The sequence below is a fragment of the Anomaloglossus baeobatrachus genome, chromosome 6 (assembly GCF_048569485.1).
Source record: "Anomaloglossus baeobatrachus isolate aAnoBae1 chromosome 6, aAnoBae1.hap1, whole genome shotgun sequence".
Classification (NCBI taxonomy): domain Eukaryota; kingdom Metazoa; phylum Chordata; class Amphibia; order Anura; family Aromobatidae; genus Anomaloglossus; species Anomaloglossus baeobatrachus.
Genome location: NC_134358.1, coordinates 477863847 through 477985742, shown reverse-complemented (window position 1 = coordinate 477985742; position 121896 = coordinate 477863847). Strand labels below are relative to the sequence as shown.

The 121896-nt window shown below is 43.2% G+C and overlaps 1 protein-coding gene across 4 annotated transcripts; it reads right to left on the bottom strand.

The window, feature by feature from the left end:
* Positions 1-3928: 3928 nt before the first annotated feature.
* Positions 3929-88158, bottom strand: NPY (neuropeptide Y). 4 transcript variants are annotated; one of them, XM_075316702.1, is made up of 5 exons: positions 87951-88158; positions 87371-87558; positions 80597-80677; positions 5758-5788; positions 3929-4430 (listed from the first exon to the last, which is right to left on the bottom strand). In XM_075316702.1, the coding sequence occupies exons 2-5, from the start codon at positions 87556-87558 to the stop codon at positions 4425-4427; spliced, it is 306 nt and encodes a 101-aa protein (XP_075172817.1). In that variant the 5' UTR covers positions 87951-88158; the 3' UTR covers positions 3929-4424. The 4 variants fall into 4 exon arrangements, with proteins under 4 accessions (XP_075172817.1, XP_075172816.1, XP_075172818.1 ...); XM_075316701.1 differs by having other exon boundaries at positions 88021-88152; XM_075316703.1 differs by lacking the exon at positions 5758-5788 and having other exon boundaries at positions 88021-88144.
* Positions 88159-121896: the final 33738 nt, after the last annotated feature.

Sequence of the window (121896 nt, the reverse complement as noted above, 5' to 3'; positions counted from 1 at the left end):
AATAAGGAATGGGAGGAGTGTAAATGTTATTCTCTCAGTTTTGCAAGGGCGCTGGACACTTATAAAAAGGTTACTGGGAGGAATGAGCGTAGGAACTAACTTCCTTGCGACTAGTCTCTGCGCTCATTACCATATCATAAAGGATCTTTAGAAATCGTTTTTCTAAAGATCCCTTTATCTATGCTAGTGTATACAGGGACAGTTAGGTAGGGATTAGCAATATGCACCCAGAACTGCTCGTGGCTCTGGGTGTATATGTGGCACCCGAGACAAGCCAGGACGTCAAAGGTACTGCAACAACACACCCCACACCCCGGTTAGGAACATCAAAGTCAGACACAAATCCTTGTTGCCTCCCTCCAGGGGCTGATGTCCACACCAGGTGGGGCGGAGCCAGGTGGCTGACTCCACCCACCGAGGAGTTCACAGTCCTGGAGGCGGGAAAAGGGTAGAGAGAGAGTTAAGCGGAGTGAGGGAAAGTGGAAGGAGCAAGTGGTAGTAGAGGAGCAGACTGATCGTGTCCGGGTACGTGGCCCGAGCACCGGAGAGCAAGGTTGGCAGACGGTGGTGACCATCTGCAGGAGAGGCCGATTGACGCACAACCGTAAGGACCGGGGACGGGCGGTGGCCCACCGGTACCGGATCGGGGAGCGAAGAGAAGCCAGCACCATCCGGCAGGGCCTACGGACCCCGACCAGGCTTGGAGTCGCCGTTAAACCGGTCAAATCCGTCAGCGACGGGAACCTCCGGGGTTTCCCAGCAGTAAAGACCCGACTGAAGGCAACCGCTCAACCGTGAAGGGAAATACAGCTACCGCCACAGCTAGGGTTCCCAGGGCCAGCACCTGCAGGCAAAAAGGGGCTCCTCTGGCAAACACACCGCTGGGAAGCGGGCTACCGGTGGGAAACACAACAAAGGTGCAGGGAGAGACAGTCACCGCCAACCTGCCGGGAGTGATCACCGCAGCCGCCTGTGGGACACATCCATCCAGCCGTCTGTTTTACCAGAGACTCCTTGTACGTTACTGGCTGAGTGAGTACCACCGTGCTGTCTGGCACCGCGCTGCCCCCGCGACCCTGCACCTCGTCAAACCCCGCCATCCACCTTTCAGTCAACATCACCGGGCCCGGGACCACCAAAATTCCCCCTACCCACGGAGAGGAGAGAACCATCCCAGCTGCTCCCTGTCATCGCTCCCGGGATCCCCGTACCGAGCAGTGGTGGTGTTCCAACCTCACCACATACCGTGGGTGGCGTCACAAACCGACATCCCAAACACCAACAAACCACCCCTTTCACTCACGGGTGGGGAGCGCCGCTCGAGTTCCCGGATCCGGCCCACCGCTCGAGCCACCGAGCAGCAGTAGCAGCAGCGCCGGACCCGAGCATGGTGAGCGCTGCGCCCTCCCCTCCCGCGACATATATTGCACCTGACAGGTTCAATTTAAGGGTGTTGGCTTTAGTTTATATACAGTAAGTACAAGCTGTAGACAGGTTTTCTTTCAATTACAGTCTTTACCTCTGGAGTTACAATTTTCAGTGAATAAAAGAAATGTTATGCAATGGGGAGGAGAAACAGACGGCCTGTCTTTATTTATCATTACCCATAGTTATCCAAGATCAAGCACCAAAAGTGATCTATTAATGTTCTATAACAATAAAGTTTCCTTTAAAGGGTTTGTGGTATGGCTGTCCTATACTGTCCTATACTGTACTCCAGGGTTGGCAACTTGATTTTTATTTGTTTCTCAACAGTTTATCAAAAACTCAGGGACCTCCAACACATTTAAAGGGAATCTGTCAGAAGGTTTTTGCTATGTAAGCTGAGGACAGCAGGATGTAGAGGTTAAAAAACAAAAAGCAACTATGTCTATCTTATCTGTGTGTGTGCACATTGTTTACTTAAACTAATGGCTTTATTACCCAGAGATTAACATTCCAGGACTAGACTAGAAATGCACATGCAGAGAAGTCAGACATGCCACTACTGTGATTGTCTCATCACAGTCTCTATAGCAAGCCTGATGTGGGCCGTGACAGCTCCCTAGGCTCAGCTACATGTTTTAAACTCAATGCCTTGATTGTGTGAGAGCGGCTGCACCCAATAATCTATGTGATACAGCATTTGATTCAGAATCTCCTTGCCTACATCATGTTGCTGTCAGATGAGGTAGCAAAAACCTGCTAACAGATTACCTTTAACAAAAAAAAGCAAAACACAATACACAGGGGATCAGCTGAAATAGAAACAAAATCCTGGGCACTTTTGACTTTGTGACAGGTCCTCTAGTTTTTGCCTCTTTTTTCTCTCATGTCCTCTTTAGATCCCAAATTTTGTGTGGATTTTTGAGATACAGTTGTCCCCTGCTATATCGCGATTCACTTATCGCGGATTCACTGTGTCGCGGGTACCGTGGGGTTGGGGTGAGGGGACAGCGGTGGTGGAGCGGGGTCACAGGAGGCAGGGGCAGTGGTGGAGCAGGGTGATGCTGCTGGCGGTTGTGGCAGGTGTCCCAGATGCTTGATTCAGGCGCTGGCAGGAACATCCAGAAACTATCAGCGATGTGGGCTTCAAAGATATGGCACCCAGAGTCGACGCATGCGTAGACTGAGCTATCGGCTTAATGGCGAACTGAGATCTCATCTGCATACGCGCCACCTCCTGATGTCATTTTCCTTAAGTCCACTGCTGGAAGATCAATGAGCCGAGAGCTCAATCTGCGCACGCGCTGACTCTGGGCGCCGTTATTTGAGGCCTACACTCCGAAATTTTCAGGATGGCCCCTGCCTCACCTTCCACAGCACAGCGCACAGTTCGCAGCATTGTCCCTGCCTCCTGTCATCAGTCGGCTTATAAGACACACCCCTCGTTTTTCTACCAAATATTTGGGAGGAAAAGTGCATTTTATAATCCCAAAATACGGGTAACTAATAAACTAAATACAACTCCTCTACTTTGCGGATTTTCACCTATCGCGGGTTTCTCTATACTCCTGCGATAGGTATATGTTTATGGATGATCTTTGTTTTCTGATTCAGAGCTTCAGATCACGTGTGCAGGCATAGATTTAGTTATTACTATCTTAGCCATTTTTTGGATATGTCTAAAATAAATGACACATGTTGAAGCTGCTAAGATTGGAGAGTTGAGCGGTCGTGTACGGATTTTTCCATTTACTCTCATGTGAACTCCAAAATCAGGCAGATATCCTTTGGAAAACTGATGCTCCTTCCACATGAGCATATTCTTACCAGATATACATGAAATAAATTTTATTTATTTTTTTTTCAAATTTGAAGAGCAATAATTTGCATGAAATTTCAAAATCACATATCTGTAAATAGAATCCTAAAAAATATTTGGAAGAGATGAATCCAGCGAGCCAAAGTTGTAGTAGATAAAAAGTTTCTTTAGTCTTTATTTCAATAATATTAAAAAAAGTCTTTGTCCATAGCAGCAATAATGATGACAGACAGAGGTAGGAAAAGTTGCTGCTGGCGCACGGTAAGACGTGTTTCGGCTAAACCTTTATCATTGCCATGGTTTGACCATGGCAATGATAAAGGTTTAGCCGAAACGCGTCTTGCAGTGCGCCAGCAGCAACTTTTCCTACCTCTGTCTGTCATCATTTTTGCTGCTATGGACAAAGACTTTTTTTAATATTATTGAAATAAAGACTAAAGAAACTTTTTATCTACTACAACTTTGGCTCGCTGGATTCATCTCTTCTATTTGTGCTGGTAAGAGCTTCTACCATATATCCGTGCTAAGAGCCTCTATAGTCATAGCAGCTTGATCCTACAATATATTGGGTAAGCTGGAAAAACTTTTTCTTTTTTATATTTTCTAAAAAATATTTGGTCCCTTTGAAGCCTAATTTCATAGCAAAAGGATCTTACACAAAATAAACACTTTATTTTAAGGCTGTTTTTGAAAAGGGTTTGAAAGGTTTTTATTTTGCTAAATTGGTCGACATAATTACCATTAACATACAGTATCTTACTTTTTTCCACAGAAAAGATACACATGATGGAGGAAATCCAGTCATTGTTGTTACATAAGTGGACTGAAATGGATGATATTTGATCACATTTGTAGATTCATTTAACCTTTTCACTCCCAGAAGTGTTACAGCAAACATCCCTTTGATGTCTTTTCGTCAGCACACACGAGATAGGTCGTTCTAATTTCTTTGTTGCACTTTCAGAGCACAAATTCTTTATTTCAACAATAGATATCTTTATACAAATGTAGTGGAGGAATAAAACAATTCTACAGAATTCAGCAAATGTCTGCATGCATTGGTCTTATTTTTGGAGGGTTGATAAAAGTCTGATTTGTCATATAGCAATGAAATGTGAATCAAAAACTTTGAAAAAGATCGATGATGGGGTTCCATTTTCATCACCACATAGGAGGGTCTTCAAACCTGAAAACATAAAGAAACAACGTTAAAATGTTGACTGCTGAATTGTAAAATACCGTTAATTTAATTCAAGGTGAGTCAAAATTCGGGAACCACCTTGATATCTTTTAGATACTTTTCACATTGATGCAACAACATAGCATAGGAAAGCGTGAGGAGAGCATGGACTATTGCTCAGGTTACAAAATTAATGGAAAGCACACAATTTAGGAGCCTTGGTCAATATGATCTAGGACGGCAGGAACAACCCCTACAGAATCTCCACTGAGTGTCCGCCAAGTGCCACTTCTATCAGTGCATGTTAGCCGTGAGTGCCCAACATTCAACAATTCAGCAAGCAGCCTGCACCCTACCAACTATAGTATGCAGCGTGCAGCAACATGACGAAGTTATCTTCACCATTGCCTTCTGTTGCGCTGTTGCGTAAACACCAACAGAGATCCTGTAGAATTAGTGTTTTGTCACTGAGAGCGCCGCAGCCGCGTGAAAATTGTAGACAATACTGAGTGTGGTAGAGGGCTCTATTCTCAGGGCACACTGGGGTAGTTAGTGGCACTATACCTAATCGGGGTTAAAAACTCTGAGCATGCTATTATTGTCATAGTATATACAGTATTTATGTGCAGTACTGTCAATTCTTGCTGTGCTCTGCATATCAACCTATGCAGTCAGGCCGCAGGGAGGAGAACTGAGATGAACAGTAATGTAGGTAGGGGAGTGTCGGTGTTGGGCTGGAGGCAGCGCCAATATACTGTTTTTCTGTCTTGTTTAGAATTGGGGGGATCAAATACTTGCCTTGCACTGGCCACTGGCTGGGAGATGTGCTAAAAAGCCATTGAGCCTTGGCCAGGGTAGATATGGGACAAGGGACTGGCATACATAGACAAAATAGGACCCCTGTGCGAGAACACTATATGTGCCCTTTTCAGTCCAATAACTCATCAAATGCAAGCTTCCACCAGCTTTGGAGGTAGAAATGGGCCACCTGACCTCTTGGGCCTCTGTGCGGCTACGCGGCTATTTTTTTTTTAAGGCCAATTGAGGCACGTTTAGTTAAGTTTCCCAGCCAAAAATCAATATACATTCATCTCTAATATACATGTAAAGTAACATGAACCATCACCTGCTTGTATCTGTATTTGTACGGATATGAAGTCCTACTGAGTGCAATGGGTGTTTGGAAAACATATGATAGAAGGAACGAGGCTTTGAGGCACAAATTAAGAAATTAAAAACTAAGAGAAGTTAGATTAGTGAAGTGATGGGATAGGCTTCCCTAAAAATATATGTTTTTAATGTACAGTTAAAACAGTTAAGATTGCAAATTAACCTGATTATCTGGGGTAGTACACTCCAGAGAACTGGTGCAGCATGAGAAAAGATATAATAAAAATTATATATTATAATATATTTCTATTATTATATTAAACAAATGTCTTACAATCTTACTTTTCATATTTTTAAACTGTAATGTAATTAAATATCTCAGTTTGGCAAAATATTCTGTATGCATAATGATGCAATATAATTGGACTGCATGCAGGTAATGCGCCCATTGGATCTATGACTCCTGCAGCTCATTGTGATTTGTATCACTGTTGTGTTTTGTTATATTTTGTAAGAAGCAATTATAGTTCTAAGAAAAATCCCAATGTACAAGAAAAAAAGTCTGAACTTGTCCTTAGTCTCTGATGGATGTGATACAGTGATTAATCCAGTAAATCATTCAAGGGTTATCACTCTACCCATTAATTATTGACCTTCTGTTTGTTTTACTGTAAAGCGATAGTGAGTGCATGTAATTGATGAATAAATAAGTAACTCAGATTGCAGTGTCGGTGACCAGAGTATACCGAGCTGGTCTCAAGAAGTGAATATTTCATGTTATCGCTGTAAATACATAATAGTAAGAAGGTGTGAAGCTGCTGTATTTGTGAGCACACCCCACATGGTGTTACCTACTTACCGTAGTACACATTGTATGCTTAGCAATTATTCAGTTGTACACAGATTGGTACATTAGAAGAATATTTTATTTTTGAAGAACAAACATATTTCTAACATCTTGAATTCTGCTCAGGACCCCAAGAAGAAGTGTGCTATTAAGAATACCACTTATAAATTATATGTTGCGATATCAGCAAAAAATTTGTTACATTTAACACTGAAATATATTTTATTTTCTAGTATTACAGCTCATGTGTATACTGTTATCATTGTTCTGTACAGTATATATATTTCTAGCTTAGACCAGGTTTGGGTAACTCATTTCCCTGAGGGGCCACATGAGAGACTATAACTGGCGTGGAGGGTCAAATTAATAGGCTAAAATTAATTCTGCTCACTATTAAAATTAGGATTAATTATAATTTTTTTTGTAAATAGAAATATTAATTGTATCAATTAATATTGAGCAGAATTGAGTATGCTGACATCCCCCTATATACTATATATCCCCACACACAGCCCTCCTTTATACAGTATAAGCCCCACACAGCCCCCTATATACAGTATGAGCCCCCCATAGCCACCCTATGTACCGTATGAACCAACAAACATACCCCTATATATACTATGAGCTAACCACATAGACCCCTAGATACCGTATGTGCCATATATCACCTTACATACAATATGAGCTTCCCACATACTCCCTCTATATACAGCTTCCCACATAGCCTCCTAAATACAACATGAGCCCTCACATAACCTCTTATATAAAGCATGAGCCCCACAAAGTCTCCTATACACATTATGAGCCTCGCATAGCCTCCAATATATGTTAAGAGCCCCATACAGCCTCCTATATACATGAGCCAAAAACAGCCTCCTATATACTGTATTTTGAGCCCCATATAGCCTCCTATCTTTATATGATTGTTTTAGTGTATTATGCACATGATGGTGCATTGCTATTAGTATGCAGGTCTACAAATTATTCCCAAACTCAAATTTGTTTTATGGGACCAATGCTTCAATCACACTTCTAATGGCTGATGGGTTAAAGGGGTTAGCCAAGACTTTCATTTTTTGCTATGGATCAAAGAACTTACTGGAAAATAGTTGAGAACCACCTGCCAGTTCTGCCCTGTGATGATCTGTACCAGCTCAAGTGTTGATTATTCTGCTTCCTTTGACCTCAAATCAACAGAGTAACTCTTCCAGTCTGCTCTGTCAATGGGATGTCACTGCCGACATCATGCTATCAGACAGCTAGTTACCTACTTCTTAAAGGGATTCTGTCAGCACAGAATGACCACTCAAACCAAGTACTGGTGCTTGGTGCATCATTAGCATGGCCTATCAAATACACCTTCCCACCTGCTTGTTTCCCATCTATCTCTACTCTCCTCTCTTCTTTGATTGATGGCTCTGGCTACATAGAGCCAGAGAAAGACAGAGATAAATGAAAACAAGCAGGTGGAATAGTAGATCTAATTGATTAGCCCCGCCATGATGCATCAAGCGCGTATACTTGGTTTGTACAGTCATTCTGTGCTGACAGACTCCCTTTAAGAACTGGGAAGTTGGCTGTCAATCAGCATAACAGCAGTGATGATCCATTGACAAAGCGGAAGAGGAAAAGCTGGTCTGTCAACATGATGTCACCAGAAGTTGGAGGATCGCCAGCACAAATTGTTGCAGAGCAGAACAGGCAGGTAGTTAGCCCCAAATCAAAAAGACCTCAAAGTCATGGATAACCTCCTTAACTCAGCTTTCTTCAGTCATCCACTGTCTTTGTTGGACTTGTTCTGAGGAATTAAATTCATTAATATGCCATAGCTGTAGGAAAAGACATGAAATGCACATCAATAAATCATACTGTGATCTAATGCCATTGGGCAAAAATTTATATACCTGAACATGAGGTCCATGGTTTAACACTCTGATCAGACTTTATGAAGCCCACTGCCACGTCATGGCGAACCTCTGAGTGGGTCCCTAACTTATTTGAAGCCTTAAAGGTGTGGAAGGTGAGTTAGCCAGCTCCTTTCACAGGGTGATGGTGCTGTGTGGAGGCCATTGTTGAGGTGGTTTTGTGTTGGTTGGGCGGTGGGGCCTGGAATCATGGGGGCTGAGCCTTGTAGCATGGTGTTGTGAGGCACCAGGTTACCTGCACTGCTGGTGCATTGTCGCTGCGGCGGTGGTTGGCATGTGGTACCACACTTTTAAGCCTTCATATAAGTTAGGAACCCACTCAGAGGTTCACCTTGATGTGGCAGTGGGCTTCATACAGTCTGATCAGAATGTTAAACCAAGAACCTCATGTTCAGGCACATACATTTTTGCTCAGCAGCATTAGATCAAAGTATGATTTGTGGAAATGCGGTTAATGTCTTTTTTTTTCTCCAGCTATGTTGCACTAAAATCATTATTGCGTAGCTTTTACAGCAGTCACTGTTTGATAATCTGGTGCTTGACTGTTCTAGGGTTTAAGGGTTGCTGTCATCTACAAAAATGCTATATACGTCCAGATAAAGGGGTAGTCTTCATGTAAATGGGGTTGTTTTTTATAATCTCTTATTGGCTTTTTTTCATGGCAATTTCTAACGATTTCCTGTGGGTGTTTAGTTATCAGGTTGTTGAAGCTTGGTGAGCAGGGAACTATCCCTTCATATATTAGGACAATTTTTGTTTTTTATCATTTTTTTTTTCTGTTAACAGATTGGTCCATATTTCATAAGATGGACTTTGAAGCCAAGGTAACGTCTTGGCAGTCCAAGGCTATGGGCATTTTCAGGAAAGATACCGCAGTACAAGTTGACACTTCAGTATCATAAAAAGAATTTATAAATAAGTATAGAAATTTGCTATATAAGAAAACCAAATTGTGATGGACACAGACACCCCTCAAAAATTACTTGACCAAAGAATTATCCCTTGTGGGCTACGTGTCCAAATATACCCGGCACTTGATCTGGATAGTCTTACTCAAAGATGGATTGCAGCCGCGACCATGTGCTCCGTAGAGTTTATGAAAATTGTAATTGAGAAAAACTCTTTGTCACGGCTCAAGATTGAAGAGGATTTTATGACTATGAAGATTCCCTTTTAAAGGACATGACTAGTGAATCCTTTCAAAATCTGATAGTCAGTATTGATAAGGATTTTGAAAATTGGGAAAATGATATTAGTACGGATAAGAGTAATAAGCACCAGCGAGACGTAAATTATTTTGAAAGTAATAAAATCCTTCACTGGCAAACTACAAAGTCTAATCTGAGCCACAATCGCTAAAGAAGTTCCTCTTTACAATCGGTAGCTTTCAGTGCAGAAAGCAGTACATCGAATCAGGAACGATCTTCTGATAGAAGGATTTATCCCTATGAAGAAACGGAATGGAACTAAGGGGTGCTTCACACACAGCGAGATCGCTACTGAGATCGCTGCTGAGTCACGTTTTTTGTGACCTCATTAGCGATCTCGCTGTGTGTGACACTGAGCAGCGATCTGGCCCCTGCTGTGAGATCGCTGCTCGTTACACACAGCCCTGGTTCGTTTTTTTATTGTTGCTCTCCCGCTGATAAGCACACATCTCTGTGTGTGACAGCGAGAGAGCAACAATCCTGAATGTGCAGGGAGCAGGAGCCGGCGTCTGACAGCCTGCGGTAAGCTGTAACCAAGGTAAACATCGGGTAACCAAGGTGGTTACCCGATATTTACCTTCGTTACCAGCCTCCGCTGCTCTCAAGCTGCCAGTGCCGGTTCCTGCTCCCTGCACACGCTAAGTTAAGCGGTGTGAGCTGGTAACTAAGGTAAACATCGGGTAACCATACCCGATGTTTACCTTAGTTACCAGTGTCCGCAGCTTCCAGACGCCGGCTCCGTGCAAGCGCAGCGTCGCTTGCACGTCACTGCTGGCTGGGGGCTGGTCACTGGTCGCTGGTGAGATCTGCCTGTTTGACAGCTCACCAGCGACCATGTAGCGATGCAGCAGCGATCCTGACCAGGTCAGATCGCTGGTCGGATCGCTGCTGCATCGCTAAAGTGTGAAGGTACCCTAAAAGACCAAATAATATCTTCCAGAGAGAAAATAAAACCACCTCATCTGCTCCACCCAAGATAATTAATTTGTCTAATCATGAGCTTACAATGACACAAATTACTCTTTTGGAAAAGGGTTTATCTTTCTCCCCCTCCTGTAAACCAGACACGTTCACAACAGTGAAAGATCTTCATCTCTCCGCACACAAATTAATCTACAAGCAGCTATACTACAAATTGGATCATCTGAAAAACCTGTTCAGTAAGGTGGATAGGAAGGTCTTGAAGCTCTTAAAGCATTAGAGGAAGAAAATCATCCTCCCAAAGAAAGTACCTTCCCAATAACCATATGGAATAAATTTCCATCACTCAATTTTTGTACGGCAATTGAGATTTTTACTAAAATGGTATGAGAGCAATTTGAGAAATCATTCCACCATCAGTTGGTTGCATACAATTTGAATGCACGTAAAAGGTTGGCCTTAAAGGAATTGCAATCCTGGCATGACCTTGTGTATAAACCTGCAGACAAAGGGGGTAATGTGGTCATCTGGCCCACAGCCATGTATGAGCAACAAGCTCACAAGCTACTAATTGAGAAATCGTGTTACAAAAATCTATTGTTGAAACCTCTTCCTCTCTTTCAGAAGGAACTCACTGATATTTTGACATCAGCTTTTGAAAAAGGCTTTATAACCCCCAAAGTTTTTGGACCACATTAAAATGCTTCATCCCTGGCTTGCCACTTTCTACTTAATCCCTAAAATTCACAAGAGCATCGTGGATCCTCCTGGGAGACCAGTTGTGGCAAGTAACGGGGGTGTTTTGAAATAGTATGTGACATAATAGATTTTTATCTGAAGGCCCTGGTAGTTGCGCTACCTTCATTTCATAAAAAATACAGCCCTATGCAGACTAGATAACATTAAATTGGGTCCTAATATGCCACTGGTCATAGCAGACGTGGAATCGCATTATACCTTGATTCGAGACTCCGATGGTCTCAAAGCAGTTTTCTTTTTTTATACACAACAGCACCATTGACAAATCAATGTTTGAACTGCTGGTTATTTTGTTGGATTTCATCTTAACACATAATGTATTAACATTTAAAAATTATTTTTTTTTTGGAGACATAAGGAACTGCCATTGGGGCCTCATGTGCACCCTCATATGGCAATTTTTTTGCTGAGTGTGGGAGCGAGACATCATTTTGAGTGACATCATACCAGTTTCCAATCACAAAAAGCTGCTCTGTCAATGTGATGTCACCGAAAGTTGTAGAATCACCAGCACAAATTGTTGCAGAGCTGAACAGGCAGATAGTTAGCAATTACCTATTAGTAAGTTCTTAGCCTCTAAGCAAAATTACCTTAAAGTCACGGATAACCCCTTTAACTCAGCTTTCTTCACTCGCCCACAGTCTGCATTGCACTTGTTCTGAGGAATTCAATTCTGTAATGTTTGGCTTTTACAGATATATATATATATATATATATATATATATATATATATATATATATATATATATATTATATAGCAGTTATATAGCATTTTTGGAGGTGACAGCTACCCTTAAACGCTATACCTCCAGGTAAAGGGGTAATGTGCATGTAAATGTTGTTTAAAGCCTGTTGAACTTACTGGAGGAAAGGCCATGGGGATAAAATGAAGTTACGTTCTCACTGCAGCCGCTCACTTCTAGTTATTAGGGTGGCACAATGGGCAGTAATAGCCACCAAGTCACTACAGTGAGTGTGCTGCAATAACTCCCTGGCACTTAGATTGCTAGCTACCGTTGCATACACATGCTACACACACACACACACACACACACACTGCAGAACTGGCTGTCAATCAATGTGACAGAGTGATTACAGTGCCCTCACTGTGTAGTGAGCAATGACTATTATGGTGCCCTGCACCGGCCCAATGCCTGAAAACAAGAGTAAGACAGCCAGGCATGGTTAATACTTTATTTACCTGCAGCTTCCCTCTATATCTTGTAGTGAAGCCAGGGTGGTGAGAGTTAAATCCTCTCTCTGAGAGTCTGTAGCGAAGCCAGGGTAGTGGGGGTTAAATCCTTGCTCTGCATGTATTGAACTGTTTTATATACAACCAGATGTGTTCATTTGAATACGGGCTGCTCAGAGAGAATTAGTTCTCTCTGAGAGGGAGCTGCATGTGGTAGCTGAGACAGAGAGTCACATTGGAAGCTCAGCAGTCTGCTGCTGACTAAGGGGAAAAGTTCATTCAATGGTGGTCAGTTCACTAGAGCCTGAGCAGTCTTGGAGCTGGAGAAGAAATGAGCCAATGTGAAGCATACTTGGCCTTAGTGTTGAACCTGATCTGCTGACTGGTAGAAACCCTGAACTTATTAATCCTGAAAAGTGTGAGCTGACCGTTTATCTGTACGGGTGACTCTGCATATGACTGTACTTGGATGGTTTATTTTATATTTGATGCTTGAGAAAGGCTGTTTGTTTTTCCATTCTGCCTGAAGTTTATGCATTTCAATAAACTAACCTGTTTGACCAAGAGTGAAAGCTACCTGCTGCATAACAGCGAGGGAATCCCTATAATCTGTAGGAGGCAGGTTCCATTTAAGCCCACCATTCAAACTGTATAAAAATCAATGGAACCCACAAATTTTGGAGTTGTGACTCTGGCAATCACCCAATCTTTTTGTTCTACTAGTACATAAGCTCCTAATAGATGATTGTGGCTTATTCCTCCCTTCCCTTGTAGAACACCTAAATATTCGTGTGTGTATATTGAAATCTGGAAAGATTGCTGTCAGACAAACAATCATTTGGCTGATAATTTGTAAGGGGGTCTAAGGCTCTGCTACCCCTGCAGAAGTAATCGACTGTATAGATGCATAATAAAGTTTAGTGCTGTACGTTGTGTGGCCACCAGGTGGCAATGTGGCTCAAGTGACCGCTTCCCTGGTACCCCTTGGGTAGGAAGGGGTTAGCTGCAGGGAGGGCGGTACTTTATAAAAAGGGCAAGTTATAAGAAGAGGGCAGGAGAGTCCCCAGTGACAAGAGGCGGTTTAGGAGTCCTGAGTAGTGATTTGGCGAGACCCTCAGGGTCAAACTCAGACACTGGACATGTGGGGTCCTGAGCTTGGAAGGATTGACAGTAACCATGTCCCCTGGAAGCGGGTTGAGTCTGGACAATTTTAGTGGTGTACAGTTACCTGGAAAGAATTCCCAACGACTCCCTTCAAGAGACTAACGGTTAGTGTGACCCTAAGGATAGAGTGGGAACCCTACATGAGAAGATGAGCCTGCTACGCTCTGTGATGTCTAAGGAAGAGATGAGGGGCTAAGTGGTGCTTTCAGAGACCCAAGTTCCAGGGAAGCGGTCGGCCGGTAAATTGGACTGTGTAATGGAAACTAAAGGGAACCCCGACGGAGTCAGAAGTGGTGACTGCAAGATGCAAGATGTTGTTATGATGATTGCAGTGATTGCAAGAAACTCTCGTGTGTCAAAATCATTGTGTCAGTGGATGGATGGACCTTTCCTGTATATTTGCACTGGAGTGGCGACCGGGGTACGACTACAAATGCCCCCGTTAGCCACCCCAACAAATTACTTAAGGTATATGTCCATCTTTTGTGCTGTGTTTGTCAATAAAACTGTTGACTGTTAACATTAGCAACTAGCAGTACTATATAGATCTGGGCTTTGATTCAGAATTTCTCAGGGTCAGTTCAATATAATGCAATGGACTTGCTAATTTACTACATTTTTTTGCAGATTGGATCTCCTCTGTAAACTGAAATGTTTTATTGAAATGTGAATCTATGTCTTAATGGTCAGGCAGATCAACATTTCAGTGAATACAAGAAGCTTAACAAAACCCATAGAAACCAGTAATACTTCAGCTTTTATTTTCTTTAGAAATTGACCTTTGGTTTCTACTTTATCCTTGCATGAGTTTTGATAAGTCTCCCATCCCCATTAATGCTAATTTTAAAAGTATAATGTATTGCATAGTTGGTAATATTTTGGAAATCAGAATAAAGAGATACACATTGAATGCACCCTATAGTGAGTAAAAAGAAAACTTGAGCAGATAAGCGCAAGTAAAAGTGACTGGAAATGGAACAAAACTTTACCATCCCCCCACGAGAACTTAAAAGTATTTATTGACCTTTCAAAGGAGACTTTGAAAAGGAGAAGAGATTATAAGCCAATCACGGATGCTCTGAGGAAAAATGACATCTTATACCGCTGGGGCCATCCAAATAATAATCTGATCTTCACATTTAAGCAAAAAAACATGTCAATCGAAGAGCCGGAGGAGGGGCTGAAACTGCTCAAAGACTTGAAAATCACATCTCCCCAACTTGGGAAGGAAAAAAGATGATCCCAAGAGATAATAATCAGTGCACCCTCGCTCAAGTTCTTTATCTGAATTGGGACCACCCTAATAGGCAGAAAACACTAGCCCACAAGGAGAAATTTGTTGTAATATATCTCCCACAATATATCTACCTTGTAACTTCACCCCATGTTTATGTGTAAAATAGTTACCTCAAGTTTACTTGACATGATCAATAACATGACAAAAAGTATCCCCAGCAGGAGGAATATCAAGAGAAAAAGCCCCCCAAAAAAAGCTATCAACCACCAAGATGACCACAAAATTCCTGACTATCAACGCCAATGGGTTAAACTCGCCACAAAAATGGTTTCTCATATGGAGGGACATAAAAAAATTGAAAGCAGATATAATTGGACTACAGGAAACAAAATTTGCCCTAGAAAAAACACCCAAATTTGAACATAAATCATTCCCAACAATCCTTCTCTCTTCAAATGAAAAGAAAAAAATCAGGTGTGGCTCTCATTATAAAAGACTCAATAAGATTTGAAGAACTGAAAATGATAATTAATCCAGAAGGTAGATATCTAATAGTCATCTGCAAACTAACTACATACACACTAGCCAACATATGCACTCCCAACAAGGGACAAATTACCTTCCGAAATAAAGTACTATCTTTAATTAGATCACACCAAAGGGGATCTCTTTTACTTTTCGGAGATTTTAACGCCATACCTAACCCTAAATTCGACTCTTCCAACAAAGGCAGGGTACTCAATGTCACTCTTGATTCTTGGATCAACCGAGAGGAGCTATACAACATCTTTAGATGCCTAAATACAACCTCAGTAGAATATACTTATTATTCAAACCCCCACAGGTCCTTTTTAAGAATTGACCTAGACCTTTCTGACATCAATACCATACAGAAAATTAAACAAATTACCATTCACCCTAGAGTGTGGTCAGACCACTCTCCCATCACATTTGAAATCCTCACCAATCATCACATGAATAAAACTTGGAGAGCTAACTCATTTCTATTTGCCCATCCAGAACATAGCCTAAAAATACAAGATGATTTAAAAAATAATTTCAAATATAATGACATAGAAAATATCTCTATCACAACTCTATGGCAAGCCCATAAGGCAGTCATCAGAGGAACCCTGATGCAACCTAACGCTAAGATTAATAAAATTAAACAAATGGAAACCGAAGAGATTATAAATAAAATTAGAGAACTAGAAAATTCACAAGCAAATAGTCCATCAGATGACACACAAAAAGAAATTTTAAAACTCAGACTAGACTTAAAAAACATTTTCTCAAACAAATACGAAAGATTCATACTGACCTCAAAATCCAATTTTTACCATCTCATGAATAAACCTTCAGGTTTCTTAGCCAGAAGAACAAGAATTCTGAGGTCTAAGACCAAAATCTTACAGATAAGATATAGAGACAACAAAATTTACAAAAATCCAAAAGACATTTCACTAAAATTTGAGGAATTTTTTAACAACCTATATAACTTAAAAAATAATAGACTAGAAGACAAACCCACTAAGGAAGACATCAATCAATTCCTTGACTCGATTCAGTTACCCCCTCTGTCTAACGAAGATTTAAATTTCCTAAACACCCCATACAAAAACAGTGACATAATGGCTACAATAAACTATCTAAAACAAAATAAAGCACCAGGTCCAGATGGCATTCCCAATGAGTACTACAAAACGTTTGCTACAATCTTAACCCCATATTTAACCACCCTCATCAATGAACTATCACTAGGCATTAAAATTACCTGAGGAGATGGAAGAAGCCACTATATCAGTTTGTATAAAGAAAAGGGAGACAGAGACCTCATTGGAAACTATAGACCCATTTCGCTCCTAAATTCTGACCTGAAAATATTGGCAAAAACCCTAGCCACCAGACTACAAAAAATAGTACCGAACCTTATACACAAAGATCAAGTGGGGTTCATTGCGAACAGAGGAGCAGAAGACGCTACCAGATGAATCCTAAACCTACTCACTCAGGGGAAACTAAGACTCCCACAGTCTTTATCACAATTGATGCTGAGAAGGCATTTGACCGGGTTCAGTGGAACTACTTACTACAAACTTTAAAAAAAATTGGCTTCAATGGGAGGGTATTAGGCGGGCTTTGCACGTTGCGACATCGCAAGCCGATGCTGCGATGTCGCACGAGATAGTCCCCGCCCCCGTCGCAGGTACAATATCTTGTGAAAGCTGGCATAGCGAAAATTATTGCTACGCCGGCTTCACATGCACTCACCTGCTCTGCGACCGTCGCTCTGGCCGGCGACCCGCCTCCTTATTAAGGGGGTGGGTTGTGCGGCGTCACTGCGACGTCACACAGCAGGCAGCCAATAGGAGCGGAGGGGCGGAGATGAGCAGGATGTAAACATCCCGCTCACCTCCTTCCTTCCGCATAACCTACGGAAGCCGCGGTGACGCCGGTAGGAGATGTTCCTCGCTCCTGCGACTTCACACACAGCGATGTGTGCTGCCGCAGGAGCGAGGAACAACATCGGACCGTCGCGTCAGCGTAATTATGGATTACGCCGACGCTGCACCGATGATACGATTACGACGCTTTTGCGCTCGTTAATCGTATCATCGAACCTTTACACACTACGACGTCGCATGCGATGCCGGAAGTACGTCATTTTCAATTTGACCCCACCGACATCGCACCTGCGATGTCGTAGTGTGCAAAGCCCGCCTTAGACCTTATAAAATCATTCTACTCAAACCCGTCTGCGAGAATTTTAACAAATGGTCTCCTCTCAGGTAAAATCAACCTCTCGAATGGAACAAGGCAAGGGTGTCCTTTTTCCCCGTCGTTGTTCGATCTTTTCATTGAGCCCTTGGCGAAGAAGATCAGGATGGACAGCCGGATTAGGGGCGTCCCTGCTAATAGCAGACAATTCAAAGTGTCACTTTTTGCAGATGACATCCTACTCTCTCTAACGGATCCACATAACTCGGTGAAACAGACCTTGGACATTTTTAAAGAATTCTCAAGGGTCTCATTATATAGGGTCAATATGGATAAAACCCAGGGTATGCACCTCAATCTGGATCAGGATCTATTAAAAGTCCTACAATCGGAAATCAAAATTCAGTGGAATGTGGACAGCATGTCTTATTTAGGAATCAAACTAACAAAAAACACAAAGGACTGCGCTAACCAGAATATTACTGACATTTATAATACCATCCAAAAAGATCTACAACATCTATCCAAAGTAGAGCTTTCCTGGTTAGGAAAAACAAACACATACAAAATGTTGGAACTTCCCAAGCTACTTTATATATTCAGAACTATCCCATTACCAATCAAGAACAAGCTTCTACAAAAACTCCAAATTCAAATAACATCTTTTGTATGGGGTAAAACTAAACCTCGAGTAGCACAATCTACCCTAAACAAAAACAGAATCAATGGGGGGTTGGGGATGCCAAACATAATGGCCTACTATCAAGCAATGACTATTAAAAGCAGCCAGAAGTATTGGAACAGAGGTGATAAACCTGCATGGGTGGGACTTGAAGATTCTTATTGTCCAAATATAGAAGTTGGAGACCTGGTGGTGGCCTTACCCATGCGACTCTAAAAAGCGACTACCTAAGGAGGTCATCACCAGGAACTCAATAATAACATGGAGGAAATTCAGAGCCCAATCTAGAAAAATACACGCCACCGAATCAATAGGTTGGATGAAGACTGAAACACTTTCTGCATTCTCACCAAGATTAAAGCTCAACCACTGGAAATCCAAGGGAATATGCTTAATCTCAGACATACTCGATAATGATAAGCTGAAACCCTACCAAGACTTAGCAAAAGAATTCAAACTAACAAAGTCAAATAAGAAAACTTGGAAGATAATAGAAAAAATATTCATGAAACCTAGCACCACCCTCCACCTTCCAAGTAACATCACAGCTCTCTTAAAGAATCCAAATAATCAAAACACTTGGAAAACCAAATATATCTACCAAATTTATAACGAAGACACAAATCTCCTTAACTTAAAACACTTGGAAAAGTGAAAAATCGAGTTAAAAATCCCAGAAAATCAATATGAAAAAAGATTTCAAAAGTCATTGGCCACAGTCTACAAAAATATACCTTGCGTTGCTCTTATAGAAACCAATTATAAGATAATAACCCGCTGGTATTACACACCCCATAAATTGCATTTAATTAACCCAGATACCTCAAACAAATGCTGGAGGAACTGTGGATATTCAGGCAACATAACTCACATATTTTGGTCGTGACCAAAAATGAAGAAATTCTGGAGAGACATTCAATCACTTATAAGGTCCATTACACAGCTAGATGTAACTCTAACTCCAGAACTAGTTCTTCTTCCCTTAAACATTGAAGCGATACCTAACATTTTAGGCCCATAGTAATACAGTTAGGTCCAGAAATATTTGGACAGTGACACAATTTTCGCGAGTTGGGCTCTGCATGCCACCACATTGGATTTGAAATTAAATCTCTACAACAGAATTCAAGTGCAGATTGTAACATTTAATTTGAAGGTTTGAACAAAAATATCTGATAGAAATTGTAGGAATTGTACACATTTCTTTACAAACACTCCACATTTTAGGAGGTCAAAACTAATTGGACAAATAAACCAAACCCAAACAAAATATTTTTATTTTCAATATTTTGTTGCGAATCCTTTAGAGGCAATCACTGCCTTAAGTCTGGAACCCATGGACATCACCAAACGCTGGGTTTCCTCCTTCTTAATGCTTTGCCAGGCCTTTACAGCTGCAGCCTTCAGGTCTTGCTTGTTTGTGGGTCTTTCCGTCTTAAGTCTGGATTTGAGCAAGTGAAATGCATGCTCAATTGGGTTAAGATCTGGTGATTGACTTGGCCATTGCAGAATGTTCCACTTTTTTGCACTCATGAACTCCTGGGTAGCTTTGGCTGTATGCTTGTGGTCATTGTCCATCTGTACTATGAAGCGCCGTCCGATCAACTTTGCGGCATTTGGCTGAATCTGGGCTGAAAGTATATCCTGGTACACTTCAGAATTCATCCGGCTACTCTTGTCTGCTGTTATGTCATCAATAAACACAAGTGACCCAGTGCCATTGAAAGCCATGCATGCCCATGCCATCACGTTGCCTCCACCATGTTTTACAGAGGATGTGGTGTGCCTTGGATCATGTGCCGTTCCCTTTCTTCTCCAAACTTTTTTCTTCCCATCATTCTGGTACAGGTTGATCTTGGTCTCAAATGTCCATAGAATACTTTTCCAGAACTGAGCTGGCTTCATGAGGTGTTTTTCAGCAAATTTAACTCTGGCCTGTCTATTTTTGGAATTGATGAATGGTTTGCATCTAGATGTGAACCCTTTGTATTTACTTTCATGGAGTCTTCTCTTTACTGTTGACTTAGAGACAGATACACCTACTTCACTGAGAGTGTTCTGGACTTCAGTTGATGTTGTGAATGGGTTCTTCTTCACCAAAGAAAGTATGCGGCGATCATCCACCACTGTTGTCATCCGTGGACGCCCAGGCCTTTTTGAGTTCCCAAGCTCACCAGTCAATTCCTTTTTTCTCAGAATGTACCCGACTGTTGATTTTGCTACTCCTAGCATGTCTGCTATCTCTCTGATGGATTTTTTCTTTTTTTTCAGCCTCAGGATGTTCTGCTTCACCTCAATTGAGAGTTGCTTAGACCGCATGTTGTCTGGTCACAGCAACAACTTCCAAATGCAAAACCACACACCTGTAATCAACCCCAGACCTTTTAACTACTTCATTGATTACAGGTTAACGAGGGAGACGCCTTTAGAGTTAATTGCAGCCCTTAGAGTCCCTTGTCCAATTACTTTTGGTCCCTTGAAAAAGAGGAGGCTATGCATTACAGAGCTATGATTCCTAAACCCTTTCTCCGATTTGGATGTGAAAACTCTCATATTGCAGCTGGGAGTGTGCACTTTCAGCCCATATTATATATATAATTGTATTTCTGAACATGTTTTTGTAAACAGCTAAAATAACAAAACTTGTGTTACTGTCCAAATATTTCTGGACCTAACTGTACATATTCTCCTAGTTTCCACTAATCTCATTGCATCCAAATGGAAAAATGAGAAAGCTCCTAATATTCAAGAAGCGAAGGAGAAACTAACTCTACATAAAACTTTAGAGTACTATTATGCCATAAAAAATGATATTCAAACCAAGTACCTCACCAAATGGGACCCATGGCTAGAGCCTAATCACCGACAAACTACGACGTTAAGGAAACACTAACTATATTCGAGAAATACAAGCTCACTAATAATTCCAGGCTTGAAGCTCTAGTCTTTGATATCTCCCTGATCTAAAACTCACTAGATTTATATGTTTTTGATCTCGCAAATTTGCTGGACTGTCTACGGAATCCATGTCAGGAAGTTGTTAATTTTATTTGTTATTTAGTTATGTTTTGCAAAAAGTTAATTCATAAGCAATTGATTTGTCCAACAAAATATACTGCTTGATGTATCAACAACACTAACAAACTGGGGGGGGTCAAAATATGTGAATTTTCGTAACCTTGATATTACTATCTATATGTCCTTAAATTTTCTTTTGCATGATTTCAAGATTTGTTAACTACAAAACATAATAAAAATCATTTGAACGGGAGATGGAATGGTAGAAGAAAAAATAACCACAATAAAAAAAAGGAAAAACAAATGATAGTATCAAAATCATGTTGATTAATATGTTACAATGTGTGCGAATATGTGAGCCAGGGGCCCCTATCACCCCACCTACTTTACACAAAGTCAGTTTAATCGGTGGGAGTCCAGATGCTGAGTTAAAGGGAATCTGTCAGGTCCAATGTGTATAATAGTAATTCCTGCCTAACGGTCCCTGTATGCACTAGCATAGATAAAGAGATCTTTAGAAAAATTATTTCTAAAGATCTTTTACCATATTCTAATGAGCAAGGTCACTAACCCCCTGGGTGTTAGTTCCCCAGCCAGTCGCCTCTCTTTAGCATATTAGTACGCCCCTGTGGGTGTGCTAACATGCTAATGAATAAGCAGTGTCAGAGGATAATCTCACTCACCTCTCCGCCGCCCGACGCTGGATTTCGGCTCAGTGCGCATAACCCCGGAGTTTGGGTCATGCGCACTAAGAAGCCGGGTGTATGTGTCCCGGCTTCAAACTGAAGTAGTGCGCATGAACCAAACTCCAGGGTCATGCATACTGAGCTGAAATCCTGTGATGGCGGTGGTGAGGTGAGTGAGATCATCCTGTGACGCTGCGTATTCATTAGCACGATAGGATGCAGACAAAGGTGTACTAACATGCTAATGAGGGGCGATTGACCAGGGAACTAATGCCCAGGGGACTAGTGCCCTCGCTCATTAGCATATGATAAAAGATCTTGAGAAATACTTTTTCTAAAGATCTCTTTATCTATGCTAGTGCATACAGGGACGATTAGGCAGGGATTAGCAATATGCACCCAGAACTGCTCATGGTTCTGGGTGCATATTGGACCTGACAGGTTCCCTTTAATCATCCAATTGAGAAATTTTCACCCAAGTGCTTCAATCTTTGAGAGTGAGAATTCTCTCATAGTCTCTCTGTTGGGCTTGAGTCTTCACTGATAGTATTAACCCTCACAGTATCATAGTGCTAGTTATAAAGCATCAGTTCAAGTACATGACACTGTTATGTCGGCACTCTGGAGAAATATGATGTGGACATGGCATTGGGTTTAAGAGGTATGCTATAGTTGTCTCTTGAGCAGCTCAGAGTTATGCATTCTCATTACTTCCTGATTGTTTAGAGGGAGGTGCTCCTTGTAATTAAGCTGTGCTTTATATAAGATAACAGCTCTTATTGTAGGAGAATAACAGCAGTTAGAAAAAGCAAGTCAATTGCAAACTTGCTTGTGTTCATGCTGCCTAACTAACTAAAGCAATTTAATGACATGAGAATACCCCTTTAATGATATTCAGAAACTACATGGCATTATTACATAGCAGAATTTAATTTTGTTTTGTATATATCAGTGCAAATTTGTAACTACTATAGTACTTAGGGTAATAAAAAAGGATTTGCATCCTTTTATTTGCTGCTAAAAAGACAGGATATTCTGCATTATTTTATGGCAAATGAAGTATACAAATGAAGTATATAATATTGACATGTAAAATCTCAAGACAGACAGCTGAAAATAAAATGCTTATAATTTCGCTTCAACGGTCTCACATTTTGTTCTCTCTGACTCGTCTGCTCATACTGATCCTGTCACATTGTTGATTATCTGAATTTATGGAGTACTAGTTACACAATTAAGAGAGACATCACTGTATAAAATAAAAATAAAAAAATAAATTATATATATAAATATATATATATATATATATATATATATTTATATAATATACACACAAATAGCTGTCAGTACGTGTGAGACCTGTGTGGCTGTTCAGGGCACATTATCAGTGCCCAGTACATTGATACTGCCCACAAAAAGATAAACAAGTGCCCCTAAAAGGGGCACTTGTAACTACATCACATCTATTTTTTGTCCTTCTATTTTGGTTGTGGAGCATGTAAATGATCCTGCACTCTGCACAATCTAAGCAGAGGCCAGCCAGTACTGTAGGGACAATGCTCAGATTTAAGTTTTGATAAAAGCCATTATTTAATTTCCCAACGATTTAAATATGGTTCTATTGAAGAAGTAAAATGTTGCTGTAACGTTGGGTGAATCAACACAATCACTTTTGGATGAAATGATTGCTTTTACTTCTTAACTCCTTATTGTTTTAATTGCTTAATACTATATGTTGCACCAAATAATTACCATCAAGTTTATATTGTCCTTAGTATAATACCATAAAAAGTGATTACAGGCCACACTATTAGTGACAATGTGATAGTAATGCAATATCTAAAACATCCATAGTGCTTACTATTCATAGCTAGTGATGAGCGAACACTACCATGATCGGGTGCTCAGTACTCGTAGCGAGCATGGGGATGTTCGGATGGGCACGACACGAGTACCCGAGTATAATGGAAGTCAATGGGGGACTCAAGCACTGTTCCAGAAAATTTCCCAGGAAAAATGCTCCAGTCCCCTGTGAAGATGTGGCTGCGGACTAAAGACTGATGGACCAATGGATGTAGAGCGGAATCCACGATTCTAAGGGATGACTTTTTCCAGCACAAACCACTGGTTACATTGATCTCACTGTTGTTCTCATTATTGTGTTTTATTAGATAATTCTTCATTGTCAGTTTAAGGTACACAGAAGGTCAGGCACGAGATTGGTAATTAGGGTAAAGCAATCATTCCATTACTTTCGCTAGTGTCACAGGGGCCTTAATAAAGCCATTGTTCTCCCAGCCACTAGTCCCATTATGTGCATGGTGATAGTAAATTCAGGGGAGCCATCACCACAAGGGGGTCTCACATACAGTCCCAGGTGAGGGGCTCAGCCTTAGGAAAATACCTTCTCCAATGCACATTTAGCATTGAGAGTGTTTTCCGGGAGGGGCAGGCTCGAACCTGGGGGGTGGCTTTGGGTACTTAGGAAACTGAAGAGGGCAAGGGGGGTTGTTGCCGGCTGAAGCTAGATACACACACTACAGTCGTGGTATCCGTCATTTGGAGGAGTATATGCCTTCACTGCAGATTATACCGGCGTGAGATACAAAAGCTGTGGGCCAACCAAATGTTGAGAGACAGTGGGTGTCGCCTGGTACGAGGGCAATGGAACTACCAGTCCTGGTTTGGAATCTCATAGACTGGGGCAACTCTTTTTGGCCATCTACCCAGAGTTGCTGTAAGACCCTGGATGAAAAAATAAAAATAATTGCATCATTAACTGGCATAGGTGATTAATAAAACCCACAACCTCAGATCTTCACATCCCCCATTGACTTCCATTATACTTGGAAACTCGAGTCATGCCTATCTGAGCATTCAACTGCTCGTTACGAGTACCGAGGACCCGAGCATGGTAGTGTTCGCTCATCACTCGCTCATCACTATTCATAACCATATGCTATGTCACCTGCAATAGTTGGGGTGTCCTAAATACTAGGCCAATAAAAGACCTGACCCTGACATTACCCTTTATAACTGCTACATGTCATAAAGGTTGTCGTACATCCCAGTCACCCTTTCCACTGAAGTCTATGAGGGTTATGGAAATAGCCAAACACTAAATTTCAAAAGACAGCCAGATGCATGTATGGAAACCATTTGACCGATTTTTACTTAGGCTCCATTCAGGCATACGCGTTCCACATACGTATTCTATCAGTGTTTTTCACTATTATAGTCTATTGGACTGTTCACGTCTATTTTTTTTCACGGACTATGTGTCCATGTCCATTTTTTCCTGCAGTATCAATGAAAAGCGACAATACACATCTATGAGTCCGTGAAATTCCAAGGACGACATGCAGGTGGCATCAATGTGTAATCCATGCGCCGTCCGTGTTTAGCATTGTAATGCACATGAAAAAAAAAAGAGAAAAAGCTGCAGAATATAGAAAGTGCACACCCTGCACTTAAATAAACAATACATAATTATTTTTGTAGAAAAAGGCAGGGGCAAATCCAGCGGTGTTCCTCAGTGACCAGAAGATGTAAGTAAAACAATAAAGTCTTTATTGAAGAAATATATTAAAAATCCAGCTGAAGTAGCAGTGACAAAACGGGAGATTAGTCAGAGACTAGTTTCGGCATACAAGCCTTCGTCCTGCAGAAACTAGTCAAAGACAGGACGAAGGCTTGAATGCCAAAACTAGTCTCTGACTAATCTCCCGTTTTGTCACTGCTACTTCAGCTGGATTTTTAATATATTTCTTCAATAAAGACTTTATTGTTTTACTTACATCTTCTGGTCATTGAGGAACACCGCTGGATTTGCCCCTGCCTTTTTCTTTTTTGTTTTTTTGGATTGCTTCCTCATTAACAGTAGAAGTCCCAGAGAGGGGTCATTTAACATTTCTACCTTTGGAACCCAGAGACGGGTCAAATGACCTGAAGGATTTTAGCTAACATCCTATAATCACCGTCTTTTGTTCTGTAATTAAGGCCATTACTGTCGCACCACAGGAGGTTGTTGTTTTCCATTGAGTTTAGCCATTTAGTTTCTAGTTAGTTCTATTCAGTTTATTGTATTTGTCATTGGTCCTCTTCCCACAATCGCGTACAAGATTTCTCCCGTGCCTCCCCCATACTCTGGAACGCTCTACCTCAGCATATCAGACTCTCCCCTATCGTGGAAAGCTTCAAGAGGAACCTGAAGACTCACCTCTTCCAACAAACCTACAATAGCCCTCAGTCCAGTACACTACTGCGCAACCAGCTCTGTCCTCACCTATTGTACCATCACCCATTCCCTATAGACTGTGAGCCCTCGCGGGCAGGGTCCTCTCTCCTCCTATACCAGTCTGTTTTGTACTGTTAATGATTGTTGTATGTTTACCCTCTTTCACTTGTAAAGCGCCATGGAATAAATGGCGCTATAATAATAAATAATAATAATAATTTGACCCTGTTTCGGGACTTCAGGGGGGAGCTCGATATTTCTGGGACTTCTAGTGTTAAATCATGAGCGGGTCCTGTCAATTGAAAACTTAATCCAGCAGCAGATACAAGGTAAGACGGCTCCTCCATATTATTTATTTGATAATTTTTATTGCTCATGAAAACATATATGGCAAAGACGCAAAAAACAATGACATTTAAAAACAATCAAAAGAGATAATATATATATATATACATGTATAGTATGTTTGTTTAGTATGTATGTTTGTATAGTATGTATGTATATACTGTATATATATATATATATATATATATATATATAGTATGCAGCATGTCAATTTATGCTGTGGAGACCCAAGTGTTCTTGCAGGGAGAAGGGAGCAAAAGTTCGCAACGGCCCAAACTCTGATCGTGGGCATGGGCTCGTGGGTTGCTGTCTCCTGTGGAGAGCACTCGCATGTCTGAAAAGAGAAGGCATTGTGTGCACCCACCCTAACAGCCTAATTAAAGTCTGAAATCTTGGTCAAAGTTATCAAGTCACACATGTGTCAAAACTTTTGACTTGCTTAACTTTTCAGAATAACAGCAATTTTGACCAGGGGTGCCCAAACGTTTGCATACCACTATATATATATATGTATATATACTGTATATGTATATACTGTATATATATATATATATATATATATATATACACTAGCTGTACTACCTGGCTTCGCCCGAGTTAATAACTGCTGTTAACAAAATGGAATTTATTAACAAAAATTTATTCTGCACACAAAAACCACAAAACAAATAGATAGAAATGTAATTATTAAAAGGCATAATAGAAACATTTCACAACATACAGTATATTTCAACACCCCAGATATTCCACACAGATTTAACTAAATTGGCCAAGTAATGTGCTCCGTCTGTCTCTTTCCCCGTCTGTCTCTTTCCCTGTCTGTCTCTTTCCCCGTCTGTCTCTTTCCCCGTCTGTCTCTTTCCCCGTCTGTCTCCTTCCCCGTCTGTCTCCTTCCCCGTCTGTCTCCTTCCCCGTCTGCCTCTTTCCCCGTCTGTCTCTTTCCCCGTCTGCCTGTCTCTGTCTGTCTCTTTCTTTGTCTGTCTCTATCTCTGTTTCTTTTCCCATCTGTCTCTTTCCAGGTCTGTCTCTTTCCCAGGTCTGTCTCTTTCCCCGTCTGTCTCCCTGTCTCTTTGTCTGTGTCTTTTCCTGTCTGTCTCTTTCCTTGTCTGTCTCTATTTCATTGTCTCTTTCCCTGTCTGTCTCTATCAAGGTCTGTGTCTTTTCCCATCTATCTTTGTCTGTCTCTCTGGCTGTCTCCTCCTTCCCTGTCTGCCTATCTCTGTCCTTGTCTGCATGTCTGTCTGTCTCTTTCCCCATCTGTCTCTTTCCCCATCTGTCTCTTTCCCCATCTGTCTCTTTCCCCATCTGTCTCTTTCCCCTTCTGTCTCTTTCCCCATCTGTCTCTTTCCCCGTCTGTCTCTTTCCAGGTCTGTCTCTTTCCAGGTCTGTCTCTTTCACTGTTTGTCTGTCTGTCTCTTTAACTGTCTGTCTCTGTCTGTCTCTCTCTCTGTCTCTCTCGGTCTGTCTCTCTCTGTCTCTCTCTATCCGTCTCCCCACCAACATCTTATTACCTCACATATACAGTGCCTACAAGTAGTATCCAACCCCCTGCAGATTTAGCAGGTTTGATAAGATGCAAATAAGTTAGAGCCTGCAAACTTCAAACAAGAGCAGGATTTATTAACAGATGCATAAATCTTACAAACCAACAAGTTATGTTGCTCAGTTAAATTTTAATAAATTTTCAACATAAAAGTGTGGGTCAATTATTATTAAACCCCTAGGTTTAATATTTTGCGGAATAACCCTTGTTTGCAATTACAGCTAATAATCGTCTTTTATAAGACCTGATCAGGCCGGCACAGGTCTCTGGAGTTATCTTGGCCCACTCCTCCATGCAGATCTTCTCCAAGTTATCTAGGTTCTTTGGGTGTCTCATGTGGACTTTAATCTTGAGCTCCTTCCACAAGTTTTCAATTGGGTTAAGGTCAGGAGACTGACTAGGCCACTGCAACACCTTGATTTTTTCCCTCTTGAACCAGGCCTTGGTTTTCTTGGCTGTGTGCTTTGGGTCGTTGTCTTGTTGGAAGATGAAATGACGACCAATCTTAAGATCCTTGATGGAGGAGCGGAGGTTCTTGGCCAAAATCTCCAGGTAGGCCGTGCTATCCATCTTCCCATGGATGCAGACCAGATGGCCAGGCCCCTTGGCTGAGAAACAGCCCCACAGCATGATGCTGCCACCACCATGCTTGACTGTAGGGATGGTATTCTTGGGGTCGTATGCAGTGCCATCCAGTCTCCAAACGTCATGTGTGTAGTTGGCACCAAAGATCTCGATCTTGGTCTCATCAGACCAGAGAACCTTGAACCAGTCTGTCTCAGAGTCCTCCAAGTGATCATGAGCAAACTGTAGACGAGCCTTGACATGACGCTTTGAAAGTAAAGGTACCTTACGGGCTCGTCTGGAACGGAGACCATTGCGGTGGAGTACGTTACTTATGGTATTGACTGAAACCAATGTCCCCACTGCCATGAGATCTTCCCGGAGCTCCTTCCTTGTTGTCCTTGGGTTAGCCTTGACTCTTCGGACAAGCCTGGCCTCAGCACGGGTGGAAACTTTCAAAGGCTGTCCAGGCCGTGGAAGGCTAACAGTAGTTCCATAAGCCTTCCACTTCCGGATGATGCACTTAAGTGTAGACAGGTAGGCCCAACTCCTTGGAAAGGGTTTTGTACCCCTTGCCAGCCTTGTAACCCTCCACGATCTTGTCTCTGATGGCCTTGGAATGCTCCTTTGTCTTTCCCATGTTGACCAAGTATGAGTGCTGTTCACAAGTTTGGGGAGGGTCTTAATTAGTCAAAAAAGGCTGGAAAAAGAGATAATTAATCCAAACATGTGAAGCTCATTGTTCTTTGTGCCTGAAATACTTCTTAATACTTTAGGGGAACCAAACAGAATTCTTGTGGTTTGAGGGGTTGAATAATAAATGACCCTCTGAATAAACTTTTCACAAATTAAAAAAAAATAAATAAAGAAATAACATTCTTTTTGCTGCAGTGCATTTCACACTTCCAGGCTGATCTACAGTCCAAATGTCACAATGCAAAGTTAATTCCGAATGTGTAAATCTGCTAAATCTGCAGGGGGTTGAATACTACTTGTAGGCACTGTAAGCTTCTTATACTATGAATGTATTTTGTTCCTGTAGCAACCAATCACAGCTCCTACTAATAACCTGTAGTTCCAGGCTCCATTTACTTTAATGGAGGCATATTTTTTGGAGAGTAACTGTAAAGCACGGGGTTACATTTTCCTGTCAAAACATAGGCTATGACGTTCCCTGGGTCACATGAGGTGTCTGTGCAAAATTTCGTGATTGTAAATGCGATGGTGCGGATACACTTTTCGTTTCACTTTTTCCCCATTATGTAGATAGGGGCAAAATTGATTGGTAAATTGGAACGCGCGGGGTTAAAATTTCGTCTCACAACATAGCCTATGACGCTCTCGGGGTCCAGACGTGTGTGAGTGCAAAATTTTGCGGCTGTAGCTGCGACGGTGCAGATGTCAACCCCGGACATACATACATACATACACATACATACATACATACACACATTCAGCTTTATATATTATATATATATATATATATATATATATATATATATATATATATATATACACACAGTATATGTATGTGTGTAAAATAGTATCACAATATATAGTTGACGACTACAAGAATAAGATACATAACATAAGTAGAACTTATTGCAATAGCCACACACACCCAGGGACCCAATCTTTCTGTAGCATGCTGGGGTGTGGAGAACAAGTGCCTTACCCACAATCCACGCCCTGCAGCACATTACAGTTATACTGGAAGAACCTTGATGGCACACTGATTGAACACAATGATGAAATCGGTACTAGTTTTACGAGTACGAATTTGCACTTATGAAGAGGGCCCAAGAAAGTGACTGGTTGGATTGGATAACAGGATTTAGTATTGGGAATCTTAGTCCAAAATAAAAACATTGGCTCTGATTCATGAAGACCAGTGTTGTTCACGCTAGTTTTGATGAGAGAGCCTGCTGGAGTCAGAGGCACCTGATTGATTGAGAAAAGCATGCATCTTAATGAATCAGGAGCATCTGAAAATGTTTCTTCATGTCATCACAAATCTTAAAGAATCAAGCACATCTAAAATTGGTGTGCGCCTTTGTGCGCTTTGCCACAAATCTTACTCCAGACACAAAATTAAGCAAGATTTCTGGCATAAAGTGTGCTACTACTTGTTATGAATTAGACGAACCGTGGCGTTATGATGACCCCGTTCCGTCCCTGTCCCACCCCAGCTCCACCCATTTTGGTATTGCACAAAAATGTATCGACCTTTCAAAGTGATTTACAAGTAATTGTTTTGATGATTTGGGGCCATTGAGTGTCATTCAAAAATATGGTGTTGAGTATAAAAGACTATGAGCCCTTTTAAGGGTTAATTGTTATCATGGAGTTAGGTGATCTGTAGCAAATATTTCCTGTTACCAAGACAGTTCTCTTTGATCAGATATACCCAAAAGCTATTAAATAAGTTGCCATTAGAGGTTAACCATTAAATTAAGATTACAGTAATTAAGTGACCCATTTGGCATTTATCTGAGGGAGAAATGTATGCCCTACCAAATGTTTGTAATGTCACGTACTACTATTTGGTTTAGGGAACACTTTCGAACGTGTTCTAAATTCTGTCCAGGACATCTTTGGAAGCAGATCGGAGAAGTGTTGATGCCAGCTCTAAATTCACTGTCGTGATTGTGAGTAGAGATGAGCAAACCTTTGGAGGTTCGGTTTTCCAGACAAATTCGTAGCTTAAAAAAGTTTATGACCCCGACTTGATCTGAACCTGAATGGAAGTCTGTAATTGGGTATTTTGTGGCTCCACCCACATGTTGCAGCCATAGGCAGAACACGTCCGGGGGAAGGGTGGGCGGGTTTTAAATTTTCTCAAGTTCGCTCATCTCTAATTGTGAGTAGTCTATAATGTGGAACAAGAAATTCTATAAAATGGAAGTTATATATCAGGTTAGTGTATAGGTAGAAATCTCCTTGAAGGCTAGGTTCACACATACTTAGTCCTATGCGCTGTAATCCCCAAAAAACAGAAACCCAACAGAACTCGATGGAGCCATTCAATTCAATAAAACTGGTAGAATCACTTTCCACACTATATGGCCTCCATCCTGGCAGTATTCAACCTTTTCAGTCGTGCGCAAAAACATGGTCTGACACATATTTGTGAATGTCTGAAAAAGCCAAAAACTTCTAGACAGAGTACAGTGTCTAATAGGACTCTGTTGGCTTCATTGAAGTCAATATATCCAAAAGGCAGAGTACACAGAGCGTACAGACAAATCACAGGAATCCATAGCAAAAGTCCTAAATAGCTGATACTAGTTCTTTCATCAGTATTTTGCATCTGTCTTACCTCCTTATTTTAACCGCTTCAACCCTGGGAGATTTTCCGTTTTGTTTTTTTTCCTCCCCTTCTTCCGAGAGCCTTAACTTTTTTATTTTTCTGTTAATGTTGCCATATAAGGGCTTATTTTTTGCAGGACGAGATGTACTTTTGATTGAAACCATTAATTTTATGATATAGGGCACTGGAAAATGGCAAAACAAATTAAAAGTGCGAAAAAATTGCAAAAAAAGTGTGACTGCCCAATTGTTTTTAGGATATTTTATTCACCGTGTTCACTATATAATAAAACTGATGTCAGTGTGATGCCTCAAGTCGGTATGAGTTTGTAGACACCAAACATGCATAGGTTTACTTTTATCTAAGGGGTTAAAAAATTCAAAAGTTTGTCCAAAAAAATTGTGCCCTTTTTGCGCCATTTTCCGCATTCCATAGCGCTCTCATTTTTTGGGATCCATGTCTCAGTGACAGCTTATTTATTGCATCTCGAGCTAATGTTTTTAATGGTACCAGTTTTGGGCAGATGCTATGTTTTGATCGCCTGTTATTGCGTCTTGCGCAAAATATGCAGCAACCAAAAAACGTAATTTTGGTATTTGGATATTTTTTTTGCCGCTATGTCGTTTCAACAATCAGTTTAATTGATTTTATATTTTGACAGATCGGGCATTCTGAACTCGGCGATACCAAATATGTGTATATTTTTAGTTTTTTTAACCCTTTTATTTTCAATGGGGCGAATGGGGGTAATTTGAAATTTTAGTTTGTTTTTTTAAATTTTTTTAAAACTTTTCCTTTTTAACTTATTTTTTATTTTACTAGTTCCCCTAGCGGACTATAAGGATCAGCAGTCTGACCGCTCATTCTTTTGTGTTGATCACAGCTTCAGAGCTGAGACAAGCAGAAAAGCTCACCTCTTCTCATATGACCCTGTACTACCATGGCAACCATCGGATCCACGTGATCACATCACGTGACTTCCAATGGCGCCGGGTAAGTGAATGCTTACCGGAGAGCGCTGTTTCATCTCACTGTTACATTTTGACAGTGGGATGCAAGGGGTTAACAGGCGTGAGTGGGTCCCGGACCCACTCAGGCCTGATAGTCAAATCAGCTGACATGTGCAGCGACCATTGCCAGCTGCCCGCGGCAGCAGGCAGGGATTAACCTGACACGATCCATGACGTACCCAGTACGTCATGTGTCGTGAAGAGGTTAAAGGGAATCTGTCACCAGGATTTTGCAATGTAAGCTGAGGACTGCATGCTGCGATGGTTAAAAAAGTAAAAACGTGTCTTTTTCTTATCTGTGTCAGAGCTATTAGTAAAGGGTTTATTGCTCTGTGATTAACATTGATGTGAGGCTTCTGCACCTGCAGACCAGTCTGCCACACCACCTGCTGTGATTGACACCTCAGTCAATGCACAATCTCTATTGAGAGCCTGGTGTGGGCGGGGACAGCACCCAGCTCTGTTAAACTCAATTCTGAGGTCAGAACAGTTGCACACAGTGATCTAAGATAAACGTGGTTAGTTTCAGAATCTCTTTGCCCACATCATGCTGCTCTCAGATGAGGTAGCAAAAACCTGCTGACAGATTCCCTTTAAGATGTTCAAAAGTCTGAACATATGAACAAGTTCCATACAACTATTAGGATAGTAGCACTATTTCCATTTTTTTAGTAGACCCGCCCAAAAGTGTCAGAAAAAAAATCAAAGTTTGAGCAAACCCTAACCCTTTTGCACGCTGCGACATCGCTAGCCGATTGTATCGATGCCGAGCGCGATAGTCCTCACCCCCGTCGCAGATGCGATATCTTGTGATACCTGCCATAGCGAACATTATCGCTACGGCAGCTTCACATGCACTTACCTGCCCTGCGACGTCGCTCTGGCCAGCGACCCGCCTCCTTCTTAAGGGGGCGGGTCGTGCGTTATCACAGCGACATCACACGGCAGGTGGCCAATAGAAGCGGAGGGGTGGAGATGAGCGGGACGTAAACATCCCGCCCACCTCCTTCCTTCCTCATTGCAGGCGGGACGCAGGTAAGGAGATGTTCCTCGCTCTGCGGCTTCATACACAGCGATGTGTGCTGCATCAGGAACGAGGAACATCGTACCTGTTGCTGCAGCCAAATTCTGGAAATGACCGACACTACACAGATCACCGATTTTCGGAGCTTTTGCGATCGTTTATCGGTGGTTCTAGGCTTTACACGTTGCGACGTCGTTACCGGCTCCGGATGTGCGTCACTTTCGATTTGACCCAGACGAGATCGCAGTAACGATGTCGCAACGTGCAAAGTACCCCTAACACCTTCTCCTATAAGTAAGATGAGAAATGAGAAATCTGTCTTTCCATTTTGTAGCACCAAAAACTGTCAATCCAATATTAATGATAATCTGTCACCAGTTTGTTTCCACCTAATCTGAGAGCAGCATAATCTAGAGACAGACCCTGATTAAATTGATGTGTCACTTACTGGGCTACTTGCTGTAGTTTTAATAAAATCACTGTTTTATCAGCAGGAGCTTATCACAAGAGGACTAGTAAACTTCCTACCATTTAGTCCATCATAATAATTTGTTCTGTATAACCCCTCCCCCATTTTAAAAGGGCAGGAAACCTTCATTTGAAATTGTAAACAATTGATATCTGTTTAATGTCAATGATATTCTGAAAATGATCTGAAACTAGATCTGCCTGTCAAGCTTCCACTAGGGGGAGTAGGAACTCAGCAGAGATTGAACTCCAAAGTGCAATAATACAAAAGCTCACCAGAGGTTGCTAGCGCAAGAGTAAAGGCCCAGTCACACACAACGACTTACTAGCGATCCCGAAAACGATGCGACCTGATAGGGATCGCAGGTAAGTCGCTGGGAGGTCGCAGGTGAGATGTCACACAGTCAGATCTTACCAGCGATGCAGGAACAATACAGGTCGCAGTAGTGACCTGTATAACGATCTCAGTAGTCACTGTGACCCTGTCACACAGTGTCAAACACAGCGATGTGTCCTGCTCAGCAGGACATCGCCTTTGAAAAAAATGGCCTGAACCATTCTGCAACGACTAGAGATCTCACAGCAGGGGCCTGATCGCTTGTAGGTGTCACACATAACAAGATCGCTAACGGGATCGCTACTGCATCACGGAAACCGTGACTCAGCTGCGATCTCGCTAGCGATCTCTTTATGTGTGACGGTACCTTAAGAGTAGTCAGACAAGCCAAATTCAAACCGGGATGTCAAGTCAATACAGTCGAGTGAGCAAGCTGAAGTCAAGAGGAATCAACTGGGTTAGAAGCCAAGAAGTCATGTAAGGAGCCGACGAGGAGCAGGGGACCTTACCGAGGTCAGAGGCTGGGAGAGCACATAAGTACAAAGGTGGGTGTGGAGGCAGAGACACGGGAAGGGACCAGGGTCAGGTAGACAGGCGGACAGACAGTACAGGGGAACGGAGGTCACGAAGATGTAAGCTGGGCAGCGAGACAGATCAGAGCTAACTTACAGGAACCAGTGTGCACGCTGCAGAGCAGTAACTATTTCTGGCGGTGTTCCGGAGGAGTCAACACCATGATAAAGTGGCGAGAGTCCCGGAATGAGGTGCGACCAAACACACCCCTTCCACCTGACTTAACCCCGTCAGAGCCAAGTAGTAGTCATGAAACTGCTATCATCATCATCATTGTTAAACACTGTCGTTATCCAGCAAATAAAACCATTCTCCAGAATTCTTCTCATTAAAAGACAAGTGAATGGTTCCTATAAACCTAAAATATCTGCAGATCCTCCAGGTTTCACCATAAACATATAATAATAAACCTCGACCTTTGAATGCACAGACCTGTCTTAAAGAGTCCATTAAGCTGTCTAATCCTCGCTGATGATTATTAATTAAGAGTTGTGCTGTAACATATAACCACCTAGAGAAGGCAGCACCAGAATAATAGATCAGGCTTTAATGTAACAAATAGAAAAAAAATAACATCAGCAATGTTTTTATAGATTGTTTTCCATTAACATGTTATAAAAAGTCTTCCTACAAGTATAATAATTATGGTTCCAAGCACTCATAGTGAAAAGTATTGATATGTTAAGTTCTGTGAAAAGATTATATAGTCTGCTGTGAATAATAATGATGCTCTTTTAGCTGTAACTACTGTAAATTACATCTTCTGAAAAATGAGATGCTTTAGTATGCCATTTTCCAATGAGATATTAGTTTAGATATTTTTCTTAAAGCGTTACAAAAGGTATAGGGCAGTCATGGCGAACCTTTTACAGGCCGAGTGCCCAAACTGTAGCCCTAAACCCAATTTTTTTTCCGAAGTGCCAACCAATCCTATTATGTAAATAATTAATTGTAACCTTACCTTTGCCGTCTTCTCTTCTCTTCAGCAGGGGGCATCACGCTCATGCATGCTTACCACACATTGAAGCTGAGCCCCTGCCCTTTCCAGACACAGCAGTTGGATTGATCTTTCTGGAAAAAATTGCAGCATATTAGACAGAGATTTTAGCCTGGAATGCAATCAGATGCCACCCTGTAATCCACATCTACATTTCAAAGTCTGAACATCTTGAAATCCCATAAAGACGTACGAGTGGCTCTCCTCCCCATCATTGTGTAGTTCTGTCCCCTTCCTCGGCCACTTCCTGGTAAACATGTCCCCCATCCTGATATATATTTCCTACATTCTGGTATATTTGTCCCTATCACGGCCCCATCCTGGTAAATGTCCTCCATCCTGGTAAATGTTACCCATTCTGGCATGTTCCCCCATGCTGGTAAATGTACCCCATCCTGACATATTGCCCATCCTTGTAAATGTTCCCCCATCCCGGCATGTACCCCATTCCTGGTAAATGTCCTCTATCCTGGCATGTTTCCTCCATCCTGCCATGCATGTTTTCCCCATCCTGGCATGCATGTTTCCTCCATCCTGACATGCATGTTTCCTCCATCCTGGCATGCATGTTTCCTCCATCCTGACATGCATGTTTCCTACATCCTGGCATGCATGTTTCCTCCATCCTGGCATGCATGTTTCCGCCATCCTGACATGCATGTTTCCTCCATCCTGGCATGCATGTTTCCTCCATCCTGGCATGCATGTTTTCCCCATCCTGGCATGCATGTTTCCTCCATCCTGACATGCATGTTTTTCCCATCCTGGCATGCATGTTTCCTCCATCCTGACATGCATGTTTCCTCCATCCTGGCATGCATGTTTCCTCCATCCTGACATGCATGTTTTCCCCATCCTGGCATGCATGTTTCCTCCATCCTGACATGCATGTTTTCCCCATCCTGGCATGCATGTTTCCTCCATCCTGACATGCATGTTTTCACCATCCTGGCATGCATGTTTCCTCCATCCTGCCATGCATGTTTCCTCCATCCTGGCATGCATGTTTCCTCCATCCTGGCATGCATGTTTTCACCATCCTGGCATGCATGTTTAATCCATCCTGGCATGTATGTTTCCTCCATCCTGGCATGCATGTTTCCTCCATCCTGGCATGCATGTTTCCTCCATCCTGACATGCATGTTTCCTCCATCCTGGCATGCATGTTTCCTCCATCCTGGCATGTATGTTTTCCCCATCCTGGCATGCATGTTTCCCCATCCTGGCATGCATGTTTCCCCATCCTGGCATGCATGTTTCCTCCATCCTGGCATGTATGTTTTCCCCATCCTGGCATGCATGTTTCCCCATCCTGGCATGCATGTTTCCCCATCCTGGCATGCATGTTTCCTCCATCCTGGCATGTTTTCCCCATCCTGGCATGTATGTTTTCCCCATCCTGGCATGCATGTTTCCTCCATCCTGGCATGTATGTTTCCTCCATCCTGCCATGCATGTTTTCCCCATCCTGGCATGCATGTTTCCTCCATCCTGACATGCATGTTTCCTCCATCCTGGCATGCATGTTTCCTCCATCCTGGCATGCATGTTTCCTCCATCCTGGCATGCATTGTTCCCCATCCTGGCATGCATGCCCCCCCCCCCATGCTGGCATGCATGTCCCCACCCCATGCTGGCATGTGCGTTCCCCCTCCCCCACCCCATGCTGGCATGTGCTGGCATGTGCGTTCCCCCACCCCATGCTGGTATGTGCGTTCCCCCACCCCATGCTGGCATGTGCGTTCCCCCTCCCCCACCCCAAGCTGGCATGTGCGTTCCCCCTTCCCCACCCCACGCTGCCATGTGCGTTCACCCCCACCCCACGCTGCCATGTGCGTTCACCCCCACCCCACGCTGCCATGTGCATTCCCCCCACCCCACGCTGCCATGTGCGTTCCCCCACACCATGCTGGCGCTGCCCCCCATCCCCACCTTGGCACAGCCGCACACGAGTTATAAAAAAAAAAAAGCAACACACAACTTACCTGCACACGCTCCCCCGCTGCGCGCTGCTGGGTCCTCAGTTTCCACGCGGCCAGCAGACGTTGACGGCGCCGCTCCTCCGTCTCCTAGGCAACACACCTGCAGCCTGGGAGAGGAGGAGTGTCAGAGTGGAGGAGAAATGTCTCCTCCGCTCCAACACAGATTTGATCTGCCGGCGCCACTGCACTAGCAGATCAAAACTGCAGAATCGGGCGATAGCACGCGTGCCAGCAGAATGGGCTCAGCGTGCCCCTGGTGGCACGCGTGCCATAGGTTTGCCATCACTGGTATAGGGTCTTGAAGACCCCAATCATTGTAGCCTAGTTACACACTACATATCATCTCCCTATTTGGGGCCATACACATCATAAACTACATCCACAACCTGTCTCCTCCTTACATCTGTGACCTAGTCTCCGGGTACCTACCTTCACGCAACCTCAGATCCTCACAAGATTTCCTTCTCTACTCCTCTCTCTTATCTCCTCTTCCCACAATCGCATTCAAGATTTCTCCCGTGCCCCCCCCCCCATACTCTGAAATGCCCTACCCCAGCATATCAGTGTCTCTCCTACCATGGCTTTTATTATTATATTGTTTAATTTTTTTATCTCCCTGTGTTTGATTTTAGGAAGGTAGTGATAGGTTATATTAACATTCTCATTGTTTTAACTTAACTTTATTAATATTTTTGTGTTTTTTTTTTATTTATTCTTATAACTGTGATTTAAATGTAAAAATTGTCTTTATTCATGAGTTTTTATATCAATTTTTGTCCATGTAGTGTGCCAACGTGATCAATCAAGGGTTAATATTGTAATCAATTCGATGGTAGCCAATGAAATCACACTGGACCCTTTAAATAAATAATTAATATTCCCCACACTTCGCTTTATATCCACCTGATGAAGATATTGTGATATCGAAACGTTGTGGCTCTAAACATCTAATAAATCTACAAAACTATTATATCACCGTGGCCTCCTTAGCGCTTTCAAGACCGCATTCTTTTGCATTCTCTCCTACCGTGGAAACCTTCAAGAGGAACCTAAAGACCCATCTCTTCCAACAAGCCTACAACCTACAATAGCCCTCAGTCCAGTAGACCACTGCGCAACCAGCTCTGTCCTCACCTATTGTACCATCACCCATCCCCTGTAGACTGTGAGCCCTCGCGGGCAGGGTCCTCTCTCCTCCTATACCAGTGTGTTTGTATTATTAATGATTATTGTACTTGTTTTTATGTATACCCTTTTCACTTGTAAAGCACCATGGAATAAATGGCGCTATAATAATAATAATAATAATAATAATAATAATAATAATTCTAGATAGAAAGACAATAGTGGAGGACAGTGTGTTGGGGTCAGCGTTTTAGGCTTCTGTAAAGTGAAGATTTTTTTCTCCATCTTTTTAATTGTCAGTACGACTTGCCAGAAAATGTCATGAGATGAGCTTTATGAGATAGGACATCAGCTGCTATGATAATACATGTAAATGGCCATTATAGCTCTGCAGTTTTTAGCTCAGAGCAGGGAATAAGCAAGGAAGAAAAAGATGAGCAGTTTCATATGGCCGCCACTGGGTTGCCTGAAAGACTAGCCTAGATTAAAATAGACCAACATTATTTAGATGTGTATGACAGCATTACTTAGGGGTGCTTCACACACAGCGAGCTCGCTGCCGAGATCGCTGCTGAGTCACGGTTTTTGTGACGCAGCAGTGACCTCATTAGCGATCTCGCTGTGTGTGACACTGAGCAGCGATCTGGCCCCTGCTGCGAGATCGCTGCTCGTTACACACAGCCCTGGTTCGTTTTCTTCAAAGCCGCTCTCCCGCTGTGACACACAGATCGCTGTGTGTGACAGCGAGAGAGCGACAAATGAAGCGAGCAGGGGAGCAGGAGCCGGCATCTGACAGCTGAGGTAAGCTGTATCCAAGATAAACATCGGGTAACCAAGGTGGTTACCCGATATTTACCTTAGTTACCAGCATCTGCAGCTCTCACGCTGCCTGTGCTGCCGGCTCCGGCTCTCTGCACATGTAGCTGCTGTACACATCGGGTTAATTAACCCGATGTGTACAGCAGCTAGGAGAGCAAGGAGCCAGCGCTAAGCAGTGTGCGCGGCTCCCTGCTCTCTGCACATGTAGCTGCATTACACATCGGGTTAATTAACCCGATGTGTACTGTAGCTATGGTAGGAGAGCAAGGAGCCAGCGCTCAGTGTGCACGGCTCCCTGCTCCCTGCACACACAGCTGTGCGCTGGTAACTAATGTAAACATCGGGTAACCATACCCGATGTTTACCTTAGTTACCAGTCTCCGCAGCTTCCAGGCGGCAGCTCCGTGCAAGCGCAGTGTCGCTTGCACGTCGCTGCTGGCTGGGGGCTGTTCACTGGTCGCTGGTGAGATCTGCCTGTTTGACAGCTCACCAGCGACCATGTAGCGATGCAGCAGCGATCCTGACCAGGTCAGATCGCTGGTCGGATCGCTGCTGCATCGCTAAGTGTGAAGGTACCCTTAGTAACAGAATTATACCATTTTTCTTCAACTACCGTATATGGCGTCTTATGTTGACTCTTCATTGGGGCATTATTGAATTACTGCATATTATGTGGACATTATACATAGTGAGATTTTGCACATTGGTTGTACAGTGCTTTGCGAAAATATTCGACCCCTTTGAATTTTTCAACCTTTTCCCACCTTTTAGGCTTCAAACATAAAGATAAAACATTTAAATTTTATGGTGAAGAATCAACAACAAGTGGGACACAATTGTGAAGTTGAACAAAATTTATTGCCTATTTTAAACTTTTATAAAAAATAATAAACTGAAAATTGGGGCGCGCAATAATATTCGCACCTCTAAGTTAATACTTTGTAGTGCCACCTTTTGCTGCGATTACAGCACAAGTTGCTTGAGGGATGTGTCTATCAGTTTTGCACATCAAGAGACTGAAATTCTCGCCCATTCTTCCTTTGCAAGCAGCTGGAGCTGAGTGAGGTTGGATGGAGAGCGTTTGTGAACAGCAGTTTTCAGCTCTTTCCACAGATTCGCGAATGGATTCAGGTCTGGACTTTGACTTGGCCATTCTAACACCTGAATACGTTTATTGTGAACCATTACATTGTAGATTTTGCTTTATGTTTTGGATCATTGTCTTGTTGAAAGACAAATCTCTGTTCCAGTCTCAGGTCTTTTGCAGACTCCAACAGGTTTTCTTCAAGAATGGTCCTGTATTTGGCTCCATCCATCTTCCCATCAATTTTTACCATCTTCCCTGTCCCTGCTGAAGAAAAGCAGACCCAAACCATGATGCTGCCACCACCATGTTTGACAGTGGGGATGGTATGTTCAGGATGATGAGCTGTGTTGCTTTTACGCCAAACATATAGTTTAGCATTGTGCCCAAAAAGATTGATTTTAGTTTCATCTGACCAGAGAACCTTCTTCCACATGTTTGGTGTGTCTCCTAGGTGGCTTGTGGCAAACTTTAAATGACATTTTTAATGGATATCTTTAGCAATGGCTTTCTTCTTGCCACTCTTCCATTAAGGCCAGATTTGTGCAGTGTACGACTGATTGTTGTCCTATAGACAGACACCTCCTACCTCAGCTGTAGATCTCTGCAGTTCATCCGGAGTGATCATGGGCCTCTTGGCTGCATCTCTGATCAGTCTTCTCCTTGTTTGAGATGACATTTTTGAGGGACGGTCGGGTCTTGGTAGATTTTCAGTGATATGATACTCCTTCCATTTCAATATGATTGCTTGCACAGTGCTTCTTGGGATGTTTAAAGTTGTGGAAATCTTTTTGTAACCAAATCCAGTTTTAAACTTCTCCACAACAGTATCACGGACCTGCCTGTTTTGTTCCTTGGTCTTCATGATGCTATGTCCGCTTTAAACAGAACACTGAGACTATCACTGAGCAGGTGAGACTTGATTACACACAGGTGGCAAAAGGCTGCTTTACACCTTACAATTTCTCGTGCGATCGCATTTCCGATCGCACCCGCTCCCATCGTTTGTGCGGCACAGGAAATTTGTTGCCCATGTCGCACAATGTTGTAACCCCCCATCACACGTACTCACCTTCCAAATGACCTCGCCGTGGGCGGCGAACATCCACTTCCTGAAGGGGGAGGGACGTTCGGCGTCACAGCGACGTCACACAGCGGCCGGCCAATAGAAGAGGAGGGGCGGAGATGAGCGGGACATAAACATCCCGCCCACCTCCTTCCTTCAGCATTGCTGGCAGCCGCAGGTAAGCTGCAGTTCATTGTTTCCGGGGTGTCACACGGAGCTATGTGTGCTGCCTTGGGTACGATGAACAACAGGACAGCAATGAACGAGAAGGTGAGTATTTCTTCTCGTTCATAGCTGTCACACGCTACGATATCACTAACGATGCCAGATGTGCGTCACTTACGACATGACCCCGCCGACATCTTGTTAGATATATCGTAGCGTGTAAAGCCCGCTTTATATTTATCATCATCATCATCAGTCATTTAGGGCAACATTGGATCATTCAGAGATCCTCAATGAACTTCTGGAGTGAGTTTGCTGCACTAAAAGTAAAGGGGACGAATAATATTCCACGTCCCAATTTTCAGTTTATTATATTTTACCAAAGTTTAAAATAAGCAATACATTTCGTTCAACTTCACAATTGTGTCCCACTTGTTGTTGATTCTTCACCATAAAATTTAAATTATTTATCTTTATGTTTGAAACCTGAAATGTGGGAAAAGGTTGAAAAATTCAAGGGGGCTGATTACTTTCGCAAGGCACTGTATTTGGCAGTTTTATGTGATCACTGACGTACTAGTTAGGCATTATAAGGGTTATTACTTGGACACTATATAGTAGATGTTTTAGTCAATGTCTTATGCTTTTTTCCCTTGATCTTGATTTATATAGAGCATATCACACAAGTGAATACATTTTTGTAAATAGTTTATATCTTTTCATGGGATAATCCTCATACAATGTAAAATAATCAGTGTACAGCTTGTATAAAAATGTAAATTTGGTGTGTCCTCTAAATAACTCAACACACAGCCAATAATGTCTAAACTGCTGACAACAAAAGTGAGTACACCTGTAAGTGAATATGGCTAAATTGTGCCCAAAGTGTCAATGTTTTGTGTGGCCACCATTATTTTCAAGCTCTGCCTTAACTCCTTAACTCTCTTGGGCATGGAGTTTATTAGAGCATCACAGGAGCCACTGGAATCCTCTTTCATCCTCCATGATGACATCATGAAGCTGATGGATGAAAGAGAGCTCCATCTTCCATTTGAGGGTGCCCCATAGATGCTCAATAGGCTTTAAGTCTGGAGACATGCTTGGTCAGTTCAGTACCGTTACCCACAGCTTCTTTAGCAAGGCAGTGGTTGTCTTGGAGGTGTGCTTGGGGTCATTATCATGTTGGAATACTGCCCTCCAGCCCAGTTTCTGAAGGGAGGGGATCAGGCTCTGCTTCAGTATTTCACAGTAATGTTGGCCTTTAAGGTTCCTTTAATGAACTGTAGCACTCTATAGTACTCATGCAGCCCCAAACCATGAGAGTCCCACCACTCTGCTTGACTGTAGGCAAAACACTATTGTCTTAGTAATACTCACATGGTTGCTGCCACACATGTTTTGCACCAGTTGAACCTAATAAATTTATCTTGATCTTATCAGACCACAGGATATGGTTCCAGTAATCCATGTGCTTAGTCTGCTTGTATTCAGCAAACTACTTTTGGGCTTTCTTGTGCATTATCTCTGTCTGAGTACTGACAGGCTGACCACCACCCCTGTAACCTCTGCAGCAATGCTGGCAGCACTCATATGTCTATTTTGAAAAGACAACCTCTGGATATGATGCTGAGCACATGCACTCAACATATTTGGTCGACCATGGCAAAACCTTTTCTGAGTGGCACCTGTCTTGATAAACCACTGTATGGTCTTGGCCACTGTGCTGCAGCTCAGATTCAGGGTATTCACAATTTTCTTATAGCCTAGGACATATTTATGTAAAGCAACAATCCTTTTTATCAGATCCTCAGAGAATTTTTTGCCATGAGGAGCCATGTTGAACATACAGTGATCAGTATCAGAGAGTGTGTGAGTGATAACACCAAATTTAATACACCTGCTCCCCATTCACACCTTAGACCTTTCTAACACTAATGAGTTACATAACATTGGGAAAGTAAAATGGATAATTGGACACAAATTGGCCATTTTCCCTTAGGGTGTACTCACTTTTGTTGCCAGAAGTTTAGACATTAATTAAACATTAATGGCTGTGGGCTAAGTTATTTAGAGGACACACCAAATTTACACTATGATACAAGTTGTACACTGATTTCTTTTGTGATATGCTGTATCTTTATACAGTAGATGTACACCAGGAAATGCTTGCTACATACTTATGGATTTGTATCATTAGGATTGTACAAATTAAAAAAACCTGCATGAAATTCTTTTTAAAAAGTACTACATATAAAAATGTACAAAATAATCTCTATCATTTCTTTCTCAAGAATCTGTTTTGTCTCATATTGGAATCAAAATCTAAATGCATAGCAATTCTTTCTTTTTCCAAAAGATCAACCACTTCCCTCCTCCTCAATCATATAATCCTGGTATATAGTCAGTGTGACGCCCTTGCGCCGCAGGTGGTCACAGAAGAATAGTACACCCCCCACAAAACCATCCCACATCAGGTACCATCTGCCACAAAACCCTAGCCACCCCCATCAGGGTAGGAATGACACACCAGTGGGCGGGACCAGGCGGATTGAGAGCGCCCACCTAGGGGTCTTGAGGATTCGGGGGCGGAAACAACAGAAAATGAGAAGTGGAGTAAAGAGGGAGAAGTGAAGGTGGAGGAGAAGTGAAGTGAGGGGGAGAGTGTAGGCTGAGCCTAGTGTCGGGTAGCCAGGGTAGCGGCCCTGGTCTACTGGCTAGGTGGCAAGCAGTAGACCGTGTCCAAAGGCGACGGGAGTCCAGTCGCGGGAAATTCAAAGTGGACCAGGACAGGGTTGGAGCCTGTCGGTACCGACAGCGGAGATCCGGTCCGGAAACCGTGCACAGGTGGGGTACCTGGACCCTAGTTAGAAGACAGTTGCAAGCCCCTTCTCTAATTAACCAGGCCGGGAGCAAGGTTCCAGACGTTGTTCCAGTGTGTTAGCCCAGATAGATTGAAACGACAGCCCACTGCGGGGGACAGGGTATCCACAACAACCCACTGAGATCCCAAGGATCAGTTTTTGCGGACAAATCTCCCAACCAAAAAACAGAACCGGAAGAGGACTTCCCAGTTCCACACGAAGTTGTCCAAAATAGAAGAAAAGTACATAGTGCCGGAGGAAGGGACACTAGTACACCAGCCGGGTGTGGCAACCGAATACACCCAGAATCGGCAGCCGGCCACTGACACCTTGTTTTCCCAACAGACTTGTGTGCAATCATTCAATCGTGAGTACACCAACCCCCACCGGTCCGGCGCGCCATCTCCGGCAATCATCGCCTCCTGTGTTCTGGACATTGAGCCCCGGGGCACGCACCCTTAACCATGGAGGGGCTATCACCCAGCTACAGCTCCATCACCCCCGGGGGCTCCCGAACAGCAGCGGTGATAATCCACCTTACCACACACCATGGGTGGCGTCACGAACTGTTACAATTATCCTGTGTACACATCATATCCCCTTTTATTTGAGTGCCCCCGGAATCAGCTTCAGACCTTTTGCCTGCTTAATGGATGAAGGATTAAGGAGGGAATTGTTGAGCAAGCCCAATTAGAAACCTTTGAGATAAGTGTCCAATTACCTTTGGTCCCTTGAAAAAAAGACAGTTACATATTAAAGAACTGTAATTCCTAAACTCTTACTCCAATTATGATGTGAATACCCTCAAATTAAAGATGAGAGTCTGCACTTTAAGCCCATATCCATTATATAACTGTATGCTGAATGTTTTGGTAAACAAAGCGCTTTGTTTAGTTACCCGTTATTTACCCTGGTTACCAGCGTATGCTGCTTACACAGAGTCGGTGCTCGTTGGTCTCCCGCCGTCAAACACATCGATGTGTGCTGCACAGCAGGAGACCAACGAGCAAAACTGAACCAAAACAGTGTGTAACGATCAGCGATTTCACAGCAGGGGTCAGGTCGCTGCTTGGTGTCACATACAGCGAGATCGCTGATGAGGTTACTGGTACATCACAAAACCTGTGACTCAGCAGCGATCTCGCTATGTGAGAAGTACCCCTTAATTGTTGACATCTTTGTTTTACATTGAAATTATGTTTAATTCTATTTAAACAGCAGTCGATAATGAGAGTGGATGCCCACAAGCTTCTCCACACCCCACTTAGTTAAACTGACAGGTTTTTCCCTATATACACAGAGGGACAAAACTTTCAATCAGAACCAGTAGGGAGAAGTCAGCGGGGATCCATCCTGTTGATTATTCTCCTTTCTTCATTTAAAAAACCTGTGTTATATCTCCTTCGCCACCCTATCTGAGGGTAGCACACAATGTGTAAGGAGAGACTAAGCTTGGAAATACATTACATATGTAGCAGGGAAGTTAATTGTGCTGGATGGGGGAGGGTAACACCTACAGAAGATCATGTCTTTTACCCTCAGCCAGGTTGGGAGGCGTTCTCCAACACCTGGCTATACACACGCCCCCATGACATCACAGGTTACAGCCAATCATAGGACTAAATGAATGTTGGTCATCAGCCCTATATTAAGCTGACCTCTCTCTCTTCTTCTGTCTTGCTTCCTGGATGGTCACACAAAAGGATGGCTGAGTACTCCTCATATAGGGATAGATAGTATATTGTTGGGTGGGCTGTAACTGTGTGAGTGCCTTAGTGGGTGGTATGTAACTGTGGGTTTTATAGTAAAGTATTTACTGGTGTTTTATTGTATTGTATGTGTATATATAGTATATGCTTTTCATAGTGATTACATGTGCTTGAATTATATAGTGTATTCTTGTAGTCTTGTTAGTTAATAATAAACTTGTTATATTTTATTATTATAACAAAGTGACTCTGAGTATATGCTTGATTGGGATGCACCAGGTATTAAGGGCAAAGCAGAATAAGGCAATAGGAACAGAGAAATTATTACCCTTGGGAATATATACAGTATATTTGTGATATTGGGAATAGATCCTTTGTGATAGTAAAGAGACGAAGGTCTTTTACACCTTTTGCACAACAATAGTTGGGGTGTTGGTGCTTTTATTCCCCTTCTAACAATGTCCCCTTTTTCAATGGCGAGCCAAGGCCCAGACTGTTTTTAATTTGCTTTTCTGTGTTTATGTGATTAATTGTGAACTAAGATAGGGAGAGAGGATTGCAGATAGATAACATTGAATACGGTGAAGTGTTGTGTTATTCTGTGCACCTAGGCCTTGAAGTTCAGGCAATTATACTTAACATAGAATTAAATTAAAATCAGAGAACTTAAGAATCTGTGCGTTTTGTGTCCTAAAGCTGGTGTCACACATAACGACGACGACAACGACGTCGCTGCTACGTCACCATTTTCTGTGACGTTGCAGCGACGTCCCGTCGCTGTCGCTGTGTGTGACATCCAGCAACGACCTGGCCCCTGCTGTGAGGTCGCCGGTCGTTGCTGAATGTCCAGCTTCATTTTTTGGTCGTCACTCTCCCGCTGTGACACACACATCGCTGTGTGTGACAGCGAGAGAGCGACGAAATGAAGCGATCAGGAGCCGGCACTGGCAGCTGCGGTAAGCTGTAACCAGCGTAAACATCGGGTAACCAAGGGAAGCCCTTTCCCTGGTTACCCGATGTTTACGCTGGTTACCAGCCTCCGCTCTTGCTGCCAGTGCCGGCTCCTGCACTGTGACATGTGGCTGCAGTATGCATCGGGTAATTAACCCGATGTATACTGTAGCAAGGAGAGCAAGGAGCCAGCGCTAAGCAGTGCGCGCGGCTCCCTGCTCTCTGCACTGTGACATGTAGCTGCAGTACACATCGGGTTAATTAACCCGATGTGTACTGTACCTAGGAGAGCAAGGAGCCAGCGCTAAGCAGTGCGCGCGGCTCCCTGCTCTCTGCACTGTGACATGTAGCTGCAGTACACATCGGGTTAATTAACCCGATGTGTACTGTACCTAGGAGAGCAAGGAGCCAGCGCTAAGCGCGGCTCCCTGCTCTCTGCACATGTAGCACAGCGACGTTATGATCGCTGTCGCTTAGTGTGACACCAGCTTAAGGGTATCCCCTTTTTGTCTGTTTACTTTGCATACGGTGTTTAGGTAGATCTGTACACAGGCAGTTACTGTTCTCCAGGAACAAAGAGGACAAATCCAAGATTCATTGTTGATTTATTTATTTTTTTTTTTTCGTGTTTTGCTCTGTTGAAATTGAGGGGTCATCCTCTGTGTAGTGACCAGGCCGGAGGAACGTGCGACAGATAATATAGACGTGGTGTAGCGTTATATTGATCTGTGCGTTCGGTGCGCTGGTAGCCCAGACAGGTGATGAAGATATTCAGCCTGACCTATACACGAAACAAAATTCAACAGAGAACTTAATCTTTTGGTTTTGTCAGATTTTTAATGTTTTTCTGATTCCTTTACATGCTCTTTGCCACATACGGTCTACGGTGGAGAAGATCATCACGTCACGTCGTTGGCAGACCATCAAGGTTCGGGTCATCAAAGGAGTCCAGCTGGTCGGAAAACAAGGCGATCCAGTGTTGGATCTGTTTTCAAGCAGCAGAAAAGGGACTAAGGAAGCGACGACACCGAACAAGATGGCCGAACGAGTGAGTATGAATTTCACCACACTTAAACACATAAGTGAAAACAGCACATTTATCCCCATAATTCCCAACACATACAAGTCCACGGAGATGCTCTGGTCCGCTCTGCTGGACCAGGCATATGCTTATGATAAATCATGCATAAGTAGATGTGTTTTCAAAAAAACAAAAAAACGCTTAGTCATGCTAGCAAAATTAGTGTCTACATTTGAGGAGAGCATTTCCAAGTCAGAGCACTTGAAAACACTTGCTAGAACAAGGAAGGCAGAGGAAGTTACCTTCCATTGCCAGTGTTGTGTGGAAAACACGAAACACATCCACACACTGGAAACAGAGTTACGAGATAGGGTTGAGTGCTCAGCTGAGAGGGGCAAGCAGATCTGTATGTTGGAATCTAGGATCTCGGAGAAGGAGACCTATTATTCCGATATGGACAAAGAGCTCCTCCAACTGTACACGGAGATAAATCAATTTAAGAATAGAGTCGCATCCACAGATGCGTTGGTATCAACACTTAGAGAAGATCTGGCTGCAAAAACGCAAGTCATTGCGGATTTGCAACAGGTTATCTCTAATCTGTCAAGGCCTGATATGAATAGCATGTCAACCGTCCCCACGAAACAGGTTTGTGTTTCGGGAACGGCACAGGAGGAGACGGCGGCAACAGTGTCCACGTCTCCTAGGGATCATAGATCCGGAGACTCAGAGACCAGGGGACAGGTGGAACGGTCGCTACAGTTTACTCCAATACCAATGGAGGACAGACGTAGCAGCCGATTCCAGGGTCAGGACTACAGTTGGAGATGTGAAAGTAGGTGGGATGCAAATCCCACCACTTCCAATCTACTAAATTGTTCAGAAAGACAGGAGGAATTTTATCCAAACCATAAAAGTATGGAAAGGATAAATTTCCTGTTACGGATTTGCAAGGAGATCCCAAAATATGATCCCAATGTTGATCCGTTTACCTCATGCGATATCTTTGAGGGTCATTGCAATAAATATTCTGTGGCCCCTGAATATCGCATGGAATTGTTCAAATTGTGGTTGCCTACACATCTCAATCAGAGATATGAGGCAACGTGGAAAGCACATCCCAGAAATGGTCAGTACCATAGTGAGGAAGAGCGCCTTTCTTTACTTATGACACTGACTACGGGACACCAGGACGTTACTCCGGATATCCTGACAAAGTTCAAGCCAACAATAAACGATGAGCCTTTGTCTCTGTGTAGTCGGTTTGAAGCTATGTACAGGAAGGTCACAATGGATCAAGGAATCGGGATTCCACAAGGCATGATCCGCATGTTTGTGGAGAAATTCCCATACCTTGATACCGCAATCCGGCTGAGTGCAGCGAGGGAACCGTCGCTCACTGATGCAGCCATGATTATTGAGCAGTGTAGACAAGATCTATTGCACAATAAAAAGTCCATCAAAATTAGGCAGCATGTGCCCGTATACGTTAAATCGCAAGATGAACGTGCGCACCATGCTAAAAGCTCCAGAGTTTTGCCCTATATCGGGCAAAGAGGGGGGATACATAGTCCTCTTAACGAACGTAAAAGTAAAGTAGTAAAAAGTTCATCACTACTAATGGAAGAATTTAAAATTTCTAAAGAAAACAAACCAGGCCCAAAATATAGCATGGCATGTGTAAGATGCTATGCTTGTAATGGATTAGGTCACATAGCCAGGTTTTGTAAATGGTCAGAGACCAAACTAGAGAGGAAACATGGTTCTGTTCAGTGTTTTAAATGTCATCTTTTTGGACATATTGCGAGGAACTGTAAGTCCCGCAATATCGCCAGGGGGAGTAGACATGTAAAGCCTCAGAATAGGCAGAAAGGTGTGTTTTTCTCATGTGTGGTCCCACATGTGCAACAAGATGGCTGTGTGACAAACAGGGATGATATATTGAGTGCAACTAAGGCCTTGATTTGAGTTAACAGGCCCATAGTTTTTATTTTATGCATACAGTATTGTGTGTGTATACGGTTGTTTTCTTTAATAGTTTATAGGTTTGAATATATTAAGTTGTCTTGTATTTAGGTATTTTATTTTTGCTTGGTCATTATCATTAGCTTTGATAACAAATAATGGTTAGATTTGTGAGGTATAGACAAGCTGGAAGAATGTTGTAATCTTAGTTCTTATGTGAAAGTAATTTAAATGTAAACCCAGCCTAGGCTGTTGCTTTGTTTTCTGTATTTTTTCTATCAGACCTCCTTTGTCAAGTATATGAGATTGTACTTTTGTTTTAAGCTACAGTCTTTTATATATAGTTTTACAGTCTTTTACCAGATCCCTGAGATGAGATAACTGAGCAGCAGTGCAGGGAATGTAAATTTGCTTTGTCTCTAAGTTAAGTAGATGCAAGAGTTGACTGTAAGCTCTTTTGTTAAGTTACTGGTTTTTCATGTTGTACTATACATGCAGGCTGAATAGAGTATGTTTATTGACATGAGCTAAGACAGACAGGAGGTATGTATGGATAACGAGCGTGCACGCTGAAGTGACGTATTATCCATTATGCTTAGATCTTGAAGTTCGGATGGATGGCATATCGATTATTCAAATCTTGATGTAGGAAACAGATAAAACAGTGTATCTAAGTTTGTTTTTGTTGATAGAGAATGCAGTAACAATAGAAATGGGATATATTTTATTGGGCAGCTTTCCAAAGGTTAACAGGGGGAAGTGGACCTGAAATAACAGCTACACGCACACTGTATAACGTGGAAGGAGTGAATTTAGTGCAGTCGCTGAGCATAAAATAAAACACTGTATATTATGTTCTAACTGCACCTGACAATCCAGGAGCATATATTCCTTTCTCGTTTTAGGTCAAACAGATTCGGCTGTGATGTTCCAGAAAATCCTTTGTGGGTTTGACAAAGAATGGAAGACCTGTCCTGACAGATTGCAGCCATGAGGAGAATGGGATATAAAGATTCTAGTGTCATGGCGGGAGGGTGGGAGTGTTTGTTAATTTACATTCACAAAGTTACATCACTCTTCTAATATTGCCTCCTTGTCGTCGTCATTATCATTAATACTGGACTCCATCATTATATACTGGACTGTCTAAAATTTCAGGAGTACCAAAAGAGGGACTACTCAACAGCACAGAGATAAGGCTGAGCACTATAAACTCAGCCGGAGACAGGGTCTTAAGGACAAAAGATGAATCCAGTCCTTTACCCATGATCCAATATATATATATTTGTACGTGGGATGTTCATGTGTATGTGTGTATGTATGTATATGTGTATGTGTATGTATATATATACGTGAACATTTTATGTATGAATATATGGTAATGTTGTGTTTGTTCTTTATGTCTGGGTATTGCACCCCTACTAAATTCATAAGCATGCATTTATCACTGGGAGATAATCCATATACACATGGGTCAATAATCTTTATGGATGTGCTTTATAGATCAGGAGATATTTGCTATTTTTACCTTAAGTCTATATATGCATTCGTAGCAAAAGTATATATTTTGTGTAATAAAGTTTTTTATGTGTCGTGTGGTGTGAATGGGGAAATTAGAATAAGGTTCTTTAGGGACAGCTCCCCTCATTTCATACTTATGTTCCATTTCAACCCTAGCATTTGGTAATGTTCATAAGGGATGGATTGAAAGTCTGTTAGTTAAGACGGTGTTTAAATCCCGCAGTCAGCTTAGGTATCGCTGACATCACGCCCCACCTTAAATATTCCGACCTGCTATGCATAAACCTATGTATCTATTCATGGATGAACCTCATCAATGGTAAGATGGCAGGGTAAGGGGTGTGTACATAGGATAGTTACGCGGGCGACCTATGGTCAATGTGGGTGGAGCCTTTCTAGAGTCTGACCAGCAATAACAGACTTTGGGTAGGCGGATACAATAAGATCGGCAATGATGTTGTCCGTTCCCCATCACGCCAGGATGGAAAGAGTGGCTGGGTGAGGGAGTGTAGACAGGCCATGATTATTGGTACCCCTAAATGAGGGAGGGGCTCCACGAGGCCAGGCCCAACTACCTTTTGTGACACTCGGCAGTCCCAACACGCCAGGACACCAGGATGAAGACGGTATATTCTGTGGATGGACACGGTTACCGTACAGCAGGGGAGTTACCAGAATGGGTGATGTTTAGATACCTAAGTTTAATACTTCATTCCATCCTGAACTATTATCAGTTATAGGATTGAGCAGACACATAGACACAGCACTAAACTTCCCGCATCATAATTGTCGTGTTCTCGACAACAGGGGGAATGTAGCAGGGAAGTTAATTGTGCTGGATGGGGGAGGGTAACACCTACAGAAGATCATGTCTTTTACCCTCAGCCAGGTTGGGAGGCGTTCTCCAACACCTGGCTATACACACGCCCCCATGACATCACAGGTTACAGCCAATCATAGGACTAAATGAATGTTGGTCATAAGCCCTATATTAAGCTGACCTCTCTCTCTTCTTCTGTCTTGCTTCCTGGATGGTCACACAAAAGGATGGCTGAGTACTCCTCATATAGGGATAGATAGTATATTGTTGGGTGGGCTGTAACTGTGTGAGTGCCTTAGTGGGTGGTATGTAACTGTGGGTTTTATAGTAAAGTATTTACTGGTGTTTTATTGTATTGTATTCGTATATATTAGTATATGCTTTTCATAGTGATTACATGTGCTTGAATTATATAGTGTATTCTTGTAGTCTTGTTAGTTAATAATAAACTTGTTATATTTTATTATTATAACAAAGTGACTCTGAGTATATGCTTGATTGGGATGCACCAGGTATTAAGGGCAAAGCAGAATAAGGCAATAGGAACAGAGAAATTATTACCCTTGGGAATATATACAGTATATTTGTGATATTGGGAATAGATCCTTTGTGATAGTAAAGAGACGAAGGTCTTTTACACCTTTTGCACAACAATAGTTGGGGTGTTGGTGCTTTTATTCCCCTTCTAACAATGTCCCCTTTTTCAACATATTTCCTATGATTCGATTTATTATCCTTAGAGAAAAACAGTTGAGTTCTGCTTTCGCTGCCCACACATTGTTGATTGGCAGATCTCCCTGTATTTAAACCTATGCAGGAAAAGCTGTCAAATTCTGTGATTGGGGAGGCAGCACTCACAGACTTCTCTCAAGAGTCCGTAGTCTGTCACTTAAACAGCATTTTTATAAGAAAATGAGTTGATAAGAAAATGAGTTGAATTATAAAAAGCAATATATCCTCAAGTTAGGTTTACTTTAAAGAGCCGATTTAAAAAGCTTATGCCTCGATTTTGACAACTTCACAATCTCTGGTGGTCCGACATCTGAGGCTCACACCAATCCGAATAACAGAATTATGAGGGACCCCATCTGAATAAAGCAAAGGTTTAGCACGTGATCCTCCACTCCATTTATTTTCCATAGGGACAGACATATAAAGCAGAGTACAGAACTCAGTTATCTCTACTAGTCCTGTAGAGAGGAGTTATTGCCTGATGACATTCAGCAGCAAGTGTACAGACAGTTCACACACTTGTCTGAGATTTATTGCTAAAACCCAGAGCTGCCACCAGGAATTTCAGGGCCCCATACTAGCAACTATTTTGGGCCCCCTTGAGACTTGCCAAGTCTCCACCCCAGTTCCACCTTTAGCCCTCCAACTTTGCACAGTCCCACCGCTCACTCTTGGAAAAACTCCACTTTTGCGTCATGTCCTTAACACTTCCCATTGAACACCATATCACATATATAGCTATCAGCATTTGTTTTTGGCCAAAAGGTAGACTATTTTGGCAGGGCCTTACTCTACTCTCTTCTCTAATGTATTACAAATTTCTTAAAATATATAGTACTTTTTTAGGTATATTATTCTATTTCTTTAGGGAAATGTGTCAATTACAAAGATGAGCAGACCTATGTATGTTAGGGTTTCGCCGGATTCGGCTGAACTTTAGTTAAAAGTTTGTTTCGGGACTCAGACATTAACTCAACTTGTTTACAGACCCCAAACCCCCAAAAAGTCAATGGGGATGCGAACTAAGGTGTTCTACTCAAGTTCCTAGAGACAGCCATAAACAGAACATTTCCGAGGAGGGAGAACAGGGTTTTCTTTGGACACACAGCAACTGAAAATGTTGTTTTGACCCCCTGGAGAGCCATTCAGAGACTTGATCTAGTGGTTAGCATATGAACAGCACCCAAACTTGGACATACACTTTTTTTAATGACCGTGTTTGGTTTCAAGCCGTGGACACCCAGTGCTCGGTACGAATTCCAACCTTTACAGTTCTGGTTTCCTCATCTCTAGTCACATATATTTTTTAACTTAATTGAAACCAGATTGTGATAATTTTTTTATAATCTGTATTTCTGTTTTCAGGTTATTGTATTCTGTTTTCTGTACATTTATGGAAGTTGCCTCTCTTGACTGTTTGTAGATGTGGACATTGGACAGTCATATATGTATATATATATATATATATATATATATATATATAAAGCTGAGTGGAGGATACCGGGCACCGCTGATCCCTGTATGGCTGACAAAGCTGTGCTTTCAGGCAGGTGGAGACCTGGGTGCGTGTCCCAAAGCAAAGGCGATACAAGATCCACAATGAAGAGATGAAAGGTCGCACTCCAAAGGTCGAATAAAATATTTTTCTTTTTATTCCACGATCACATCAGGGGTACAGGTAGTGAGGGAGGATGAGGGTGTGCCACGTCGGACGACGGCAGCCGTTTCGCAAGTAACCTTGCTTCTACGGGTCCAGTAGAAGCAAGGTTACTTGCGAAACGGCTGCCGTCGTCCGACGTGGCACACCCTCATCCTCCCTCACTACCTGTACCCCTGATGTGATCGTGGAATAAAAAGAAAAATATTTTATTCGACCTTTGGAGTGCGACCTTTCATCTCTTCATTGTGGATCATATATATATATATATATATATATATACATATATTGTGGTAGAGCCACTCCCTCAGCAGTAGGAGAGGGATGCAGGAACACCTCACGTATCGATTTTCACCTGGGTTAATTATCATCAGCCACAATCCATTTACAAAAGACAAACTACTTCCTCCAGCACAGGAAAATGGAGAGCAGAACCACGAGTGTGTCCAGAGGCCTGGCTTTTATTTCTGGGACCACACCCCGAGGTGGAGATATATTGTGAACAGCCATCCCACCCATCTCTTTAGCTGTCCACAACAAACCCGGCCCAGGTAATACAAATTAACCCTCTCAGCACCTAATATGCTGGAGTAGTACATGCGGGTTCACATCACTGATAGCAGTAGTTGCAGCGACACATATCTCCCCTCGTGCACATCACCAGTGATCACATCACATATTCCCTGGGATGAACCTGAAGCAGCATGGGCACCAGCAACCACTAAACAGGGGAGCCGCGACAGGGCATATGCATTCCCATGTAACTTCCCAGGCGTGTGCTCCACATGGAAGACAAAGTCTTTAAGGGCTAGAAACCACCTGGTCACCCTAGCATTCTTTCCCTGTCTACTTCTCAACCATGTCAGTGGCGCATGATCAGACACTAGCCTGAATTTACGGTCTAGCAGGTAGTATTTTAGAGAGTCCACTGCCCACCTAATGACCAGGTATTCCTTTTCCACGATGGCATAGTTTTTCTCACAAGAGGAGAGTTTCCTACTCAGGTAAAGCACTGGATGTTCCTCGCCATTTATTTCCTGTGACAGCACAGCACCCAACCCGACCTCCGAAGCATCAGTCTGAAGCACAAACTCCTTTGTAAAGTCAGGTGCCACCAGGACCAGGTGCCACCAGGACTGGCTGCCAACACAGAGCAGACTTCAAGTCCTATAACGCCACCGCCGCCTCAGAGGTCCACTTGGCCTTCTGGAAGGTGGCTGGGGCTCCCTGCAACCCAAACGGCATCCTGGTGTACTGGAAACATCCATCAGGTGTAGAGAAAGCCATCTTCAGCTTGGTCGCTTGAGACATGGGTATTTGCCAGTATCCTTTTGTCAAGTCAAGGGTGGTAATATACCTGGCTGGCCCAAGCCTTTCAATGAGCTCATCGACTCGAGGCATCGGATAAGCGTCAAATTTTGAGACTTCATTTAACTTGCGGTAGTCATTGCAAAATCGCCATTCTCCATCCGGCTTTGGCACAAGGAGGAGAGAACTAGACCAGCCACTTCTTGATTCCTCAATCACGCCGAGGCTCAGCATCCTCTTCACCTCTTTTGAGATAACTTCTCGGCGGGCTTCGGGAATCTGGTACGGCTTCAGATGTACTCTCACATGTGGTTCCGTCAGAACTTCATGTTCCACAACCTGTGTACACCCTGGCAATTCTGAAAAGAGATCTCGATTTTGATAAAGCAACTCCCGACACTGCTGCTTTTGGGCCCTTGCCAGCGTCTCTGCCACTGTGACGTGACCCTGGCAGAGCGATTATATACTCTCGCCTGTGCGTCTTGAGCTTGGAGAAGACTCTCTTTCACGATGGGTATCACCTCAGCCATCCTCTCTTGCATCTGGGCCACAAGCTCAATGACACTCCTAGGGGGGGTAACCTCTGCTTTCCAGGTTTCTTTGGCTATGTCAAGCAACCCTCGGGGATGTCGACCATATAAAAGTTCAAAGGGAGAGAACCCGGTAGAGGCTTGTGGAACTTCCCTGATAGAAAAGAGCAAGTATGAAAGTAGGCAATCCCAATCTCGGCCATCCTTCTCCACGACCTTCTTAAGCATGGACTTAAGGTCTTATTGAACCTCTCCACAAGGCCGTCTGTCTGCGGGTGACAGACTGAAGTCTTCAGTTGTGTGATCTGCAACACCTTACACAGTTCCCTCATGACTTTCGACATAAAGGGGTCCCTTGGTCTGTCAGGATATCCTTTGGCAGTCCGGTCTGATAGAAGATATGGACCAACTCCCTGGCTATATTCTTAGAGGAACAATTTCTCAATGGTACCGCCTCAGGGTATCGAGTCGCATAGTCCAGAACCACTAAGATATACTGGTGCCCTCTAGCGGATTTTACCAGGGGGCCCACAAGATCCATGGCAATACGGTCAAATGGGACCTTTATTATAGGTAATGGCACAAGAGGACTTCGAAAATGTGAAACTGGTGCAGTTAGCTGGCAGGTGGGACAGGATCTACAATAATTAAGAAACTCTCGATGACACCCCGGCCAGTAGAACCTCTGAAGAATCCGCTCCTGTGTTTTATCTACCCCCAGGTGACCACCCAGGACATGAGGCATCTATAAGGCCCTGGTACCAATAGTTGCTCAATTATCTCACCTCTCAACTGGGTAACCCGATATAACAATTCCCCATTTACTGCAAAGTGGGGGAATCTGGTGTCAGCCCCCGGCTCTTGAGCAACCCCGTTTATGACAGTCACATTTTCAAATGCCCCCTTTAGCGTCAGATCCCTCATTTGAACAGTCCCAAAGTTCCCTTCGGAAATGGCCAACTCCGGCATGTTAACCTCCAGGGACTCGTCCTCATCCTCATCACCCACCAATACACATAGGGGGAATTCATCCGCCTCCGACTGAAATGAAGTCTTATCATTGAGGGCTAACTGTCCTTTATCTGAGACACAGGGTTCCACCCCTTTACTCCACAACTCCCAGAACAAAGCAAAGTCTCGCCCTATTATTACTGGGTGCAACAGATCTTTTACCACTCCAACCTCATGAGACTCACAAGTTGTTTTTATAGTCACAGGGCCACAGGGTAGTCCTTGGCATCCCCATGAATACAGCGGACGCTTACCCTCTTCCCAGGAATCAGCTGGTGTGGAAGTGTGTCCCTCACGAGGGTCACCAAACTCCCGGAATCTAACAGTCCCACTATTCTGGTACCATTTATTTCTACAAGACATGCCTGTGGCCCCTCACTGGGTTGACTGTCCACACTGCAGGCTAGGTATGCATAATAGGAAGAGCGCCGACCCATGCTGCAGTCCATCGGCTCGGTGGTCAAGGGACAACGGGAGTTCCTGGCACCTCCAACAGAAAATATTACTGACTGGTGTTTTTTGCATGCCTCCTCTTGCCACTTGGGACCTTGGATTCCCCCCTCCTGTGGCTCTTGTATCCTTCTTTTGGGTGTCACTCCCTGAAGAAACCCCCCAATAGGGAAATGGTAAGTCCCGTGACTTCCCCCGGGAACTCTCTACCACCTGGTACCTCTTCACCTGTCCAACCAGGTCGTCAGCATTCAAGGGGTTTCCTTGGGCAACCCAAGTCTGCAATGGCTTCGGAAAGGAGTGAATAAACCTGTCCATTACAACCCGCTCCACCATCTGCGCTGGGGTGGAGGACTCTGGCTGCAACCATTTTTGTACCAGATGCAATAAATTAAACATTTGTGAGCGAGGGGGTTTGTCGCCATGATATGCCCACTGGTGGACCCGTTGTGCCCTAACAGTCATAGTCACACCCAGGCGTGCCAGAATTTCAGCCTTTAGTTTGTCATACTCCTTAGCGTCCTGTAACGCAAGATCATAATAGGCCTTTTGTGGCTCTCCACTTAAATATGGTGCCAATACCTCAGCCCACTGCTCCGGCGGGAGTTTTTCTCATGCAGCAACTCTCTCAAACACAGTCAAGAAGGCTTCAACATCATCCTCCGGAGTCATCTTTTGCATAGCTCGCCTTACCGCCTTCCGGTCGTTAGCGTCATCACCTAGACTGGTCGCTCTGCCATGGATTACCTCTGCCAGGACGTCCATCTGCTGCTGTTGCTCCCGCTGTTGCTGCAGCTGCTGCTGAGCCAATTGCTGCTGCTGTATCAACAGCTTGTTCGTCTCCTGCTGGGCGAGCTGCGGTTGTTGTTGGGCCTCCACCAGGTGCTTAATCAGGTCCTCCATGGGGTCTGACCGTGTTCCCTGGCTCACAGCTGCCTTCACCCAGGACATCCAGCTCCTCTATAGCAGGTATAAACGGCCCCGGGATTCCTACCCGCATTCTCCACCACGTGTGGTAGAGCCACTCCCTCAGCAGTAGGAGATGGATGCAGGAACACCTCACATGTTGATTTTCACCTGGTTTATTATCATCAGCCACAATCCACTTATAAAAGACAGACTACTTCCTCCAGCACAGGAAAATACAGAGCAGAACCACGAGTGTGTCCAGAGGCCTGGCTTTTACTTCTGGGACCACACCCTGAGGTGGAGATATATGGTGAACAGCCATCTCACCCATCTCTTTAGCTGTCCACAACAAACCCGGCCCAGGTAATACAAATTAACCCTCTCAGCATCTAATATGCTGGAGTACTACATCCGGGTTCCCATCACTGATTGCAGTAGTCGCAGCGACACATATATCCCCTCGTGCACATCACCAGTGATCACATCACAATATATATATGTATCACAAGTAGTGATGGGCAGATCCGGACTGCATAAGTCCAGATCTGTGCGGTTTCAAATGTACTTGAGTGCCGGGCCCTGGCCTGGAATTTTCAGCGAATTTTTGCTAATGATCCGGATTCAGCACACAGGAAATAACAAATAAAATAAATGAACAATAAAAAATAAGAATGAAGCAAGCGGTTCATATTTACCGAATCTCTGGCACAGCTGTAACTCCTCCTGCGGCCGCTCATTCTTCTTCCAGGGCTGCTCATTATTGGTCATTCATATGCACTGCTTTCACTGCCCACCAGTTGTCTTGGCATCTGTGATTTGTAGGTTGTCTTGCTCACATCTGCCTTTTCAGCTTTGCCCACAAATTTTCAATAGGATTGAGATCAGAGCTTTGTGATGATGTAGTGGCCCAGTCCAGATTGAGTCTGTCCCTTTAAGTACCTCTGGACAGTGAGTAGCTCCTGCACACTACAACTCACTCCCCAGCTGCCCTCTGTGTTTATCAACTTCCATATGTAAGCTTTATGCTATGTGCCCATGGGAGCTCGCACCTGCGGATTTATCTGAATTTTCTAGATAAATCCGCAGGTTTGATCAAGTACAGACACTCCCCATGTTATCCTATGAGACATGGGGAGTGTCTGTGTCCATGATGCGGTATGTGCGGCTGCGGAATACGCTGCGGATCTCCTACAGCCACACGTAACTGCATGTCAATTGTTCCTGCGGAATTACCACTATGGAGATAGAGGCCGGGACTTCCGCAGGTAAGTCTCACGGATGTCCGCAGGTTTACTGCAGATATTTAGCTAGAATCCCGCAGCTAGGTATAGCTGCGGATTCCGGGGAGCTGCTGCGGGAAACCTGCGGCCATACCTGCGAATATATCCGCAGGTGAGAGCTCCCATGGGCACATAGCCTTAGAATATGCACATCAGCTATATTCAGTTATATGCAATGTATTTCTCATTTGTTATGTTCTAGCTTCATCTATTGGTGAAAACGTTAAGTATCTGAAGTGTGCATTAAATGTTATCCTATTGGCCAGTGACTTGGTCACATGACTCAATAGGTTGAGAAATCTGCAGCTTCTGTCTGGAAAAAAATGGAATTTTCCAGTTCTGGCTGATACTCCACTGAGAGCAGACATTATGTGTGTGGGGAGTCTCTTCACCACAGGACTCCTGCCAGGCCCAAAGCCTAGAATCTTGTCATTTCCCGACTTCTACAGCCAATGATCTCAAGGCTTCCTATCCTGAATCATAGCTGCAGGATATACCCATGCATCCTCACAGTAGGGCATACTGAGTATATATAAGAACCTACTGCATGCAGGTTGGGAAAGTTTGAGGGTCTCCCACCCCACTGCAACATTAGTGGCTTGCAGGCCATTGTCCACGCACCAAGCATCCGGTCCCCGTAACGCACTGGGCAACTCTCTACATTTGCTTCCAAGTACCTCTGCACGTGCCGTGACTAGCAGTCATATTAACTCCAGGATTCCAAGGCTGTACAAAGTTATTGTTATAGCTACCATCCTATTCTAAGCTACAAAAAGACTTTGAACCTGCTGCTAAAAGCATACAAGTATTATATCTGAAACAAATAGTGCTCTTAAAGCTCCAGAACCCTAATTGCCCTTCAGTATTCAACTCCAAGCTGTATTTGCCATGGCCTACCCATAAGATACTGTGAAACATATATTCCGTGTTGGATTTCTTTATTCCCGCTGTAGAAAAGCAACTGTTATCACTAGTGATGAGCGAGTACCAAAAAGCTGGAGTGCTCGAGGCTCGGGCCGAGCATCCCAAGATACTCGTGTACTCGGCCCGAGCACCGAGCCCAATGTTATCCTATGGGAGACCCGAGTATTTTTCTGAAATGACCCCCGGCAGCATGTAGAAACCCTAAAAATGTCACAAGAGTCTCAGAAGAGTGCTCAAATGACATGGCAACAGCATGGGGAAGACCCCTTCAAGCATTTATCACTCAAAAGTCACAGCTGTGAACAATTTTGTCCGCGTTTTACGCCATTTTTACGGACTCACCAGAAAACCTTCCAAAATGACACCAAAATGAATTTTCATGGCGGAAATGTTAAGGGCACATACCCAATAGTGAGATAGAGCTGGTGTATGTTACTTTTTGAGATTACCTGAAAGATTTTACGTAAAACATTGTGTGGCACTCCGATGTCCAAAACGCACGTTTTGTGCTTTTTACTAGCGATGTCGGTCATTTTTTTTTCATTCTATCTCCCGTCGGTCGGTCTCGCTCTGTCTGTCTCTCTATGTCTTGTCTGTCCCCCTTTCACAGTCTGTCGGTCAGTCTTCCCCCTCTCTCTTACTTACCGTTGCCCAATCACTGCCGCGGCGCTGCACAGCTGTTCACTAAATTCCGGCGGCTTTTCCTCTTTTGAAAAAGCCGGCCGCTCATTAAACAATCTCGTATTCCCTGCTTTCCTGCTTTTCGGCGCCTATGATTGGTTGCAGTGAGACACGCCCCCACGCTGAGTGACAGGTGTCTCACTGCACCCAATCAGAGCAGCCGGTGGGCGGGTCTATACTGTGCAGTGAAATAAATAATTAAATAATTTAAAAAAACGGCGTGCGGTCCCCCCAATTTTAAAACCAGCCAGATAAAGCCATACGGCTGAAGGCTGGTATTCTCAGGATGGGGAGCTCCACGTTATGGGGAGCCCCCCAGCCTAACAATATCAGTCAACAGCCGCCCAGAATTGCCGCATACATTATATGCGACAGTTCTGGGACTGTACCCAGCTCTTCCCGATTTACCCTAGTGCGTTGGCAAATCGGGGTAATAATGAGTTAATGGCAGCCCATAGCTGCCACTAAATCCTAGATTAATCATGTCAGGCGTCTCCCCGAGATTCCTTCCATGATTAATCTGTAAATTACAGTTAAAAAACACACACACACGAAAAATCCTTTATTAGAGATAAAAAACACTAACAAAGTCCCTCATCACCAATTTATTAACCCCGACAAACCCTCCATGTCTGGCGTACTCCACAGTCCTCCAGCGTCGCATCCAGCTGTGCTGCATGAAGGTGACAGGAGCTGCAGAATACACCGCCGCTCCTGTCAGCTTCACACAGCAACTGAAGAGAGCCGCGCGATCAGCTGAGCTGTCACTGAGGTTACCTGGATCCAGAGGTGGATGCAGCGGTGGCCGCGGGTAACCTCAGTGACAGCTCAGCTGATCGCGCTACTCACCGCCGCACCGGTCAGCTCCACGCAGCAACTGAGGTGAGTATAGCAATCAGCTGAGCTGTCACTGAGGTTAATCGCGGCCACCGCTGGATCCAGCGGTGGCCGTGAGTTACCTGACTGACAGAAGCTGATCGCGCTACTCACCTCAGTTGCTGTGTGAAGCTGACCTGAGCGGCGGTGTATTCTGCAGCTCCTGTCACCTGCATGCAGCAGAGCTGGATGCGACGCTGGAGGTCCGTGGATTACGCCGGACATGGAGGGCTTTGTCGGGGTTAATAAATTGGTGATGAGGGACTTTGTTATTGTTTTTTATTTCTAATAAAGGATTTTTCGGGTGTGTGTGTTTTTTAACTGTAATTTACAGATTAATCATGGAAAGTATCTTGGGGAGACGCCTGACATGATTAATCTAGGATTTAGTGGCAGCTATGGGCTGCCATTAACTCCTTATTACCCCAATTTGCCAACGCACTAGGGTAAATCGGGAAGAGCCGGGTACAGTCCCAGAACTGTCGCATCTAATGTATGCGGCAATTCTGGGCGGCTGCTGACTGATATTGTTAGGCTGGGGGCTCCCCATAACGTGGGGCTCCCCATCCTGAGAATACCAGCCTTCAGCTGTATGGCTTTATCTGGCTGGTATTAAAATTGGGGGGACCGCACACCGTTTTTTTAAATTATTTATTTATTTTACTGCACAGTATAGACACGCCCACCGGCTGCTGTGATTGGGTGCAGTGTGACACCTGTCACTCAGCGTGGGGGCCTGTGGGCGGGGAAAGCAGGGAATATGAGATGGCTGTGTGCAGAGCACAGCGCGCCCGCCGGTATAAAGGCTCGGTCACGCTGTGCGGGCCGGCCAATCACTGCAATTCCACAACTTACAGGGCTGTGGCATTGCAGTGGTCTGCCAGCCAATCCCTGCATGAGGGGTGGCTCTCAAAAGAGCGCCAACATGCAGGGATAAAGACCACGAGTACAGCACGAGTATCGCGAAATTACTCGGTACCCGCCGAGTAGCCCGAGTACAGTGATACCCGTGCGAGTACCGAGTAGTAACAAGCATACTCGCTCATCACTAGTTATCACCAAACCTGCATCTGTGGTCTACCCATCGGTAGTGGATACTGTGTGGGGGTGTATAGCTGGGAACATCAGAACCTTGTAGACCACCCAAGGAACACGGCCCTCACACCCTTGTGTCATAACAGCAACTGTGACATATTGAACATTTGGGGTCCCCTGTCTCTGGCCCCTTACAAAGGCTGCTCCAAAACTTCTACTTTGTTATCTTTAAGCTACTTTGTAACCAGTTTGGCAATATGCTTCAAGTCATTGTCCATTTGGAAAACTCATTTCCGCCTAAGCTTTAAGCTCCTGGCTGATGTCTTTAGATGTTGGGTCAATATTGCCACATAATCTTCTTTCCTCATCATACCATCTATTTTGTGAAGTGCACCAGTCCCATGTTTAACAGTTGGGATGGTGTTCTTAGGCTTCAAAGCTTTTCCCTTTTTCTACCAAACGTAACATTGGCAATTATCACCAAACAGTTAAATTTTAGTTCCTGTGTGCACTTGCAAACATTAATCTCGCTTTTTTATGTTTCTTTTGGAGTAATGGCTTCTTCCTGGCAGTGGCCTTTTAACCCATGTTGATACAGTACTCATTTCACAGTGAATAATAACGCAATCTTACCAGCTTCCACCAGCATCTTCACAAGGTCTTTTGGTTTTGTTCTTGGGCTGATATGCACTTGTCTGACCAAAGCATGGTCATCTCTGGTACACAGAACCCGTCTCCTTCCTGAGCTTTATGATGGCTGACATTCCCATCTTGTTTGTACTTGCATATGATTGTTTGTACAGATGAAGAAGGCACCTTCAGGTATCTAGAAATTGCACCCAAGGATGAACTAGTTCACAATTCTCTTCCTGAGATCTTGCCTGATTTCTTTTGACTCTCCCATGATTCTACACAAAGAAACAGTGTGTTTCAGGTGTGCATTATAATACATCCACAGGTGTGTCTCAACTTAACTCAAATGTTGCCAATATACCTATCAGAAGCTTCCAAAGACATGACATCATCATATGGGCTGTCCCATATTGTTTAAAGGCATAGTACTCTTAGTGTAAACTTTTTACTTTGCAGAAAATGGCAAAAATGCCTTAAAACATTCTCTCTCTCTCTCTCTCTCTCCTCTCTCTCTCTCTCTCTCTCTCTCTCTCTCTATCTCTCTCTCACACTATCCTGGCATTTGGCAAACATGAATAATTTTGGTTCCTTATTGACCTAAAATGGGAAAAGTTTATTTTGATTTCAAGTCAGATAGTGAGAAAAACATGCATATGTGTGTTTTAGATAGTGTATGTAAACTTCTGGTTTCAGCTGGCTGTATGTATATATATATATATATATATATATATGTATATATATATATAGACACACACATATATGTATACATATTGTATAGAGGCTGCTGACTAGGTATATTATAGAGGGCGTGGGATATATAATATATATACATAGAGAAAGTTTTTTGCTGTGTTTATGTTATACAGAGGCTGCAGGCTGCAAATATATATAACATAGAGACTGCAAGTTGCTTATACATAGTATAGAGGCTGCGGGCTGAATATAGTGATATACACAGTACATATACATTTACACTAGATATATATAGCATATACAGCCTGTTTAGTGCATGCGCAGTATAAACGTCACAATAATTAAGAGAGGGCGGGCTGGCAGCATCTGACGTTACTGATGATGTCAGATGCAGCCATCCGCGGGCCACAGCCTGCAGCCATACTTGTGCAGTGCTTAATAAAGCTAACTAATTACCCTATTCATAGCGCCTCTCTTTGCTTAGTATCACCAGGCTTCATACATCAGTAAGGACAGAAATGCCCTGATAGCAAACCTGCTAAAACTATAAGAGCAAGCTGGCAAATGTCAGAGTAAGGCTATGTGCGCACTTACCGGATTTTGCCGCGGATTTTCCGCGGATTTGCTGCATGTTTCGCTGCAGAAAATGTTCATAACATCTCTGCAGTGAATCACCAGCAAATCCTATGGAGAAAAAAAATCCTGTGCGCACTGGGCGGAATTTGACAGCTGCATGTTTTGCTGCGGGAATCCCGCAGCAAAAACAAGTGCATGTCACTTCTTTTCCGCACATCGCTGCGGGATTTCACTCCATTGACTCAATGTTAATCATGAAATCCCGCAGGGAATAACGCAGGCAGCAAATTCTGTGCGGTTCACTGCGTTTTCCTGCGTTATTCCCTGCGGTATTTCGCGGTTTACCTCCGGTAATGTGCATCGCTTGTCTGCGGTTTTGCAGGGAAGTGATGTCATTACAGGAAGAGGAAGCCGTGCAGAGAGTAAACACACACACATCACACACACACACACACACACATCACAGACATAGATCACATACATCACAGACACATAGAACACACATAGAAAGAAAACGGAAATATAGGAAAAAAAGAACGTGGGCTCCGCTGCATATTTACCTTCCAGCCGAGGTAAGCACACAGCGGCGGCCCGGTATTCTCATGCTGGGGAGGGAGAGGGGCAGGGGTAATGTCCCCCGCCTCACTCCCCCTCCGGCAGCCGAGAATATCAGCCGCAGCTGCCCCGGCACTGTCGCATGCAATATGCGGCAGCACCGGGAGTGTCCTCGGCTCTTCCTGCCACCGTGTAGCAGTGGTGGCAAGGTAATACAAGGGGTTAATGTTGGTGGGGGACCACCGCCATTAACCCCAGGCTTGATCATGGCAGCGTCTATGTGACAGCTGACATGATCAACCCGTAAGTAAAGTGAAAAAACACAGACACCAAAAATCCTTTATTTTAAATAAAACCAACAAGCCTCGTTCACCATTTTATTAACCCCCCCAAACAAAGCTCCGGCATAATCCACAGGGTCCTGCATAATCCACAGCTCCGGCTCCGACGTCCTGCACTGCTGACATCCAGCCGCGACTGTCACAGACACAGGCTGAATGCAGCAGACAGCAGAGGTAATTACCGGTCATTTCCCACGGCCGGTAATGTGAACTCACTGCCGACCGTGGGAAATGCAGCGATCTGTCCTCTATCTATCCCTCTATCTATCTGTCTGTCTATCTATCTATCCCTCTATCTATTCTTCTGTCTATCTACTATCAGAATTAAATGTATTTTTTTTTTTTCTTCAATGTGCTTTATTGCATTGAATGCAATAAAGCACATCCCAACCCGCACGCGGCAAAACCGCGGCAATACCGCAAATAATACCGCGGTAAAACCGCGGCAAACCGCGGCAAACCGCATGCGGTTTTCGGGTGCGGTTTCCCGCGGTTTTTTACCGCGGGTGCGGTAATCTTTGAGAGCATGCGGAATTCTCTCAAGGAAATTTCATTTCCCAGTGCGCACAGAGCCTTAATGTTTCAAGGAAGTATGCAGACAGTCTAGAACTGTGTTTGCAGGGTTCTCTTGTCTACACCTTGAAAATACAGCTCTGCTATGCCACACATAGCTCTGCTGTATACACATATTGCAGGCATTCACACCTCTGCTTTCTCTATATTACATATACTTTGCACTGCTATGCTAAGGTTATGACATGGATTCACACATTTGCTGCCTATGTATTATGCCGGTTTCACTCATTCGACATTCATGTCTGTATACAGACAATAATGACTCTTGTCTATGAGGCTCATGAGTTTGGTTTAGAAAACCCTCAACTTTTCTGGAAATTGCATTCTGACCATGAATGTCAGATGAGTGAAACCAGCCTTACATGCACACATAGCTCTGAGGTTTATACATTGCAAGCACAGTTTGTTGTCTATATAAACAGATTGATTGCTCTCAGTGGGAGAAACACAATCATAATCTTGTAGTTATGATACCTTTTAATGGCTAAGAAAAGAATAAAATAAATGATGTTACAAAGCAAGCTGTCTCGAAAGCTTACTTGGTAACATAATTTATTTTATTTTTGTTAGCCATTAAAAAGCATCATAACTACAAGATTATTATTTAGTTTTTACCACTGAGAGCAATCAATTTTTTTCAGCTGGTTAAGACGTCACCAAACCTTTTTTCTTTAACTGCAGTACTGAGCAGAGTAGCTGTGAATCCAGCACTAGGAGAAGCTGAATCATTCACTGACGGCAGCACAGTCATCCTGTTTTGCCTCTGCTTGTTTCCTCACTCTGCTCCTCACCTCTACTCCCTCGTGCCCTGTCTGTAGATTTTAATAGCTGCTTGTAACTGATACCTCATTGTGCTAGTTTTCCATCTTACATTAACAAAGATGGATTTGATCCATTTTCAGAGTGGATGGTGAGTTCAGGAGGCTCACTGAGGGGAAAGAAGTATTACATAAGTGGAGAAATAAGCATATTTCTCTGAAAAGAAACATTCCAAAGTTATTATATATGCTTGCAATATTGATTTTTGCCATTTGTTGTAATGATAGTGACCATTTACTCATTATACTATTACTAGCTATAGTACTCAGCGTTACCAGAGATAGTAACTAAGTATCTCTCTGTCTCTCTGCCACTAACCCTCTATCCCACTCTCTCAGTCTCCCTCTCTGTCTGTCTCGCTCTCTGTCTGTTTCCCTCTCTTTCTGTCTGTCTCTGTCTCTCTCTCTGTCTCTCTCCCTGTCTGTCTGTGTCTGTCTTTCTCTCTGTCTGTCTCTCTGTTTCTCTCTGTCTGTATCTGTCTTTATCCGTCTCTCTGTCTGTCTCTCTTTGTCTGTTTGTCTTTCTCTCTGTCTCTCTCTTTTTGTCTCTCTGTCTGCTTCTGTCTGCTTTTCTGTCTGTCTCTCTGTCTGTCTTTCTCCTTGTCTGCCTCTCTCACTGTCTGTCTCTCTCTATCTTTCTGTCTTTCTCTGTCTCTCTATCTGTATCTCTGTCTCTCTATCCATATCTCTCTGTCTCTCTCTCTGTATGTATCTCTCCCTGTCTGTCTCTCTCTCTATCTCTGTTTCTCTCTCTATGTCTGTCTCTATCTCTCTCTTTCTTGCTGTCTCTCTGTCTCTCTTTGTCTGTCTGTCTCTCTCCCTGTATGCCTCGCTCTGTCTGTCTCTCTCTGTCTGTTTCTCTCTCTGTCTCTCCCTCTGTCTCTTTCTATACATCTCTCCACCGAAATCATATTACCTCACACATAAGCAGTCTAAGGGGTACTTTACACGCTGCAACATCGCTAGCAATTGCTAGCCATGTTGCGCGCGATAGCACCCGCCCCGTCGCCCGTGCGACATTGTGTGATCGCTGCTGCAGCGAACATTATCGCTACGGCAGCGTCACACGCACATACCTTGACAGCGACGTCGCTATGACCGCCGAACAATCCCTCCTTCAAGGGGAGATGCGTTCGGCAACATAGCGATGTCACTGTGGTGTCACTAAGTGGCCGGCCAATAGCAGAGGAGGGGCGGAGATGAGCGGGACATAACATCCCGCCCACCTCCTTCCTTCCGCATTGCTGGTGGAGGCAGGTAAGGAGAAGTTCGTGGCTCCCGCGGTGTCACACATAGCGATGTGTGATGCCGCAGGAACGACGAACAACATCGTACCGGTGGCAGCAGCGATATTAAGGAAATGAATGACGTGTCAACGATCACCGTTTTGGAACGATTTTGCAATTGTTGATCGTCGCTCATTGGTGTTACATGCTGTGATGTCGCTACCGGCGCCGGATGTGCGTCACTAACGACGTGACCCCGACGATATATCTGCAGCGATGTCGCAGCGTGTAAAGTACCCCTTATACTAAGATTGTCCTTCATTGCCTATAGCAACAACCAAACACAGCTGCTATTAATGACCTGTAGCTTCCAGATCCACTGATTCCAATGTTAGCAGATCTTTTGGTGAATAACTGTAAAGCACGGGGTTAAATTTCCCCTCAAAACATAACATTCCCTGACTCAAATGAGGTGTCTGTGGAAAATTTTGTGACTGTAAATGTGACGGTGCGGATTCCTTTTACACACACGCACACACACACACACACACACACACACACACACACACATACACGTACACTCCACTACATCATCGCTTTGTGACAACTCGAGTCTATGAAATTCAGTACTGTAATACTATAAACCTATTACGATACAGCAGCTTTATCCTCTCGCGCTCACTGTCACATTTGGACACGTGGTCTCTTCGCAATGTGGAATCATAAAATGTTTCCATGTTTTCTCCAAATGCTACTTTTTTTAACCATGGTACTAGAATTCATTCAATCATGTCAGCTATTTGCTGCAGTGTAATACAGAAGGTTTAAGTAAATGAGCTGTTTTAATATGCCATCTGGACAGTGATTCTGACTTCTGTTTTGGCTACGGATAATTAGTAACTATAAGTTAGGATTAATGTATGGAACCCAATTGTTACTTATATTAGTATTGTCATTCTGCATTAAACTCCAATATGGCAAGTTTTGATGAAGCTCACGACCAGCAGACTAAATACTTTCTTTTGTTGAGATACATTTTTAAAATTCTATAAGAACCCTAATTTCCCTTTTGCTCGTCAGTGTAAGTTTACCGTAAAGAGAAAACATCATTCATGAGGGCAAATGGACAGGGTTCACCAAAAGATGTAAACCATTAGTCAGCCTTAAAGGGGTTGTCCACTACTAGAACACTAGAACATACCTTTCTCATTCTTCGTGTTTAGTCCCAAGAAAAGAAAAAAGCTTATACTCACTTCATGTGTCGATGCTGTTCCAGCAGTGACGGGGCTCTTGTTCCTGGAACTTACGAGAAGTTGTGACATCACATGAGCCCCATGCCCAATCACCGCTGGCTTCTCTCTCCCCATCTTCAAACATGAAGAATCAACAGGAAGTGAGCAGCAACCACAGATCTTACTTGCTGTTGATTACCGTATTTTTGGATTATAAGACGCATTTTCCCTCCCAAAAATCTGGGAGGAAAATGAGACGTGGGTCTTAGCATCCGAATGTAGCCTACCAGGGAAGGTGGAGAGGGGTCAAAGCAGATGCTGTGGGCGGTGTGCTGCAGGCATTGCTGTGAGCTTTGCTGTGGGTTGTGGGGTAGGGGCCGCCATTCTGAAAATGTCGGCCGGTGCGGGCTTCAAATAATGGCGCGCAGAGTCATCATGTGTGCAGGTGGAGCTCTCGGCTCAAGATCTCATCTTCGCATATGCCGCCTCCGGCCCATTGATCTCCCTGCAGTGGACGTAAGAAAAATGACGTACGAAGGTGTAGCATGCGCAGATGAGATCTCGGCTTTTTTTAGAAGCTCGCACTGCCGAGAGTTTCTGGATGCTCCTCCTGCCTTACAGTGCCTGCAGCAATCATCTGGGACACCTGCTGCACCGCCCACAGCATCGCCGTACTCCACCACCATCCCTGCCTCCTTGCTCCGCCACTGTTGCCGCCGGTAAGACAGCACCGGATTATAAGATGCACCCCATATTTTTTTTCCCTTTGTTTTCCCAAAATTTGGGGTGCATCTTATAATCCGGTGCTTTTTATACAAAAAGTATGGTAACTCATACGTCCAAAGGTAGGGAGAGAGAAGCCAACTTTGATTGGGTGCGGGGCTTGTGTGACATCACAACCTCTTGTGAGCCTCATGAAAGCAAGCGCCGGCACCGCTGGAACATCATCGCCTCAGGAGGTGAGTTTAAGCTTTTTAATTTTAAAGGGACCAAACATATAGCATGAGAAGGTGTGTCCAAGTAGTGGATAACCCCCTTTGAAAATAGAGTAGATTAGACTTTGCCAAAAGAACATCTAAAGAAGCCAGCCCAATTCTGGAAAACCATTTTATGGACAGATGAAACGAACATCAGCCTGTACCAGAATGATAGGAGGAAGAAAGTATGGAGAAGGCTTGGAACAGCTCATGATCCAAAGCACACCACATCCTCTGTAAAGAATGGTGGACGAAGTGTTATGGCCGGGCATGCATGTTTTCCATTGGCCCTGGGTCGCTAGTGTTTATTGATGATGGTCAATCATCAGATCTCAAGTACTGCTCAGTACTGCTGTAATATTTCCAACCAGGCTACTTCTGCTACTCATGAATACATACTAAACAGAGAAAAAAGAGCAATGAATCCCTCTGCTTGTGTGTCCTGTGTATGGAGGCATCATAGCAGCCAGCTTCCACTAAACTAGTTTAGAAAGAACTGTCAATTAGAGATTGAGCTGCAGAGAGGAAAACTGGTGACGAAGAAGGATACAAGGCATATAATGGGCAGAAATAGTGTTATTCCCCATGTACTCACAGGACAGCTTATACTCAAAAGATCCCTGAAACGACATATCAAAAGGCAATAGTCTGTAAAATGATAGGAATAGACAAATTTGTAATAGAAAATTTAAAGTGCCTTATACATTATATTATTTTTTTAATGTCTACAGAAAGTATGATACAATGCAAAAAGTAGATAAATGAGAACTATTTCGTTTTTTGTGGGAGGTTGACCAGGATAAATATACAAAAGCCTTTGCTGTTTTGTCTGGAGACAGTGCTACCCTTCCCTCCAGGCCGTGTCTGATATTGCTACCATATTGAATTTAACTGACACACAGGTCTACAAAAAAGGTGCCAACTTTTTTTTAATAGATTTAGAGTATTTTGAGGGTGCTGAATTAAAATAAAATCTTATTACTTTTGTTGAATTGGCTCTAGTTTTTTAGATAATGGATAATGGATAATGGATAATGGATAATGGACAGGCCGTGTCTGATATTGCTACCATATTGAATTTAACTGACACACAGGTCTACAAAAAAGGTGCCAACTTTTTTTTAATAGATTTAGAGTATTTTGAGGGTGCTGAATTAAAATAAAATCTTATTACTTTTGTTGAATTGGCTCTAGTTTTTTAGATAATGGACACCCATGAAAATAATTCTTTCCACCTATGCGACTTATGCAATAGCCTTTGGTCTGTCTTTTGATTCTTTAAAAGGAATCTGTCAGCAGGTTTTTGCTACCTCATCTGAGAGCAGCATGATGTAGGCAAAGAGATCCTGAATCCAACTGTGTATCACTTAGATTACTGGCTGCAGCCGTTCTGACACAATCTGAATATTAAGGTTTCGTTATGTAGCAGAGTCCACACCAGGCTCTCAATAGAGATTGTACATTGACTGTGAGGTGTCAAGCAGAGAAGGGGACGTGTCAGACTTCCTTGCAGGTGACTTTCTAGTGCTGTAATGATAAGGATCCTGATGCTTAAACAAACATAGCAAATAAAGAAAAGATTGGGCTGTGACAAAACACGCATGGCTGAACTTTGTGTTAACCCCTACAGCATGCTGGCTTCAGTTTACATAGCAAAAACTGGTCACAGATTCCCTTTAACAGTATTTTCGGTAAGGACATTTCCCATATTATTTTTTTGTATTTCAATGTGTAGTCCTACAATGGTATAAAAGTGACTTTTTGAAGCCAAAATTCTCCTGTGAATTTGCTGACGAATGAAGTCGGCTACAGTAAACGTTTGTCAATGCAGTCTTGGTTTATACCCAAACAGTTCTGTCTTAATAAATGTAACGCCTGCCTTTATCAACAGAGGATCTAGAGGGAGGCCACTCACCAAGCAGGACCCCCACAACCCTGAAACCCTTTAACTCCCATACAGGGATTTTGAATTACACCGGGCCCTGGAGATCACTACCTGTGGAAGGCTGCAGTCCGAGAGAGTAGTCGTCAGGCAGGGTCAAACCAGGATTTGCAGAACAGAGACAGAATCGTCAGGCAAGGATGTAATCAGAAGACAAGCAGTGGTCAAATCCAGATTGGGCAGTGAGGTACATAAAAAGCAGGCAGGAGAGGTAGTCAGGAAACAAGCAGAGATCAGCACACAGGAATCACTATACAAATAACACAGGAACCAGAAATAGAACTATCTCTGGCAGTGGTCACATGACAGGAGGGGGAATAAGAAGGGTGTGGTGTCTTCCTATTGGCTGCAGGTGAATGATGGCAACTTCAGCTGGAAGATACACGCCACCTACAGTCAGCCAGTGGTACTGTAGGTTCCTGGAAAACCCAGCTTAGTGGATGAGTGGAGCCTGCGCTCAGCAGAGCCACGGGCACTGACTCCTCTCCCATCACCAGCACTATCCATGGTGGGAACCCGGCGTCGCCTGGTGATCGGAGCAGAAGTCGCTGGAGCAGACTCCGGTGGGAACATGACAATAACTATATAAATACATGTAAAAATTAAGACTTCATCGCTTCATGGTAGCAAAATACATCCGGATTGCTGATCAGGCTGATCAGCAATCCGGATGTATTTTCCTATGTCTGTGGAACGTACACGGTTGAAAAACCAAGAAGAAAGATCATAGACTTTGTGCATCATCTGTATCTGGCTTATTTTGGAGTACAGATTAGTGACCAGGATAAGTCTTGCGCTCCACATATGGTTTGAGCACCTACGACAGTTGACAAATGGTGAAAGAAAAAGTTAAAATTTTTGTGTGCCAATGTTGTTATTTTTGTGTTGTAAAGATTAAATGCTTTAATCGTTACAAGAAAGCTCAGTGGGACTATCCTGATTTGGAATCAGTGAACGACCTATTCCACATGGCAATGACATTCCAATAGCAGTGTTTACCAAACGACCAGACCATCCACTGTCTGAAGAGAGGCAGGGATTGGATCATATTGCAGGTAGAAGCAATTTAATTAGAGGGAAGCTCTTCGAGGCCTTAACGATTAAGACAACTCAATTACCTGATTCGAGACTTAAATCTGTCTAAGCAAGTATCGGAACTTTTTGCATCCAGACTTAATGAACAAAACCTTATAATGTTAAAATTACAGCCTATTGGACAAGAGAAGAGAGGCTTTTCCAATATTTAAATCAAGAGGAAGAATTTGTATAGTACAATGATATCCCAGGAATTGTACTTCAAATGGGAGTAACGGAATATAGACCAGAAGACTGGAGGCTTTTTATAGACATTTCCATTAGAAGCCTGAAATGTGTTCTCTTGCACGTTGGTAGCCATTGTGCGTCTCTTCCAATTGCTCACTCAACAAAACTTATGTAAAAATCTTATTACAGAAAATCCGTTATCATGAACATCAGTGGTCGATTTGTGTTGATCTGAAGATGGTTAACTTCTTTCTTGGATAGCAAACTCGATACACAATATACCTGTGCTTCATGTGCCTCTGGGACAGCGGCGCAAAGCAAGATCATTGGACAATAGTGTCATGGCCTACAAGGGAAGAAATGATTGTTGTCCCGCAAAGATCATCAACAAGCCACCGGTGGAGAAGAAGAACAAAATCATTCTCCCACCGCTTCATATTAAGATAGGATAAATGAAGCAATTTGTTAGGGCTTTGGACAGATCGGGTAATTGCTTCAAGTACATTTAAAGATCATTCCCTGGACTGAGCTGAGCATGGAAAAACTAAAAACTGGAATCTTTGATGGTCCTCATAATCAGAACCTCGGGAACATTTCCAATTTTACCACATGCATGAATGACACTGATGCTTCGGCATGGAAGAGTTCTGTTTGTGTTTTAGAGAACTACTGTACTTGGGTAATCACAGAGCAGACAACTATGAAGAATTGGTGCAGGATATGCTTGTTAACGTCAAAAATGTGGGAGTTAATATGAGCATAAAGATGCACTCTCTCCATAGCCATTTAAACAGATTTCCAGATAACATTGGAAACTTCAGCAAGTAACAAGGTGAGAGGTTCCACCAGGCTATAAAGGTGATGGAGGAGAGATATGAAGGCAGATGGGACACACAGATGATTGCAGATGGGACACACAGGATTGCAGATGGGATGTACATATGATGGCAGACAGGACATATACATGATGGCAGACGGGACACACACACATGATGGCAGACGGGACACACACATGATGGCAGATAGGATGTACACATGATGGGAGACGGGACATATATGTGATAGCAGACAGGACTTACGCATGATGGCAGACGGGACATGCACATGATGGCAGACGGGACATGCACATGATGGCAGACAGGACTTACCCATAATGGCAGACAGGACTCACCCATAATGGCAGACAGGATGTACAGCTGATGGCAGATAGGACATACACATGATGGCAGACAGGATGTACAGCTGATGGCAGATAGGACATACACATGATGGCAGATGGGACATACATGTGATGGCAAACGGAACGCACACATGATGGCAGATGGGACTTACATATGATGGCAGACTGTACATACACATGATGGCAGACAGGACTTACACACAATGGCAGACGGAATATACACATGATGGCAGACGGAACGTACACATGATGGCAGATGGGACAAACACATGATGCAGACAGGACAATCACATGATGGCAGATGGAGATGGGACATACACATGATGGAAGACGGTATGTACACATGTTGGCAGATGGGACAAACACATGATGGCAGACGGGACGTACACATGATGGCAGAAGGGATGAACACATGATGGCAGACGGCATGTACACATGATGGCAGATACTGCTGGCATCTCCAACGTGATTGTCCGGATGACTCAGATAAAAGGAAATCACATAAATAGCGCTTTTTGAAGCATTGACATTAAAAACGATTAATAGTTAAGTAATATTGTATTAATTTATCAAATCAAACATAACTTTTTCCTGTCATTTTTTTTATTTCTTTTTTTTGTATGATTTTAGACTCTTTACTTACTAATTGTAACAAAAATAATAATATTCTTACAATTCAGAACGCTTTTCAATTGTGATGCGTTAATTAACTATTCAATATTTCTATCTAATTAACTATTAAATATCTGGCAAAATCAAAGTCATATTCTGAATCAGCACCATAAAATTAATATACAACCATTCAGACATCTTTGGCACCAAAATCACTGTATAGCAGTGTGACACTTAAATTGCCAAAAATGCTATATCTTACTGTTCAATATTATAGCAAATGCATTTTTTTTTTGAAAATTTATGGTTTTTCAGGTCAAAGCAATGGAATTATAGGATGTGATCATCAATTTTCCGTATGTCCTGTAGTTTTGTCTATTGGGAGAGACAGAAATGTTCCAGTTTCTTTTCTGCTTATATAACTGGACAGAATGCCTCCGGAATGTTTAACTATTAGAATACATTGGGTTTAGCTGTGTGACATATTGGTTATCTCTGTTTGCAGCTCTATAAAATTAGACTGATATGAACTGAAGTAAATATGGCGCATGCACATTCCATTAATATTCCCAGATGTCTTTAACCTCAAGCAATCTCTTTCATTATGGCAATAACTCTTATCCACTTAGATACGTTTCTTTCTGACTCAATCATAAGTGCTGACCATAGCTAACTAGTGTTAGAAACCAGAGAGGATATACAAAAGATGTCTTACATGCTGCGAAATATGTTACTGTGGTGACCAAGCCAGATTATACACAGTTCAACTGGGAAATGCTGCCAACAAAATCTATTTCACTCGTCTCCAAAATTAAGAGACTGAATGGGTCTAATCTAAAGTTTGCACACAACGTAATCCATTGGACCATGAAGGATGCACAGATGGACAAAGCTTATTTCACACTGTCACATCATGTCACTGGTCTTCAGCAAAGGTGTGAGATACTCATCACTGTTATTAAAGCACTTTTCCAAGTTCTCAGTTGTATCTTTTGGAGAACACGTGTTATGGATCATGATAGATTGGTGAATTGATTCTGTCTTCATCAGTTTTGTATTTATGAGATTGTTTTAGGACATAATATGATTTGTTTTGTCTTTAACCTTTGTCTGGTACCATGAAAAAAAATCACTAGTTGTACCAATCTGTATGGAGTCATATTGAGGCGGCACGGTGGCTCAGCGGTTAGCGATTGGGTTTTGGGTTCAAATCCCACCAAGGACAACATCTGCAAGGAGGTTATTAGTGTTGAGCGAGTAGTTGACTATTCGCACTCGCTACGCTGTTAGCGAGTACTGTCCGCTACTCGCATATTTGTTACGTGTAGCAGGCACAATGTAAGTCAATGGGAAATACTCGCTAAGTAGCGAGTAACCAGAAAGCCACACTTTTCTGTGCAAGTAGCGAATAGTACAGCTTTCAGGTTACTCACTACTTAGCGAATATTTACCATTGACTTACATTGCGCCCGCTACTCGTAACGAATATGCGAGTGGTGGACAGTACTTGCTAACAGCATAGCGACTACGAATAGTAAACTACTCGCTGAACACTAGAGGTTATATCTTCTCCCTGTGTTTTTGTGGGTTTGCTCCGGGTTCTCCGGTTTCCTCCCACACTCCAAAGACATACAGATAGGGAATTTAGATTGTGAGCTCCAATGAGGACAGCGCTGTGGAATATGTTGGTGCTATATAAAAATAAACATTATTTATTATTATTGATCCCATGGTACCAGTTAAGGTTCATAAGCAAGAGGAATGAGAATGAAAATCACATACATAGATTCTCAATGTACTTTTCATTATTATTTTTTTATTTTTGTGGTTTTATTTGAATTTTTTCACTGTATTTATTTAGTTGTCTATTTTATTCTATTCTCCTTGATGTTAATTAAAGTAGTTTATTGAAAATAAATATTTGAAATAAAGGTCAATGGATGATGCATGGAAAAATTAATGTTAATTTGTCATTAGTTCTTCAATCACTTTAGAAGAAACACTGTGAAATAAAATATGCAGTGCACATGGATTTCTGCTTTATCATTGGTTTAGGATGGGTTTGCTATAACTCCTAAGGCTGAGTGGTTAACACTGTGTCCAGATCTGGGTCCTGAAGTTGATTCTGAACCGTGACAACTTCTTCCGGGAACTTATATATTCACCCATGTTTGTGTCATGCGGTATTCGGTTCCACACTCGAGGGGTGTCGCTACGGTGTTGGACTCTGTTCACATTGTAGCATCTGAAAGGTAACTGAGGTCTCCTACTTGCTCAGCCAGTTCATGGTGATCTGTAGTTTCTATTTTGAGTGGTGTGGAAGTTTCCCTGTTGTGTGTTTACTTCCTTCCTTTTTTCTTTATTCCCCTGTACACAAATAATCTCTCCTTTGTGTTTGAGTGCAGTGTGTATTAGTTTTCCTTCCTCCTTGTCTGTATCGTTTCTGTAGGGTTTTGTTATTGTGTTTCCAACCCGCCCCCAAAGGTGTAGGAGAAGGAAGCAAGATCAGGGCTCTGACAAGAGTCAGGGTCATGCTGGGGGCTCAGATCTTGCTACAATCAGGTCTACCTCTGAGATAAGGGACAGTGCAGGGTCTCAGATCAGAGGGCCAGTCTAGGGGCCAATGTTCAGTCATTTCATACCCTGTGATAGCTTGCGTAAATTTACTACCATTATGTGATTATTTTTTTTAATTAGGGCTATCATGACTAAAATAGGGAGGCTGGTTTATGGTTTTTCCTACCAAACACAGGAAGTAAAGTGAACGAGAATAATCCATGTACAGTGCTGCAGGATATATAATCACTATAAAAGTAATTGGGAGTAAATGAGTATGTATCACAAACCCACATGTGGGAAGAACATCCCAATATTTAACAAATAAAGACATAAGAATGATTCCTAAATCAGCTATGAATAGATAAATGAGAACATTGTTTCCAGTTTATATTATTATTATTTTAATGCTAATGTTCTCATTAAAATATGTGTCTCTGTATACTAGATGCAAATAATTTAATTTGGCAAAAAATATAAAAAAAATTAATGTAACTTTCAAAGACATTCAAAGAATTGCGTTGGGCATATATGGTTGGTGATGTAGAGATTTGGTGCCCACATTCCAATATCTTTATATCAAAAGAACTTTAAATTCTGTAACCATCATTTCCAAATACAAAACCCATCTTACCGAGATCGTGGAATGTTTTCTGTACTTTCTCTCCACCAAACATCTGACAGCATTGCTTCAGGATTTGATCTCTTCCCATATCTGATAAACCAAAAATAGTTACAATGTCACACGTTTAAAGGTAGATGTGAATTAGAAATAAAATACAGCATTATAACTGTATGGACAGATACCATCCCCTCTCCTGGCTTTGGAAAATCCAATCTACAATTATTTTACTGTAAAACAATAATGACTAATTTATGTCACTTTTTTATGTTCTTACCGTAATTTGATTTAGTAATGAAACTTAGAAAAGTATGTAAGTATTATCGTAGTAGAACATAAAAATAAAGTATGTTGCTCTACATATTATATATAATACATTATCTAGTCTTTTCCATTTGATAAAGTGAGCGATATAGTTTTGGTGACGATTCGTGGATCGTGTGGGTACAGTGTAGGGTAGCCTGGTCAGAATATCTACACAGGGCAGTGATCTGAATCTACTGTTCTACTGGAAATGTATCAACTTCACTTGATGACTTGATAACAACACTATTAGGGTTAATGCTGAAGATTCTTCTGTCTCTGATTATATTTGATCCAAGATGATGCTATAAGAAATTCTAAATATTAGTCTCAAATCTGAGCTAACTATTATGCACATAACATCTCTAAATATACTAAACGACGATCTGATACAAGAAGAAGTCATGAATGATGATTAATTCCCCAAAATGTAGACTAGCAATGAGTAATGAAATGTTGGCGTATTTGTATATATTTCTATCATTATATCTATACTTCACTACTTGACACATTTATTATAATGCATTGCGGTTATCAGAATGATCTTGAAATTGTATTAACCATTTCTGTTCTCTCGCTTTCATCCATTATTGTTGCACATTGCTAGCATTCCTAAGTGATATCGTTTGTGTTTTTAATCTAGTTACATAGGTTGAAAAAAGACCGAGGTCCATCTACTTCAACCTTCCTCCACCAGCTATATATTTTGTCATGATTTATATTTAAATCATTTATAACCAACAATGTTGTGTGTATTGAGGAAATCATCCAGCCCCTTTTTAAAAGCTGTTATAGTGTCTGCCATTACTACCTCTGGTGGTAGGGCATTCCACAGTCTGACTGCTCTAACTGTAAAGAACCCTTTCCTATTGAGCCTTTTTTTCCCACTTGCAGTGAGTACCCCCTGATCCTTAGCATTGTCTTTGTAAGGAATATGTCATATGCCAGTCCTTTGAATAGGCCACACATGTACAGTATATCTATAGCTATAAAAGTAAATTAAATTTTTATTGCCAAAGTTTTCTTTTCCAAGGCAGTGATTAAAAAAAAGGGGCAATAATGGTTATACCCTTAGGCTTGATTTTTTTTAATCCAAAGTAGTTGAGACGACTGGAATGCAAATGTCAGCTGATTATGTAAATTAATACTTTTTAGAAGAAATTTAATGCACCAAGTAAAGGACTTGACATGTCTATTGTTAATATATTTCACTAACTGCCAGACTACAGCAAACATACACTCTGTGTCAATTGTTAGATTATAATGAAGACCAAATGAGAAATTGGGTGTATTAATCTGTTTATTTATATCTAGATGTAGCAGAGCTGATTTAGCTCTGAACTATTAATATACAGATTTACTATGTAATTTTTTTTATTTCAATAGAAAGATTTCTACCTGCTTTGAATATCTCAGAATTGACCTGGCTTTCTTCAGTAAGTAGCTGCACAACTTTTCTCCCTTGCTATGTCTTCTGAGTTCTCTTTTGCATAATCATCTGGGTGTTAAATGCCCCGGAGAGCCATCATCATCTACTGGGGGCTCTGTCAGCCTCTTTCTCTTTATAATGGGATGCTTGTAAACGTGAAGAAGGCTTAGCTTAAAATTGGGGACAATTTCTTTACATATTTCCGTGCTCTCAGGCACTTCTTCTGACTCTCCAGAATGTGCCATTTTGCCTGTGTATTTTTTAATCAGCTCATCGCAATGTTTCGCTAGCGGTGTGTCACAATGCATAAATCTCCATTGCTTCGCTTCATCACTTTCCACTAATCATTTCACAATCCTCAGAAAAATCCCACAAAAACTACTTTAGTCAAATGAAGTGTGTGGCATGCCAAATCACCAAATCAGGAGAATTATATAAGGGAATTAATATACCCATCACCTCCTACCATCCATACAGTGGTATATATCTTATATCCACCCCTCTTTTAGAACATGCAGCAATATAGCCCCCTAACTCTTAACACTTTCTGTATATCTACCCCTATGTTTATAAAATGTGCTGCCTCTGAATACTGTACATCCCCACATCGTTTATGGTACACACCATTTGTACACTTAATGCATAAAGAATGTATTGTATGTTAACAAAAATATTATTGTATATTCTGTATACTCAACCAGTCATTATCATGGTGCCATATATCCACCTATCTCCTAAAATATCTATTGTTCTTACGGTATACTCCATATTCACACCTAATGCTTAGAGTATTTTCACCCAACCATTATAGTATATAATGAATGCTCACCTAGTTGCTATAATAAATACCCTATAGTCACCTAAATCTTTTCTTTCTTCACCCATTTACTTAAAGTATACTCCATACCTACAGCTCTACTTTTACTATGTACTGAGCATGAACTGTACACTCACATTATACAATTTATATCATACTGTATACCCAAATTTTATATCTTGCATATTCACCCACATAATAAGATATATACTAGATATACGCTCAAATTCAAATGTTATATCCTGTATATTTACCCATATACTAAGATATATACTGTAGACACACCCAAATCTTATATCTTGTATATTCATTCACCCACATACTAAGATATATACTATGTATACACTCAAATGTTATATCCTGCATATTTACCCTTATACTAAGATATATACTGCATATACACTCAAATCTTAAATCCTCTATATTCACCCATGTACTAAGATATATACTGTATATACACCCAAATCTTATATCTTGTATATTCACTCACATACTAAGATATATACTGTATATACATCGAAATCAAAAATAAACACCCATGTACTAATATATATATATATATATTAGTATGTGTGTGAATATACAAGATACTAGATTTGGGTGTATATACAGTATATATTTTAGTACGTAAATGAATATTCAAAATATAAGATTTCGGTATATATACATTGTGTATATATATATATATATATATATATATATATATATATATACACAATGTATATATACCGAAATCTTATATTTTGAATATTCATTTACGTACTAAAATATATACTGTATATACACCCAAATCTAGTATCTTGTATATTCACACACATACTAAGATATATACTATATATACACCCAAATCATATATCTTGCATTTTCACTCATGTACTAAGATATATACTGTATTTACACCGAAATCTTATATCTTGTATATTCACCCATTTACTACCATATATATACTGTATATACACCCAAATCTTATATCTTGTATAGTCACCTACGTACTAAGATATGTACTGTATATACACTGAAATCTTATATCTTGTATATTCACCCTCGTACTAAGATATATACTGTATATACACCCAAATCTTATATCTTGTATATTCACTCACATGCTAAGATATATACTGTATATATATATACACCCAAACCTGATATCTTGTATATTCACTCATGTACTAAGATATATACTGGATATACACCCAAATCTTATATCTTATATATTCACCCACGTACTAAGATATAAACTTGATTTACACCCAAATCTTATATCTTGTATATTCAGCTACGTACTAAGATATATATTGTATATACACTCAAACATTATATCTTGTATATTCACCCACCTATTAAGATACATACTGTATGTACACCTATTGTTTGTGTTTCTGTATGCATTGCACAGATGTAGCCAAATTTTCCTTATAACAGATAATACAGCACTGCACCTTTCAAAAAAAAGTGTCACTTAACCCCTAATCTATCCGTTAATGGCTCGTGAAATGTTAAATTATCGTAAACCTCTTAGATGAGATAACCTCTGCAACAAGTTGGGACATTATTTGTCAAGTTAATCTTGGTTACATCTGTATATTTATCTACTATATATCTACCTAACACAAGTTTGGTGGATATGTGGTATATTTAATAAGAGGTGGTTGAAAATGCAATAAAGTATAATGTATAATAGGTGGATGGGTATACAGTATATAATTTCATAGTTGTTTAGGTATATGGTATATATATTGGAAGAACTGGGTCTTTATACTTTTTATACAAAGGGGATGATATAGTAAAATGCTAAAATCATCATATGCGTATTCAGTATATATTATAAGAACTGTACGTACACTATATGTAGGTGGGGGATCTTATAGGAAGTGGGGAATCTTATAGGATATAAAGTATAGACGAGTTAGGTATATATATATATATACATATATATATATATATATATATATATATATATATATAAAATTATATAGGATATAATCCATTATATCCATCCATTGGATGTACACTATTTATCCACCCAGTTCTTCTAATATAAACCAATTTTGATATACCCACCTCATATCATAGATTCCCCCATAGTTTCATAGTTTATACCATGTTTCCATCTATCTCCTTTATCTTTTTCTATATATTTCCCCCCCTCTTTCAGGTTATACTCTAATTCTGTCATCCTCTTATTGTAAAGGATGTATATTCACCTTCCTCTATATCTTATACTGCTTATCCAACCCCCTTTTCATTGCATATAAATCAGATATATTTACCTACCCGTTATCATTTATACTTTATTCATCCACCTCTTATCATATCTTTCATATGTTCACACCTTTCTTTTGAGGAGTAAATGAAGATTAACTTTTTCTGAACTTGTTTGTTTTCTTTTCACCCCTCTCTTAGTAGTTACTGTTTACTCCCTCCTCTTATAGTATACAGTATGTATCTATCTGTACCTCTTCCAATTTATGCTGTCTTATTTCACATACTATATGTTCCTCCACCTCTTTTAATGCATATTGTACATTCATGCATGCCTTAAAGCATATATTTATGCAAATAAATTGAACACAAGTTAATATATAAGATAACAATAAAAGTTACCCTAAGGCTAAAGGCAAGAGGCATACATTATACTAAGAACAGAGCATGAGCTGCATTTAATTGTTAATTCTTTCCAGGATAATGTTTGCCAAATGAACATGTTACTTCTGCTCTATTTGACATACTGATCCCTGTTATATCTGTGCCGAACATTCTAGGTAAATTTCCTGCATTACCTGAAATTGATGATTATCACAGTACATAGCCTCCAAGTATTAAATGACAAATTCAGCTTTGCTATCATTTCACTTTGAGTTATATAAGTCAGTAATGTGCAGACGTTATTCACTTCAAGCAAAACTGTCTATGTGGGATATATGCTATATATATATGTGTACTCATTCACCCATATATCTCCCTCTCTGTGTATTTATAGGGTTATATCCATAGCTATATCACAGTACATAGCCTTCAAGCGTTTAATGACAAATTCATCTCTGCTATCATTACACTTTGATTTAAAGAAGTCTGTAGTGTGCAGAAGTTATTCTCTTCAAGCAAAATTGTCTGTCTGGTGTATATATATACACACACTTATATATCTCCTCCTGTGTATATATATATATATATATATATATATATATATATATATATATATATATACAGGTGACACAAGTTGATATCTATAGATATATATCAACATTTTATATACATATATACTTACATATATTTGTCTATAGATCCAAACCTGTGTCCCCTCTAGATATATACATCTATACTCTACAGTATATATATATATATATATATATATATATAAATATATATATATGCACATACATACATATATAGAGGGAGATATATGTGTATATAAGTGTGTGTATATATATATATATATATATATATATATATATATATACACACACACACACACACACACTGGATAACTAGATAGACAATTTTGCTTGACGAGAATAACTTCTGTGAATCAAAATCAAAATGAAATGATAGCAGAGATGAATTTGTCATTAAAGACTTGGAGGCTATGTACTGTGATATATCTTTAGATATCTTTCTATCTATCTATCTATCTATCTATCTATCTCTATCTATCTATCTATCTATCTATCTATCTATCTATCCAGAAGCATACAGACAGAGATAGACAGATAGATAGATGGATAGATAGATAAATAGATAGATAGATGATAGATCGATAGAGGGATAGATGATAGATAGATAGAGGGATAGATGATAGATAGATAGATAGATAATAGATCGATAGCAGGATAGATGATAGCTAGATAGAGGGATAGATGATAGATAGATAGAGGGATGATAGATAGATAGATAGATAGATAGATAATACCTTTATCTCAATATATAGATGTAGCAGAGCAATGATTCTAATTTAAATATTACAACATAAAATCAAGACCTGTGCGCTCGCCTGTGTAATATTGTTATAGAGATTGTCATTTAATATTTGATATGCAAATGTGTCATCTGTGGGTTAAGGACAGGGCGATGTGATCACATTGTACACATGATGTAGCCTCAGGAGCTCAGTGACAAATTCAGACCTCATCTACAGTTTCTATTGTTGATACTCTATAAAGACATAATATATTGTATATTCAGTGCACGCTATTTCCTAAGCTACAAAAATCTAATATAAAAATAATGACCACCTTACCTTTGCCTTGTTATAAGGTTGATATAATGCCTCAGTGCGGAGTAGTATTTGGCCATGTCCTCTGCCGGTGCGTCCTCTCCAGGGTTGTCCGGTTTTGATGGGTAAGCCTCTGCAAATGTCCCCAAGCAGATCAGCAAGGATAGACCTATAGTCAGCACCGACATCCACAACCTCATGCTTCCCTGCATCTGAAAAGAGTAACAGAAGAATCAGAACTTCAACAAGTGACAAAACACAACAATCCTGAACATGATGCAAAACTTTTCTGTTACCAGCTTCACAGATGTAGCAGTGCTGAACGTGTGATGGATCATTTGTGACTATGTAAAGTAAAGCTGGTTGCATAAAACATCAGATTTGGTGGAATTTAGGTCTGCTATATCTGACACTCAGTTCTGCTCCATTAATTGCTTTGTAGAATGAAAACTCTTCCTATATGTTGAAGTGATGTTATATGTAAAGCAATCTGCACTAGCACAGCCTGCGTTTCTTTACGATTTCTTTTAGATTTCAGTAATTTTAAGCAATTATAGCATTAATTATATGTAAGATGGAAGTAAAGTGATGAGATGAAACTCACAGAGTAAAGTGGCAGAACAATGAGGGCTGGAGCAGGTTCAGCACCGAGGACAGCTCCGCTGAGCACTTACATTGACTGTGGATTGTGTCTTCTCTCCGATCTGCCTTCTTCCAGTTGCCTGACTGTCTTCTTATGTGTCTCTTCTCTGTAATTAGACTTTGTTCTCCCTAATACCCAGCTTGAGTCGACTCTCTGCCATACTGTGGCTTTTATAGTCTTTCTTCTACAGGAGGGGCTTTGCGGGGTAATAGGGGATGACTAAAAATCGACTATCTCCTCCTACCACTGAGCACTAAGCACGTCACTAATAGGTGAGACCTTGCAGACATGGGTCATGGATAAAGGGAGGGCAATTATGCCTTTTATTGTTTGATTTGTCAAAATGAGTTATGACTGAAAAGTGGAAATATTTCACACAATATAAAGGCTGCATCTTCCCCGGTGACGTCCCCTCACGTACCTCTGAGCAAAACCCCAACCTTATTATACGTACATTTTAATTTTATTTTAAAAGCTACCATTGTGCGCAGTGGAAAGATGTTCCAGGCGTTCACCCCTCCTGTTACTACCCATTAGCATATCGTGCAGCTGCAGCAGCTGAAAACCTATTACTACTGCAAATCTCACACAAACTTCCACGTATAGACGGTGACGAGGCTCTGACTCATCACAATGGAAGTGGAAGATTCGGACTTTGAAAATGATTAAGTTTGAACCTCACGATGACATAGGGGAAGATGTGTCGGAATCGTTTATAGATGGAGCTATAGTATTTTCTAATAGGGAGGTGTCTGTGAGGATGAAATACGGGCTGTATTCTAAAAATAGAACCAATATATATCGTGTTTCCCCGAAAATAAGCCCTACCCCAAAAAAAAGCCCTAGAAGGAATTTTCAGGATTTTCGGAGTACTGGTTAAATATAAGCTCTACCTAGAAAATAAGACCTAGTCGTGATTCAATAATGAAGTGTCCATGCAGCTAAAAAAGTTAAAGACTACTGCAGGGCACTTCATTATAGAAAGCAGACAACCCCAAAAGAAAAAAGAAAGAAGATAGAAGACTCTGCAATCATACTCACCAGACGCCAAATGGGAGGACCTGCAGTAGAACACATCAAGGTCCTGCGGTGGATTGCACACCCACACACATCAGATCACACACACACACATAGATCGTACACCCACACACACCAGATCACACACACACATATCAGATCGTACACCCACACACAGCAGATCGCACAACCACATACATCAGATCACACACACATAGATCGTACACCCACACACAGCAGATCACACACACACATAGATCGTACACCCACACACAACAGATCACACACACACACACACACATATCAGATCGTACACTCACACACAGCAGATCGCACAACCACACACATCAGGTCACACACCCACACACAGCAGATCACCCACACACACATAGATCGTAATCCCATACACAACAGATCACACACACACATATCAGATCGTACACCCACACACAGCAGATAGCACAACCACACACATCAGGTCACACACCCACACAGCAGATCGCAGAACCACACACATCAGATCATGCACACACACACATCAGATCGTGCACACACACGCACATCAGATCACACACCCACACGCATCAGATCGCACAACTACACACATCAGATTGCACACCCACATACTTCAGATTGCACACACACACACACACACACATTAGATCACACACACACACACATCAGATCGTGCACACACACATACACACGCACACACATTAGATCTCACACACACACATCAGATCGTGCACACACACACAGACACACACACACACACATCAGATCGCACAACCACACTCACCACATCCGGCGATACTGATTTTTTTCTGGCCAGCAAGGGAATATGGGATGCAGTGCAGTGGAGCGTGAGGATCTGCGATGGAACACATAGAGGACCTGTGGTAGAACGCATCGATGCAGGTCTTCTATGCATTCCACCGCTGGTCCACGTGCTCCACTGCACTACCTCACATGTTCCCCTGCTGGCCAGAAGCAATCGGTATCACAGGATGTAGTGTGTGTGCGATCTGATGTGTGTGTATGAGTGTGTGTTTGTGATCTGATGTATGTGAGTGTGTCGGCCAGAAGCAGGGGGGGACCGCATGGAGCATACCTGCAGGTAGCGGCCACAAAGATCTCAGGAGGACCTGGGAGTTATGAAGACGTCTGGGGTCTGGTAAGTATGAGTCTCCTGGGAAGGGGGGTCTGCTTTTTGGGGGGGGGGCAAACTTACCCCCAACTGTGTTTCCCTGAGAATAAGCCCTAACATATTTTTCGAGGCAAAAAATAGTATAAGACAGGTTTTTTATTTTCGGGGAAACACGGTAGTACAGTATACATCAACATATAAATGTCATAGGGGATGAGCTTGTATGTGTGTATTTAAATCTTACAGAAATATTCACTACCAGAAAACCTAAAGGGGTATTCCCATCTCCAAGATCCTATCCCAATATGTAGTAGGTTTAAGAATAAGAATATTAGCAAATGCTTCTAATTAGAAATGTAGTATAGTTCTCCTGATATAGCCATGTCTCTTACCTCATGTGCAGTTTAGGTATCCATGGTTACGTCCACTCAGGTACTGAGAATTAGTTACGTAGTTAGTTACTCGTGGTCGTAACCATGGATACTCAAGCTGCAATTGTTGCGGACGGGGGCCGGGCTGCTGCAGGGGCTGCTCGGATCCGGGTTTGTTACTGCGGCTCGAGTGGTAGCCGGACCCGGGCTCGTACAGCCGTCCGTCTTCACAACCATAGGAAAGGGGGGTATTTACAGGGGAGAGAGTTTTTGTCAGTGACACCACCCGTGAGTTGGTAGCACCGCCGCTGCCTGGTGATGGGATGCCCGGGGCTGATGGAGCAGGGCAGCAGGATGGAATCCCCTCCACGGCTAGGGGAGGTGTAGTCCCGGGGCCCAGGGGTATATGGGAGCAATAACTGCAGAAAATGACGTGCAGGCTTGGATCGGGGATGAATGGTGTACTCACAGTTCCAAAGAATTGCACACAAAGTCAACTGGTAAACCAAATTGCCAGTGACCAGTCGCCTTCGGCACATGTATTTGGGTCCCACACCTGGGTGTAGCAAACAGGGGTCCTTTCCTCCTGCACTCAGTGTTTGTGTCTTCAATGGGGCAACTCTCCTTGGAACGGGGAAGTCCACTCCCGGTACTGTGTATGTTGGGAGCTGTGGCCGGCGAAATCTGACCCTTGGGATCTCTGTGGGTTCTGGCGGACACCCTATCCCCCATGCTGGGCTTCCCTTTCGCTCTCTGGGCTTCTGTAGAACAAGGCCTGAAACCTCGTAACCGGCTGGTCAATTGACAAGGGGCTTGCAACCTTCCTTGCCCTAGGGTCCAGGTACCCTGTCTGTGCACGGCCTCCGGACCGGATTCCCTCTGTCGGCACCGGCGGGCTACAACCCTGCCCCGGTCCACTTTAGGTCTCCCGCGACCGGATCTCTGTCGCCTGTGGTCCTTCTTGCCATCTGCCACCTAGTCCGGTAGTCCAGGGGCCCCAATCCCTGACTCTGCTGTACTTCACACTCCTCTACTGTCAACTGTCAGCATTGTTCTCTTGTCTGTCCCAGACTTCACTCTCGACTGTTGTGTTCCCTTCCCTGACACCTCAGAACCCCTAAGTGGGCGCTCCCATCCGCCTGGTCCCGCCCACTGGTGTGTCCCTATTGTCATGAGGGGGTGACTAGGCTTTAATGGCTGGTGTTGTGCACCTGGGTGTGGGTTTTGTGTTGGTGTGCCAAGGAGGGTGGAGTTTTGTACAACCTCTGTGACAACCTGGTTTTGCCAGGGCGTCATATAATGCCCTGCACATGAGGTAAGAGACCTGGCTACATCAGGAAAACTGTGCTAATTGGGAGTATTTGCTAATATTGTTATTATTACACCTACTACATATTGTGATAGGATCTTAGAGATGGTAATACCCTCTTAAGGCTACATTCCCACAATCAGTATTTGTTGAGTATTTGACGCTGTGTGTTTTCCATGTGTCAAACTTGCAGCGTCTTTCAGTTTCAGCAAAGTGGATGAGATCTAGAAATCTCTTGCCCACAATGCTTCTTATTGACACTGCATAAAGTGACCTGCAGAGCTTGTTTCAAATCCACAACATGTCAATTTCTCTTGGGGGTGTGCTGGGTTTTCTGTGCAGCTTTTACCCATAGACTTGCATTAGATGCAGAAAGCTGTAGGTAACAAAATGTGTGACGCCCTGGCGCCGCCAGGTGGTCACAGAAAGACATTCACCCGACATAACACCATCCCACATCAGGTACCATTGGCCACAAAATCCTAGCCACCCTCCTCAGGGTAAGAAGGGCACACCAATGGACAGGACCAGGTGGATTTGGAGCGCCCACTTAGGGGTCTTGAGGATCCGGGGGCGGGAACACAGTAATTTTTAAGTTGGGAGTGGAAGTGAGAAGTCGAAGTTCAGAGTTGGAGGAGCAAAGAGTGAAGCTGAGCCTAGTGAAGGGTAGCCAGGGTAGTGGCCCTGGTCTACTGGCTAGGTAGCAAGCAGTGGGCTCTGTCCAAAGGTGACTGGAGTCCAGTCGCGGGAAATCCAAAGTGGACCGGGACAGGGTTGGAGCCCGCCGGTACCGACCGTGGAGATCCGGTCTGGAAACCGTGCATAGGCAGGGTACCTGGACCCTAGTTAGAAGACGGTTGCAAGCCCCTTCTCTAATTAACCAGGCCGGGAGCAAGGTTCCAGACGTTGCTCCAGAAGTGTCAGCCCAGATAGAGCGAAACGGCAGCCCACCGCGGGGGATAGGGTATCCGCAAACACCCACTGAGATCCCAAGGGTCAGTTTTCGCGGGCACGTCTCCCAACCAGAACATATCGGGAGCGGACTTCCCCGTTCCATACGGAGTTGTCCAGAATTTAGGAAAATTACAGAGTGCCGGAGGAAGGGACATCGGTACACCAGCCGGGTGTGGGACCCAGGTACACCCGGTCGCGGCAGCCAGCCACTGACACCTTGGTTTACCAACAGACTTGTGTGCAATTATTCCACAGTGAGTACACCAACATTCCCCGACCCGGCACGGCGCGCCACCTCCGGCCTACATCACTCCCCGTGTCCTGGACACTGAGCCCCGGGGCATCCACCCCTACCCATGGAGGGGTTGAACAACCATCTGCCACTCCATCGCCCCCGGGTTCTTCCCAACAGCAGCAGTGGTACTCCATATTACCACACACCGTGGGTGGCGTGACGAAGTATCCACATCCCTGTACATATACGCCCTCTTTTATTCGAGTGTCCGCGCGACCACCGGGTCCGGAAACCCTTCGAGCCACTGCGGATCCGGATCCGAGCCACCTGGCTGCTGCTGACGTGGGGGCGGCACAAATGCACATGCGCTTTTACTGCAGAAACGCATCAAAAACATGTAATACGGCCCTAAGAAAGTCAACAAAGTTTTGTCAAAGCCTAATTCCAGCTAGTTTCAAAACAAAGCAGCTTTATTTAAAACATGACACACCAAACATTGTCTATTGACAGTGAGCTGCTTATCAGAGAAAAAGCTGCAGTTGGTCTAGCATGTGTCTGAGCCCAGACATTGACATTTACTTTGTAGCCCATTGAAAAGCTTCTGGTGATAAAACAATCATTGTAATTAAACAGCACACAACCTAATAAATCACACATCTCTGAATTCAGTGTTTACAAACCTACATCATACTGCCCTCAGGTTACACGACAAAGACATGCTGACAGATTTCCTTTAATGGCTATTGAAAATCTGCCCAGAAGTATGGTCTTCAGATGTGCTGCACTATTAACAAAGAGGAAAGTGAAAATTGTACTATAGTGATGATCGAGTACCGTAATATTTGTAATTGCTATCCTCATGTATTCGTTCCAAATAGCGAGTACAATGCAAGTCAATGGAAAATGAGAGTAATTTTCTACTGGACCCAAAAAAAGAGGTCTGCGGGCCTGAGGAAAAGGCTGAAATGGATGGGAAAGTGATGAAACTGAATGGGGAGATCCTAGAGAATATTCTCTCCCTCTCCTGCTCCCGCTCCCGTGAATGATAAGTATGAAGCACAGCCAAGCAATCACAGTAATGCCACAACCAAGGTGGCTGGGGCATTACTGTGATTGGTTACGAAGCCCAGCATGTTTAGTGACTGAAAATCAGGCGCCAAACCTGCTGGGTGGGACATACGAATATAGCGAGGCGAATACACAAAAACTCGCAAGTTAACGAGTAACCTGAATACCGTATTATCCGTGTGAGTAGCGAATAGTAACGATTACACTCGCTCATCACTAATGTAATCAAGTCATAAGAATGGATGAGGGCACCGGAATATCTTACTTGAGTTGTAAAACATAAAACTGGCCATTTTTATGAGCTAAGTATCTCAATTTGTACATGTTTCCCATAGCAGTATTGCATGTTTATATTCCCATATTCATTGTTCCACATATACATAGTGCAACTGTCTTTTTTTTTTTCTACTATATTTAATGCGCAGTATGCACCTGTTCACATTAGAAAGTTAGATAGTGCCATCAGTCTTTTTCTTAGATTATAACTCTGTGGCTACCACATTATAGAAGCAAATTTGTGTGCATTTAGCAACGTTAAGTATTCACACCCCATGGATGATACTGTAGTTGTGTGAGCAGATGTTTATCAGTATTTTGTGCCCTTACCCCTATCATATATCACTGGGGCCTGTCGGCATCCTGAAGTGAACTAATATTTTAACCATTTATTGCTAAGTATGAATGTGTTATTTTTGCAGAACTAAAGTAAATTATTCACTGAGTTTCTTTGCTTCGTGACTTTGTGACATGCTGTGTCTCCCCATTAATATGTTAAAAAGTTGAAGGAGGAACTTTTTTGACAACGGCAGCCATACTGCAGACTATGTATATTACTTGACAATATTCCCTTTATTCAGCGTCACTTGTTGACCGCATCCACTACGTAAATAGTGTGTATTGAAATATGGCTCTTTGCTATGGAGAGATTCTCTCCTGTAAGTGGAGACGACCTTTAAATTCCGAATTCTTTTTGTTTCTTTTAACCACATAGAAGTGCACAGAAGATCGCTGATAGAAAGTTAAAGCGGAGATGTTAGGTAACTTGTCTGTTTCCATGGGCAACCAGGAGAATTTTGAAAGCCGTTATAAATATGAATAGAAAAAATGAGAGGAAATTACTTAAGAATCCATACAAGCTTGGTATTTGCTATTCAACTTACTATATAGTTTTACATTTCAATAGTTGTTAAAAGGTGAAACATTGCTTTTATTAGTTTCTAGCAGGATTAGTTTACAGCTCTCCTATCCGTCACAAACTTATTATCAGAACTCTTCCTCATCTCTGCTCAGAAGGATATTATACAATAAATGGAATGTCAATTCATTCAACTCCATGCCCCAACTGTGTAGGCTATGAATCAAAATTGAGCTTATTGCTGAGAAATCCAGTTTAGAAGTGTTTTGCTGGGTATATCAGATGCCACTCGCCCACTCAAGTCCATGGGTGCATGGAAAACATTGGTTTGCACTCGAATGACATCCAAGTGCAGTTCCATTTCCTCTGACTCACACAATGGAGACGATGGAGAAATTTTCTTGTCCATCTTCCCCTAAAGGCCACTTTACACGCTGCGATCTCGCTAGCGAGATCGCTAGCGTGCATACCCGCCCCCGTCGGTTGTGCATCATGGGCAAATCGCTGCCTGTGGCGCACAACATCGCTCTGACCCATCACACTTCTTACCTGCCTAGCGACGTTGCTGTGACCGGCGAACCGCCTCCTTTCTAAGGGGGTGGTTTGTTCGGCATCACAGCGATGTCACTAAGTGGCCGCCCAATCGAAGCGGAGGGGTGGAGATGAGTGGGACGAACATCCCGCCCACCTCCTTCCTTCCTCATTGCGGGCGGTCGCAGGTAAGGTGAGGATCCTCGTTCCTGCGGTGTCACAAATAGCGAGGTGCTGCCGCAGGAACGACGAACAACCTGCGTTGTGCAACAGCAACGATATTTGAGAATGGAGCACCGTGTCAACAAGCAACGATAAGGTGAGAATTTTTGCTCGTTAGCGGTCGCTCGTACGTTTCACACGCAACGACGTCGCTAACGAGGCCGGTTGTGCGTCACGAATTCCGTGACACCAACGACATCGCTTTAGCGATGTCGTTGCGTGTAAAGCGGCCTTAACAGTGTGCTCCTATTCCCATATCTGAGAGAATCAGATCACTTTATGCTGACTGTCGGATCAAACTCAGTCAGAGTTGTTAATCAGAGTATAGTAATGGGCGGACTCACAGATCTCCGGGATCAACGGATCTAACTGGATTAAAAAAAGAAAACAAAAAAAAACCGGATCTGGCCCGGAATTGATCCTGTATATCTGGCCGGAAGCTGGTCCCCATATAAGTCTATTGTGAACAGAATCCGGAGATTAAAAAAGGTGGTAGATGGGATAGGGGGATTAGAGCAAGCTTTCTATACTTACCAAGTCTCCAGCGCAGCTGTTATTGCTTCCTGGCTACTCATTCTACTTCTGTGGATGCTCATTAGCCTTATCCATATTCACTGCTTCCCCCGCTCACCAGCAGTCCTGTCGTCTGTGATTGGTTGCACTCAAACACACCTCTAGCCTGTGTGGCAGTGTGTCTTTCTGCTTGCAATCACAGACCCTGCCTTTGGGTCACTGTAGAATGGAGTACAAATAAATAAAAAAAATTGGCATAGGGTTGCCCCAAATTATGGTACCCAGAACATATAAAGCACATGGCTGCAGGCTGCAGCCCCCAGCTATGCTCTTATCTTGGCTGTGTATCAAATTAAGAGGAACCACATGCGTTTTTTTAAAATTTTTAAATAAATAATTTTAAAAAAGCGGTGTGCTGTCCTCCAATTTTGATACCCAGCCATGATAAAACCGACAGCTGGGGGCTGGTATTCTCAGGCTGGGGAGGCCTAAAAACAGCAGCCTGCAGCCGCCCGGAGGTGCAAATTTGCTGTTGAAATATCTGCACCAGATTTCAACACCAAATGTGTACCTCCTGATAGAAAATCACACTGAAATGGTGTCAAAACCATTTTTTGCATTTTTGGGCCAAGAGATACAAATTTGGTGTTGAAATATTTATGCGATAATCCTAGGCGGCTGCTACTTTTAGGCTGGGGGGCCCAATAATCATGGGTCACCCCAGCCTGAAAATACAAAACCAGCTGTTGGACTTTCCCATTACTGGGTATCAAAATTGGGAGGGGACAAGACTTTTTTTAATCATTTAAATGATTAAAAAAAACGCTTGCGGTTCCTTTTATTTTGATACACAGCCATGATAAGCACATGGCTGGGGGCTGCAGCCTGTAGCCGTATGCTTTATCTGTGCTGGGTATCACAATATAGGGGGACCCTACACCAATTTTTTTCTTTCTTTACTTATTTTTACTCCAATCTACAGTGACCCACAGACAGGGTCTGTGATAGCAAGCAGTCAGACATGCTGTCACACGGGGGGGGGGCGCAGTTTGACTGCAACCAATCACAGATGCCAGGGCTGCCAGTGGGTGGGGGAAGTAGAGAATATGTATGAATCTAATGAGCGGTCACAGAGGAATAGTGAGTGGCCTGGAAGCAGTTACAGCCACGCCGGAGACTAGGTTTTATTTCCCAAGCTGCCGGATCTGGATCATAAGTGGCAGTTCCCTGGCACCCAGATACTTTTGAAACCTTGTGGATCTGGACTTTTACATTCCGGGTCCGCCCATCACTATCAGAGTATAATAGTACAATCCACCCAATTCTCTCGGATGATAGACTCTACGGTTGTGTTACTTTAGCCATAGGCTCCAAATGAAGCTGAGAGAAAAGGCAGTAAAAGAGCTTTGTCCTGCCCAGGGCACTTCCAGCAAATGTGTTATTATTCTATTTACTTGCTAAATATTTTACATCAGAAGAACCAAATGTCAATTTAAAACTGGAATTTATGATAAATATAGATAGATACAAACACGAGAGGAAGAGCTTGTGTGATCTGTGAAAGCTGGATAGATTGTAATTATTCTATAGTCCTGGGTGAGTGAGTGTAGAAATTAAATTACAGCTCTTGCAGGTTTCTATGTTAAGATTGTGTCAGTACTGATAAGCATAACATCTATACCATGTTTATATACCAAATAATATATAAAAATGCATGTTAAATTTCTTTATGACCATCTTTATTTACGACTTCACAAAGATTAGGTTTTATTGGCTAAACATAGGATATTGCTACAAAACCCACTGATTGCACTGTTAAGGGGGCTTTACACGCTACGACATCGCTAATGCGAACTCGTTGGGGTCACCGAATTGGTGACGCACATCCGGCCGCATTAGCGATGCCGTTGCGTGTGACACCGATGAGCGATTTTGCATCGTTGCAAAAACGTGCAGAATCGCTCATCGGTGACATGGGGGTCCATTCTCAAAAATCGTTACTGCAGCAGTAACGAGGTTGTTCCTCGTTCCTGCGGCAGCACACATCGCTCCGTGTGACACCGCAGGAACGAGGAAGCTCTCCTTACCTGCCTCCCGGCCGCTATGCGGAAGGAAGGAGGTGGGCGGGATGTTACGTCCCAGTCAGCTCCGCCCCTCCGCTGCTATTGGGCGGCCGCTCAGTGACGTCGCTGTTGTGACGCCGCACGGACCGCCCCCTTAGAAAGGAGGCGGTTCGCCGGTCACAGTGACGTCGCCGGGCAGGTAGGTATGTGTGACGGGTCTGGGCGATGTTGTGCAGCACGGGCAGCGATTTGCCCATGTCACGTAACAGATGCAGTGTGTAAAGCCCGCTTTAGGGGCACTTTGCACACTACGACATCGCAGGTGCGATGTCGGAGGGGTCTTGTCGAAAGTGATGCACTTCCGGCGTCGCACTCGACATCGTAGTGTGTAAATCCTAGATGATACGATTAATGAGCGCAAAATCGTTGTAATCGTATCATCGGTGTAGTGTCTGGGAATTCCATAATTACGCGACTGCGACAGGTACGATGTTGTTCCTCGTTCCTGCAGCAGCACACATCGCTGTGTATGAAGCCGCAGGAGTGAGGAACATCTCCTACCTGCGTCCTGCAGCTCACGCCGGCTATGCGGAAGGAAGGAGGGGGGCAGGATGTTTACGTCCCGCTCATCTCCGCCCCTCCGCTTCTATTGGCCGCCTGCCGTGTGACGTCGCTATGACGCCGCACGACCCGCCCCCTTAATAAGGAGGCGGCTCGCCGGCCAGATCGACGTCGCAAGGCAGGTGAGTCCATGTGAAGCTGCCGTAGCGATAATGTTCGCTATGGCTGCTATCACAAGAGATTGCTGCTGCGACGGGGGCGGGGACTACCGTGCTCGGCATCGCAAGCATCGGTTTGCGATGTCGTTGTGTGCAAAGTGCCCCTTACTCTATACTTCAGCATAATGCTCTCATATTCTTATAGCATTTGTTGTGGGGGTAGCAGGGGGCCGTAGTTGTGGGCAGAGGCGAGCCCCTGCTTCCAGGCAGCGTCTCTCTTCTATGCTATACTCTTGTCACCTACACAGTGCAACCGGGGACACCACAACATCTCCTCAGGACAAATTCAGACACAAAGTCCAGGATAACATTTAAAAGGGTGGTTCACCCATATTTATTATTTGCTAGATTGATATTATGTTGAGAAACAATGTTTCTCTCAAATACCTTATGTTGGCAATAGTACCTGTGAGAGGCGCTATAGCGGACCACTGTTCCCCATCGCCTGACTCCCAGTCTCCGTGACCCCAGGGATCTGGTGATGTCACATCAAGTTCCTGATCACGTGGCATCATTGCGGCCAGCCGCAGTCTCTGTGAGTGACTGGCTGTGGGCGTTGTTTCACCGCTCAGCACAGCCCATCAGCTCCCTCCTCCCTCACAGCAAAGCGCCGCAAGCTGGAGACATGCTGGGCTGTGACGAGGGGTGAAACACCACCAACAGCCCCGTGACTCAGGAAGACTGGGGCTGCCGTGGCGATGTCACGTGATACGGAACTTGACATGACATCACCGGATCCCTGAGGTCACGGAGCCTGGGGTCACGCAATGGGGAACAGCGGTCCGCAATAGCGCCTCTCACAGGCACTATTGTCAACATAAGGTATTTGAGTGAAACATAGTTTCTTAACATAATATCAATCTAGAAAATAAAAAATATGGGTGAACCACTTCTTTAACATAACGTTACTGCAGAACTCACACAGCTTCTGTGGAGCACATCCACTGCGGGCACATAGCTTGAACGTTAAAGGCATGTTGCTTTTTGGTTTCTTTACACAATTTCCTGCACACTGCTTCCTCCTGTAGTTTCCTGTCTGTTTCTCCCAGCAACACCTCAGTGGCAGCTAGTGAATTCATGGAGTCCCACATGGATCTATCAGCAGCCCCTCCCACAGGGATTCGTTTCACCACCGGACAGAATACCTCCACCACTGTCTCTGTGCCGACCCGTTCGCCCAGGTCTATGTTACCTCACGCCTGACCGGTCCTATTGGAGTCAGGTGCAACCCGGAAAGTACGGTACATTAAATCAAGTCCCACAACTTCAGGTCCGGCCCATGCCTATTTTTGCACCTGGCTGCTGAAGAGTATTCTTTGTGCACTTGATAGGGTTTCCTTGGGTGACCCCGAGGGTCTGGCCGAATTACTCTGGACATCTCTCGCTATACCTCCCACATATACAGCTTCTTCTTCATCTCATTTAGCCAGGGACCTATCTACCCAGACACGCAGATTTTTAATTTCACATAGAGGCATTTACAGTTAGGTTCCCGATATAATGAGATGACCTTGCCATTGGGTATTCGTGCTCACATGGATTGACCAATACATGAGCTAAGAATCTCTTTTTGTCAATATTTACAAAGCAGTAAGGCAATGCCTATGTCTTTTTACTCATTTTTCACAATAGCTATGTATTTCTCTCATTTCTCTGGTATCCTTATAGCAGAAATGCAATGAAAATGTATCCTTATATTATTGTGTGCCACTGGACATGCTTTTGTAGTTATGTTGTTTTTTCGGTTGGTGCCTATTCACATTTGTGGAAGCTGCTGGTCAGTTTTCTGATATAGTTGTTACACAATTCTGGTGTAACAAAACAACCATACTTACATACTTTTATTACACATGTTGATAAGTCCCACCCCAAATACCCCTTAGCCTTCCAGTAACCTCCCAAACTGTCCAAGATGCACACTTTAGGGTGGTGTTTACATAAATTCAGCCTTTTGTCCCAGGATATCCCAAATTTGCGGGGATTGTATCTTAAAATACAGGAGAGTTCTTGCACATTTGAGTTGGAAAGTATGGAGGACACCATTTGATCCGGAAACCTTCATGGTATTCTCACTTGTCTGAGCGTTGGACAGGTGCTCTTGTGTTGGTAAATGTACCCAATGCTGTTCTCTGTTGCTTTACAGCAAAACCTTCTGTTTGCTGCTTCTAATTTATTGTCCTCAAAGCTCTGCTATACAACCTTTCTAAATCACCCTGTCATGCAAACCAGTTTCTGGACTCAGCATTTCTACTGGACCCCTTGGATTTGTCTATGACCTGTAGAACTAAACCCAGTTCTTGAAGATATATGTTTTGTAGGTTTTCAATAAGCAGGACTGTTATGTGCAAAATGTATGACTGGTAATGGATTCTGTGTAAAATTCAAATGTGACGAGTCTGTTATCCTGGAGGGAAATCTGGCGATAGCGGCTACACACTTGGACGAGAATGGATTTATATCTTCTTCACACAGCGAAGGAACAAGATACATTGCATACACAGTCATGGGCATCTGAGTTACAGACAACTAGAAAGCATTAAAGGCATTAATCTGTCACAAGGTTTTTGAATGATGAAGGGGCAGAGACCCTAATTTCAACAATGTGTCACTTACTGGGCTATTTGCTGTTATTTTGATAAAATGACTGTTTTATCTACTGTAGCCCTATCAGTACTATGAGTGTTGAGCTCTGTATAACCCCTCCAACATCACTGAATATCAGCTTTCTGCCCATATACAGTGTACACAGAAAGCTAGGTTGTGTGGGCATGGTTATACAGAGCTCATGAATTTGCTTGGCTACCTCTCAGCAGGTTTACTAGTCCTCTAATGATAATCTCCTGGTAAAACAGTGAATTTATCAAAACTAAAGAAAGCAGCCCAGTAAAGGTACCGTCACACTTTAGCGACGCTCCAGCGATCCCACCAGCAATCTGACCTGTGAGGATCGCTGGTGCATCACTACATGGTCGCTGGTGAGCTGTCAATCAGGCAGATCTCACCAGCGACCAGTGACCAGCCCCCAACCGCCAGCGACGCGTGGAAGCGATGCTGCGCTTGGTAACTAAGGTAAATTTCGGGTAACCAAGTGCTTGGTTACCCGATATTTACCTTGGTTACCAGCGCACACCGCTTAGCGCTGGCTCCCTGCACTCGTAGCCAGAGTACCCATCGGGTTAATAAGCAAACCGCTTCGCTTATTTACCCGATGTGTACTCTAACACGTGTGCAGGGAGCCAGCACTGGCAGCCTGAGAGAGGTGGACACTAGTAACCAAGGTAAATATCGGGTAACCAAGCAAAGCACTTCGCTTGGTTACCGGATATATACCTTGGTTACAGCTTACTGCAGGCTGCCAGAAGCCGGCTCCCTGCTCCCTGCACATTCAGATCATTGCTCTCTCGCTATCAAACACAGCGATGTGTGCTTCACAGCGGGAGAGCAACGTCCAAAAAATTAACCAGCACTGTGTGTAACGAGCAGCGATTTCACAGCAGGGGCCAGATCGCTGCTCAGTGCCACACACAGCGAGATCGCTAATGAGGTCACTGGTGCGTCACAAAAACCGTGACTCAGCAGCGATCTCGCTAGCGATGTCGCTATGTGAGAAGTACCCCTTAGTGACACATTGCTAGTATCAGGGTCTCTGTTTGTACGTTTTGCTGCTCTCAGATTAGGTGGCAAATACCTAGGACAGATTCCCTTGAAGGATCTCCAAAATCACAACCTAGAAGAGGAGCTGAACGATAATGTGATAGCATCACTGGAAATAAGAAGAGATAACAGATAATGATCACACAACTTGTGATCAAAGATAAAAATCAGTTCAAACCCAAACATTACCAGTGAACAGATATAACCAAAACTAGATCCGAATCTAAGGCGTAAAACAAGAGAAAACAAAGTAACACACATGAATGTCTCTCATTCAAGGAAAGTACAGTTTTTGTAAATGAACCCATATCTTAGGAAGACAGTTCAATTCTCAGAAAAGGAAGCCAATCATGAAAACTTAAGAGGAAAAAAAAAATCCATGTATGACACCAAAACACGATGATGAACAAAGGTCAGGACACTGTCAATGGCGGTGGAGGTGCACGGAAGGAGAATACACTCAATGTCTAATATACAGCACGCAATAAGCTTTATTTGCCACAAAAACAGGAACTAATATGATCATGTGACTTTAATATATATTTTTGGTTCATCTCGAGCCTTGATCACAAAGTCACAAATGTGTAGAAAAGCATAGTTATATAGGAAGCAACAAGGTTGCTCGGTAAAGGAAAGGTGCTATTACTCATATGGTATGGCAGCTACATGTGGTGCCATATAATAGGAGAAATAGGTAGTTTTCTAGTGAAAAAGATCATGATGTCAGTCACTAGAGGCTGCTTTACACACAGCAACATCGCTAGCAATGTTGATAGCAATCGCACCCGCCCCCGTTGTTCGTGCATCATGGGCAAATCGCTGCCCGTGGCGAACAATATCGTTGGTATGCGTTACACGCACATACCTTCCTAACGACGTCGCTGTGGCCGGAGAACAATCTATTTCTTAAGGGGGAGGTTCGTGCGGCGTCACAGCGACGTCACACAGCGTGCCACCAATAGAAGCGGAGAGGTGGAGAGCAGCCGCATGAACGTCACTCCCACCTCGTTGCCGGAGGATGCAGGAACGATGTTGTTCGTCATTCCCGGGGTGTCGCACATAGCGATGTGTGCTGCCTCAAGAACAATGAACAACATGCGTCCAAAACGAGCAACGATATTTTGAAAATGAACGACGTGTCAACAATCAACGATTTGTGCCGCTTTTCGGATCGTTAGCGGTCGCTGGTAGGTGTCACATGCAACGACGTCACTAACGACGCTGGATGTGCATCACGAATTCCGTGACCCCAGCAACATTTCGTTAGTGATGTCGTTGCGTGTAACGGGGCCTTTACTGATAAGAATTGGGTGTTCCAGATCACTGAATAAATAGAAAGCATGAAACACATAGCATCACATTCATTATTAGGAGTATATAAGTTTGTTTTACATAAATGGGCGTTGTGCCCACCTGGAATTGGGTAGATTCAGATGCTATGCACACAGTTCTAGGATCGAGTCACTGCCAATGGGAATCTTGTTCCAGATGCGTAGGTATAAAGTTTTACCACATTCTGAAGAGTTTGACTTCAAAATAATGAAGTTTATTATACAATGTGGATAATCAAACAGGCGAGGACAGGTACAATGTAAAATGTGATGTAGTTGCATTTCGACCGGTAAAGGTCTTGCTCACAGTATCATTGGTTACATTAGAGACTTGTATAATTTTTGGGCATGCATATCTTTGTATGTTCTTATTTTAAAATGTGGCGGGCATCGAGTACTCTGTGTGCTCCTGTTAGGGATGTCCTACATGTTGAGCCCTCCATATGACGGGGAGATGAAGCGATTTCTCTTGTTTAGTTGTTCTGGGCGCTTCCGCACCTACACTCTGGTCCACATATGATCAGGTCGAAACATCAATTACCTCGCATTCTCCATTACACCTGTCCTCGTCTGTGTCATTATCCACATTGTATAGGAAACTTCCCTATTTTGCATCCAAGCCCTTGAGAGTGCGGTAAAACTTTATACATACACCTGGAATTAGAGTAGTGTTGCTTTGTACCTTGGTGATATACTGTAGATATATCTTCTGTGCATCCTTTGATAACTTTTAATTTTGTTTAACCTTGTACACCTTGTATATTTCATATTAAATATAAATATATATATATATATATATATATATATATATATATATATATATATATATATATATATATATACTCAGCAATTGTGTGTTACATTGTTTTATAGTCTAACTTTTGAATCTACTGGAAGAAATATTAGACTTAGCTTATACGACGCAGGAGTTTTCTTTTTCTGCAGGCCTTTGTAATTATACAGCTGTTGTCAATGGAGCACTGACACATCTCGAATCCCTGTTTCAGCTGCGCAGAACTGTGTGTGCTACTAGTATAACCAGCATTAAAAAGCAGACAAATAAATTAATTATATAACATAAGTATTATCGGTATTTCTGGAGCAGCAGGAATGGTAAAATCCTTTTTGCCTTTTTATGTTTAGTAAAACTCATGTTTAAATGTTATAAAGCATCTCTTTGGTAAGAGATTAATTTATCTTTGATTTTAATATGACGTTAAATCAGACATTTTTCTTTTCGGAGACAATGTGATTAAAATATATTCTGAAGAGGATATCATGTTATGTAAGAGAATGAAAGGAATACCTCCCCTAGTGCTCTAAATCTGCATAGGAAACAGGCAAAATCTAGAGCACGCTACATCTCACTTTTCCATAACCATCAGTTGTCTAATTGTTGAATGATAGAAACTTACGTATTTTCTAGTCTGGGACATGGATAAATCAGATTAAGCTTTTGACTTTAAACGGTATAGATAACAATACCTAAATTTCTTAATTTAATACTTTTTTTTTGTTTACAATCCACCATGTAACTCGAATATTCCAGTGAAGAACAAATACTAGGTAAATTGTAATTGTATACTAAACAACACAAGATAATATCATTTTAAATACAGCGCGGATATTCACAGAAAAGATTTTATAATTCCACTTATCAGAGAGACTTGTTTTTTTAGTTTAAAGGGAAGGTATCGTCAAAAAAAAAAATAATAATAACTGAAAAAATGTAAAGTAATAATGTTTAAATGTTTTGTTTAAATATTATTTTTTTTTTAACTGTGCAAAATATAAAAAAAAAAAATTAAAAAGTTTGATATTTTCTACTGTTAAACACTAGGGGGAGCAGCTTCTGAAATCCTACTGAATTTCCACTGTATAAAAAGCTCAGATTACAGCTGCAGTAAAGTGGGCGGAGTCTGCTCTCCTGTATGTGGTGGCACGCCTCCCCTCTCCTAATCTGAGTGTTTACAACAGATAACAGAGAATGACATGTAAGGACACAGTGCACAGCCATTTTCTTGGTGACCAGAAATGTCTAAAGTGTCACCAAGGACAGCAGGAGTATCACACAGGATAGGATTAGATACACAGCTCTGCAGACAGTATCACACAGAATAGGCTTAGATACACGTCTCTGCAGACAGTATCACACAGGATAGGATTAGATACACGGCTCTGCAGACAGTATCACACAGGATAGGATTAGATACACGGCTCTGCAGACAGTATCACACAGGATAGGATTAGATACACGGCTCTGCAGACAGTATCACACAGGATAGGATTAGATACACAGCTCTGCAGACAGTATCACACAGGAGAGGATTAGATACACAGCTCTGCAGACAGTATTACACGATAGGATTAGATACATGGCTCAGCAGACAGTATCACACAGGATAGGATTAGATACACGGCTCTGCAGACAGTATCACACAGGATAGGATTAGATACACGGCTCAGCAGACAGTATCACACAGGATAGGATTAGATACACGGCTCAGCAGATAGTATCACACAGGATAGGATTAGATATACGGCTCAGCAGACAGTATCACACAGGATAGGATTAGATACACGGCTCAGCAGACAGTATCACACAGGATAGGATTAGATACACGGCTCTGCAGACAGTATCACACAGGAGAGGATTAGATACACAGCTCAGCAGACAGTATCACACAGGATAGGATTAGATACACAGCTCAGCAGACAGTATCACACCGGACATGATTAGATACTCGCTCAGCAGACAGTATGACACGATAGGATTGGATACATGGCTCTGCAGACAGTATCACACAGGATAGGATTAGATACACAGCTCAGAAGACAGTATGACACGATAGGATTAGATACACAGCTCAGCAGACAGTATCACACAGGATAGGATTAGATACACAGCTCAGCAGACAGTATCACACAGGATAGGATTAGATACACAGCTCAGCAGACAGTATCACACCGGACATGATTAGATACTCGCTCAGCAGACAGTATGACACGATAGGATTGGATACATGGCTCTGCAGACAGTATCACACAGGATAGGATTAGATACACAGCTCAGAAGACAGTATGACACGATAGGATTAGATACACAGCTCAGCAGACAGTATCACACAGGATAGGATTAGATACACAGCTCAGCAGACAGCATAACACAGGATAGGATTAGATACACAGCTCAGCAGACAGAATCACAAAGGATAGGATTAGATACACAGCTCAGCAGACAGTATCACACAGGATAGGATTAGATACACAGCCCTGCAGACAGTATCACAGGATAGGATTAGATACACGGCTCAGCAGACAGTATCACACCGGTCATGATTAGATACACAGCTCAGCAGACAGTATGACACGATAGGATTGGATACACGGCTCTGCAGACAGTATCACACAGGATAGGATTAGATACACAGCCGTGCAGACCATATCACACAGCAGAGGATTAGATACACAGCTTTGCAGACATCACACAGGATAGGATTAGATACATAGCTGAGCAGACAGTATCACACAATAGGATTAGATACACAGCCCTGCAGACAGTATTACACGATAGGATTAGATACACAGCTCAGCAGACAGTATCACACAGGATAGGATTAGATACACAGCTCAGCAGACAGTATCACACAGGATAGGATTAGATACATAGCTCAGCAGACAGTATCACACAGGAGAGGATTAGATACACAGCCCTGCAGACAGTATCAGACAACATAGGATTAGATACACTGCTCAGCAGAGAGTATCACACGACATGATTAGATACACAGCTCAGCAGATAGTATCACACAGGAGAGGATTAGATACACAACCCTGCAGACAGTATCACCGGTACACACACAGGTACTCACATGCAGTGGCGCGCGCGCACACACACACACACACAATCACCCCAGGTGGGGACCTTGTGCCACACACACACACACACAATCACCCCTGATGGGGACCTTGTGCTACACACACACACACACACATACACAATCACCCCTGATGGGGACCTTGTGCTACACACACACACATACACAATCACCCCTGATGGGGACCTTGTGCCACACACACACACACAATCACCCCTGATGGGGACCTTGTGCCACACACACACACACACACAGACACACACACAATCACCCCTGATGGGGACCTTGTGCTACACACACACACACACACACACACACAATCACCCCTGATGGGGACCTTGTGCCACACACACACAATCACCCCTGACGGGGACCTTGTGCCACACACACACACACACACACACACACATACACACACACACACACACACAATCACCCCTGATGGGGACCTTGTGCCACACACACACACACACACACAATCACCCCTGATGGGGACCTTGTGCTACACACACACAATCACCCCTGATGGGGACCTTGTGCTACACACACACACACACACACACACACAATCATCCCTGATGGGGACCTTGTGCCACACACACACACACAATCACCCCTGATGGGGACCTTGTGCTACACACACACACACACACACACACACACACACAATCACCCCTGATGGGGACCTTGTGCTACACACACACACACACACACACACACACACACACACACACAAAATCACCCCTGATGGGGACCTTGTGCTACACACACACACACACACACACACACACACACACAAAATCACCCCTGATGGGGACATTGTGCTACACACACACAATCACCCCTGATGGGGACCTTGTGCCACACACACACACACACACACAATCACCCCTGATGGGGACCTTGTGCCACACACACACACACACACACACACACACACACACACACACACAATCACCCCTGATGGGGACCTTGTGCCACACACACACACCTTTCACATCATTCCTCCCTGTAACCTCCGGTGGGCACTCCAGGCAGCTGTGCTGCATGCCATCCTCCCCTGCGTCCGGCCGACATTTCACACATCCGATCGCTTACACTCACACATCCGATCGCATACACTCACACATCCGATCGCATACACTCACACATCCGATCGCATACACTCACACATCCGATCGCACACACTCACACACACTTACGATATCGCACATACCTGTACAATCGCGCGCACACACTCACAATATCCGGAGATATCACATGCTTCCCATGTGATCCTCTCGCAGGTCCTGGAAGCTCACTGCACAGCATCGCAAGCGCCGACACACACTCACAATCACCACTGATGGGGACCTTGTGACACTGACACACACACACACACACACAGCAGCGGCGGGCAGAGCTGGGGGAGCTGCGGCAGCGGGCAGAGCTAGGACTTGGGAGAACGGAGGGAGGGGGGGTGTCATTGGAGACGGTAACGGCGGGGGGAGGGGCGGCGTCAGTAGCTGGGGCAGAGCAGGGGCTGGGGAGAACGGAGGGATGGGATGTCAATGGAGACAGTAACGAGGGGAGGGGAGGCGGCCTGTACTCACACATCCCGGCGGGTGACAGGGGTAAAGTGGAGCAAACAGCACACGCTGTGAGCTCCACAATAATGGCGCTGAACTCCTCCCTCTGTTGTGTTCTGGACAGCCCAGGGGGCGCGTCCAGGTCACAGCAGACGCCCACTGTAACGTACTTCATGGGGTCGGACCCCGACTATCAGAGTCTATGCACAGGGGCTGCCGTAAAGGAAGGAGTTACTGTCATTACACACACGGCAAATCCAGCATGGCAGCCCCCAGTGCCTCCAGTAAAATAAGAATTACATAAAAACTAAATAAGCTGCGATTTTCATTTTGTATTAGAAATACTTGATTTCATAATCACTATTTTTAATACAAAAATAAAAAACGCGATACCTTCCCTTTAAATCTACATTATGTGTTGTAACTAAAATGCAATTTCTGACAACTCATCTGTTACGTATCACAAGGGGCTCACTGGGTGAAGTGGATCCTCTAAGCCCAATGTCCAGGTGGGCACGTGGGCCATGGGATTCGGTGCAGCAGACAGGGGGAGGTATGTAGGACACAGACAGTTACAGATAGCTAAAAGTCTTACTAAATTCCTGGAACATGTAGCAGAAATATTAGAAACTGCAAAAAAGCAGGGGAAGTCTTGAAGACCACTGACCAATAGCAGAGTTACTGAAAACTGCAGACCAGTAACAGGGTTACTGGAAACCACTGGTAGACTAATATCAGGGTCCCTGGAGACTGTAGACAGGTGGCAAGGTTTCTGAAGTCATCGGGCAGATTTAAGAGTTATTGAAGACCTTGGACAGCAGGTGGTGTCACAGAGACGCAGACAGGTACCAGACATAACTCCAGAGTAACAAGGAAATCTAATATTATGGAAGCCGCACACAGCCAGGAAGACATAACAAAACCGCAGGTAGACACGCATATGGGGTCCTAGAAAACTGGGGACAGGTAGCAGGCTCCGAGGTGACAAGGAAGTATGAATACCATGGAAAACACACACAGCCAGGAAGACATCTTGAAAGCACAGGTAGACATGTAGATGGGGGTCCTAGAACACTGGGGACAAACAGTAGACTCCAAGGTGACAAGGAAGTATGTGTACCCCCCTGGTGTTAGTCGGGCTGCTCGGATCCGGGATCGTGGCTCGAGGGGGGGTCCGGACCCGGCTTAGCGGAAACTTTGATCTGTAAAAAGGGGGTATTTACAGGGGATAAGTTCGTGACGCCACCTGCGGGTTGTGGTAATGGGAGTATCGCAGCTGCTGGAAGGAGTACCGGGGTAGATGGTGTTAAACAGCAGGTAGGTAAGGCCCCGGGGCTCAAGGCGTTGGTAGGTATTTGGGAGGACAGTGTGCAGGGATCAGGGTAATCACTGCGGGTAGTCGTGGTGCTGGGTGAGGTTTAGAAAAGAGACACACACACTGTAGGTAAACCAAAGTCTCTGTGTACAGCTGCCACTGACGGGAGCCTGTATAAGTACCCGGTCCCACCGAAGTCACTTAGTGATCCGGAGCCTGTCTCCGTGCACAATTTATTGTCTGTTGGTGGTCCCCGTGGCTTGAAGCTGTTGGGGGCCCTGATCACTATGTGTAGTGTAGCCGTGCTCTTGAGGGCTGGCACGTGGAACTTCAGTTAGGTTACTGTGTCTGGATACACCCCTGTCCCCCTTATTGTGCTGATGCCGTTACCCTCTTAGCGTCTAGGGAGACCTTGAAGATCCTCTCCCTTTCAGGTGAATTGTCAGGACGTTGAATCGGCTCCTGACCTAGGGTCTTGTACCCCGTCGTGCTCAATACCGGTCAGTTCTTTGAGGCGTTCTGGTGCCGACAGTCCTCCAAGACTACATCCGTCACACCCTTGTCCAATGTCCCTGCTACCAGTCCCCGACTCCTCTGGAACCGGATCACCGCTTGCGACCCAACCAGTCCTCCCTAGCTCCCCAGGAGCTCACTCTCCCAGCTCCTCTCTCTTTGGAGCCTACTTCACTTCTCTCTTCCTCTCACAGTCTGCTCAGTCTCCCCAGTGGCTGGCCTATTTCCAGTCAGTCCAACCCCCCTGGTGTGTCTGGCAGTGTCTGATGCGAGGTGATTGGGTTTTGATGCAGATGGAAGTGACATCAGTTTCTTGGGTAGCTGGAACCATGGGGGGTAGGCCCTGCACCCTGGGTAAGGGTGCAGTTCCCTCTGGCACCCTGATGTATTCAGGGGCGCCACATATGAATACCTTGGTAACCACCAATAAGCCAGGAGGACATCCTGCAAACTTCAGGCAAGTTGCATTATTGCAAACTGCAGACAAATAGGTGAGCAAGGTTGCTGGAATCCACAGACAAATAAGGGAAGTCCTCCACTGTCAGACATCAAGGTTACTGGATACCAGAGACAAGTAAGGCTACTTTCACAAATGCGGTTTGAGCCGTGTGGCTCAATCCGGCTGTGAAACCTATGCAACGGATGCGGTGAAAACACCGCATCCTTTGCATAAGTTTTTACATGCGGCCGGTCCGGTTTTTTCCGGTTGCGGCACGCTACTGAGCATGCGCAGTAGAAAAAACCGCATGCGGCGGCCGGATGCGGTTTTTTCCGCATCGCGCCGCATCCGGCATCCATAGGCATGCATTGAAAATGCACCGCAGCGGCCGGATGCGGCGCGATGCGGTTTTTTTTTGCCGGAGCAAAAAATGTTGCAGGGAACGTTCTATCCGGCCGCCGCATTTATTAATTTTGCCGCATCCGGAAAAAAACGGATGCACCGCAAAGCCATCAGGTACAATCCGGTTACAATGCAAGTCTATGGGGATAAACCGGATGCGATACCGGATCCGGTTTACCCGTTTTTTTCCGGATTGTACCTGGGAAAAAACTGATGTGTGAAAGTAGCCTTACACATGAAAGAACTACAGAGAGACAAGAGACGTCCTGATGACTGTGGACTGGAGCTGTGCACAAACCAACTAATAGTATTACTAGCAAGTCTTAGAGCAATACCAAAACCCAGGTGTGAGTCATGTGTTCCAAGGCCTGGGGTAGGGAAAGCTGCATGCTGCACTGTGACAAATAACTGGACATGGTTGCTGATGGTATTAGCAAATGTGCAAGACAGGTGCAGGGCAGAAGGCATCCACGCTTGCGTCCGAGACAGGGGATTGGCAAACACCTAGCAAAGGGAAAGAGGCAGTGGTGTCACCTGCAGACACTGATTGTGGACCCAGGTTTTCGACCCAGTAAAAGCTGTTTACTACCATTGTCTTCTTCCGACCATGGCTGCTCAAATATTTGGCCATCACTGTGTAGGGGAGTGCAGCCCCAACTGAGAATGTTACTACACTGCTTTCTGTGATGTTTTGCAATACAGCTTTAAGAGACTGGCTCATAAGCAGGGGATAATGGTTTGGCCCAGACTTTCCCCTGCTGCCTGAGCTGACTTGGTCTGATCGGGGTCTGGGATAGAAGAAACCGGAAAAGACTAGGGGATTTCCAGTTTGTGCTGAGAGAAGGCAGAGAAAGGAAAGACAGAATCCGGCCTGCCAGAACTGCGTGCCTGATGAGCCCAGCTATCCAGTATGGTTGAGAGGAGAGTCCTTCATTGCCCTTCTACAGCGGGGAGAGAGCCTCTGGACTGATTATCCTCGTAGCGGACGAGTAATGTGGACAGATCCGTGTGTGAGTACTCGGGTACAATAGTGAGGAAATCAGACTAGGCCTCCAGGTCAGTCAGGTAGTGGATAGAGCAGGATTTGCATAATGTTGTATTGCTAGTTGTATTTCTATTGTTCATTGTACTAGTTGTGGCGACCTGACCTTGCCGCCTCAGCTAAAATATACAAGACTGTACTTGGAGTTTTTATACCGCCCCCGTATCAGCAGCCGAGCTGCTCGGATCCGGAACCGCGGTGGCTCGAGGGGTCTCCGGACCCAGGGGTCCGCGCGGACACTTGAATTAAAAGAAGAAAGGGGGAGTATGTACAGGGGATTAGAAAGTTTGTGACGCCACCCACGGTGCGTTGTAATGTAGGAGACCACCGCTGCTGTTGGGGAAGAGAGCCCGGTGGTGATGGTGTAGCAGCAAGATGTTTAACTCCTCCGTGGGTAGGGGGTTTGTGCCCCGGGGCCCATTGATGAGTTGGAGATTAGGGTGCTGTTGAGTAGAGGAAAAGGGGCTTTTCAGTGTACTCACTCAGTCCAGGAATAATAACACCGACAGCTTGTAAACCAGAGTTCTGAGCACCACTGCAGCCTAGAGGGAGCACGCTGGGATCCATGCCCTTGGTGTTGCTGTTAGCCTGTGGCCTTTTTTCGTGGCACCTTGTCACTAGTTGGACCCTCAAGCTTGAAACTTTTCGGGTCTCGCTCACCCGTATGGCTAATGGAGTGAGCTTGCTCTCAGGGTTCATGCGTAGGATTTCTTTGGACTGTATTTGGGAAAGTCCTATCCCATCGGTGCGCTAGTACCCCGATTTTGGAGCGGGTTGGGGATGCATCTTGAAGTCTTCACTCCCGTCGGGTAAATTACCAGGACGCGTGAAGCTACTTCCCGGCCTAGTGTCCACGCACCCCGTCGCGTCCTGGCCCCTGCCCGGTGATGGCTCAAGGCCGCCGGCTGCCCTCCTCGGCAGACCGTATCCCTTGACGCGATCCCCTGTGACTGGGGTTCCAGCTCCTACCAGGCCCAGACCAACGTCTGCCACCTAGTAACCTCCAGGAGCCCTGCTCCAGACCAGTGACCTCTCTCTCCCAGAGAGTCACTTTCACACCTCCTTTTGCTTTCACTCCTGTTTCACACTCACTTTCACTTTTTCAGTCCTCCCTACCAACCCCCATATTCCCTTCAGGCCCCCCAATGGTATGTCTGGTGGGTTCGGTGTAAAGTGTACCGAGGATTTTGACTGGCTAAGCTGTTAGCAACACCAAAGGACCAGGATCCGTAACCAAGGAGGAGTGGATACTGTGCAGCAGGGCAGATTGCACAATACCCTGTGACAACCTGATAGGCCAGGGCATCACATTTTCATTTTTTACACTTGTTCCCTACTTTTCTCATTCGCAGCCGCGCGGCAGCATACATTTGTTTCCCTGATCAATAAACACTCTTCTTTGGTTTACCCATTAAATCTGTCTGATCCTGTGACTTGCTTGGCAAAGCGAGGGCCCCCGGTCCATCGCTTCAACTGCACAGGATCTCCTTTTGTGCCTCTTGAAACGTGCAGGGCAAGAGGCTAGAATCAATGCATGTAATTGTAAAGAGTCCATCTGAGTTTCCCTGTGTGAGATCGCTTTTTTCCTGAGACTCACCATCCAACCAACCATCTTTTCGCACAGTTCTTGATTCCACAGTGTTGTCCCTCTCCCCCCTGTAAAGTGAGACAGGAAGCTAGGTCTAGATGATGAGTGTGTTTGTTATGTTCCAGCAACAAGCACAGTTTGCCCTGGCCCATGGCTACAGTATCTACATGCACCACTATCAGTGAGACGTCCATTTCGCCGTCTGTTATCTTACACCTTGCACATATTAATATTAGTTAGCAGCTAAGAGACATATTATAAGATGTAGGCCTGAAAAAGTACAGTACTTTTGATTTTACGTTGCATTATCAAGGGCTGTAAGGCTATAATCTCTTCCTGGTTGCCCCAATACACTATCCCTTTACCAGCAGCCAGCTCCACACAAAATGTAGCTAAGAGCACTATTATTAGAGAATAGAATATACTTTTTACGTTGCAGCAGCAAGTACTATAAGGCAATACAGTAATCCTTGTCTAGATGTCTGTAATACACTATCGATTCTCCAGCAGCTGCCCCTATACTAAATGTAGCTAACAGCGGTATTATTTGAAAATAGAATATACTTTTTATGTTGCAGCAGCCAGGATTGTAAGGTAATAATCACTCTAATACACTGTCCCTTCTCCAGTAGCTCTCCCTACACTGTTTCAAGGGTGAGCCAAGTGGCACGTCACCGGATCTCACAAACCCGATGACGCGATGTAGATGTCCAGTCATAGTAATGCCAAATGCCAACATGGATACAGAAGTACGGTGATTAGCAGGCAATTCCCGCATGTTTAGTGGCTAAAAACAGCTGTGAGACATGTGGGGTCAGGACTCAAACATGGCGCTCCAGCACCATGGATACTCGATCAACTACTGTGCATGCCCAAGCACCCCGATGCTCAATCGAGTATCAAGCAGTGGTGAGCACGCTCATCCGCACTAGTAATTAATCAAATCATACATACTGTACCTTTTTCCTTTCACTGTTAGATATTTTTAGATTTTTGTTTGTATGATTTTAGACTGTTTACTTAATAGTTGTAACAAAAATAATATTCTTGGAATTCTGAATGCTTTACAATCATGTTGCATTTATTACTATTAAATAACTCAGAAACTAGAGGCAATCTGGTAAAACCGAAGTCACATTCTTTAATCAGCACCATGAACTTAGTATAAAACTGTTCAGACATCATTGGCACCAAAATCACTATATACCAATATAAAAATATAAACTGCGGCACCTTCCCTTTAAGTCTCTTCTCTTTCCTGTACTTTTCATTTTAGTTCTGTCTAGTGACTTCCTATGCTGTGATTTGAGGAAAAAGAGCAGGGTCGAGGAGTTAAGGCCACTTTACACACCGCAACATTGCTAGCGATGTCGCTGGTGAAAGCACCCGCCCCTGTTCGTTGTGCGTCATGGGCAAATCGCTGCCCGTGGCGCAAAACATCGGTAGTTCCCGTCACACGTACTTACCTGCCTAGCGACGTAGCTGTGGCCGGCGAACCGCCTCCTTTCTAAAGGGGAGGTTCGTTCGGCGTCACTGTGGTGTCACTAAGCGGCCGCCCAATAGAAGCGTAGGGGCGGAGATGAGCGGCCGGGACATCCCACCCACCTTCTTCCTTCCGCATTGCCGGCGGCCATAGGTACGATGTTGTTCCTCGTTCCTGCGGTGTCACAGATAGCGATGTGTGCTGCCGCAGGAACGACGAACAACCTGCGTCCTACAACAGCAACGATATTTGAGATTAGAACGACGTGTCAACGATCAACGATATGGTGAGTAATTTTTTTTCTTTTTTTAATATATATTTTTAATGCAAATTTTAACCACTAAACAGTAAACAATATGATTAGCATTACCATCAAAATACAGTAATAATCTTTCATCCAGTACGCAGACTGGGAAAACATAACTTGTAGACACTATAAATCTACAACAACCATTAGGATGATAAAAAGTGCAAGTAAGAGTAAAAACAAACACAAAAAAAAATAATAATCCAAATAAACGTAGCAGCCATCTCATTTAAAAGAGAAAGAAGTAAAAAAAAAAAGAGGTGGAAGGGGGATTTTTTATTTAATCACTTAGTCACGTTCACAGTTTAGTTACCTATTCGGAGGTGTCCTAGGTTATTCTTTAGGTCTTCCATAATGTACCATGCAGTTGAGATAAAAGGTTGCACCATTTTTTCTTTTTCCTCCTTAATGCAATATTTCACCACAAACTGTTTCTATTTTAGTATAAATCTACTCGCCTGCGCTTCTTTATTTGTGAGTGTATCTCCCTGCTCAATCTCCAAAAAATGCTTAAGTTGAGTTATAAGTTCTGAGATAGAAGGAGTGGAGGATGTTATCCAATATTTAAGGATCAATGGTGAGTAATTTTGATCGTTAGCAGTCATTCGTTCGTTTCACATGCAACGGCGTCGCTAACGAGGCCGGATGTGCGTCACGAATTCCGTGACCCCCAACTACATCTTGTTAGTGATGTCGTTTCGTGTAAAGGCCCCGTCACACTAAGCAACATCGCTAGCAACATCGCTGGTAACGAACAACTTTTGTGACGTTGCTAGCGATGTTGCTGTGTGTGACATCCAGCAACAACCTGGCCCCTGCTGTGAGGTCGTTGGTTGTTGCTGAATGTCCTGGGCCATTTTTTAGTTGTTGCTGTCCTGCTGTGAAGCACAGATCGCTGTGTGTGACAGCGAGACAGCAACAACTAATGTGCAGTGAGCAGGGAGCCAGCTTCTGCTGAGGCTGGTAACTAATGTAAACATCGGGTAACCAAGAAGCCCTGTCCTTGGTTACCCGATATTTACCTTTGATACCAGCCTCCCCCGCTCACACTGCCTGTGCTGCCGGCTCCAGCTCTGTGCACATGTAGCTGCAGCACACATCAGGTAATTAACCCGATGTGTGCTGTAACTAGGAGAGCAGGGAGCCAGCGCTAAGCATTGTGCGCTGCTCCCTGCTCTGTGCACATTTAGCTGCAGCACACATCAGGTAATTAACCCCATGTGTGCTGTAACTAGGAGAGCAAGGAGCCAGCGCTAAGCATTGTGCGCTGCTCCCTGCTCTGTGCACATTTAGCTGCAGCACACATCGGGTTAATTAACCTGATGTGTGCTGTAACTAGGAGACTGGGGGCTGGTCACTGGTTGCTGGTGAGCTCACCAGCAACTCGTGTAGCCACGCTCCAGCGATCCCTGCCAGGTCAGGTTGCTGGTGGGATCGCTGGAGCGTCGCAGTGTGACAGCTCACCAGCAACCTCCTAGCAACTTACCAGCGATCCCTATCGTTGTTGGGATCGCTGGTAAGTTGCTTAGTGTGACTGGACCTTTAAGCCCCCTTTACTCATATTAAGTAAGTGATTTTTGGGTTGTGGAGTTGTTGGTCTCGCCTTTTAATCCTTTAGGTAAACACATATATTCTAATTGGCATAACAAAAGTCACATATCAGGGTCATAGACATATTTTCTTCTTGCTGTTATATTTCCATTATGATGATTTGATATATTTTTTCTTTTTTGTCAGTAATCATTGTCTTTAATTTGTTATGGTTTATTATGCCTTGGGGTTGTATTTGTCCTCATTTAATTTGCTTTTCCACTTTTTATTGCATAATGCAGCCCATGTACAAGTAGTACAATTCTTATAGCAATGATATGTTAGAGGATTGTTTCTCGTAATATTTTCAAATAAAGGCTAAAGTAAAAAAAAAAATAGCAATGATAATTATGCCAATTAAAACTTCTGGTCTCTGTGACCCAGTGCTACTTTATATCCGAGCTCTAGAATAGATGGGAAGATCCTCATAAGTGATAGAAGTAAAAAATCCATGCAGATGGTATAGGCAGAATAATATCTTCCATTTCCAGCCCAGTCCGAAGGAGAAATAGTCTTGAAATCTAATTGGTTGCTAGGAGCATGACTGAGAATTCTTTTGTTAGGACTGGTTTTATGCAGGAGGATTGCAATGCCTAAAGTGCCCTCTACAAAGCTATCCTGAAACGTAATGTCTCACTCACCTAGGATCATTCCAACTAGTATTGATTTTTAGCCATGCAAATGGCACCATAGAGATTTTTTTAAGGTTCTTTTTTTTGCATTTCACAAGCTTAGTGCTAATTAAAAACAATATGGAAATGTGCATGTATGTCATACAGACATACAGTGCTCAGCATAAATGAGTACACCCCCCTTTGAAAAGTAAGATTTTAGTCAATATCTCACTGAAGAGCAATTTGCTAAATTTTGACAAGACTGAGTTTCACAGAATATTTTAACCCATAACAGGAAAGTAAGGTTAATAATAGAACTTTCATTACAAAATCTGACAGCTGAGAGAGGCGGACGCTGGTAACGAAGGTAAATATCGGGTAACCAAGGTAAGGGCTTCTTGGTTACCCGATGTTTACTGTGGTTACCAGCGTCCGCAGAAGCCGGCTCCTGCTGTCTGCACATTTAGTTGTTGCTCTGTTGCTGTCACACACAGCGATCTGTGCTTCACAGCGGAAGAGCAACAACTAAAAAATGGCCCAGGACATTCAGCAACAACCAACGACCTCACAGCAGGGGCCAGGTTGTTGGTGGATGTCACACACAGCAACATCGCTAGCAACATCGCTGCTACGTCACAAAAGTTGTTCATTAGCAGCGATGTTGCTAGCGATGTTGTTTAGTGTGACTGGGCCTTTAGACTAGGCAAGTTGACCAGCTGACCACCACCAGTGTCTACTATCTATTCCAGTTAATTGTGCGCTATAAAATTCAAATGGCGCTCCTTCACTTCCGAGCCCTGCCGTGCACCCAAATAGTAGAATTCCACCACATATGAGGTATCAGCGTACTTAGGAGTAATTGTGCAAAACATGGTTTGGTGCATTTTTTTTTCTGTTACCCTTGTTAAAAAAAGCTATCTGGTTGAAGTAACAATTTTATAGTAAAAATGTATTTTTTTTATTTTGATGGCTCAAACTTATGTGAATCACCTGGGGGTTGAAGGTTGTCACCAAACCTCTAGATATATTCCTTCAGGGGGTCTAATTTCCAAAATTTGGTCACTTGTGGGGGGCTCCACTGTTTAGGCACCTCAGGGGGTCTCCAAATGCGACATGGTATCAGCTAATGATTCCAGCTAATTTTGCTTTCAAAGATGCAAATGGTGCTCTTTTCGTTTTGAGCCCTACCATGTGCCCAAACAGTAGATACTCAGCATGCTCAGGAGAAATTGCACAACAAATTATACAGTGTATTTTCTCCTGTTACCTTTGTGAAAATGCAAAATTTGAGGCTAAAGTAACATTTTTGGGGAAAAATTAAAAATGTCATTTTTTCTTTCCACATTGCTTTAGTTCCTGTGAAGCCCCTGAAGGGTTAATACATTTCTGGATGTGGTTTTGAGCAGTGTGAGGGGCGCAGTTTTTAGGATGATTCACGTTTGGGTCTTTTTTGTCACATAGGCCTCTCAAAATCACTTCAAATGTGATGTGGTCCCTAAAAAAATGGCTAAATTTTGTTGGAAAAATTAGAAATTGCTGATGAACTTTGAACCCTTCCTAACAAAAAAAGTTATGTTTCAAAAATTGCGCTAATGTAAAGTAGATATATGGGAAATGTTATTTATTAACTATTTTGTGTGACATAACTCTCTGATTTAAGGGTAAAAATTAAAATTTTTATAAATTGCGAGATTTTCTAAATTTTCGCCAAATTGTCTATATTTTCACAAATAAACACAAAAGATATTGTCATAATTTTACTACTATCCTGAAGTACAATATGTCACAAAAAAAAAAATCTCATAATCACCAGGATCCGTTGAAGCGTTCCAGAGTTATAAAATCTGTCAAAGTGACACTGGTCAGAAATGAAAAAATTGGCCTGGTCACGAAGACAAAAACAGGCTCTGGCGTGAAAGGGTTAATCATCTTTGTGTTAACACTGTAGTTGCTGCAACCTCTTTTCCCTCACCATCATGCATGCCTTGCCATTTTTCACTTGCTTGATTGCACTAAACGGAAAGTCTGTTTCTCTGTAAGGCATGTACAGTATGTGGCTGAGAGACAGATCACACTTTATAACAGACAGTGATAATAAGTTAAATGGAAATAAGACACTTTGAGGCTATCACTTTAAAGTCAGTTTGTGGGATTAAACTATTATTTTTATTATTCAATGGCTTTCAGCCCGATCTCAAGCCATGGCGACTTGATGGATGAATGCTCTGTAGGAACATCGCCCTTGTCCAAGCCCAGATCGGTCCACCATGGTCTTCATTGCCATTTTCTTGATGCTATCAAGCCATCAGGTTGTTGGTCTTCTTCTTCACCTTGTTCCTTCTATTTTTCCCAACATTCTATCCTTCTCCAGTGATTGCGCTCTTCGTATGCTGTGTCCAAAGTATGCAAGTCGTAGCTTGGGGATCCTTGCTTTGAATGACATGTCTCGCTTGATTTGTTCCAAAATTGATTTGTTTATTCTTCTTGCTATCCATGATATTGATAACAGCCTTCTCCAGCACCACAGTTTAAAGGCGTTGATTCTTCTTCTGTCTTGTTTGTTCATCTTCCAGGTTTCACATCCATGTTATAACAGAAAAGACCAGACTGTACGAGTTGTCTTTGTCACCTATGAAATGTTCCTCAATTTGAAGACCTTGCCCAGTTACTTCATTATTGATTTGCCCATAGCTATTCCTCTATTGAGCTCTGGTGTTGTCACTGGATTATGAGTGATCGTTGATCCGAGTAGGTTGAAGTCCTTAAATTTCCAATTCAGATAAACTACATCCTTTTTAAATGTAGTAAGTTATTTATATTGTCTATTCATTGAGATTAC

What these genes read in the sequence shown, in the direction of transcription:
- NPY (XM_075316702.1), bottom strand. Translation starts at nt 87,558, where the DNA reads ATGCAGGGAAGCATGAGGTTGTGGATGTCGGTGCTGACTATAGGTCTA. An exon ending in AACCTTATAACAAGGCAAAG is followed by an intron (nt 80,678 to 87,370) that starts GTAAGGTGGTCA and finishes TTGGTTTATCAG; the next exon opens with ATATGGGAAGAGATCAAATC. An exon ending in GAAAACATTCCACGATCTCG is followed by an intron (nt 5,789 to 80,596) that starts GTAAGATGGGTT and finishes ATGCTGCACCAG; the next exon opens with TTCTCTGGAGTGTACTACCC.